General features: G+C 32.6%; 18 protein-coding genes and 4 non-coding genes across 23 annotated transcripts; 12 read left to right on the top strand and 10 right to left on the bottom strand.

Annotated features, from left to right (window-relative positions):
• Positions 1–3,073: 3,073 nt before the first annotated feature.
• On the top strand, positions 3,074–9,471 carry LOC130800749 (sister chromatid cohesion 1 protein 2-like). The gene is made up of 12 exons (XM_057664358.1): positions 3,074–3,751; positions 5,360–5,624; positions 5,703–5,802; positions 6,200–6,357; positions 6,450–6,769; positions 6,879–6,990; positions 7,268–7,404; positions 7,474–7,805; positions 8,499–8,544; positions 8,650–8,674; positions 8,772–8,901; positions 9,139–9,471. The coding sequence occupies exons 1-12, from the start codon at positions 3,352–3,354 to the stop codon at positions 9,262–9,264; spliced, it is 2,151 nt and encodes a 716-aa protein (XP_057520341.1). The 5' UTR covers positions 3,074–3,351; the 3' UTR covers positions 9,265–9,471.
• A 139-nt stretch (positions 9,472–9,610) lies between these two features.
• On the bottom strand, positions 9,611–11,645 carry LOC130800750 (glycine cleavage system H protein, mitochondrial). Its single transcript, XM_057664359.1, has 4 exons — positions 11,474–11,645; positions 11,036–11,124; positions 10,358–10,525; positions 9,611–9,897 (listed from the first exon to the last, which is right to left on the bottom strand). Exons 1-4 carry the CDS (start codon positions 11,580–11,582, stop codon positions 9,772–9,774), a joined length of 492 nt encoding a protein of 163 aa, XP_057520342.1. The 5' UTR covers positions 11,583–11,645; the 3' UTR covers positions 9,611–9,771.
• Positions 11,646–17,120: 5,475 nt separating this feature from the next.
• LOC130800748 (glycine cleavage system H protein, mitochondrial-like) lies at positions 17,121–20,212 on the bottom strand. Its single transcript, XM_057664357.1, has 4 exons — positions 19,901–20,212; positions 18,728–18,816; positions 18,081–18,248; positions 17,121–17,694 (listed from the first exon to the last, which is right to left on the bottom strand). The coding sequence occupies exons 1-4, from the start codon at positions 19,995–19,997 to the stop codon at positions 17,566–17,568; spliced, it is 483 nt and encodes a 160-aa protein (XP_057520340.1). The 5' UTR covers positions 19,998–20,212; the 3' UTR covers positions 17,121–17,565.
• A 754-nt stretch (positions 20,213–20,966) lies between these two features.
• On the top strand, positions 20,967–28,865 carry LOC130800747 (uncharacterized). Its single transcript, XM_057664356.1, has 7 exons — positions 20,967–21,417; positions 21,997–22,129; positions 25,777–25,865; positions 25,969–26,047; positions 26,118–26,227; positions 27,093–27,157; positions 27,792–28,865. Exons 1-7 carry the CDS (start codon positions 21,295–21,297, stop codon positions 27,883–27,885), a joined length of 693 nt encoding a protein of 230 aa, XP_057520339.1. The 5' UTR covers positions 20,967–21,294; the 3' UTR covers positions 27,886–28,865.
• A 22,117-nt stretch (positions 28,866–50,982) lies between these two features.
• LOC130800746 (protein phosphatase 2C 29-like) lies at positions 50,983–59,044 on the top strand. Its single transcript, XM_057664355.1, has 4 exons — positions 50,983–53,107; positions 56,456–56,569; positions 57,301–57,565; positions 57,952–59,044. Exons 1-4 carry the CDS (start codon positions 51,296–51,298, stop codon positions 58,074–58,076), a joined length of 2,316 nt encoding a protein of 771 aa, XP_057520338.1. The 5' UTR covers positions 50,983–51,295; the 3' UTR covers positions 58,077–59,044.
• A 3,180-nt stretch (positions 59,045–62,224) lies between these two features.
• Positions 62,225–66,903, top strand: LOC130800745 (putative disease resistance protein RGA3). The gene is made up of 2 exons (XM_057664353.1): positions 62,225–62,709; positions 62,852–66,903. The coding sequence occupies exon 2, from the start codon at positions 62,859–62,861 to the stop codon at positions 64,272–64,274; it is 1,416 nt and encodes a 471-aa protein (XP_057520336.1). The 5' UTR covers positions 62,225–62,709; positions 62,852–62,858; the 3' UTR covers positions 64,275–66,903.
• LOC130800940 (putative disease resistance protein RGA1) lies at positions 62,410–62,803 on the top strand. The gene is made up of 2 exons (XM_057664686.1): positions 62,410–62,709; positions 62,759–62,803. Exons 1-2 carry the CDS (start codon positions 62,410–62,412, stop codon positions 62,801–62,803), a joined length of 345 nt encoding a protein of 114 aa, XP_057520669.1.
• Positions 64,411–68,519, top strand: LOC130800939 (putative disease resistance protein RGA4). The gene is made up of 3 exons (XM_057664685.1): positions 64,411–65,959; positions 68,048–68,161; positions 68,209–68,519. Exons 1-3 carry the CDS (start codon positions 64,411–64,413, stop codon positions 68,517–68,519), a joined length of 1,974 nt encoding a protein of 657 aa, XP_057520668.1.
• Positions 68,520–69,889: 1,370 nt separating this feature from the next.
• On the bottom strand, positions 69,890–70,710 carry LOC130800744 (50S ribosomal protein L12, chloroplastic-like). The gene has a single exon (XM_057664352.1). The coding sequence runs from the start codon at positions 70,616–70,618 to the stop codon at positions 70,058–70,060; it is 561 nt and encodes a 186-aa protein (XP_057520335.1). The 5' UTR covers positions 70,619–70,710; the 3' UTR covers positions 69,890–70,057.
• Positions 70,711–72,112: 1,402 nt separating this feature from the next.
• Positions 72,113–74,722, bottom strand: LOC130800938 (FT-interacting protein 3-like). Its single transcript, XM_057664684.1, has 2 exons — positions 74,689–74,722; positions 72,113–74,481 (listed from the first exon to the last, which is right to left on the bottom strand). Exons 1-2 carry the CDS (start codon positions 74,720–74,722, stop codon positions 72,113–72,115), a joined length of 2,403 nt encoding a protein of 800 aa, XP_057520667.1.
• Positions 74,723–80,267: 5,545 nt separating this feature from the next.
• Positions 80,268–80,383, bottom strand: LOC130801966 (U5 spliceosomal RNA). Its single transcript, XR_009039688.1, has one exon. It is a non-coding gene; the product is annotated as a U5 spliceosomal RNA (small nuclear RNA).
• A 1,241-nt stretch (positions 80,384–81,624) lies between these two features.
• Positions 81,625–84,230, top strand: LOC130800743 (PWWP domain-containing protein 3-like). The gene is made up of 2 exons (XM_057664351.1): positions 81,625–81,754; positions 81,929–84,230. The coding sequence occupies exon 2, from the start codon at positions 82,004–82,006 to the stop codon at positions 83,987–83,989; it is 1,986 nt and encodes a 661-aa protein (XP_057520334.1). The 5' UTR covers positions 81,625–81,754; positions 81,929–82,003; the 3' UTR covers positions 83,990–84,230.
• A 1,414-nt stretch (positions 84,231–85,644) lies between these two features.
• On the top strand, positions 85,645–88,057 carry LOC130800742 (pentatricopeptide repeat-containing protein At5g46580, chloroplastic). Its single transcript, XM_057664350.1, has one exon. It carries the CDS (start codon positions 85,786–85,788, stop codon positions 87,922–87,924), a length of 2,139 nt encoding a protein of 712 aa, XP_057520333.1. The 5' UTR covers positions 85,645–85,785; the 3' UTR covers positions 87,925–88,057.
• Positions 88,058–89,298: 1,241 nt separating this feature from the next.
• LOC130802006 (U6atac minor spliceosomal RNA) lies at positions 89,299–89,430 on the bottom strand. The gene has a single exon (XR_009039725.1). It is a non-coding gene; the product is annotated as a U6atac minor spliceosomal RNA (small nuclear RNA).
• Positions 89,431–89,526: 96 nt separating this feature from the next.
• On the top strand, positions 89,527–92,684 carry LOC130800741 (uncharacterized). The gene is made up of 2 exons (XM_057664349.1): positions 89,527–89,865; positions 91,917–92,684. Exons 1-2 carry the CDS (start codon positions 89,573–89,575, stop codon positions 92,563–92,565), a joined length of 942 nt encoding a protein of 313 aa, XP_057520332.1. The 5' UTR covers positions 89,527–89,572; the 3' UTR covers positions 92,566–92,684.
• A 148-nt stretch (positions 92,685–92,832) lies between these two features.
• Positions 92,833–100,272, bottom strand: LOC130800740 (protein ABCI7, chloroplastic). The gene is made up of 3 exons (XM_057664348.1): positions 99,061–100,272; positions 95,892–96,151; positions 92,833–93,335 (listed from the first exon to the last, which is right to left on the bottom strand). Exons 1-3 carry the CDS (start codon positions 99,943–99,945, stop codon positions 93,014–93,016), a joined length of 1,467 nt encoding a protein of 488 aa, XP_057520331.1. The 5' UTR covers positions 99,946–100,272; the 3' UTR covers positions 92,833–93,013.
• Positions 100,273–110,647: 10,375 nt separating this feature from the next.
• Positions 110,648–114,042, top strand: LOC130800738 (NAC domain-containing protein 71-like). Its single transcript, XM_057664347.1, has 4 exons — positions 110,648–111,447; positions 112,346–112,614; positions 112,708–112,992; positions 113,128–114,042. The coding sequence occupies exons 1-4, from the start codon at positions 111,291–111,293 to the stop codon at positions 113,404–113,406; spliced, it is 990 nt and encodes a 329-aa protein (XP_057520330.1). The 5' UTR covers positions 110,648–111,290; the 3' UTR covers positions 113,407–114,042.
• Positions 114,043–116,456: 2,414 nt separating this feature from the next.
• LOC130800737 (uncharacterized) lies at positions 116,457–117,905 on the bottom strand. The gene is made up of 2 exons (XM_057664345.1): positions 117,676–117,905; positions 116,457–117,083 (listed from the first exon to the last, which is right to left on the bottom strand). The coding sequence occupies exons 1-2, from the start codon at positions 117,842–117,844 to the stop codon at positions 116,563–116,565; spliced, it is 690 nt and encodes a 229-aa protein (XP_057520328.1). The 5' UTR covers positions 117,845–117,905; the 3' UTR covers positions 116,457–116,562.
• A 480-nt stretch (positions 117,906–118,385) lies between these two features.
• Positions 118,386–118,457, top strand: TRNAC-GCA (transfer RNA cysteine (anticodon GCA)). The gene has a single exon. It is a non-coding gene; the product is annotated as a tRNA-Cys (tRNA).
• A 1,853-nt stretch (positions 118,458–120,310) lies between these two features.
• Positions 120,311–123,969, bottom strand: LOC130800736 (aluminum-activated malate transporter 14-like). The gene is made up of 6 exons (XM_057664344.1): positions 123,447–123,969; positions 122,766–122,906; positions 122,134–122,406; positions 121,553–121,665; positions 121,339–121,482; positions 120,311–121,247 (listed from the first exon to the last, which is right to left on the bottom strand). The coding sequence occupies exons 1-6, from the start codon at positions 123,715–123,717 to the stop codon at positions 120,537–120,539; spliced, it is 1,653 nt and encodes a 550-aa protein (XP_057520327.1). The 5' UTR covers positions 123,718–123,969; the 3' UTR covers positions 120,311–120,536.
• TRNAC-GCA (transfer RNA cysteine (anticodon GCA)) lies at positions 120,333–120,404 on the top strand. Its single transcript has one exon. It is a non-coding gene; the product is annotated as a tRNA-Cys (tRNA).
• A 1,464-nt stretch (positions 123,970–125,433) lies between the features above and the next one.
• LOC130800735 (MND1-interacting protein 1) lies at positions 125,434–130,552 on the bottom strand. Of its 2 annotated transcripts, XR_009039489.1 has the most exons (3): positions 128,518–130,517; positions 127,382–127,567; positions 126,216–126,353 (listed from the first exon to the last, which is right to left on the bottom strand). XR_009039489.1 is itself a non-coding variant. In XM_057664343.1 (2 exons), exons 1-2 carry the CDS (start codon positions 130,204–130,206, stop codon positions 125,847–125,849), a joined length of 2,196 nt encoding a protein of 731 aa, XP_057520326.1. In that variant the 5' UTR covers positions 130,207–130,552; the 3' UTR covers positions 125,434–125,846. The 2 variants fall into 2 exon arrangements, 1 of the variants encoding a protein (XP_057520326.1); XM_057664343.1 differs by lacking the exon at positions 127,382–127,567 and having other exon boundaries at positions 125,434–126,353; positions 128,518–130,552.
• Between the last annotated feature and the right edge of the window lie 11,165 nt (positions 130,553–141,717).

Raw genomic sequence — 141,717 nt, 5'->3', positions numbered from 1 at the left:
TGAAAAAACAAAATACCATAATTAAACCCATAAAATAGTAATGTAGATTGTCATGGTATCACTTATTTAATTTACTTATTTATTTAAATTATTAATGTCATATTACCTTAATACCCTTTGACCTTTCGGATTGACCTTGACTTTTAGTCAATGGGCTTTTTCTAAATTCCCCAATCTCCTTAATTGGCCCTTAAGCTAGTAACCTTCAAAATATCCTAACTTCCCCTGGGAGGTAACCTCCATATTGACCCAACTTCTCATTCATCCCTTATTGCATGGTTCTCCTTCTTCTAAGGCTGATAACTACCCACTATTCCCATGATAATTAACTTCCTCTCAGAAATAACTTCCTTCTTTACCATTATAAAAAGAAGTGAACAGCTGAAAGGAAGGGATCATCTAAAAATAATCCTCTTAAGCATCCTTACTCATACTCCACTTCATTAGCCTACCCACAGTCCAGCATTATCAACCCCGACATCTTCTTGCATTCAGTTTATAGTCATCTACTCAATAATCTCATATCAACGTTCTAACTTGAGCGTCGGAGGGGTTTTCCGGGAGATCACCCCCGGACAAGGCTAACGTGTTGTTTTGCAGAAATTCAAGCCGCTTCCTTCCATGAACCGCCGCTCCTGATAACGCTTCTACTAACGGTATTTCAAGTGTTTCCCACTTCCTCGTTTCATTACCGAAACATAGATCATTATGAAATGGATCAAATTAGTAATGTAGATCAAATACCACAATTAAACCCCAAAAATTAGCACAATTAAAATACCACTATTTAATCCCAAAAAATAGTACTTTAGATCAAAATACCACAATTAAACCCAAAAATTAGCAGAGACGTAAGAAAATTTGAAGAAAAAATAAGCAAAGAAAATTTAAGAAATCAACAAGAAAAGGAACAAAGTGAAAATAAGCAACAAAAATTTAAGAAATCATGAAGAGAAGGAACAAAATGAAAAATAAGCAACGAAAATTTAAGAAATCAAGAAGATGAGGATAATCTTCCAAAAATTTAGGATTGAATATTCATCGGACGAAAATTGGAAAGCAGATTACCATTAACGTTTAGTAGGAGAAAATTGAGGTAAATGGAAATAGATGTAAGGAAAGCAGGGAATGAATGATAGCAGATGTAAAAAATACTCCCAATCATTTTAGTTGTCCCATTTTCTTATTTGGCAAAGTGATTTTAGTTGTCACATTTCTATTTTTGTCAATCTTTTTTACCTAAATATCTTTAGTTCACATACGTAATTACGAATATACCCTCATATACCTTACTTACCCAATTACCCTTCACTATTTACCATTTTTAATGGACCCCACACCATCCTTAATAACCGTGCCCAAACAAATGGAAGAACTAAATTGGTTCGGAGGGAGTATAATGGAATGAGTATTGTTCATTACTGTTTAAAAACCAAAATTTGGGTTTTTAAACAGTAGTAAATAGTGTTGGGGCTTTGTAAATGTTTTAAGTATAAGGATACAAAGGTTAACCTTTTAGTAGGGTGTAATTAGTTGAATTTTGATTCTTGTGATCCATTTGTACAAGTTATTTCTATAAACATCATTTTTCAAAATTGTGATTTTTTTAAAAAATATAATTTAAATGCCTCTACTGTAATCCAAAGTTACTCTTCTTATATTTTCTTTGTAACATTATGATCTACATCCTTACATATTATCTCAAAAACTCGCATAATGTTATATGTGATAATGTGATGTATCAAACTTAATGAAACATAAGAGACCCCCACATGTATTACTAGAAAATGGTTATAGGTTTAAAATCCTTTTGGACCCCCCTAGATCCAACCCTAGTTTTAGGGTCTAAGTATAGTTTTTTGAGAATTAATTGGTCATCAATTGGTCTAGGTTTGGATCCAAATTTTTTTAAAAATATTTGGGTTAGAATTAGGTCTAGAGTCTTCACATCCAAACTCGCTCTAGGCTCACCATATCCTTTCTAACTTAACCCATTACACAACCCAAAATACACTTTTAACTCATTTCGAACCTAGTTTATCAGTATTATATACCACAAATAACTATTTTAGTATGAATTAAACCTTTTAAATGTAAGAGAGTAAACTATAAACAATCAAACTAAGAGAGTAAACTATAAACAATCAAACTAAGACTCAAAGAACTTTAGATCTCGTTAAATTTAACAAGTTTGAGTCTAGATATAGGTTTTGGTCAAATAAATTAAATTTTAATGGGTTTAGGTACAAGTCTGTTTGATCCAACACAACACATGTGTGAAAAATCGAAAGAATAAGCTTTTTTTTTTAAAAAAAAAAAACTTCTAAAATAAGCTTCGGAAAATTTTATTTTTCAAAATAAGCGTCTTTGTGTCTGAGTATAAGGTTAGAGATTGTTTAACAGCGAACAAGAAAAGGACATATTAAAAGTCAAAAAAAATTACCACGATTTTGTAGAGAAAGATGATGTCATATATTTTAAAAGAAAAAATTATAAAAGGATTGCTCGTTATTCATATCAGCAAACTAACCCATTGCCCTTGATTTTAATTTTTTTCAATTTTAAAAAATTATAATTTTGTTCTTTCAAAAAAAATTTATAATTTTATCTTTCTTTCAACAGCAAAGAAAATCGTGATGATTCTTTTTTGCCATTTATTAATATTCTATTCTTATTTGCTGTTAGTAATAACAAACACAAAGAAAAAGCCTTGATCTTAAACTTAGACACTATACTTATTTAGAAAATTAAATTTCCCTAAATTTATTTTTGTTTCTGTGATGAAACGAGGAAGTGGAAAACACTTGAAATACGGTAAGTGGAAGTGTGATCAAGAGCAGCGACTCGTGGAAGGAAGCGACTTGAATTCCTGCAAAACAACACGTTAGCCTTGTCCGGGGGTGATCTCCCGGAAAACCCCTCCGACGCTCAAGTTAGAACGTTAATGTGAAATTGAGTAGATGATTATAAACTGAATGCAAGTGAACGTCGAGATTGATATTGCTGGAATTTTGGTGGGCTAATGAAATGGAGAGGGAAGGGAGTTACTTTCAGAAAGGAGAGGTTGAAGATCATGGGAGTTGTGGGAGGTTACCCACCTTGAAAGAAGGATAGCCAAGGAACGAGGGAGAGTGGGAAGTTACTTTTCTGGAAGGTAGTTAGGGTATTGAGAGGTCAGGTCACTAATCCATGGGCCATTCAAGGGAGATGGAAAATTCAGAAAAAGGCCCGTTGACCGAAAGTCAAGGTCAACGCGAAAGATCAAGGGGCAATAAGGTAATATGACATAAATAATTTAAACAAATAAATAAATTAGATAAACAATACCATGACAGTACTCCATAATTTGACATGTGTACGACAAACAATTTGATAGACATCTTTTGCCCCAAATTCAAAAAATTCTCTAGAGCTCGGAAGGAAACCAAATTCTCTAGAGCGGTTTCCTTCCTTGGTACACCATTCGACCGTTTCTTTCCCTTCCAACCTCTTTCTCCTCAGTCCTCACTCCCCCTTTCAAATTCAATGACATCTACAATTGCTGATTTTCCGCCATTGGAAAGCAAAAGGAAGTTCTCATCTACAGAGAAGGAAGAACAAGAAGTAAAAGAAGAAAGAAGGAAGACCATGTTTTACTCACAGTGTCTATTATCAAGTAAAGGGCCTTTAGGTGCCATTTGGGTTGCTGGGTACTTCTTCAAACGCCTCAAAAAACGCCAAATTACTGACACTGATATCTGTTCTTCTGTTGGTTTGTCTCCATTTCGCTTCTTCTTTCTCATTCTTGTTAAACCTTCCATCTTTATCTAATTTGTGGCAATTCAATTTTCTGGGTAATTGTTGAATTCGCATATTGATGTGTAATAATGGTTTTAATTGTATTAATTTAACTTTTTTTAGAGGTTTATTGTGAAAAGTAAACTAATTTGTGCTCCAAAATGGAGAAAAATTAGTTCATATTATAGAGAAGTATGACAAAGGGGAGGAAGGAGTAGAAGAGAGCAATGGTTGACTTACATTGTCTTTTATCTGTTAACTGCCTTTTAGCTGCCATTTGTATCGTTGCTTTCGTCATTGTTTCTTATTCTCCATTTTGACTTATTTTAAAAAAAATTCAAATTGAAGTTTCAATTTTTTCCTTACCTTCATCTGGCTTATGTTTTTTGATTGGTAAAAATGTGAATTTATTTGTGTTTATGGTTGTAAATTGAAATTTTTAAGTTTTTGGTGATGATTATTTTAGGGGTTTTGACAATGGAAGTTTAGGGTTTTACAGTGAACTTTCTGCTCTTTCTGCTTCTTTATAGTGAGAAATGATAATCCTTTATGTGAATGATTCATTTAATGAATTGAAATTGGGAGAAATTGTCATTTGGGTATGCTTGCTTTTATTCAATTTATGGTTCATTGGTTGTCTTGATCATTTTTTGTAAGGAATTTGATTGATGGCAATCTTTGTTTCTTCTAGATTGTCGGTGGCTATTTGTGAGGGTTTTATAGGTTACTTCTTCGTGACTCATTTATCTAGCAAATAGTGATCCTCCTGGACTTCTTTTAATTGGGGAAATCTCTTTATTTTTTGTGAGAAATTAATGTAGGATATTGTGTTGGAAATAGAAGTTATTTTGTCCCTGCTTCATTTAAGAGTGAAATAGTGAAATTGGGCGAAAGTATCATGTGGGTTTCATCAGAGTTGTCTTTAGTCTGTAGTCTGTTTTTATCATTCTGTTAAATAACTCTTTTGGAGCTTTTTTTGGAATTTATTTTGCAAACTTTTGCCTTTCTGCCTTTGATCTTATCTTCTTCTTAATCGTCTCTTTTGCTTGTTTTTGAGTCCTTATCAAGGTCTTTGTACAACATATGTTAATTTGATCAGTTTCCGCGCCCTTGTGAATCTACTTTTCTTACATGTTCCTCGCTATCGGTCTAAAACATCAATATTGTGGAATGATTTTGTGAAATGTACGCTCCTTTGTACCACAATCCACCAATCATATACCATAGATTCAGGTGAGGTTAATGAGCTATGTATTGGATCTATTTAACTTGGCATTTTAACAACATTACCCGAATTCCTAACCATGATCAAGCTTGCGTCGTCGACTTTGCCCCTTTTATTTAATGTTAATTTACACCCTTGTTATTACAATATTCCTTCTAGATAAGGTCTTTGTACTATCTTGTAAAGATCTCTTAGTTATTTAGCTCCGTTACTTGTATAATTTAATGAATACACATTTTAGATCGTGTTCTTATTGTATTGAATTGCCTTGTAGCGATTTAGCTCCATTACTTGAATAATAGACGTATTTCTTCTGGTATTGAATTGCCTTGTGTCTTCCATATCTTATTTTGACAGATAAAATTCTGCTAGAAGGATTGCCGTCTGTTACATACAGAATTTTGGCTTATCTTCTTCTTGGTGTTGTGAGAATATTTTCTAAGAAGGTTGAATATTTATTTCAAGACTGTCATGAAACTGTCTCAGACATTAATATATTTTTGGTTGGCAAAAAAAAGTTAGTTTCATTTAGAGATATTGTGCGATCTTCTCCTTCCATAATCCTTCCAGAAAGATATGAACTTGATTCTTTTCAACTGGAGGTTGAAGATGGTTCAAGCAGGTAACGGTAACTTTCAATAAAGATTTTGTCATTATGATCGTTCTTTCTGCAAATTATGATACTTATATATTTATACAGGCACAATACTGCACCAAGGGAAGACATTAAATTTCGAGATATTTATCATGAAGCATCAACAAGGAATGTTGATGCATGTTCTCAATATTCTTTGAACAAGGTAATATTTTCATTGCAAATTTGATGTCTCTTTAATATAGAATATTTGTAACTTGAAGGAGATATAGAGTGTATTTAAATGCCTATAAACGTTAAAATGGAGAAGTTCCTAAATCTTTTCACGATATTTTATGGATTGCGTTTCTTTTGTGCAAAATTCTAATTAGCTACCATCATGTACTTGTGTGAGCATTCTTACCGAATCCCTTATGGGATTGCTTCCATAATTTTATGAGATGTTAGTCTTTCGAATTGGAGTTCAGAGATCGCCCAAAACATTTATTCGTCTTTATGCTTAACTTAAAATTAAATCATGCCCATGTAGACCTTCTAGTTTTGGTGGCTTTTCTTATTCTGTAATTACGCCGAGAGATAAGTTAATCATTGCGATTTTGCAGCAACAACCTGATGAGGACTGCGCCCTCTTGGAGGACCTGATTTTGCGGACATTACATGAGGTCACAACGCAGAAGGAAACTCGTTCTTTTACTCAGACACCTGATAAAGTAGCAGCTAAGCAAGAAACTTCTACCTCTGCTCATACTCCTCCTGATAAGTATGAAAATGATGTAAAATTTGCAGCGTGGATGTTTCCTGTTTTATTCCTAGTTATTATGCTTATTAATTGTTTCCTGCTGTAACTAACAGAGTTCTTTCACCTCATCAAATGGGATTTAAAGTTGAAGTATGCTCCCCCGACCAAATGAAGGATTTAAAAACAAGCAAGGAGAAGCTTCGAGAGTTGAGATTTTCTGAAGAAGATGATATGGATGTTGAGAGAATATGTGCTTTGGATGTTGAACTTATCAATCTAATTAACGATTATCAAGCGCAAACCATTGATAATATGGATGAGGATGACCTAAAGAAAGCACCATTAGAATATCAGGAATCTGTTATACTAAAAGAGAAGGAGGTTCCATCTTCCATAGAGAAGACCCGTGATGCGGGATCTATAGATGCTGGAGGTGCAAATAAATATCAATATTGCTCAGGGCTTATGTTTTGATTTTTGTGTTAATTTTGATCATAATTCATATTTGGGGTTTATTGATGGATGTAATTTTCTCGTTGCAGTTGGAACTATTCCCGAGCTTGTGGTTGTCCCCACTCCTGCTAAGAAGGAGATCGCTCAAAGACTTGGCAAAAGAAAGTGCATTGTTGATGAGACCACAATGTTGAGTAATGAGTAAGTTTTCACAGCTTTCATGTCCATAGAATCTTTTCATCAAATATCTTAAGAGGCAATAACAGACTTTGGGTATTGCTCATTCGGCATTGTTTGGAACTTCAGAGTCGGTATTAAGTCTTGTCTTGATGATCCTCCTTCATTTTGGAATCTGTCTATATCGTTTTTAGGTGATGATGGAAAGAAAAGGAGAGCAAAGTGAGGAGAGTTTATCGGGTGTTAGAAGCACTTCTTTTATTCAGACGCTTGATTATTGATTATCGGATTATTGTTGCAGGACTATGAAGCAGGGTCTTAAGGATGCAAGTAGCTTGGTATGCAAGAGAAGGAAAGTTCCTCATACAATCCTCGATCTGTGGAGACTTTATCAAATTCCAGCCCTTTCAAAGAATTTCTTTGTGCCTTTGATACCATGTAAGTAAACTTTTTTTGTTTGTTTTTTCAACTTTAGTTTGTGTTTCTCTGCTTATCCGTAGCTCTTAGGTGGTGCCTCGGATCCGGAGGATGTGCATTGTGGAAAGAAAGCAGAAAGCACTGAACTGTTGAATGCCTCCGTTCAACTAACAATTAAAACTTTTGAAACTACACAAGCTCCTGGAGAGCAACATGATGCTGTGAACACCAATGCCCCCCCTTCTGAAATTCACTCAACTATTGCCCCTGGAACACCGGTTTTATGTCCAACATCTGCCAGAGTTTTTGCAACTGATAGGGCTGCAGATTCAGATGGGGAAGGTGTTCAATTTTATGAGAATATGAGGATGGAGGTTTCAGTGGACAAGGAAGATCACCTTAGGCCTAGCATGATGGCTGAGGTAAATCTTTCACCATCACTCGTGGCTGATTTGCTTTTTGAATTTTGTGATTTGCTCAAAATAGCCCAAAAATAGTCCAAATCCAACCATAATTCACTTTTTCCCAGCCTAATCCTTGACGATTTTTTCAGATTAATAAGAGAACCAATAGTGCCCTGCCATGTTATCTAGCATATCTACAACTTTGAGTAAAGGAAATCTATAAAGTGATTTATAAATTGATTTTAATGCACACTCTGATCTAAGGAGCTCAAAGACTATGTGATTCGGGATTTAACAATATGGTATATAAGAATTTAGAGGTTAAGACTGCCCAAGGAATATGTGCAGAAACGCAGTGAAGACTGAAGAGAGACATATAAGATATTAGATGAGTGAAGAACGCTGGGATGAATGGATTTCCATGACGGAATTAGTTGTCATAAAAGGAATTCTTTGTGTAGGCATGGGTTGTGATATTATTATATACATAGTGGGTCGACCCAACAGGCCATAAAGTAGAATACGAAAACCATTATATGAACTTTTAAAAAACGGGTCAAAGTGGGTTGGGTTCACACGTGTTTTGGGCCGGCCCATTTAAATTTGACATGGCCTGCCCCAAACCCAACCCATTAAAATTTTGCCGCCACCGGGCCCGATGAACACCTCCCAAATTCATGAGTGATTGTTTCCATTCTTTCGAATTTGTAGATGGATGCAAATGAAGCAGATAGCGGAGAACTCCATACGAATAAGAGTAAGCCCGGTCACTATTTACAAGCTTGTATCTAATCAATTACGATTTAACAGCTACAACATAGTTATATGCTTACCGCGAGCAAATTTTATCTCTTGTTTGCAGATGGAGGATTGTCCGCTAGAACCAGGTAAAATATATAATTATTTTAGTAGTTGATCTTTTCCGTCTCCCATCTATGCGGACAAAATTTTCATATGCGGAAATTTTCTTATATGTATTTTCAGAACTGTGGCAAGATATCTTATGCAAGTGATTAAAAGAAAGAAGCAGCAAGGGGTAGAAGCTGTTTCGTTGCTTCCCATTGCTAAACGCAAAAACAAGAGGGAAAACGCAATGCTCTTTTTTGAGTTACTGGTGAGTATCAAAGGAAAAATCAAACAGAAATTTTGTGCAACCTACCAAATCCGGCCTAAACAAATGGCCTCAAAATGCATTTCGGGCTGGCCAAACCCTGAAAAATGGCCATGAGAAGGATAGGAAGTGGAATACGATCTAGCTTGATTTTTTGTACTATCTCCGCTCGTCTTTATGTGCTATTTCAATCTCTACACACGAATGCCCTCCTTAACAAAATTAATGTCGGTATTTCAGGTCTTGAGTTCTGGAGGACTCATAAATGTAAAGCAAGAAGAAGCGTATGGAGATGTGATTTTGCGAGAAACTCCTAAACTCGAAGCATCTTTGAACATGTCTAATATGTTAGTTCTACAGGAATAGATTTTGCAGTAGATCAGAAAATTAGTTTCTTCTGTTGCTGCCTGCAACAAAACTTACCTAAATTTTTGTTTATCTTTTCCTTTTTTATGCTTTAATTTATAGGTTATTATTAATAACTCATGAGTAGAATAAAGGTTAGAAATTGTTTTATTTTTTTATTTTTTGGTTTAGTGTTGTATATGTATGTAGATTTTAGAGCAAGCAGGTGTAGTAAACTGATTCAACTGAAATGAAATGCCTTCTGATCAGCAGGCTTCCGACTACTGTTTTGAATGTACACGCCCTTCCAATTGTTTGTCAATTTTATTTAAAAAGCTCTCAATTTAATAAGCAAATGCGGTAAAGATTGGGGACAGAGTAACAGCATAGAATACCTTATGTCAAGTAATTTGCAAGATCATGGAGCAAAAATTTAGCTATCTACTTATACAGGAAGATCTGCAAGTTTTTTACATTGAAAACGGGCATGAACAACACGGCTTCGAAGATGATTATATGTTCATTGTGTTAATGAGCATCTTCCTCTTCGCAGAATTTTGTGTAGTCTTTAGGACCCATCAAGCTTTCTAACTCTGCTGGATTACTTGGCTTCACTTTGATCATCCATCCTTCCTCGTATGGACTTGTGTTTATCTGCATCATAAAATGTTATTACGGGATCAGACTGATAAATTTGTTAACAGGCTTATATACAATAAGATCCGCATAAGAGGAGAGTTATGCTAGTGCTCCACATAAAACCGATGAGGTTTCATTCTAAAACCAATTGGTCTTATGAGAAGTAGCGCATCAAGTAAATATGTTAGTCAACCTCTGTTTAATTCTTTGATGTAGAATCACATGTGGGTATTCCAACACAGACATCCTTTGCAAACAGCTAGTTCATCATAACATGTCATTTGCCCCAATGTTCGGTGCTTTTTGTGCGGGCAGAGTTTGGAGGGTCGTACATACGCAATTTTAAAGACTTTATAACAAAGAAATGCAACCTTACCTTGTAATAACAAAGAGGTTGTTTTAATGGACTCTTAGATTATCAAAACCATTATCTATCTAATTAGAAATTTGACAGCAGAACATGAGAAAGACATACCAAGCCAGGAGTATCGGAAAGCTTGGAGTTAACCTCAATGATTTGACCAGAAATAGGGGAATTAACATCACTAGTTGCTTTCACACTTTCAACTGATGCAAATGCTTTTCCTGCTGCTACTTCTCCTCCTTCTGGTAACTCTGCAAACACTACATCTCCGAGATGGCCCTGCACACCATTATTTTGTTCAGTTTGTAGTACAACAACAATGTCAAAGTATTAATCTCAATCTCTAAGGTCGGTATGAACTTTACGCCTATTTGGTTAGTAGTACTAAATGGTGGTAATAAGAATGATTTTTAGTGTAAAATTTCTATTAAAAGTTCTATTAAAAGTTCCATGTAATTCACATGGTGATGAAATTTTGTTTTAAAAAAATATTTTGTGTACAAATTTCTATTACCACCTCTCCCAATGGTAATGCATTGGAATGAATTTTATAAAGAAAATAGGATGATTGAAGTTGGACAAGTATGGCTATCAAGGTAGCCAAGAGATTTTTCAACCAAAATTATACTAGTTTGTATTTTCATTAACCACCGTTTAATACCATCTACCAAACGGACAATTAAGGTAACTCACCACAAACTGATGAAACCCATAAAGTCTATATATACTTTCAAAATTAAGTGACCAAGACATCAAAAAGTGAGGGATCAAACTATTAGAGGTACAAACCTGAGCATGATCAGTAACACCAATGGTGGCCACTGTACCTTCATGCTTCACCCATTCATGTGATGATGTATACTTCAAATTATCCAAAACTACATACAAAAAGTTAAACTTCATTCCATCACTAGTATATACCACTACACTTATGTGCCATTGAATTTGCTGCATCACATAAATCAAAGTGAGAGCCTTTTGGTGTAACTTAGCAAATTCAAAGGTACATAATGAATATGTATAAATATTTCCTCCTTTTCACTATACTTGCTGTATTTGACTTTCTACACAATTTAATGTGTTATTTTAGTCATTTATATATTAAACTATACACGTCTAAAAATTACAAAAAATTTAATATTATGAAAGTATGCAACCAGACAATTCAGAACGGAGAATGTACAACATATTGAGACACAATCTAGTATATATGTAGCAGGGAGATACCAGTGGAAAAGCATCTTGAGAGGGAAAATGCAGGGAAAGGAAGAGCCTTAGATGTACAAGAAAGGCCAAGAGCATTAGTAGTAGAAGATGCCCATATTCTCAAAGCCATTTTTTTTGTGTGTTTACTTTTTGATTTGTGTCAAACAGGGCTTATTGGTTATTGTGTATATTTTGAGAAATAAAGTGGGAAGCTAAGGCTGTATTTCACCTTCTCTTATCGTTTTCTGAATGGTGGATAATCAAAGCCTAATCCACTTTTTAATCAACACTTACTTTTCCAACTTTTTTTACGACATTTCATCATCAAGTGGATCCTAAAGTTATCACTCCCCTTTTAACATAAAATTTGTTTTTTTTAAGTTTATCCTATTAAGTTTCTCTTATTTTTATTTTTATTATAATTCGTAATTTTTTTTTAATTTTCATTCATATATATTTGAATCATCTTTTTATTTGGTTTACGTATATTTTTTTATTTTCTGCCAAATAATTATGGGGCAAATTTATTAGAAGAAAGGTAGTATTTACGACCCGTTTGATAGATGATAATAAACGATGTTAATGGGAATGAAAAACTAATGTAATTTTGATTGAAAAATCTCTTGGTTACCTTGATTGTCATGCTTGTCCAACTTTAATCATCTTATTTTCTTCATAAAATTCATTCCAATACATTACTATTAGAAGAGGTGGTATAGATGGTAATAGAAATTTGTAAACAAAAAAAACTTTTTTGTGATCAAAATTTTATTACCATAGAAATGATATGTAATATTTAATGAAATTTACATTATAAATCATTCTCATTATTATCATTTAATGCCACTAACAAACGTACTGTTAGTGTAATATTGAAAAGCATAAGGACCATTTTTCCACTATATTAACACTTCTATGTCATTTTCATTTTTGCCCCCTTTTTCTAAGAAAATAACGAAGAGCTACAAAACTTCATATTAGTGTGATTTTCTTGTATTAGTGAGATTATTTTCTTATGCTTATAGAAAAAAAATACAATTTAAGGATTAAATATATAAATATCTTGATTTTTACAAAAGTAAGCTCATTTAAGTTATTATTTTAAGGCTTATACTGATTAAAATTTTATAGAAATAAATAAATTTCTAAAGTGAAAGAGGGAAATAAGTTTTCAAATAACACTAGGCGATATTTGATAGTACCACTATTATATAAATATATTTTATTCAATTAAACATTCTTGAAACAAATAAAGAAAATGTATAAGTAAAGGTATACAATGACGAAGTCGGTAGTGCCTAAAATGCCCTTGAGATTTGGGGCTCGTGCCTAATTTTTCTAAAACCTCTGCGGTCGTTTCATGTTTACTCCATCAAAAGCTTAATCAATTTCCCAAAACTATAGTATAATTATATATTTGCCCGTGCGTACTTTAAATAAATATAATTATACATTATTTAAAAATATGAGTTTTCATTGATTTGATATTTTTTATATTTTATCAAAATTAACAAAAAAATTATGTTTGACTTATGAAATTGCAAATACTTAATTCTTCCAAAATTGGAAAAGTAATTTGAATTTTATAATTTAAAATTTTGTAAATTTGATTGGTTTGTGTTTAACAAATTCGAAATTATTTATTAACTCTCGACGAATCATTTTAATGGTTGTACACAATCAACAAATTGTTATTAAGTCACCTACAAACTATTTCAATATCCATTTGCTACTAAAAAAGTTAATGATAGTTTATTGTTGTTCTAAATAATTAAATTCACCTACAAATAAAGTAAAATAAGAGTCATCAAATTTCAAATATAAACGTAATAATTAACAACAAATTGGAAGTGTTATCATCATTATACCCAATGTTCTGCTCGAAAGTAGGGTTTAAGTGAGGAAAGGTGACAGACAATTCATACCTGTTTTTTTTTCACAGAGAGTATTAGAGGAAAGCGGTCAATTTTACCCCAAATAAATTAGAAGTGTGAAAATGAAAAAATTCACATCACTATATTATAATATTAAGACAACAAAAAACAAAATACACATTTTTAAAAATGAAGCTAAAAATCATATTAGATCAAAACACACCAAAATTACAAGATTTTAAGAAAACTAGAAAATCACTAATCCCTCCTGAAATCCAACTAGCCACTAAATATACTGTAAGATTACCATTCCTACGAACATGACTACAATTAAAACCTACAAAAAGCCTTTGAGTATTACACATTGAAATTCTTAAAGTATGGCTTGCCAATTTAAAAACAAAAAGCAAAAGTAACTATTGTTATTAATTTAATTATATACAAGTTTACAACAATCAAACAATCATAGAAAATAAAGTCGATCACAAACAAACAAATAAAACACTTTGTCATGTTTATAAGAATAGCACATTATTAAGTATGTTGTTAGACATAAATTAAGCAAATTCATGCGTTATTCTTTATTGTCTTATCTTTTACTTTATTAAACAAAAATGTATAATTGAAAATTTTATTTTTAGGAAAAAAAGTTTATAGCAAAAAATCAAAAGAAAATATCATGAAACAAATGTTTGCAATAAGAAAATGCTATATATGTAAAAATTCCTTTTTATTTTTTTAGCGTTAATAGGGAAATTTCGCGTGATAATTCTGACGTTTTGAGTGTTCTACCAACTTTTAAAAAATCCACGTGGTGACCCTGAGGTTTACCAAATTGTTCCACTGTAACCTTTTTGCACATGAAACGTTAGCAAACGTTAATTTCGAAGTTTTAAGGCGGTTGTATGCCTATTTCTGCCATCAGTTACCTTTTCCCCTAAAACATAAACCCTAATTCTACTATTTTTGCATTTGGGGGAAAACATATGATTTGGATGAAAGATGGTAGTGTTAGGGTTTATGTTTTGAGGAAAAAGGTTGAAACTGATGACATTTGAATTGGTGAGTTACATAAATAGGCGCACATCGACCTTAAAACTTCGGAATTAATGTTTGCTAACATTTTATGTGCAAAAAGGTCATGACGAAACAATTTGTTAAACCACAGGGTTACCACATGAATTTTTTAAAAATTTTGATTACCACGTGAAAAACCCAAAATCTCAGAGTTACCCACTTGAAATTTCCCAAAATAATATTAATAGCATAATTCTTAAAAGAGGGCCTCAGGCGATAAAATGATGCATAGAAAGCAACCATACTGAGTAGTGCTTGCTTGTTTCGATAACTAAAATAGTACTCCTTCCTATTTTCTATAAGTATTTCATTTGCTTTATACACTCTATCCAATGCATTTATTCAATTCTTAATATCTAATTATGCATAATTAAAAATTATGAAAAGTTGATATGAATAGTCCTTGAATTGAGACGAATCAAACAAGATTCAACTTGATTATGTTTTAACTTATAGATTAATAATAAAATACAAATTAAGAATAAGAGATAAATAGGTTCAAAAAGCAAATGAGACACTTATAGTAAATAGGAGGGATTATGTTATGGGGTCAATAGTAACACATTTAGTCAAACCCTAACTACCCCATTTGTCCACTACTATCACTACTCTTAGTCACTTCCTAAAAGAACTCCCCATTATTCCCACATCTACAAACATTATGTTATGATCATCCCATGATCAAGTAACCACATTTAGAGTCCCTATAAGAAATTGCTATAAATATGTCATGAAACTACATAAAATGGGAGACAATTCTACTCTTCTATATTCAATTTATTTTACCAAAAATACTTCCTTCAATCATTTATTTAGAAAGAAAGCTTTTATATTGCTATCGTTACACCACAATAAATGTTCACCCTCCTACGTACAATCTATACTTAACCAAATATTCCTTCAATTGATCTGAACTCATCCTACAATCCGTTAATCTTGTATTCATTCATTATCATATATTCATTACATCCTGTCTCCCGATCTGACTTGAGCGTCGGAGGGGTTTCCGGGAGATCACCCCCGGACAAGGCTAACGTTGTATTGCAGGATTTGAGGTCTCATCAGCGGAAGGATCATAAACACTTTCAGCATATTGATAGTTGTACCCGATTACACCTATCTCCAGGTATTTTAAGTGTCTTTTGCACTTCCTCGTTTCATTACCGAAAGAGATTATATTTTTTTTTTGTTTTGTTTGTGTTTGTCTACTTTTGCATAGCTTGAAGTTTTAGGTGTCGCTTATTGGGAGCATGTGCATTGTGGAAAGAAATCAGAAAGCACTCTGTTGAATGCTTCCATTTTACTAGCAGCTAAAACTTTTCCAAACTATACTGGAGAGCAACATTATGGTGTGAGCACCAAGTTCGGCCCATTTTGGATATTTTGGATTCTAAGCGAAAGCGATATATAACAGTTTTTAAAATACCAATGTCATGATTTTTTTTTGACAATTAATAAAATACTAGTTTTATCAATTCGATAAAATATTAAAATGCTCAATTAACCTATTAACCTGCAAAATATATTAAATTATTTTATTTGTATCTTAAAGAAGTTTTTATTTACCATTTTGAAGTGTTTATTTTTTGTTCTCATAAGAAATCTTTTTATTTATATCATAGATTTTGGAGAAAAGTAACTTTATTCATCCGTATTTTAATATTTTAATAATATTTGTGGTCCCCACATATCTTCTAATAACTTCATTATAACATTTTTACATTCCTTATAGTCCCCATATATCCACTAATTTTATAAAAATATTTTTTTATTAGTAGTGGTCCTCATATCTTTTACACTAACTTTCTTTTAATATATTTTTAATATTATGGTCTCTACTTTTCTTTCATCAAATTTAATATTCAATAAAATAATATATCCACTATTTAAAAGAATTTACTTTTCTTAAGTCATGTGAACATTTCTTATGGGAACTTCATTAAAGAACGGGGGGAGTAATTAAAAATAATATTCATATTACTTATTTACTTAAAAAAATGATTATAATTGAAAAAATATCATATTATATTCACCAACCAATAACTCAAAAATTAACAACTGGTCATTAACAAGGTCACAAATGATCGTTAGTTAAGAAAAATCATTATCATTTGTTATATGATTACTTTTTAGTCTATGTAAACTTATATAGGTCTTTTTTTAATAATTATAAACAAAAAATTAAATATATCAAAAAATTTAAACCCTCAGATTAACGAGTCCCTAATTTATCCCTTATGGTATTCTTATAAAGAGTCGGCCTTGACACCAATGCCCCCGCTGCAGCCGCTCAACTATTGCCCTTAGGCCAAGCATGATGGCTGAGGTAAATCTTCCAGCACGACTCATGATAAATTTTCAAGCTAATTTGCTTTGAATTTTGCAATTAGTTAAAAATGGCCTAAAAATATATAGTTTAATTTACGATTTTTGAAGAGGTAAAATTATGTGACACTACTGATTAAAATCTCTAAAAAAGTGCGAGGTTCCTATCTAGCTTGTGTTTTCTTCTCTTTTTAATCTTCCTTTTTACCCAACGCACACCATCTTTTGTGTCTTAATAAGAACCTCAAAGACTACTAAAATTATGTGTCACGTTTTAAAGGAATTGCAAAAACATTATTAAGAAAATAGATTTCTCACGTTTATATAGCTCATTTTAGGGATGACAGTTGAACCCAAGTCCAACTCTTATTCAGCTCGACCGGGGCAAGAAAAATCCGATTCAAATTCGAAAAAAAAGAAACGGACTCCTAGTAAAAAAATAACTTATGAACAGAACAAAGGTTAGAAATTATTTTTTTTATTTTTTTAAATTTTTAGTTTAGCCTTGTATATGTATTTAGATTATAGAGCAAGCAATCGTAATTTACTGATTCAATTGATATAAAATGTGTTCTAAACAACAAGCTTCCTGCTACTGCTTTTCAATGTACAAGCCCTTTTCGCCAATTGTTTGCCAATTTCATCTATAAAGCTCTCACTTATAAGAGAAAATGCGGCAAAGATTGGTGATAGAGTAGAAGCCTAATTTGAAAGATCATGGAGCGAAAATATAGCTATCTACTTATAGTCTTAAACATGACGATTTGCAAGTTTTTTTACATCGAAAAGAGGCAGGAAAAACATGGCTTCAAAGATGATTATATGTTGTTCATTGTGCTAATGATGGGCATCTTCCTCTTCAAAGAATTTTGTGTACTCTTTAGGACCCATTAAGCTTTCCAACTCTGCTAGATTACTTGGCTTCACTTTGACCATCCATCCTTCCTCGTATGGACTTGTGTTTATCTGCATCATTATATGTTATTACGTGATCAAACCGATGAAGTTTCATCCTAAAATCCAATTGTTCGTAGGAGGTGTAGCCCATCAAGTATATATGTTAGTCAATCTCGCTTTAATTCTTCGATATGGGATCACATGTAGGTTATTTTTCAACACAAACATGTTGTGCAATCCACTAGTTCATCATAACATGTCACTTGCCCCAACGTTAAGTGCTTTTTGCGTGGGCAGAGTTTGAAAGTTTATACATACGCAACCTTGCCTCGTCATAACAAAGAAATGCAACTTACCTTGTAATAACAAAGAGGTTAGTTTTGATCGACTCTTGATTATCCAAACCATTATCTATCTAATTAGAGATTTGGCAGCAGAGCATGAGAAAGACATACCAAGCCAGGAGTATCGGAAAGCTTGGAGTTAACCTCAATGATTTGACCAGAAATAGGGGAATTAACATCACTAGTTGCTTTCACACTTTCAACTGATGCAAATGCTTTTCCTGCTGCTGCTTCTCCTCCTTCTGGTAACTCTGCAAACACTACATCTCCGAGATGGCCCTGCACACCATTACTTTGTTCAGTTTGTAGTATAACAACAATGTCAAAGTATTAATCTCAATCTGTAAGGTCAGTATGAACTTTACGCTTGTTTGGTTAGTAGTACTAAATGGTGGTAATGAGAATGATTTTTAGGTAAAATTTCTATCAAAAGTTCCATGTAATTCACATGGTGATGAAACTTTGATAATAAAAAAAAATTTGTGTACAAATTTCCATTACCACCTCTCCCAATAGTAATGCATTGGAATGAATTTTATAAAGAAATGTGATGATTGAAGTTGGACAAGTATAGTCATCAAAGTAATCAATAGATTTTTCAACTAAAATTACACTAATTTTCATTTAAATTATCACTGTTTAATACCACCTACACTTAAAGTACTAATCATAAACTGATGAAACCCACAAGGTCAACCTTCAAAATTAAGTGGCCAAGACATCATAAAGTGAGGGATCAGACAATCAGAGGTACGAACCTGAGCATGATCAGTAACACCAATGGTGGCCACTGAACCTTCATGTTTCACCCATTCATGTGATGATGCATACTTCAAATTATCCAATACTACATAATGAATATGTATAAGTACAACATAATGAACAAACATACTGATTCGATATTTTATAAAAATTAAATAATTTGCTTTAAGTATGTTTGTCAATTTATAAATTACATACTTTTAAAAAATATGATTGTCAATTTCTAATCCGTCACTATTATAATATACTTTATTCATTTCATACTATCAAACAAGTTATTTACCCAATTTTCATGCTATCGAAAATTTTTAATTTATATTTTACTTAATGTTAATCAAATAGCATGTCTACTTTCTTGGTTGTATCTGAAGTTATGCATATATATTAAATTAATTACTTCGATCCTTTCCGTTTTTTGTGTTTGTCCACGTTATTTTTGCACGCATTAAAGCAAATTTTGAGTCTCAAGATCTCTATGTACGCATCATAAAAAAATTGTTATATATTGAAAAACTCTGCATCAAAACGAATCTAATAAGATCTCAAATAATATATATTATCTTAAATATATACTTCAAAATCTAATTTAAAATTTTCTCATCTAATATTAAAAAATTAAAAGTGTACAAAAAAATAAAGTGAGAGAGTAGCATATATGAGTTAATACAATCTACTCATAAAATTATAACTCATAAGATTCCAAAGTTGGAGTGACTGTAATAAATCGGGACCATATAGAATAAATTTATAGATGTATTAATTACAATATTAATAATTTAATATTCCCTCCAATTCTTTTAAGTTTTGCCATTTAGTTTTTGATATTATTTATCAATCACTTTTAATTTGTATTTATTTTTAATCTAGACATTAAAATATAGTCACTTGAGATTTTATTTGATTAGTTTCAATGTAAATTTTATTAATATTAATTTTTTATAATTTTAAATTATGCACAATTAAAAATATTTAAATTAGTATATTAAATAGTGTGTCAGAGTTAAATGGGACAACTTAAAAGAATTGAAGGAAGCATCGTATAAATCAAAGTGCAACTTTTATATTTGTAATCTATTTCTCCATCAAATTGGAACCTTTATTATGTAAATCAAAACGAGAGCTTTTTGTTGAATATATGAATAATTACAACATAAAAGGGAGGAAAATACCAGTGGAAAAGCATGTTGATAGGGAAACTGGAGGGAAAGAAAGAGGCTTAGAAGTACAAGAAAGGCAAAGTGCATTAGTAGTACAAGATGCCCACATTCTCTAAGCCATTTTTGTGTGTGTTTTTCTTTTTGATTTGTGTCAAATAGGATTCCTGTGTTTTTGGGCATGTTTTGAGAAAGAAAGTGGGAAGCTAAGGCTGTATTGAATGTTGGATAATGAAAATTGAAATCCTAATCCACTTTTTAATCAACCCCTTGTGAAAGATTATTCATCATTTTTCACAATAATTCATCACCCAATGCCCGAGTGGATCCTAATGTTTTTATTTAGTGATATTGGAAAGAATGAAAGACCACCTATTTTCACAATACTAGTACTCTACTTCTATAACAAATTTTTATTTTTTGCCCTCTTCTTTTTAAGAGAATAAGGAAGAGCTAAAGATTTTGAAACCCCTCAAAACTCTATATTAATATTAGTGTGATTATTTTTCTTATGGTTTTAATGAAAAAAAAAAATCCTAGGAGTAAATATGTTTACAAAAGTATTTTCATCTTAAGACTTATATTAACTAAAATATTGTAGAAATACTTTAATTTCTACCGTGAAAAGAGGGAGTGAGTTCAAAAATAAAATTAGGGATAATACATAATGACATATAAGGTTTCATGAATGAAATGAGACTTTATCTTCAAAAAAAAAATCTAAGTCTTTGTTTGTTTAGAAGAAATAGAAATAGAGAATGAGATTAAAAAAATGAGAAAGTCCACAAAATAAAAGTATTAGGAAAAAGGTGGTATTTTAGTTGAGATTCTTTTTTCTATGTCGTTTTTCCAAGTTTCTAACATAACAAATAAGATATAAGATTTTTTATCTTTAAAAAGTCTCACCTTAAAAGTCTCATATTAAAATTTTACAAATTCTTTTTTCTTGTGCCAAACAACCAATAATAAAAACATAACTTGTTTATAAATAAAATAAAAAAAAAACTTAGAAAAACATATGCTAATTTTAATTAATACCTAAAGTTACCTATTGAGAGTTCGTAATTGCTCCATCAAAAGCCGAAGTTGGTCAATCTCCCAAAATTATGATTCTACTTCACGCGCGGATGTTTGCATGTTGGCTCGGCAGGTGATTCACGGCAATGAGTCGTGACATAGAGTGAGTGAATCCTTATTGGGTCATTAGTCAGAACACATACTGGAAGTACACATGAGTCATGACATAGCATTTGATGTGGCAAGAAAAGAAGCCGAGAAGGTGAGGAAGAACTAAATCGGCTTCCCCAATTCGGTTCATCTCCCTTAAAATCAGAACTTAATTTTCATGTGTTTGTTTGACTGACCATCGCGAAATTCGATCAAATTGGAAAATAATTAGAAATCAGAAGATGGGTGAAATCCAATTAGGTGAAAGTAGCAACGATCCTACATTACTCAACACGGTTGATATCCTTCTCAAGACTATTGGCCCTTCTCGCCCTTCTCACCTTATTGTCCCTTCTTGCATTAAGGTAATTTAACTTCACCCCTTGTTTATTGGTTTTAGATTGTTGGGTATTTTCACTTAATTCAAGATTTTTGATTTTTGGGTATTTTCTCTTGATCCTTCAATTGTAAAGATTTCCCCTTGTTTAATGGTTTAGATCGTTGGGTATTTTCACTTAATTCAAGATTTTCCCTTTTTATGGTTTTAGATTTAGATTGTTAGGTATTTCACTTAATTCTCCAATAATAAACATTTTCCCTTTTAATGGTTTTGAATTGTTGAAAACTTTCACTTAATCCTTCAATCGTAAAGATTTCCCTTTCTAATTGATTTAGATTGCTGGGTATTTTCTTTTTAATTTTTGGTTGTGATCATATTACATAAAGTCTTGTGCATGAATTTAGTTTAGCATTGGAAGAAGATTACTTTGATTAAGATGAAATTAGCTTGCTTTCTACTAAATTCTGTATGTAATTGTGAGTTGATTATGATTATGTATGCCCTAAAAAGCATTTTGTTATGCATTTTTGATTAAAATGCAGATCTTTTTTGTTGTAATGTTTGATTAATTGTCGATCTAAATCTCTTTTTAAAAAATTATTAGGTACGTGATTTAAGAAAATTAGTTGCTGCAAGTAAACAGTTGCCAATTGAGACTTTGAGGCTTATTTCTAGAGGAAGTGCATTGCATGATAGCAAAAATGGAGAAGATGTTTCCGTTAAACTTTCAGATGGTGGTAAGATCTTAGGTTTTATAGCATTTTCTTAATCTTTTTTTTACTTTCTTTGTCACTTGATTTTATGTGTTTGTGTGGTATAATTGTTGATTTATTCTTATTTGATTAAATGTAAGGGTGAGATAAGACTTCTCCTATATATTAAGTGCATAATAGATGCTTGTGCTGGTTATAATCTGTATCTTTATCATATGTGGAATCATTCCTTGAACATGAATGATAACTTGAGGAAGATTGTGCCACTTTAGAAGGAAGTTTAGATAGCATTTTAGCATCACTAATTAGGATTTGATGAAGGGATCGTATGATTATTAAATCAAACTTTCTTGAGGAATAAGCTTGACACCCCCAAGAAGAATGAGTGTTGTTTTTGGGAGCAAATGAAGAGGACTTATTAAGGTGCTAGCATTCAGAAAAGCAGGCAAATATCTCAACTTTCCTATTGTGAAGTTAGGTTTTCTGATTATACTTCCATTTACAATCTTAGATTACACGTCTTTAAGAGAAAGCACTTTTGAGTATCAATCTTGTGAAGGTTCTCAAGCTTTCTTGTTATAAAGGTTGGACTGCAGTGAGGGCCTTTGTTTTGAATATTAGATCTGAATGTTATTCTAAGAGGAAACTTTTGTGGAGGAGCCTTCCTCTTCTGAAAAGCTTTTGAAGGGATTTCAAGAGCATGAAAAGTTTAAAAACCCAAGTATCATCAACCATTGGCCTCTTTGGCAGTGCGCACGTCATATTATCACCTTCCAAGTTCTTTCCCCGATTTGGAAATATGATCAATTAACTGAATATATTTGTCGTCATTGTGGATGAGTAGGGACAAAGTTGCAATTTGAATTTTTTTTTTTTTACCACTTTCAGATGGCAATTTACGAATTATCATGTCTTTGGATAAATTACACCAAGATTTGGAAATTGGACCTAACTTAGTGTGCTTATGGATGTGGCATTTCATTCTGCCTTGGTGTTGTCTATCACATTGATCATAAGTAGGAAATGTAACCTTATTACCTTAACACTAATCACAAATCAGAAGTCTTGTATCACAAATGTAGATATAACTATAACAGAAAAAGAATTGAAAACAAAAGACAGGCTTCTTCTTCTTGTTGCAAATGAGAAACGAGAAACATTAATCGAGTATTTTAAATTGTGTTTCCATACTGTTTCAGTACAAACGGTTTGAATAGTGGTACGGGGCATAGTTTCACTTTTGTCACTTCAATGGTAAGGACGACTCCTATTCTGTACATTTCGGTTCAAATGAGGATGCTTTTTGAAGAAAAATTCAGTGTGAAGATGCAGATGGAGGATCAGCACTTTTTTTATTCAAATTTCTTTTTTTTTTTCGAGGCTGGTTGCAACTTAGTAATCTTTTCACTTCTCTTTCAGATTGCAAAAGTGGTCTATAAAGTATGATTGCTAAGCTCTTGGAGCAGAAAGTTCTGAATATTCATATAGGATTGTTTCATTTTATATTTATGAGCTTGTAGTGCCTTGGAATAAAATTCGGAGTACCATCCAATCTTAGGGGCTTAAATTTTACTTAACATAAGGCTCAGCCAACTCAAACAGTCTGGTTTGAGGATCTTAAGTATCCTGCTAAGATTCAAATCCGTTTTTAATGAACTTTTGAGGTGACATGATATATAAGGATTCTTAAAACACTTACGAATGAAGAAAATAACACAATTGCAAAAAAGTGAAGTGCAAAAAACTTGTTTATTGAATGATATGCTTCTAAAGTTTAGCTTAGTTGACATGGCATTGCTTCTAAGATTGTTTGCCAGTAGTTCTTTCGATGAGGAAGATTTATGGTTCTTTGATTTTAGATGATAATGGGTTATATTTAAATGACTCATGAAATCATGTGCACTTATTAATGTGAAGTAGCAAAGGTCAATCAAAATTAACATCTTTGTTATCACTAACAAGAGTAAAGTTGCGTTTTTCCGACCCTCAAATCCCACATACAATTTATGGCCTTGTAGTAATGGACTTTTAAACCAAAATTTGATGTTAATAAACCAAAATTTGCCACAGCTGAAAGAGTGGCAAGCGGGTTGTAGAGTAAATAAAGCTCATTGGGGATAGGAAAAGCTTTTTTTTGTTTGATGATTGGGCAGTCAAAATTGAGTAACTATTGCTAGTTGGCAAACACCTTTGCAATATTATTAAAAAAGAATCTTGCAGTGATTGGAACTATTAGAAAACAATCTTATAGTGACAAATAAATTATTTATATCCTTGGATTCTACGGCTGTTAGATGATAAATTACGACTATTAGACGAGCGCTACTATATAGATTAAAGTGTTGGATTTTTAGAAGTGATAATCGTAGGAAGATGAGAGTAGCAAAAGTGTGAATACTTTGATGGATGATCGGGCATACATTAAGGGACTGAATTTGAAATGTTGATATACAAAAGGAATTAGAAGTCACAGGTATTGAGGAAAGATGTAAGAGAATCATTTAGGATGGTTTTGGCACATGTAAAGACGGAAAATTAGTAAAGCGGTAAGGAAGATTGAAAGTTGAACCCATAAGACTTATTAAGAGGGTGAAGAAGATCAAAGATGACCGGAGGGCAAGAGTGCAATAAGATATAAAGAATTTAGTCTTAAAGGCTGACTTGAGATGGTAGAAATCGAAATAAATGGTAAGAAGAATCCATGTGGACAACCAGTTCCACTTGATGTGTTGGTTCATGTAATTGACCCTAATTTTTTGGATTAAAGCTTTTGCATTGTCCTTATTGTTAGCTTTTTTTTAAATAAATTGTTGGTGTTTGGGTGAACACGTTATCAATACATTATGTACTATCTTTCATGACAGAGGCTTTTAATTTGCCAACCAAAACTAAGTAGTGAGTCCCATAGGATGCTCACATGAAATCACCAATGTTGATGAGCTTAACATTTAGTTTTAGTTAGTATTTTGGTTGGTAGATGCATCTTTTAGTAGCGTTTTACATATTGTGAACCAAGCATGCTCCTAATGTTGAATATATTTAATTTGATCCCATTATGGATTATATATTTTACTTTTTCATCAAATAGATAGAAATATTTTAAAAAATTAAATAAATAACTAAATAATTAATTAAAATTTGTTAAAAGTAAAAGAGAAAAGGTCAAACACCTAAAATGGTATATGTTTCTCCAAACTCTTCAAGAAATTCAAGGCCAAACCATTATATTTCTGTAAAGTGTTTCTTTGAAAACGGTTACTGGATAACTACACTAAAGAAACAAAAATTGTTTTCGAGAAGTTAGGCCAAACTATTGTCACTTGATTCGCAAATCTCCTTGCACCAAATTTTTAAAAAAATGGTTAGTTTTGGACTATTTTCAGCAAATTTGAGCGAAACGCAAATTAGTTAGCGAATTATGTTACACTTGGGAGCTTCAAAAAACAAACTTAAATATTATAGTATTTTCTAGTATCTACCCAAAAAATTCAAAATACCTCCCCAGTTGTTTTTACTAGCCCTTCTTGATGAAAAAAGTTTGTTACTACGTTCTAGAAGATGCTGCTCGCGAAAGTGTAGTTAATCGAAATTGCACTTCACTAGAAGGTGATATCAAGGACTGTGATGGCCTGTTTATCCACCTCCTAATACTTCTATACTTTATGTGTCAGATTTCTTGATTGTTACTGTTAGACCCAAGGCACCACCAAAACATATTAGAGCCGGATATGATGACGATGATGAGGACGAAGATGATTTGGTTAGAATATGATGATTATTTCTACTTGACTATTTCAGTTTTAGTTGGATGTATTCTCACTTTGCCTTTCCCTACTTTGCTTCTTGTTCTTTCATGAATCTAGAAGTTCCAGATCCCAGAGTCTACAAGTCGGTGGAAGAGGAAGCTCTTTTATATTTTACATGATAAGTTGAAGCTTCCTGGTGAGCATCTTAGCTGACTCTTGCATAATTTTTCTGTATATGTGCTGATTTTATTTTGTTGTATTCGTAGATATTGTTTTGTTAGCAATATTCTCTCTTAGCATAAAGGCATGGGCATTTATCATCCTTTGGTTTATCTTGGCTCCAGTGGCACATAAATGGGATCTGGGACCACTATATGTAAGTTTCTAATTATCGTTTTATGCATGTACATATTTTTCTTGATTTTTGTGTGCTTTCGTTGTCTATATTTTGACTGCCACACTGCATGTGATGTTTATGCTATTTGACACTGATCAGTCTTCTTGTTGCTTGGTTGCTTTGTGATTCTGTCATCAGTGTAGTCACTCAGAATTAGGGGTGTTCAATGGGGTGAGTCGACCCGACGGATTTCAGGGTCGGGTCACGTTTTAACAGGTCATTAGCGGGTCGGATCGTTAGCAGGCCTTGCTGTAAAGGGTCGGGCCAGGCCGGGTCGGATAATTATCGGAACTGATTGTGAAAAAAATTATACCACTTTTTTAAAAATATTTTTATATGTTATTATTATATAAATAGGTGGGTCGACCCAACGGGCCATAAAGAAGAATAAAAAAACTATTTTATGAACTTCTAGAAAACGGGTCAAAGTGGGTTGGATTTAAACTGACTTTGACCCACCCCGCCCGGTTTAACATTTGACATGACCCGACCGCACCCAGTTCATCTAAATTTTGACTCGACCCAGCCCGTTGAACACCTCTACTCATAACTCAGAAGTAGTTCACGGATGCCATATAACCTATAGATATACTGGTAAAAGGTTCTATCTGCATACTTGGGTTGTATTTAATTGACCTTATTATTCATCAAGGGAGATAGTAAAAGTGTTTTAAGTGCAAGTCTCATTTAAGTGAAGCTTGCACTTTGTGATTATTCCTGTTGCTATATGTTTATTGTTATGTTTACTCTCACGTATCCCTTCTAGGAAAGTCATCTTGTTTTGTTTTGAAGCAATGTGAATTACCATTTTCTCAGCATGAAATTTTTTCCTCGTTTTTTGCAGATACTCGGAACCGGATTTGCCATCATCTTCTGGAATCTTGGACATCGTCAAACAGGTGAACTCAGGTATGAGCAGACAGACATTGCTGAAATCTTTCTTTTACTATCCGCTACTACTATATTACTAGTCTTTCCAAATATGAACTCATCTTCTTTTGACTTTTCCGATGAATCCATGATTTCAGTATGCAACATTGTGTTTTAAGTGGAAAAATAATCGATGGCTTATTATATATATTTTTCTTAACCTTGTAGGCTTCTAGTTTACCGTTGTGCTTTTATAATGTACTTTTATGTTGTCCTTCAATGATGACACGTAAATGCATGGTGGATGAAGTGTGTAGTTATTGAGGTCAACTGACATCACATAAATCCAGAATAAAATCAATTAGTACATGTAAAAATACCCTAGATGAGTTGGTTAGTATATTATCTTCCACATTAGTGACCAGGATTCAAAACCCATTAAGTGTGTTTAGCCTCAATTTATTCAATAGTAATTGTAATTTTTTTATTTTAAATCATTGACATTACTTTTTTTTCCTAGATCCGCCTTTGTGTAAACGCACTAGCTTAATTTGTAGGCAGTAGGTTTTCACAACTGTTGGTGTTCTTACTGGGTTACACAGTCGATTTTTAAGAAAATTGTCGTCTTTTGTACATGAGAGGTACTGTAATATTTGTTTATGCTAATATGCAGTGCATATTCAATCTTCAACGAGGACTTCAGGGAACTCCCAGGAACTCTCAACGCAGACCGCCTAGATAGAGACATACGAACAGGTCAGCTTTAATTGATCATACAGACTTAATGTGTATAAACTAGTGCAAGTGATACCTTAAGACAATGTGTAAAGCACAATTTTGTCCATAGAAATAGGCTCTAATTGTCTCTACAAGCAATTGATGCCCTTTCTGTAAAAAAAATAAGAGTTTGAATGCATTAGCTGATGTTAGTGACAAAAAACGCTTAATGAGAAGTTTTTCACTACAAATGTTCATGCTTTTCCCGTTAGTATTACTCTCTATTTTCTCTGATTAGTGTGTCCTTTTTGTTTCGCAATTTGGAAATATCGGTACACAAATTCTTCAGCGTACTTCAAGTACTAATCCTCAACATTCGGATATATGTCACACTTCGACACTCTATTTTGGACAAAAACTATTCTATTTTCCTTCATTTAGTTGCGTTAGACACTCAGATACATACTCGTTGCACAACTGTGGTTAAATTTTGATACACATACTCGTGTCAGATATGAGTTTCCGAGGTAAAAAAAGGTTTTCAATGTAAACTGAGAAAACCCAGTTGCACAACTGTGGATTTATCTTGATTTCATACTTGACTAAAGTTTGATCATTTTTTTCTATTAATATGACCAGAATTCTTTCTTTTATTTGTATATAAAGCTCCAATCTGTTTTTAACATTATCCTCCTATCTTTAGAAAAACCCATAATTAGCATCATATGTACTACATAGTAGTTGACCAGAATCAAATTAACCTAAAAGCCATCGACATAATGAGAGTTGACTTAATGATACCGCACGTGTGAGGAATAGTCAACTACTCCCACTGTTCCTGTTTGAGTGTGTTCTGTGACGTGAAGTCAATTGTTATTATTACTCCCTCGTTCAAATATATATTTACTGCAACGTTTCCTTTTTTATGCAGTTTAATGCACTAATTTATTTCTTAACATCTTTAATTATGTATATTAAAAATTATAAAAATTTAATATTACTAATCTTTATAACGAGCCGAATCAAACAAGATCTTACTTGATTATGTTTTAACTTATAAATTAAATACTAATCATAAATTAAGAATGATAAATAAATAGTGATAATTTTCTAATGGTGCAAGTAATTTGGAACAGAAAAAGTATTTTTTAATCCATCCATTTTACTTTGATATAATTTTCTATTATTTTCTTTTGTTCTCATTTATTTATTTTAAATGGGTTCACCATTTCTTATTTTTTTTTTTAATGTATTATTATGGCAATTCCATAGAAACGGAAGAAGTATTAATTAATCAGCTGATCTCTTGAGAGACCGTTTCTCAAGTCCAGCCCATCAAAATTTCATTTAACTAAAAGATGATAATAGGCTGACTAAATTAAAAATGATCTCTCAAAGAAATCATCTCATAAAGAATTTGTGTTAAAGTATTGGGACCCAAGGAGTACTAGCCGTTAGGAGTGGAGTATTATTTTTGTGAGGAAACATTATGAAATGATTGTATAATAAGTACAGTAAAAGGAGAGGGCTTTACTTTTAGTGATTTTATAAAGTTAGAAAGTGGAGTAGTAACGTATTTTTGGAGTATGTCTGAAAATTTTGATCACTTCTTTGCTACAGCCTACATTGTTGACTTCCTTTGTTATGGATTCCGAACCCGAATTTATTCTTAAAGAATCATCTTATGTTTGGGCCATTTTATAAAGATTGGTTATACTTGCTTTATTTATAGTGTAGTCTATTGAGTATTTCGTTTCTTGAGTTTGAAATAGAAAGTTTGGAGTTATTTTTTATCAATTTTTGGTTCAAGAATAAACATAAAAACAAGTGAATGAAGTAATACATGAATGAAATAATGAGAGAAGGTGAGTTTGTAAATTAAATTATTATAAGATACTTTTTGACTATAACTTAATAAAAATGTAATAAAGTTAAAGACAAATGTAAATGGAAATTTGAGTTCAAAAACAAAAGTGAAAAAAAACAACTATGGATTGCATCATATTGGTCCAATTGCCGTTTTACCAACTTTTTAATTAATACACCTCTAGTAATTATTGTTTGATAAGTACACTTCTTTTGAAATATTACCATTAATAAACAAAATACCAATTCTGAGCTAAAAACTCTCATGGATTGATTTTAAGTAGGGGTGTTTATGGGCTGGTTTGAGTGGTAGCGAATCAGATATGCTTATACAAATTTATCTACGGGCTTAAATGATCAAAACTCCACCCGCTATGGCTGACCTAATTTTTTTGCCAATATCCCTTTTCCTTAGCTGGCGTGATCGGTAAATGGACAAGAACAATATAAAAAATTTAAAATATAATTTTAAAAATTCAAACAAATATTCCACACAAGACTATGATCATAATACAAAGTCTAAAGTTAAGTCTTAACATCAATAAAAATAATTCAATGCACTGTTTAAAATACTTCAAATATATATAGAAATATTCTCAAAAGAAGAGCTATGTGACGATGCAAAATGAATACCTAAGGTAGTGAAGCTAAAACCCTAAATATTCACACTGTTGGACTATTAAAGTAATCACGCTATGGACTTAGAGTTTGAGCTCTTGAAATAGTGTATCTTTTCATATACTTTAAAAAATGTATATCTATGATATAAGCAGACGGGTAGGTTTACCTGCGGCTATTATTTTAAGTCGCTACCCACCCGCTTATCTTTTCAGACAGGTATTACCCATTTAAATATTAAATTATTTCAAAAAATTATCTAAGCCTACCCGCTTTATAAGCCGAGTGAGTCAAATTTGTAAGCCATAATGAGAAAAGTTTACTTTTTTAACATATATATTTGTTGGATTCGACTTATATTCCATACACTTGACTATTTTTGTTGATTTTCTTGATTGAACTTTCTTTTGTTGTAGTTTCGTTGAAGTAACTTAAATAGCTAGTACAAAGAGAGTATTGCGGTATTGGTTTAGATGTCATTGTATGAATGCAAAGTCATAAATATGAGTCTTAAAAGCAATTTTTATAGAAATGTAATATGTTTATGGTTATATAGTTTCTTTAAACCTCGCTTTATAAAAGGATGTTTCGTAGATTAACGTCTCCTTTGGTATGTAGTAATAAACGGTGGTAATAGGAATGAAAAGTTAGTGTAATTTTAGTTGAAAAATTTCTTGGCTACCTTGATGACTATGCTTGTCTAACTTCAATCATCTCATTTTTTTCATAAAATTCATTCCAATGCATTACCATTAGGAAAGATGGTATTAGGTGGTAATAAAAATTTATAAACAAAAAAATTTTTTGTGATTAAAGTTGCATATCATTAAGTTTCATTACCATGGGAATGATATGGAACTTTTAATGAAATTTTACACTATAAATTATTCTTATTGTCACCATTTAATATCACTAACCAAACAAGCCGTAAATTGCATTATCTGAAGCAAAAGAAGAAAATAGAGTAAAATTTTTCAGACTAGAAGTAAATATTTGAGTATATGTTATACGTAGAAGTAAATAGAATAGATAGTTGGACATCCGATTCCCTACGGCACGCAGTTACTTCTGGTCTTCTGGACAGTCAACTCCCAATCCCCATAACTTTCCTTTTGGTGGGTTTTTCCACATTTAATTAGGATTTTTATATTTTGGGATACTATTTTCTATTATCAGACAAATTAGATTATAGAGTATTTACTACTTATTCCTTTATTTTAATATATTATATTTAATATATTTGATTTTTCATGGAATTTGTATATGCTATTATTGATCATTTACATCTTGTTACACGTAACTAACAATTAAAATAAGTTAATATTATAAAAGTATGTGATTGAATGATTAAAATAAAATTTTCTTTTACTATTTGTTTTCTTACATATTAGGTGTATCCGCAAATGAAGCTCAAATAATAAAAAGTCCTTTACAAATTGTTGTAGAAGATGGTCTCATTGGGAGACGTGTCTTATACGTAGGTTAAATACTTTATTTAATATAGATTTTATTTGTGATTATCTTAACGAAAAACGATTTCTCAAAAGAATAACTAAAATCAGGAAGTGTAATAAAACATAAAAAATATTGATATTACTTTATTTTCAAACAATTAGCTTGCATGTCTTTTGTTGGTCTTAAAACGCCAACGATATTTAATTTGTATATTCCCAAAGTGCCATTTTCATACTTTTATATTTGTATATTCCTTTTATGATAAATATATGTGCCCTTGAAGACATTTTATGAGTTTATTATTCATCATATACTACCTTCGAATGTCATACTTTTGTACATCGTAAATTAATATTATTTTATAACTATGCAAAAATGGTCTAGTTAATAATGTGAATTTTTATTATTTTAATTATATACATGCAATTAAAAATATTCTAAAATCAAAATAATATAAATATATTGAATAGCAAGAGAAAAAGTGTAATAGATAATTCCTCCAATAGTTTGTATAAAGAGGATAGTAGGATCTTAAGTCCAAGTCCAGATTAGTGTTTTTAACTTGATAATTATCAATTTTTCTTTTTTTTTTTTAAATGCGATAATTATCAAGTTTTGTCCACACAAGTCTTCAATTTCAAAAAAAAGGAGCTAGCTCACCAACTCAAATGCAAAAATCCCAACTTTGAAAACACAAAAGTGGATTCAATTCTCTTCCCTCCATCTTTTATGTTCACATATAAAAATAAAAACCTACGAACTACTTCCTTCGTCCCATTTGCATTAATTTTTATTTTCGCTAATCTTACTCATTTTGCATTATTTTTATTTTTGAATAATAATTTATTACTTTCTTTTGATCTTACCCTTATGTTTTAATTTTTTTTTACTTTCATCCACATGATTTTTTCTTTTTTATTTATTATAAAAAATATAATAAAAAAAATAAAAGGGCATACCCCCTCAATAGTCGTCTCCCTCTCTTTTTCTATCTCCTCTCTAAAAGAAACCCTAGGATCAAATTCAATTCTATCTTAAGAATACAAGAGATCGAAAGACCCTCACGTAGAAGACTTTATCAAACAACGATGTGGAAGAGGATATTTAGAATTGTTAGATCTTATACATAACGACCGTAATTTTATTAATTTTGAATTATATTTGATTAAAGTTGTTTTGTACTTGCTAATTTTTATTTCTGATCTAAATGTTGTATGACTCTTTATAATAAATCATGTATTATTAAAAAAAATCTTTGATAAAAAATAACTGGGACAAAAGAAGTACATAATTTTGGGAAAACGTTAGCCCAAAAAAGGCTTATGATTATGCATTTTCATGTGGAATTACGTTTATTTTATTATGGAGTATTACTATATATATATATATATATATATATATATATATTTGAATTTATTGGCGGAAATTAAATGTCACCCAACTCAAAGATAAGTGTCATTGAAGTAAAAGTGTATCAGTTTGACTTTTCTTTACTAGTACAACTATTGATAGCTAGCTCTTTCTATTAAAGGAGTATATTTAGATGATTAGGATGAAAATGACAATTCCTAATAAAAGTTTTTCAATATTTCATGGTTTTCTACCTTTAGAGTTTAGTTTCCTTCATGGTTGACTAGATATGTAACTACTTCTATTGCTAAGTCAGTAGCACAATCATGCATTTTGTTTTATGTCTAACTTTTAAGATATTCAAAATTATGTATAGAAATAATAGAATAATATTCTTAGCGTGTCAATTTATACTGAAGTAAATTTTATTATTTTAATATATTTTTTCATATCATAAACTTAAGCATCGTATAGTGTTTTTTCAGTAAAAGTGATTCAAACATTACGACTCATAAAACATAATATAGTGTACTATTATTGTGTTTCCGTCTATTACCCATTTGGGTATATTTTGCATGCTGATCAAGTGTATTGTAGTTGAAATAGAGCTAAGTTGTGTGATGCTTATTATCTTTTGACAATTCCCTAGTTCACATTGTTACCTTAAAAATATATATAGTGCTATTAATATAAGTTTATCTCCTAATTCCTAAACATGGTGCTAATATAACAATCAATATGAGATCTCTTTTACATGATATAATTATATTGAGACTTTTTTGGGTGTTTTGCTACTATTTTTCAAACTTTTGCTAAAGTCACATATATTTAATTTTGGAATATTACAAAGTCAACGAACCTAGCTAGACATCTAGATCACACTGTTTTTGTTTATTATAACTCAGAAAAGCATATTAATTAGTGGGTTTGCCATTTTAAACCATAAGAACTAAGAAGTCATATCCGCATGCACAAAAAACCCTATGTTTACATATTGATGATTTTTCTCATGAATCGTGATTTTATATTCGAATGTTATACAAATTAAATTGAAGTATTTGGAGTAAATATTATTTTTTTTAAATAAGGTTATAAGATCAAATCTTATATAATTATTTCATTTCTTCAGCCTAACCTACAGTTTAAAAAATATAGAAGATTCTACTTATCAACAAAATCAATTATTCTTTTAATTATCTATTTCATATGGGTACATAAATGACATCTATTCGGTAAATGGATTTCTTCAAGTGTTTGAGCAAGTATAATATATATATATATATATATATATATATATATATATTCATTGATTTGATTTTTTTTATGATAACTCGTTTTAACTTTTAAGGTTTATAAATACTCATACTTTGCTTTAGATTTATTAGGTCTAATTTATTTATTTTTAACATAAATTAGGTCTAATTTAATTTTTTTTGACATAAATTAGGTCTAAATTGAATACTATTCCTATCTAACTTAGTTTGATGAAAAGAGTGCTTTTTAAACAAAGATTGGTGGGGTGGGGGAACCTAAATCAATTAAAGTAGGCCCACAGTCTGATCTCATAATGTCTTCTAATTAAGGGACTAGGATGATTTTGTTGAATAAGTATTTGAGATAACTGCTCAGGTCAATATGTATGGGACCATATGCACTTAAAACTCTTTTAAAGTGCTCTTTATATTCATTCCTATTCTCCATAGCTGTTACATTTAGTTTTGGATAACTATTTATTTATAATTCTTAAATTGTATTTTATTATTAGTCTATAAGATAAAATATAGTCATATGAAATTTCATTTGATTCGTTTTAATGTAAAGTTTATGAATATCAACTTTTCATGATTTTTAGTTATATATAATTAGATATATTAAGGATTGAATAAGTGCATTGGATAGAGTGTATAAAGTAAATGGGACACTTATGATGAATAGAAGTGAGTATATATCATCATACTCCCTCCGATTTAGCCTAACGTCCCATTTGCTTTTTGAACTCTATTCATCTCTTACTGTTGATTTGGGAGTTTTTTATTATTACTATACAAGTTAAAACATAATCATGTGGGATTTTGTTTGATTCGTCTCAATGCAAGGATTATTCATATTAACTTTCTATAATTTTTAATAATGCACAATTAGAGATATTAAGGATTGAATAAGTACATCAGATAGAGTGTATAAAGTAAATGAAAGTCTAATCAATCATCCTTTTTTTCCCTTTAAAATTGCTATTAAGTGTGATGTGTATGTATCATGTATGAATATATCATTAGCAGTAATAATTTTAAAGAGATTGCATAGTACTAACAGCCCATTTTGTAGGTGGTAATTGAAATGAAAAACAAGTGTAATTTTGGTCGAAAATTCTCTTGTTTACCTTGATGGCATGCGTGTCCAACTTTAATCATCTCATTTTCTTCACACAATTCATTTCAATGCATTACCATTTGGAAATGTAGTATTAGATGGTAATGAAAATTTACAAACAAAAAAACTTTTTTGTGATTCAAGTTTCATCGCCATGGAAATGATATAGAACTTTTAATAAAATTTTACACTATACATTATTCCCATTACCGCGATTTAATACCACTAACCAAACGTGTAACCGCCTCGAATTATGAAGGCAAACACTAACTGGAATTTAGTATTAATCAAGCGGAAGCTTACTTTTGCCAACACAATTAAGGGGTTACTTAAAGGTCAAACCAATATTCAAGTATAATACTTGAACCAAACCAAAGCAATATAACGGAAGTCTTAACTGTCCATAATATAGGAAAATTACAACCAAATCGAAATAAGTCCAAAGTTCAAATGACATCCTTAAAATAGTCTAAATCTAAACTAACAGTCTCTCAAATAAAATAACGAGATCTAAACAAAGGGGAGTCATACTCCAACTCAGGTTCATCTTTCGCTCGCATATCCATTCTCCGTCGAGGTGCCATAGAGGTTTACTCTAAAAACAAAACCATTGGAAAAACATACAAAGCATAGTATCAGCAAAAAGGCTGAGTATAAACACACTGGTGTCCGTCAAACAAGTTATTGAAACCCTTTTTTTTTTGAGTAAATTCATTTTGAAATATGCTTTTTCATTTGATAAATCATATTATGATTCAAATCCAGTTCAATGGCTCTATAGTCATTTCAAATTCTCATTTTTCATCATAAATCATAAGATCTCAATGGATCCAAATCAATTTCAAACTCATATCATAAGTTTACATGGGTACTCTGTGAGTCATCCTGTGACTCGTTTGGTAGTCGGTCTACCGTCCGCGACATGTCCGGCAAGTGTAACACAATGGTATTGTGAACAATACGTGCTCAGCATTGGTGAGCCGTTTAATCATGCACACAACATTTCCTGTGGCATATGTACCCGCCATTTAGGCTAAAATATTTTTTTGTACATATTATATATCTTGTAATCTTAATAGCATTTGAAAGTCAAAAATATTAACTTTTTCCACATGATAAATATCTTTTATTTGCACATAGCAAAACATACTTTATTTGCAACTTAGCAAAATCAAATCATAATATTTCCCACATGGGTAAAACATGTTTAGCATAATCATATCATTAAACATAACCTTTGTATTATATTGGGGCATCACTAGCATGTATGGAAATGCATCGTAACAAAAAGTAATTAAAGTTCAATATGATTTTTTTTTTTTTTTAAGGAAACCACTAAAATGTTTCATTTCAATCCTTCTCAAAGTAAATATAACTAAAAGGGTTTTGAAATTCATTCAAAACAACTAGAATATGATTCATAAGTCTATAAAATCCTTAAGACAGAAGATTTCATAAAACACTATTTTCTTAAATACGAGATAGTTTTGCAGGTATTAAAATCGGTAATTGATTTACAAAGTACATATTAATTCTCCAACAAGGCCCAAATTAATCAAGTCATTATAATACCTTATTTAAAATGAATTTAAGGTTGTCCCATCAGATTATAATTGGTTATGCGAATTTATAACGATCTTACAATTATTTTCGACAATTTGGGTATTTACCGTTATTTAAATGGTGTCTTAAATCCGTAAAATTTATAGACCATCTAATTTAAACTTAATTTATACTATGAGGCAGTAGGTTATTAATATAAATATAATTTTTTTATATAGGTTTATTTTTACCCAAATTTAATTAACAATATTACATTTTTTAATAAATAAACATTTTCTATTAATTTGATAAATTAGTAAATAATTAATAATTTATTTTATAAAATTATACCAAAGTCCCAGAAGTCATATAACATGTTTATTAGGCCATTTGAACTTATAAAACTCATGTATGATGTTTTATTATTTGTATAGACATTTTATCGATAAATAAAATAAAATAGCTTTAAAATTATTTGAGTCCGATTAAAATATTATAAAAAAAATTATATGATATTCCAGAAGATATTTTAAGAAGTATAAAATTTTAAATAACCATTAAAAATCATGTGGAGTATTTTTAATAATTAATATCGTTATTTTACCGATAAACCGAATAAAATTTATTTAAGTCCATATATGGTCACGAAAATCCATATAAATTTTTGAACATGTATCTAATGCTTATATAAGTGTCTCATAAAACTTTCATGTCCAAAAGACGTCATTTAGTATTTATTTTGTATTTTACCGTTTTCAAACTTACCGATTATTAATAACCGAGTAAAAACTATTAAGGTCCTTAAATGTCAACGAAACCTTCCCAAAATTTTAGCAATTTTACCTACTGTCCATATAAGTATGTGATAAAAATTTCAAGTCCATATGTCTTTGTTTGGTATTTATTTTATATTTTACCATTTTACAATTTACAGTTAAACAATTTAACAATTATTCAAAAATCATAATAAAATTCAAAACTAAATATATTCTGGCCAAATCTTGTTGGAGACATTATAATATATTTTTATTAATTATTTTTGATGATTAAGAGTTCATCTAATACCATGTTTTATAATAAGAGTATTTAACACCTTAAAATCCATTAAAATATCAATTTAACGAATAATCTCAACAAAAGTATCCAAGAAATTTTCTTAACATATAGCTATTGAAAATTTCTTTTAAAATGAATTTCAAATACTTTCAAATTCATATAATCATTTTCATCACAATAACTTTCACAAAGTAGTGTTAAACATGCCTTTAAACATACAATAATTTATAAAATCAACATGCATGATGCCCACAATAATAATACATGTAATAAATTATTCCATACTCAAATTTATCATTTTCACATTATTTTTCTTGATTTAAGAACTTCACTTTGGGAATTTATTTATTTTTTAAAAAAAAAGAAGTTTATACACAAACTTTCCCAACTTGTTCTTAAATCCTTTAAAAATCACCCCATGTGACATACCTCGACTCCAAGCCTATATAATTATTCCGTAAGCTCCTACGCGTTCTTAGATGTGGTTCTAACTTCGGGTCCTTGCCCTTCAAGTCTCAACTCCAAGTCTTCAACTAAACCTATTGCGTTCATCCAAAAATCAATAATAATTTTGGATTTCTAACATGCACTTAACTTCCCTAGTTAGAGTTGTCAAACTAATACTTGTGATGATTTTAACATATTTAGAGTATACTTATTATGTTGAGCAACATAATTAGTTAAGTCCCATAATTTTACTTGAATCCTTTAAGTAACAAAATTTATATGTTTGTAGAAATGCATCTTCTTACTTTCTATTATGGCCTATTTTTATAGATTTATAAATGAGATTTTCTTAGTTTAGAGATAAAATATTCATTTTATAATGATCTTAGTTTATAGAAAGATTCATGTAAAAAAAATATTTTACATGAACAAGTTTTAACAAAAACTAGTGGAATAAAGAAATGAACATAACTTACTCTATACTTGGTGGATTTCTTCAAGTTTGGTGTCTATGGAAAGCTCTTAAGATGAAGATTATTTTTATGGGAGATTTGAGTTTATAAACATAAATTTTCAGAAGTTTTAGATGGGTTTTTGAAGAAGATTTGATGAGAAAATAAGGTGTTTTTGCTAGAAATTGTAAGATTGAACTTCAACTTTGCTTATGGATGAAATAAGGAGTAAAATGAAGAGTGAAAGAAGGTTGATGGAGCTGAAAATATGGACAGCAAATATGTCTTGATTTATTATGTTTGCATGCTTGTTATGATGGTGTTTTTGGGTAAGAACAATAGGGGCTTTGGGTAGAGAGTTTGGTGGAGTGTGTAAGTGAGTTTTGGGGCTAAAAGAGGGCTAGTATGACAGCTAGGGGCTGCTGTTTTGGGGCTGGTTTGGAGTGCTTTTTGTCCTCAATTTGGTCTATAATGGTATAATAAAGGTTTATCTAAAATAGTTTAAAGTTTGGGTAAAAATTGTTGTACATGTAACAAGTTATGTAACTTGTACTTCATGTTTAAAAATCACTTGTATATGTGTGAAATATTTAATTTACTCCCATCATGGTTATATAATATGCTTGGGTAATAATTAAAAATTTTTTTTTTGAACTGTGATGGGTAGTTGCTCAATTTTAAGTTTTTACCTCCAAAGTTTACGTTACTTGTTTCGATTCATAATCATGTTACGAATTAACAAGTTTCTAATCATCGTAGAGATTTTTCAAATTACTACCATCACTAATTAAATTATAATTAGTAACGAACAAATATATAAGAAAAATTAGGCGTTAAAAACGACTAATGAAATCTTCTAATAATACGACTGTTTCAGTCTTCCCTTCTTACAAGAGTTTCGTCCTCGAAACTAACTCAAACTAATGGTTATAAATACATCACTCAAATAAGTAAGGGTATCTAATTAACATATCGTCCTCTTTTTCCCAAGTAGCACTGTCGGTATCCTGTCCACTCCATAGCACTTTCACAAGTGGAATCATGCGGCTACGGAGTTTTCTAACCTCTCGACCTAGGATCCTCAGGGGCTTTTCCTCATACTGCAAGCTTTCAACAAGTTGAATGGGCTCATACTGGAGAACATGTGATGGATCAAACACATATCGGCGCAATTGCGACACATGGAACACATTGTGAATCTTAGCTAATTGTGGGGGTAATGCTAACTCATAAGCTACCTCCCCAACTCTACGCAAAATCTCATAGGGTCCAATGTACCGAGGATCAAGCTTCCCCTGCATTCCGAACCTCTTGATTCCCTTTGTTGGCGAGACTTTAAGGAACACCTTCTCACCGACTTGGAACTCAAGTTTCCTCCTCCTACGATCTGCGTAGGATTTCTGTCGATCTTGGGCAGCCTTCATCCGGTCTCTAATGATTCTGACTTGTTCAGCGGTCTCTCTGATCATTTCTGGTCCAACGAGCACGCCGGGCCTCCCGGTATCCCAATAAAGTGGTGTCCTACACCTTTGGCCATACAAGGCCTCATATGGAGCCATACCAATACTACTCTGATAACTATTGTTGTAGGAGAATTCTATCAACGGTAAGATGTCCTCCCACGAACACTGAAAATCAAGGGCACATGCCCGAAGCATATCCTCTAGAGTCTGGATGGTCCTCTCCGTCTGCCCATCTATAGCTGGGTGAAAAGCGGTGCTGTAATTAAGGTTCGTGCCGAATGCCCTTTGTAGCTCATTCCAAAATCGAGCCACAAATTTTGGATCTCGATCTGAAACTATTGTCATCGGTATACCATGTAGTCTAAGTACTTCTTTCACATAAGCATCAGCTAATTGTTTTGCTTTCCAAGTTACTTTAGCAAGAATAAATCTGGTAGTCTTAGTGAGTCGATCAACAATCACCCAAATAGAATCATTTCCTCTTCTCGAACGGGGCAATCCAACAACAAAGTCCATACTCACTGATTCCCACTTCCACTTAGGCACGGGAAGTGGTTGCAACTCCCCCGGAGTGCACTGGTGGTCAATCTTGACTTGCTGACATACTAGACATCGAGCTATGAAATCCTCGACATCCTTCTTCATGTTCATCCACCAAAAGTATTGTTTTAAATCTGCTAGCATCTTATCCCGTCCTGGGTGGACAGAATACATAGTCGAATGTACCTCCTTGAGTATTTTCTCTATCAATTCAGGATCTCGGGGCACGCATAACCTTCCCTCTAGATGAATACTCCCATCTTTAGCAATACTGAAGTCTTTAACTGCACCCTTTTCAATACCAATCTTCAACTCTAACAAGAAGTCATCATACTGTTGTAGCTCACGGATCTCCTCATGTAGACTCGGTGTTGTACTCATAGAATTGAGAACGCTGTCATATGATCCCTTCTTAACCACAATAAATTCTAGCTCCTTCATCTCCACATAAATCTCGTAGGGCACTGAAATTAGTCCATTAATGACCATTCTCGGTTTTCGGCTTAAGGCATCTGCTACACGGTTTGCCCTTCCGGGATGATACTCCAAAGTGAGGTCATAATCTTTCATCAATTCTAGCCACCTTCTCTGCCTCATGTTAAGCTCCTTTTGTGTAAACAAATAAGTCAAACTCTTGAGATCGGTGTAGATCTTGCAAGTAGTGCCGTAGAGATAATGCCTCCAAATTTTTAAGGCAAATATGACTCCGGCTAATTCTAAATCGTGCACTGGATAGTTCTTCTCATTTGGCCTCAATTGTCTCGATGCGTAGGCAATCACTTTCCCCTCTTGCATGAGTACACAACCCAAGCCCTCTAAAGATGCGTCACTGTATACCGTGAACTCTTTCCCATCCTCGGGCAATACAAGCACTGGAGCCGTTGTTAACCTTTTCTTCAATTCTAGGAAAGCGTCCTCACACTTTTGTGACCACACAAACTTGGTATTCTTTCGAACCAAACTTGTGATCGGTAGTGCGATCTTAGAAAACCCATCAACATATCTTCGGTAATAACCTGCCAAACCCATAAAGCTTCTTACCTCAGTTACACTAGTCGGTGCTGGCCAATCAATGATAGTCCTTATCTTCTCGGGGTCCACTGTTATGCCATCTTTTGAGATTACATGACCTAGGAAGACAACTCGATCCAACCAGAATTCACTCTTGCTCAACTTCCCATAAAAGCTTCTTTCCCTCAATCGTGTTAATACCAATCTTAAGTGCTCCTCATGATCTTTCTCTGTCTTAGAGTACACCAAGATATCATCAATGAAAACCACAACAAATTTATCAAGATAGTCATGGAATGTTCGATTCATCAAGTCCATGAATGCTGCAGGGGCATTGGTTAACCCAAACGGCATCACTCTAAACTCATAGTGCCCATATCTGGTGCGGAAAGCAGTTTTAGGAATGTCTTCCTCCGCTATCCTCAACTGATGGTAACCAGATCTCAGGTCAATTTTAGAGAAAACCCCGGCTCCTTTCAACTGGTCAAATAAATCATCAATTCTAGGAAGTGGGTACTTGTTCTTGATGGTTATTTTGTTCAGCTCCCGGTAGTCAATGCATAGCCTCAAAGAACCATCTTTCTTCTTCACAAACAACACTGGAGCTCCCCATGGTGATACACTTGGTTTGATAAACCCTTTATCTTGTAACTCCTCGAGTTGGGTTTTTAGTTCAGCCAACTCAAGTGGTGCCATTCTATATGGTGCCTTTGAAATCGGGCTTGACCCTGGAACTAGGTCAATGTGAAAATCAATCTCTCTCTTTGGAGGTAACCCAGGTAGATCATCAGGGAATACATCAGAAAATTCTCGCACTATCAAGATCTGACTTAAGTCGACCTCCTTGTATGTTGACTTGCTCATGTGGTAGACCTGGGCTTCCCCACCTCTCTTTGGAAAGGTTGTAAGCCTCTCAATCATCTCTGGCTCAATATTAGGTATGGTCCCATCACTAAAAGCTACTTGTTCCCCTGGATTTTTCTCAACCTTTACATTCCTCTCATAGCACTCAATCACTGCCCTGTGTTTACCTAGCCAGTCCATTCCTAGAATGATATCAAACCCTCCTAAGTCAAATACAATCAGGTCTACATAGAACTCCTTACCCTGGATTATTAATGGGCAATCAATCAACTTTGTATTACATGATACCGTTGATCCGTCGGGTAACTCAACTCTATGCATTATAGGGCATACATTAACATAACAGTCCAAAGATCTCACAAATGACTTAGAAACATAAGACTTGTCGGCCCCGGAATCAAATAAGACACGGGCGGACTTACCAAGCAATAACAGTAATCCGGAAATGACTTTACCTTCTGTCTTAGGACTCAAGGTGCTAGGCTCCTTTGCTGTAGTAATGGCAAAGAATTTTCCTCCTCCCAGGCGCTGGTTCCCTTGGCCTCCAGAAGATGAGGCTTTATTGCCTCCTTTATATTCAAGGTGAAGCTGAGAGTTATTGTTACGCTGGTTCCCTTGATTTCCTGAGTATCGTGCTCCACCATTCCCGGGGTTTCCCCGGTTCTTGCCCCAACAATCTCGAGCCAAATGACCTGGTTTTCCACAATTCAGACACACAGCCTTACCCTCACAGTTAACTCCCTTAGAGTGTCATTTCTTGCATCTATCACACAGTTGACTTTTTAGCAGGTTGAAGTTTTGTGGGTTTCTGTTGCTGTTGAAGCGGTTTTGGTTTTGAAAGTTTCTGAGGTTTTGGTTTTGATTCCCCTTGAAGTTTCCCTCAGCTCTGGGCTTCTTGCTCTGACCTCCCTGGTCTCCTCTAGATCTTTTTTTCCTCGCATCTTCCTCTCTCTTGCAGACTATTTCTTTCTCCACAGCATGTTCATACATAGCTTGAAAAGACTCATATTGACCCATCAACTTCTGGTAGCTGAAGTTGAGACCATTGTAGAAGCGATCCATCCTTTTCTTTTCATCAAGCACATAATCTGGGGCAAATCGAGCCAACTCCAAGAACTTGTTAGCATATTCGGTAACGCTAAGAGAATGCTGCCTCAAGTAAAGAAATTCTGATTCTTTTTGTCTCTGTAGAGCAGCTGGGTAGAACCTCTCCCTTAGTTTCTTCAAGAAATCTTCCCATCTCCAACTAGTGGGTTGTGTTGCTCCACCAGCAGATGTGGAGGCAGCTGAGACACCTTTTAGGGCTCTCCACCAAAGCTCTGCAGGTCCCACTAGATAGAATGCTGAAAGTTTAACCTTAAGATTTTCTGGACAGTTTACCACCTCAAGAATTTTCTCAGTTTCATTGATCCAATCTTCAAGGACAACTGGATCTGTAGCACCATTGTAGGTCTTAGGCCTGTGGGTAGCAAGCCTTTTGTAAAACTTAGTCTCGTCATCCACATTAGCATGTTGGTTGGCTATGAACTGGACTAATTGAGCATTGGTCTCTTGAATGACTCTGAGTTGCTCGGTTAGGAGATTCAATTGGGCTTGAGGATCCATTCTTTCCCCAATTTCCTCTAGGTTCCTGCCAAGAGGTAATAACTAATTAATAATTATGCCTTTAAGACAAATAGATATGTACTTGCATAGCACACTTTCTTAACTTTATTGATTTAATGACTTAATAACTTCATCAATTTCCATCCCATTGGATCACTTGTTTAGCAGTTTTAACACTTTTAATGATGATTCCTCAACGTAATTTACCATCATGCTTAGGCAACTTAGCCACATAATTGGGTCAATCACTTGCTTACAGGAAACCTTTAAGACTTCTAGTTTACTAATGGTACTTAATTAATAGTCTGATTTAAGTTAGACTTACTACTTAAATCCTTTCTTTACCAATAATCCCTAAATTTTAAGCTCATTTCTTAATTACTTCCATTAGTAAGCTTCAACTTCTTTAAGTTGAACTCGTTCTCTAATTTTCCTGATATTTTAGACAAGCTTCCAAAGCCTTGGCTCTGATACCAACTGTAACCGCCTCGAATTATGAAGGCAAACACTAACTGGAATTTAGTATTAATCAAGCGGAAGCTTACTTTTGCCAACACAATTAAGGGGTTACTTAAAGGTCAAACCAATATTCAAGTATTATACTTGAATATTGGTTTGACCTTTAAGTAACCCCTTAATTGTGTTGGCAAAAGTAAGCTTCCGCTTGATTAATACTAAATTCCAGTTAGTGTTTGCCTTCATAATTCGAGGCGGTTACAAAACGGGCCCTAAATACAAATAGAGTTATTATTGTATGGTTCACCTAACCGCATTAAAAGTGACTAGAAAACAAAAATCGTGTTGGATCGAGTTAGTTTCACTTTAGAATTTAAATCGATTGATCCATTAGAATCTAGTTCATCAATTGTAGTAATCATAACTTAAATTTTTTTTTCAAATTTTAACATTAATACTGTAGTTTATTAATCACGTACAATCAGAGTCATAATCATAATTCATATATACTTATATATAGTTCATCAATCATTATCAAAGTCTTATAATTTACTAATTATAATCACATACTCACGTATTTGTTAATTGTTATATCATAATTTAATATTAATCATAATCATAACCAAGTTTATCAATTATGATCATATAATCATACATAGTTTATTAATTACTCCTATAAATTATAATTATAATCAAAGTTTAGTAGTTTTTATCATAACTAACAATTTATTAATCATAATTTTAATTCACAGTTCATTAATCATAAAGATTATTTATGGTCTATCAATTCGATCATAACAAGATCTCATTAGTTATAATCATTTAACAATAATTATAATCAAATAAAGCTAATTAATGATAATGATAATCATATATTGTTAATCATATTCATAGCTAAAACCCACCAATCATAATCATAGTTTTGTACTTTGATTATTAATTGATTAAATTGGTTGTTGATGATTGACTATTGACTTCAAAGCTTACTAACTCGATCTTATGGTCCATGCTTTATTAAATATAATCATAAAACTCGTTATTCATAATTATAATTTATTAAATTATTAATACAAAACAAGTTTATATATCATAACATAATCATATTTTATTTCATCAACTATATAATCATATTATGAAAATGATAATTTGTTCGATTGGGGCAAGGAAGGTTGGACCACCTGACTAGTATATTTTTGATCGAACTCTCTCTTGCTAATCTATAAATTCATAATATATGATATAAAAGCTAACTAAATATTATAAAATTAAGTAAAATTTAATGGTTAAAATAGTAGAAAAAAAACTTAAAATTTGTAATTCAAATATTTAGAAAAGCTATAAATTAAATATTTTCTTATGATGTAATTGATAAACTTTTATATTGAACTACAAGGCTTTCTATTTAAAAAAGTAATATTAAAATTTATTTTTATATGATTATTTTATTAGTGTATCGACTATTTATTAGACCCGATCCTAATCTGATATTGTATTATATATTAAATAATTGAAGAAATAATTGGGAATCAACAGTTCACACGTATGGCACGACATGACCATATAGTCGTCGTTTAGTCGCGTTGATGCGAGAATTAGCGCAACCAACAAATAAACATTTTGACTTGCCAGTCATACTCAATATTCTCTTTTCTTACCACCTTCACATGCAAAAATTCTTTTCTGCCCTCTTTTTATCACAAAAAAAAATGTATTTATTAATTATATAATTTAATTTCCTTGATTAATAATTAAAGTGGAATGGTTTGACCAGTTTGAGGAAAAGGTTAATTTGGGTTACCCAACCCAACACACATAAAATCAAACCACCCCCACCCAACAATAAAGAATAAAGATAAAGGTAAATTAATAATTTTATGTACGTCCAAGATTTTCCACCACCCCAGGTTTTAAGAAGTGTCTCATTATCATACTTCTGTTTTTATTTCTTAATAATAAAACATTTAAAATTTGATTTTGTTATAGTCACGTGACTATTTGGCTATTACTAATTTACTATCAAATATATTAATTATTTAGAGTATTAATTAGTTGCGACTTACCATTTACTTTTAAGTCGTTACTAGCAACTAGCAAGGTAGTTGTTTGATTTGTATAATAAATATTTGATTTTTTTCCCGGGCATGATATTTACAAAGTTCTCCATAAATTTGAACTTAAATTCATAATAATCATAATATATATATCTCAATAGACTTAATCAACATATAACTCCTTATAAACTTACTTTTTCTAAAATAAGTTAACTATGTGACATATTTATTTTATTTACAATTATATGAACTTATTAATCTCTATTTAATTTAATTTATTAAATCTTATCTGAATTTATATTTTATTGACAAGTCCTAAAAATCTAAACCAAAAAAAATTGAATAGCAATTTTGTGTTAAGACAAAAAATAAATTACTATTCAACTAATTTTAACTTTTAGGGCATACTTGAATTGGTTGTAAATATTTAAGGGGTGAAAAAAAAGTCAAAGTAAGAAAATGAAGTTGATAAATGAGAAATTAGTGAAATCTGATTGTTGTAGAGGTAGAAGAAAAGTTGCAAAGTAATGAAAATGAAGGGAGCTCTCAATTTTGTAGGGTTAATATTTATCCTATGAGAGGTTGAGGGAATGTATTACCTTCATAATAGGAAAATTATCTTCTCTTTTCTTCATTATTTTTATTTCATGCCCATTTTACCTTCTTCACGATTATCTCAAGTATTTCAAATGCATCTCTATATGCTTTCATATCATTAGTTTGACTTTATTTTCCTCTTAAATATTTACACCCAATCCAAGCATGCCCTTAAGAGGGACATTTCACTTTTAGGGCATGCTTAGATTGAGTGTAAATATTTAAAGGGGTAAAAAAAATCAAAGTAAAAAAATGAAGTTGATAAATGAGAAATTAGTGAAATTTAATTGTTGAAAAGGTGGAAGAATAGTTGCAAAGTAATGATAAATGAAGGAAACTCTCAATTTTATGGGGTAAATATTTATCCTATAGGAGGTTGGAGAAACGTAATACCTCCATATTAGGGGAAATCATCTTCTTTTTCCTTCATTATTTTTATTTTATGTTCATTTTACTTTTCTTCACAACTATCTCAACTACTTCAAATGTATCTTTATTTGCTTTTAATTCATTAATTTGACTTTATTTTCCCCTTTAAATATTTACACTCAATCCAAGCATGCCCTTAAACAAATTATGTCCTGTTTTAAAATAAATAACCTTGTATGCGGAAGATAGCTTATTCTTCCCCATGATCACATTCCACATTTAGCATTCCATGCTCCCGTCTATAGTTATCATTTACAATCAAAAACTTAGTAATATATGGAGCATGAGAAAATGGAATAAAAATTAGTTTATCTATTGTAAAAAATATCTATTGGTCTCTTATAATGTCATTCATTCCACATGACTTTTAATTTTCCATTAATTTTAAAACTTATATTACAATTTACTAATTACACAAAATTAAAACACTCAACTAATCTCTCAATCCTATAAATTTATCTTATTTTTCTTTTTAAGTTGTCTTATTAATTCACTTTATTTTTATTTTTATTATGACCCACAATATTTCTTTTATTATTATCGAGACATTTAAATTACTTTTTTATATCATTCATATATTTTTTATTACCTCATAATATATATATATATATATATATATATATATATATATGTATATATATATATAAATATATATATATATATATATATATATATATATATATATATATATATATATTGATCTTATTTTTCTTTATTTTTTCACCAAATAAATGTGGGGTAAATTTAGTGTAGGACATTAAAGTATAATATTACCACTTTTATAGAAGATGTAACATTTGGATTAGCTTAGTTTCATAAAAGGAAAATTGTGATCTTAAAGCCAAAGGGTGAAAAGTCAAAATTGTGACATTTTAAAAGTTCTAATCTTAAATTAGGTGGCACTTCATTATCTATCATGTCACTAATCAATACTTTACTAGCTACTAGTTTGTACAAAATCAGTATGTAGTAGAAAGTATATACATAATTCATCTACTTCCCCCATTTCAAATTAGTTACAATATTAAACTATATTACACTATTTACTCATGTTTTTTAATTTTTGATTAATTTTTAATCTATATATTAAAATATAGTCAAGTGAGATCTTATTTGATTCGTCTTAATGTGAAGATTATTAATATTAATTTTTACATTTTTTTATTCCACATAATTAAAGACATTAACGATTGAATTAATGTATTGACTGAATTAATGCATTGGATTGCGTGAAAAACAAATATCGATAGTATTTTGTTACAGAAGAAGTATATATACTTTGGATATTGCCATGGGGATACTGATGTATTTGTTTTCATATACATGATTTATATTTAGGTATGTATACTTTCTAAGTGTAACAATTTTTATACTCTAAAATATTGGACATAGAACTTGCCAAGTGGTATATATGTTTTACAATAATGCCTCTCAAATAATATTTAACTTATTGTGGAAGAAAGATATATTTGTATTATCAACTACTAATTTCATATACATTTAAATAAATATTATCATTAATACTAATAATTAATTTTTAAATTAAACTCTTAAGGAAAACTAAGAATCATGGAATTATTAAAGAAATAAACTAACTTTTTAACACAATCCACTCAATGAATACCACCATATTAAAAAGATTTTATACTTATTTATTTATAAACCTTGTTTCATAACTTTGCTTTTAACATACTTTTTTTTTATTACTTTTTTGCCGCGCTCTCTTTTATGGGTATGAGTTGTTGCCGTCTTTCTCTGACCTTAGTTTTTCTATAAGTGGGATATACTAGATAGGTAGGATGATGATGATGACGACTTGAACATTAAAAAACATATTATTAATCACTTTGCATGAAAATGATAATCACTATGTATTATGCAATATAATTACTCCATTAAAACTCAATTAACTCCTAAGCATAAGCCCCTATAAACTATAATAAGAAATAATATTAATCAGATAAGCTATTTTCTCTATATTAAGTTTATATGTATGATTAATAATTAAGTCTACCTTTCAATTTTGATTTTTGACCCTAGATTCTCATTACTATTTACTACTACAACACAAAGCCAAAATTGAAAAATGGACAAAATGATTCTCTATATTACTACTAATAATTCTTATTCCTTTGAAAAATTGATCCCACAATGTAATAATGTGACACTTTTTTTGAAGTTAAAATAATGTGACACTTTTGGATTGACCTATGAATATTTTTTCCTTTTTCTTTTTATAAAAATTTTTCGTTTCTCTTTCCATTGTAAAGATCCAAATCTCATTTTAACCTCTTCCTTATTTTCAAACCCAACAAAATCCAAGTCTTGGAGATGGAGAAAAAACAGGGTGGTACAAACTACAAACTACAAAACTACAAATACACTCCATCACAATACATATTATTTCGTCTTTTTGTTTACACATTGACATTTCATTATTACTTTGTTATATTTTCTTTTGTGTTTGTGGTCTCATTTTTTTAATCTAATTTACAACTTTATTTTTTATTTCTTACATCTATTTATTTTTTTATCTTCATCAATTAAAACTTAAATTTATTTAATTTACATTAAAAAATAATATTAATTAAAATTAAATGAATTAAAAAAATTTATTTCAACCGGTAAATTCAAATAAACAAAATAAATTCTTAACAAATCGACTCTATATATTTGCCTCTAACTCAAAAACACAAGATATAAGATCTATTTGATTATTTTTGGCTAATAATTACTAGTTTGACAGACCAAAAGTTTTTACTGACAAATTAAAAAAAAATTAATTTTTTAATAAAGAAAAATAAAATTAAAACTAAAAATCAATAAAAAAAAACTATTTAATAACTTAAAAAGTAATATTCACTAAATATTTTTGACTTTTTAAGTTACTAAAAAGCCAAAAATAAAAATCAAACAGAAAAAAACGAAAGAAGAACCCTTGTAGTCCTCTCTCCTCTCAAATCTTCCGTTGAAAAAAATAAAGACAATAAGCAAACCCAAAAAGAAAAAGAAAAAGAAAAAGAAAAAGAAAGAGCGAAGAAAGAAAAAGAGTAAGCAACCAAACCAAATCTCCCTCCCTTCTTTCTCTTCCTTCCTCTTCTTCCCTCTCCTCCTTTCTCTCTCCTCTGTATATTTTGTGTGAATGTATGTACAATTTTGAATCTCCTTTGACTCTTTTTCACTTTCTTCCATGGAAAAAACCACTGAAACAAGAGAGAGAAACTAGAGAGAGAAATAAGAGGAAAACGACGTCGGAGAAAGGAGAGAGAAACTTGACAGTCAAATGTGATGGGAAGCGGCTTCTCTCACCTCATCCCATGTCTGAAACCCGATTATTACGATACTACCAACAATCATACTCGTAAAAACGAAGAAAACACTACCCATAACAACCTTGGTACCCACCAAGACCAGGTTGTTTTTGCGGCGGACCAACCCTTAGACGAAACCCTAGGACACTCTTTTTGTTACGTGCGTTCTTCTGCACGTTTTTTATCTCCTACTTCTTCGGATCATTTTCTTTCTCCTTCTCATTCTTTTCGTTTTGAGGATAGATCCGACCTGACTCGTTCTACTGGGTTTCGGACTATTTCTGGTGCTTCAGTTTCAGCTAACACTTCCACACCTCGTACAGTTGAAGTAGATACTTCGAGTTCTTCACTTCTTTACGGGTCGAGTTCAATTGTTAACGGGTTTGATTGTACGCCGTCGTTTTCAGCTCTTCCTTTACAACCTGCACCTCGAGGTGGGGACAAGGATAATTCCGGGTTCTTCCTCTCGGGTCCGATCGAGCGTGGGGCATTGTCGGGTCCTCTTGATTCGGGTCGGATTCCGTTCTCGGCTCCACTTGGTGGGACTTACAAGAAGACTAAGAAAAAGAAGAGCAAGAGTTTTAAGAAGTTGTATAGAAGCTTGTCGGAGAAGAAACGGCAGTGGGTAGTTCCAGTAGTTGGGAGGAAAGAGAAAGAGAGTGTTCTAGAAGACGGGGAAGTTGGTGGGAGGAGAGAAGAGAATGTGCTGGAAGAGGCTAGTAATGTAAATGTACAGTGGGCCTTAGGGAAAGCCGGGGAGGATCGGGTTCATGTGGTTGTTTCGGAGGAACTTGGGTGGTTGTTTGTTGGGATTTATGATGGGTTTAATGGCCCGGATGCGCCAGAGTTTTTGATGGGTCATTTGTATAAAGCTGTGTTTGGTGAACTCAAAGGATTGTTTTGGGATACTAATGATGATAACAATGACGTTGTATTAGAAAGAGTGCCTAATTGTGGCGAAATTGAGAGTGAAATCGTCAATTTAGATGCTGATATGGAGAAAAATCGTGGTGGTGGGGGTTCCGTGGTGAAGAAGGTGACATTTGAGGCGGCACTGGATAAGAAGGAGGTGGTCAGGAGGAAATTGTGGGAATTTTTAGCGGAGAATGAGGCGGAAGATGGGCTTGATCTATCAGGGTCGGATAGGTTTGCCTTTTCCGTTGATGACGCGGTTAGTGTTAGTAATGCGGGGTCGGCTGTGAGTAGGAGATCTTTGTTGTTGTCGAAATTGAAGCAAGGTTTAACTAGGACTAAAGATGGGGGGAATAGTAGAGGAGGAGGGTTGTTTCAATGGAGATTTGGTGTAGAGGAGAAGGATAAAGTAAATAATTTGGAAGAGGAGAATAGAGTTGGGGAGGAGAAAATAAGTAATAGTGGTAGGAGGCGAAAGACAGGTCTTGTGGATCATGAATTGGTTTTGAGGGCTTTGTCGTTGGCGTTGGAGAAGACGGAAGGCGCTTATTTGGATTTGACTGATAAGGTGATTGATCGGTACCCAGAGCTGGCATTAATGGGTTCGTGTTTGTTGGTTGTTTTGATGAGGGATGAAGATGTGTATGTGATGAATTTAGGGGATAGTCGTGCTATTGTTGCACAATTGGAACCACAAGAGAGTTGTAATCTAGGACTAATAAAGAAGACAGAATGTGGGTCTAGTACTGAAGGGATTGTGGAGGAAGGCATTAATGTTGGTGAGAAGCTAAGCAGTGTGGTCGATGAGATTCCCTTGGAAGCTATGAAGCTGGTTGCATTGCAGCTCTCAACTGATCATAGTACTAGTGTTGAAGATGTAAGCCTCCAAATCTGATATCTAGCTTTCCGTTTTTTGAATGTCATGAGTTTTGGAGCGAGAATGTGGTTGCCAATTTAAATATCTGCTTGAGATGTTACTTGTTTCTGTATTTTACAGTATGATTGTGTTGCTGATGTCTTTTGGTGATATTGCTGCTGCCTGCTGCTGTCTTTTGTGATAATGTTGCTGATGTCTTTTGTGCTTATGTTGCAATCTGCTTGTTCTTCCCGGTTTAAGTGCAAGGTAGAATTATGTTGCTGGAACTTAATCGTTTGCTTAAATGGTAGTGCAATTCATGTAATTCTGGGTTTATACTCTCTTTGGTGCCTCATTCGTAGTAATGATACTGTGGCAGCTGTGATTGCGTTGCAAAATTCATGCTACAGACATAACAATGTTAAACAGAGCAAAAATATGAAAACCTTCATCCCAACTTATTAATTGTGTACATGAACCAAAGCAAATTAACGTTAGAGTTTTTCGGATAATTTTCCAGGATTTTAAATGGGAGAATAATAGAACTCATTGACTAAAATTTAAAAAATGAGCTTAAAACTGTTTTTTAAAAAATTTTTTACAGGAGAGATTCTGCTTCTTAATCTTCTAGCTGCATAACTTTATTTTGGTTCTAGCTTTGGAGTCCTATGTATAAGTACTATTGAATGCATATTTGTGAGACTTTTGTCAATTGTCATGGTGTTTTTCTCTTGAATTGGACTAGTTTGGTGCTGATCCTCTCCCTAAAAATCCATTCTGATGACTGCTGGTGAGTATTTGCATCAGAAAGTCACTTATATTTCCTCCCACTTGTAATTGTTATTGTTTTTTAGTGATCCTAAATTTCGAAATCTGCAAGCATCCCTCTATGCAACTTTTGAGCTCATTGCTTACTAGTTTCTTGAAATACAATCCTATTGGTTTGGTGGATCCTTAATTTGCAATTTGTTGAATGAAGTATTCGCAATTTTTTCTAGCAATTTTGTTTATATGACTGAGGGTCCCAACTGATGCGTCGATTTTATATAGTGTTCCTTTGACTCTTACTCAGTTGCTTGTTTTCTTTTCCCTTGTCCATTTAAATAGTAATGTTTAGATGGGTGAAGGAAGCTGCTGTGAAGTTCCTCTCCAAGCTCTTTTAAATCTATTCTGCATTGAAAGTGACAATTTTTGTCTTTAGAAAATGATAAAAACCTCTTTTCTGTTGAAATTTCTATTTTTAGCTCTATTAATGTCATCGATTCAGATGATTTGTATAAATGTATATTCTACAGTTGTTGACTTATTAGAGCTTTGACAAATAAGATTTGTGTAGGATTTTGTTTAGTTTTCTTGGTTGTTGGATGCTAAAGCTCAGATTAGCAAGGATATGCTTGACTATGGATTAGATTATATTTTTTCATGGAGATAGACATAGGAACTTCTTCTAAAACAGTTTGTTTTTGATGTTCAAATGACTCGAATGGTTGGTATAGTATCTTAGGGAGGAAATGGTGTGGGAAGTGGAAATTAGACAAGAAGTACATTCTAGTCATCTTGTGGCTGCAGGTTCTGTTGTTTTTAAGGAATATTTTGCCAAGGGGGATTGATTTTACCATTCAGAAAGAAATTGATTAACCTTATTCAACATGAATTTAGCATACGCCCTATGGGATGAAAACGCTCAAAGCAGGTCAGACGGAGAAATACTGAAGTTAGAGTAGGGAGAAGGGCGTAAAGTAAAATAGAAATTAGACTAAGAAAGAGAAAGATAGAAATAAGAGAGTGAGAATTCAAATCGTATTCATTTCATATGTCTCATTCGTTATTACATTACAGGTATTTAATATTTATAATAACCAAGCCTAACAACATGATTACAAGATTCTTTTAGAATAACGTATTCCCTAACAAACTCACTTGACAATCCATGTCAGTAATGAGTCATTCTCCTGCTTAGTCATTAACTTCCCTTTTAACATATTTGTCATGTCGTTTCCATTCATCACATATGTGTGCTGCATTTTGAGAGGCTACTAAAATACCTTGTATTTTTGTATTAGCTGTTTTCAGGAGATAATGGTAGTATCACTGCAACCCTGCTCTTATATTTTCAAATTTTAAGGATATAAACCTTGTGTTGTCTGGTGGAATATCTATAATCTTTTTATTATTGGATAACATGATCTAATCTTGGGAAGGAGAGGCACTTCTGCAGTAATTATTATAATCACCGAATTTTGTTGATTTCCATGAAAAAATTTCTAATAAAGGCATGGGTGTTCTTAGGTGCGGATCTAGGGAGAATCAATGATGTCAATTGACATCACTTAAATAAAAAAACAAAAACACATCATAAGGAAGTAGAGTTAGATGAGTTGGTTGAAATATAGTCTTTTAAAGTGATGTTGTGGGTACGAACCAACATCTATTTTGTTTCTCTAATTTTAAAGGGTTTAGATTTGCAAATGATTAATTTTCTGGGTTTGGTTGTGCTGGTGACTCCTAACGCCCCCTCTGTTTCTTTTTTTTTTATTTTTTTATTTTTTTGGGGGGGTGGTGGTGGTGGTGGTAAAGGATTTAGATTTGTTAAGTTTGAATTTTTACTTGTTAAGTTTTGATTAATTTTTCAGGTTTTGGTTGAAATGGGATAATCACTATAATGGTATGTGAGGGGTTTTGTTTAGGGTTTCAGAGTGCATAAAACTAACTTCTAATTTGGAGAAATTTTAGATACGGAATATAGTAAGAATGTGAATTGGCAACGTCAAACTAAAATTTCTGATATTGCATTGAACGATGAAACAAAGTTGTTTACTAATCCGGAAAACAACGGTCATCTTTCCATTGATTACACTTGCATTGAGACTGAAGTGGGTGTTTTTAAAACTATGGAAGAACTTGTAGGATATGAGGTAAGGGAGAATGAGGAGTATGAGAAAGAAGAGAAGCATATTTTGAACTTAAATTGTTCAATTATGCTTATGTCATTTAAGGTTGTGTTGGTTGCTTGCTTTCTTTATTAACTATTTTTTCTAAGATGATACTCCTATTTCAATTGTTTTGAGTTGTGACGCTTCTGAAATATGAAAATTGGACAGGAATAATTGTCTTGACAAACATTATTGAATATAATTTATATATGTAAATTCTCTACTTCACTTGATTTTTTTCTGGATCCGCCTCCGGGTGGTCTGACATTTGGCATTATAGATGTGTCTTGTGAGTTGTGACACTTGTTCCATGAGCTTTCAGTTCCCATGATTGTTTTGATATTAAAATTTCTTTGGCATTATGATGCTTAAATTAACTTCAATGCTGTCATTACTCATCATTGGTTGCATGACTTGTGTTCTGTCAATTGTGCAGGAAGTTCTAAGAATTAAGAGTGAACATCCAAATGACAGCCATTGCATAGTCAATGATAGAGTAAAAGGTCGGCTTAAGGTTACTAGAGCATTTGGAGCTGGGTTTCTAAAACAGGTTTGTGATTTATATGATTTCTTAATTTTAATCCCATTGACCGCAGCTGTTCTTTATTTGTCTTAGTTAAAAACAGAAAAAAATCGTTTTCTTTTGGAAGTCACGCTTGTGTCCTCTCCGACGACTTAAGAGCAATGTTGAGGCTCATTGTAATTACTATTGCTACTTTAAAGGAATTTACAAATGCATAATCACAGCTTGCTTTGTAATTATGCTGCAACCAAGTAACAAACTGAAAAAAGTATCTGGAGAGAAATGCAGTTCTCTATAAAGACTTCTGATCAACTTCATAGATGTTTGGCTACCAAATGGTGCTCTAATTACTTGATAAGGGATGGTCATGTTAGAAATTAAAATATTCTAACATCCGAGTTAGTTTAGTATAATCGTATGTGACGTGGTTGTTTGGAGTTGGGATACATTCCTGTCTTTCTCTCTCCCCCCCCCCCCCCCCCTCAGCCTCCACTCCTCTTCTCCCTGTCTCTATGTCAAAATCTTTGGTTAGCTATGTAAGTTGGCCCTGGATCTATCTCAGTAAGCATTTGTACTATAATTTCTTCTGTAAAATTATGAAGCACGATTTTTTTAACTAGGCACTGCCATCTTTGAAATTGGAAGGACAAGTTGTATGCATTCATGCTTTGTGGCCAAATCTTTTTAGTGGAGAATGTAGAAAAAATGATTCATATGACTAGAGATTTGGTATTTATTTAACTTGTGCTCTGTTGCAGGCCAAGTTTAATGATTCGTTATTGGAGATGTTTAGGAATGAATTCATTGGTGATGCACCATATGTATCATGTGTTCCTTCTCTTCGTCATCACAAGCTTGGACGTAGAGACCAGTTCTTGGTTCTCTCGTCAGATGGATTATATCAGTATTTCAGTAATCAGGAAGTGGTTTCTTTTGTGGAGAATTTCTTGGAGAAATTTCCAGATGGAGATCCTGCACAACATCTTATAGAGGAGCTTCTGAACCGAGCTGCCAAAAAAGCAGGTAATTTCCTACTGTCTATTGTCAATGTTACTTGTATTGGTTGCCTTATTCCAGTGCTGTGATTCTGAAATGTCAAATGCTCTTATGAAATTAATTCATCCTATATAATGAAGCCATTCCTTTGTATGGACACCTATCAATGTGCAGTATCAACAGTACACCATGCCTCTTTGCCTTGTTGAACTCTTAGTTTTTCTTTTCTTGCTGGGATAGCGGGAATGGGAATTTTGCTGCATAAATCCTTATTAACTGTTTTTGTCGCTTACACATCCTTGTCACAATATACCTCCATTTTTCCAGGCTTCTCAAAATGCAATCAAAGCATCCCCTTTGACGAACAAACTACGCCAAAATAGCTGATTAATAGTTTTCCTTGATGCATACAGGTATGGATTTTCATGACTTATTGGATATCCCACAAGGTGATCGCCGGAAGTACCATGACGATGTCACTGTTATGGTCATTTCTCTTGAAGGCAGAATTTGGAAGTCTTCTGGGAAATATCCTTAAAATAAGTTCATTTAAAAAGTAACAATGTGGCTCTTTTTATTCACCCAAGTGGAGATGGATACAACAAAATCGATAAGGGAAAGATCAATTTGAACATATGTTCAGCCGAGGAGGTACCTTGGAAGGGAAATGTAAACTCAGTTCTCCTGAGTTTGTCCCAAAATAAGTCCTAGAGCTTAAATGCAACCATCGGAAGACTGCAAAAAGGTACCCAAGAAGGCGACAGTTGGGGATGGAGAAAGTTTGAGAAAAAATACAGGTTGGGATTGTTGGGAATTTGAAAGGAAGGGGTTCCATTTTTTTTTTCTCTCCATTGGCATTGGGGATTTTGCTTAGTTAGAGTAGTTACTAGCTAGAGGCTCTTTCATTCATTTTTTTTCTATGTTTTTTTTTTTTTTTTTTTTTTGCCTTTTTTTTTTTTTTTTTTAATTTTAGAGCCTAAAAGAGGGGTATAAGGCTTAGGGGGAACAAAAGGAAAGGTTACAGAATCACTAATGTAATTTCTGTAATTTGGTGGGCGTAAAAAAGGTGAAGCATCTGTAATTTCAAGGGGTGTATTTTCACTAATATAATGTAATTTCTCTCCTAGTTGATATATTCTTTAAATTAGTCATGTCCCAGAAAATCTGAAGAAATCTAAACTAATTTAGGAAACTTTATTGACAAATTGCAAGTTTCATAAAATTATCTCAATTTTTTCTGGCGAAAGGCTCAAAATCCTGTAAAATATCACCAATTACACTTGAAAGGTTTAGGCCCTTTTCATTTGGTAGTTTACAAGCTTTCAATTTGAATTTTGCATTTCTGTGCTTTTGAGAATCTTCAGTATGTAATTTCCTTGGTTTTAAAAATGCAATTAGTGTTGAGTTGTTTGGCAAACCGGAAATTAATGATAATATATCTGATCTGAATTTAACTTAATTAAGTAGGTTTGAGATAAGAGCTTATTATGGGTTCAATTTTACTATGTGAAAAAAAATTGTTTATCCTCTTAGTGTTGGCTCAACCAATTCTTAATATCTTCTTTACTTCTTATCAATCTTATGGCCATTAGTGTTATATTGATATACTGCCCCCTTTTTTTTTTTTCTTTTTTTTTTTATCAAAAGTCTGCAATGGAACACTGAGAATATTAAAGAATTAATAGACAAAATTAAATTGTCTGGATATGATTAAAAGTGGAAAAAATTGAGAAAAATATTGTGGACAATAATCAACCAAAATAATGAAAAGTTGAAAGCATTACAATTTACAAAATAGAAATATAGAAAGTAAAAGAAACATCCAAATTAAATGTTGGCAAACTCATACTTTCCCGTTTCAAATTTGTTGTAATATTTGGAAAATAACACTATTCATTTATCACACTTAATTTATGATAAGTTTTTAATCTATAGGTTAAAACATAGTCAAATGAGATCTTGCTTGATTCGTTTTATTGCAAAGATTATTAATATCAAATTTTTATAATTTTTTATTATACATAATTTGAGATATATATAATTAAATTATTACATTGGGCTACGTGAAAAAGTAAACGTTGCAAATAAATAAGAACAGAGGAATTACAAGAGAAAGTACAATATAAACGAGTTAAAAGCTAGACGTTTGAAATTGGGTCAAGAAAATTGCAGTCCATGTTAAAAAGCCTAATAAAGAATCATAAAAGGTTACCATTTTGTTTAGTAGTTAGGATTAAATGGTGATAATGAAAATGATTTAGTGTAATTTTTCTTGAAATGTACAATGTCTTTTTTAATATTTAATAATCCTTTTTTTCCCAAAAAGTACTTAATAAAAGAATTTTTGCCAAAAAATACTTAACAAATTTTTTTTCTTTTCCAAAAAGTAACAAATAACGTTTTTCTTTAGTTGACCGTCAAATATAAAAATTGACCGGTTAAAATCAAAAATTCTTTTTTCCAACTTTAATTTTTTTTCGAATTTAATTTTTTCACTCATCTTCTTCCTCTACTTTTTACTCAAAATTTCTTTTCCAATTACTACCATTAATGTTTCTTTCAGAGCAGTGTAGAATCAAGAGATTTGGTTTTGATTTGAAGCTGATTATATTATTGTTTGTTTCTTCAATTATCAATGGCATCAACTTTGGATGATACTGCTCAATTATCTAAGGATAACATCAAGGGTTTAGTTCTTGCTCTATCATCCAGTTTCTTTATTGGTACCAGTTTCATTGTTAAAAAGAAAAGCTTGAAAAAGGCTGGTGCTTCTGGTATTAGTGGTATTAGAGCAGTTATTCTTAATGTTCATTTCTTTTGCTTGCTTTAGCTACCATTTTTACTTGCTCGGTAATTATCATTTTGCAGGAGTTGGAGAGTATTCTTATCTATATGAACCATTATTATGGATCCGTATGATTACAAGTAGCTAATTCATTTTTTTTTTCAATTACATTTGAGTAAAAAGTAGAGGAAGAAGATGAGCGAGGAAATAGAAAAAAGCTTTGATCTTTTAACAAATGGGTATTTCTCAATTTTGATGAACCAATTGTATTAACATATTGATTGAAGTAAGAATTTTTCGATTTTGAGTCAAGAGTAGGGTAAGAAGATGATTGAAAAATTGAATTGGAAAAGAAATTGAAGATAAGGAAAAAAAAATCGATTTTGGTCAGTCAACTTTTATATTTGACGGTCGACTGAAGAAAAACGTTAAAGTACTCCTTGAAAAGGAAAAAATTTTGTTAGGTATTTTTTGGCAAAGATTTTTTTATTAGGTACTTTTTGGAAAAAATTTATTAGGTACTTTTTAACAATTCTTCCTTTCTAATATGATAAAAGTTGAATACAAAAAAGTTTTTTGTTCACAATTTTGTCATTATCATCTAATATCACAACACTAAATAGTAATGTATTTGCAATAATTTTTGTGAAGAAAATGAAAAGATCACAGAAGAATAGAATGACCATTATATAAGGCCATGGCAATTCGTCACATAATCTCACCGTGGCCCACTCGTGTGGACACGGGACACCCGTGAGTTCGGGTCCACAAACCTACGGGTCAAGAGCATTGACTTGCACATACACTTGGTGAGGTTCATTGTTTCTCAAAACCATATGGTAGCAGGAAGATTAGCTTATCCAATATATATACAAGTCAATAAACCACTATTTTTATCGATATACAATCTTGTCTCACATGTAAAGTATCTTCAACACATTAAACTTCTCTTGAGATATTCTACCAAAATTATAATAAATTTTAATGACCATTCCTATTATTTATAACGACAAGCAAGTATACCATTAAAACTCCATGATAAAAATACAAAATATCAATTAAGTTATTCCCTCCGTTCTTTATAGTTGTTCTAATGGGTCATTTTCTATTTGTTGTTCTGATGACAAAACTTTTTATTTATATCATAAATTTTGGACATTAATCTTGTTTATTTTTATTTTAATATTTTAATAATAATAATAATAATAATGATAATACTTATGGTTCCTACATATTTTTCACTAAATTATTGTAATATATTTTATAATGCTTATGGTCCCATTTTTTTTCCACTAACTTTATTTAAATATTTTTTTAGTTGTGATCCCATTTTTTTTTAATAACTCTATTTTAATACTATTTTTTATTACTTATTGTCTTTACTTTTCCTCAATTTTTTATACTTAACCAATAAAATAACATATTTATCATCTAAAAGATTACATTTTTCTTATTCCAGTAAATATTCCTTATCAAACAACTTTAAGGAACGGATGAAGTATTATTTTTCATTTTAGGATTTTCTGACAATCGTATATCAGTATATTGTATACTCATTCTTATTCACCTTAAGTGTCTCATTTACTTTATCTACTTTGTTTTTATCCAATGCATTTATTCAATCCCTAATATATTTAATTATGTATAGCTAAATTTATAAAATGTTGATATTAATAAACTTACAATAACACAAATCAAATAAAATCTCAATTAACAATGTTAGTATAACTTATAAATTAATATTAAAATAAAAAAATATAATTTAAAAGTAATAAATAAATAGTGCCTAAAAGTAATTAGGATATAGAGATAGATATTTAAAGATGGATAAGATGGAGTATAAACTTATGGTATTGCATAGTTTCGTAGCATTTTAAATATCTAAGCCATCTTATCAATTCAATGAAAAATCAATGTAAAGACGCCTTACTTGAATTTTTGGAGTTGACCCAACTTGACCCCATATCTCTTTTCCATTATTTATCATGCAATTTTCTTCTTATTAAATTGAACTCTTTCAAAATACAATTCAATCAGAAAAAAATAAAAATAAAAATCTCTGAGAGGTAAGAAAAGTGAAGAGAGAATGGTTGATTCTGTACTTTATGGGTTAGCTGAAGAAGCTTTGAAGAAACTGGGAGGTAGCGCACTGAATGAGATTGCCTCCGCTTGGGGCTTCAAAGCTGAGCTTGATAAGCTCCACGACACCATCACAACCGTGAAAAATGTGTTGGATGCTGAGAAAAGGCAAGCTGATGAACTTGATGTTCGTGATTGGCTTGAAAGGCTTACCTTTGTTGTCTATGCTGCTGACGACTTGTTCGATGAGCTCAACACTATTGCATCTCGCAGACAACTTATGGGTGAAAACTCAATATCCATGAAGGTACGGGCTTTCTTCTCCCATTCCAATCATATTGCTTTGGCCTTAAAAGTTTCCAGAAAAATTAGGAAGATTAGGGAAAAATTGGATGCCATAGACAAAGATGGTAAACAACTTAACTTGTGCAATCTCTTCATTTGGGTAGGAAATCAATGAAGAAGAGAGAACAAAGTTATTCATTTGTTGATTCCCAACAAGTTATTGGTAGAGATGCTGATAAGAATGCCATCTTAGATTTACTCTTAGCCTCTAGTTCCAATATAGACCCTCAAAATGAAGTGCTCCCTGTCCCTGTTATCTCAATTGTTGGAATTGGAGGCCAAGGCAAGACCACTTTAGCTCAACTTGTTTACAATGACCCTAAGGTTGAGAAATCTTTTAATTTGAGGTTATGGGTGTGTATTTCGGAAGTCCTTGATTTTAAGGGAGTTTTGGAAAAGATCCTCAGATCCGCAACCAAAGCTGAAACTCCAAAATTAGATATAGAGCAGTTACAAGCTATGTTGCGAGAGGCGATTAGTGGTAAGAAATACTTTCTTGTTATGGACGACGTTTGGGATGACAAGCGTGAGAAATGGCTCAAGTTGAGGGATTTATTGAAGATGGGTGGAGAAGGGAGTAAGATATTGGTGACTACTCGATCCAAGGAGGTGGCTAGAATAATGGACTCTCTTGCTATATACGAGTTACAGGGCCTAACAAATGAGAAATCCTGGGAGTTATTTGTTAACATGGCATTTGAACCTGGACAAGCTCAACAGAAGCCACGTCTTGTGGAGCTAGGGAAGGAAATTGTAAAGAGGTGTGCAAATGTTCCTTTAGCTATAAGAACTTTGGGGAGTCTTCTTTATGGCAAGGAGGAAAAGAAGTGGTCATCATTGATGAACACGAGTCTTGCGAAATTATCTGATGGGAACCAAGAAGTCAATGATATTTTAAGCATACTCAAGTTAAGCTACAATGATCTATGGTCTCCACTGAAGAATTGTTTTGCTTATTGTGCTTTGTTTCCGAAAGACTATGAGTTTAATAAGGAAATGTTGAAACAGCTTTGGATGGCAGAGGGGTTCATTGTTGCTGATTCTGAAGGAAACCAGAGTCTAGAAGACGTTGCTGAGGATTATTTTCAAATTCTGCTGCAAAGGTGCTTCTTCCAGGACATAAAAACCGATAAATTGGGGGCTATTATTGGTTGCAAAATGCATGATCTCATGCATGATCTTGCTCGAAGTGTGGCTGGAGCAAAGTGCAAGGTTGCAAGTCTAGAAGAAACAAGATTTGATGTCAAAATCATCCACTTGTCATATGCATGCCGACTGACTTCGTCTTGGAAAATTCAAGACTCCATGCGAAATATGCAGCTGTTGCGGACTTTTCTTATGCCAGAGCATAAGTTTGATGGCTCTCTCTTCGGCGAACTTATGTGTAAACAGTTAATATCAAGTTTTAGTTGTTTACGAGTGTTAGATCTCCACAACCTATGCCTCAAAACTTTGCCAGATTCTAGGTTATCTAATTCACTTGAGATACCTCAATCTCTCAGAGACACTAATCCAAAAGCTCCCTAATTCAATCACCGAGCTTCTAAATCTGCAAACATTAAACTTATACGGCTGTTTGAATCTTCGAACATTGCCTACAGGTATCAGAAAACTGGAAAATCTGAAAAGCCTTGATGTTGGTGACTGTCTCTCTTCCTTACAAATGCCTTCGGGAATAGGAAAATTGACTTTGCTCCAAAAGCTACCTCTTTTCAGTACTAACTATGAAGATAGTAACCGAGCCAAACTAAGTGAACTAAAGCAACTCAATAACCTGAGAGGAGAGTTACACATTATAATACGCGGAATTATGGGAAATCCAAGCTTTGAAGCAAACGAGGCAAATTTGATCAGCAAGCAAGGTCTAGATAAACTGGAAATTAATTTTGATTTTGGCGATGACAGAGAAGATTATGAGGTTCTGATGGAAGGCCTCAAACCACATTCCAACTTAAGAAAGTGGGTGATAAGGCGTTATCTTGGTCAAAATTTTCCAAGTTGGGCAACCATGGATAATTTGAGCATTAGCCTTCCAAATCTGGTATATATTTATCTTGGACATGGTGAATCCTCAGAATTTCCCGTCTTAAGTCAATTACGTTTCTTGAAGTATCTTTATGTTGTTAATTACACCAATGTTGAATACATGGAGAATAACAATATGAGTAACCAATTCTCCTCGTCACCATCAATTCTAACATACACAGAAACCATTTTCTTCCCATCTCTTCAGGAACTTCATTTGTCATATATGAATTCTCTAAAGGGATGGTATAAAGAAGATGTAGAAGCCGTGGTTAGAAATGATGATGCAAAAGAAGCTTCGTATCTTCAACAGGGGAATGAAATGTCAATGCTCTCATTTTCTAAATTATCAAAATTGAGTATAGATGGTTGTCTGAAGTTGAAAACACTTCCACTTTGTCCTAATGTGGAGGAATTAAATTTAACTATGTTTGATGAGAGTCTCTTAGTAATAATATTGAAGATAGCAACAAGATCAAACTCATCGTCTCAAACTACATCAAGGCTTAAAAAATTATTGCTCTCAAATGCAGAAAAACTTATGTCCCTGCCTATGCATTGTCTCCATCAGCTTTCTTCACTTACCATTGAATATGATCATCATCTGAAGAGCACAGACACATTAGTCGAAGTCTTTGCACGACTATCTTCATCCCTCCGATATTTGAAATTCAGTTGGTGTACTAAATTGAGAAGCATCTCTAAGGGCCTGGGACATCTTACTGCCTTAGAAACGTTGAACTTAGAGTATTGTCGAGAACTTGACCTTTCACCAAACCAACAAGAAGCAAATGAAGAAGATGAAGATGACATGCCATGGAAAGCCTTCAAAACTAATCTACGTTCCTTGAAGTTATTTAGTCTTCCTAAATTAGTGGACTTTCCAAGTGGTTTTCGGCATTTGACAAACCTTCGTTCTTTAGAAATAGCATTCAATTATAATTTGAGGGAACTACCAGAATGGATAAGCTGTGTATCTTCGCTGATAAATATGAAGTTGTATAGATGTACTGAATTAACTTGTTTGCCAGATGGATTCCGCAACCTCACAAACCTAAACAGACTAATAATTGGCAAATGCAGTCCAATTTTAATGGAAAGATGTAAAGGTCCAAATGGTAGCGACTGGCTCAAGATTCAACATATCCCTTTTCTTATTATTGATGATGAAGATGGGGTTCGTCCAAGTGCAATATATTATTCATTGGAAGATTGATAATAATGTTTAAATATGGAAGGGGTGCATGTTCTCAGATCTCTAAAAATTGTAGTCATTAGTATATGTCAAAATTCTATTAATGAATGTTGTATTAAAATTAAGTAAATAGTTTAAGAAAAATTTTACGTGGTGAGTCTGAGGTATTGGATTTTCTACGTGATAATCAAATTTTTTTTTTAAATTCACGCGGTAATCTTAAGGTTTATCCAATTACATTTTCGTGACCCTTTTTACCAAAAAATGTTTGAAAATTGTCTTCTAGTAAGGAAGCTATGTTTGTGAGATTCGAAAACCATCTAAAAGATCACATTTCCTTTAATTTCTTAACCCTGATTCCCCAATTTTTCAAAGTTTGAAAACGAATTTTGAACATTCAACTGAAGGTATTGATCAACTTTACCCAAAATTTTCCAAGGTTTTACAAGAATTTCGTTTGGTTTAGCAAAAAATAAAGGTGAGTACTTAATGTACAAGAATTTCAAATGTTGGTGCATGAATTTCGAATGTTTTTGGGCTTATTTCGATTCTTTTACCAAAATTTTTCGTCAATGAATTGTTGTTGGTCAGATTTTGATTTGTTGCTGGGTCAATTCGATTGTTGAATTTTAGTTGTTGAATTTTGATTCCTTCTAGGTCAATTTCGATTCGTTGCTAGATCAACTGAAATTAGGGTTAGGGAATTAGGAGTTGAAAAATTAGAGAAATGGGAGAATTAGGGGAAATGTGATCTTTTGGATACGAATAGACGATTTCCAAACGTTTTTTTAGTAAAAAATGTCACGGAAGTTTAATTGGTTAAACCACATGATTATCGCGTGGATTTTAAAAAAACTTTAATTACCACGTGGAAAATCCAATATCTCAGTATATCAGGATGCCATGTAGAATTTTTCATAGTTTAATCTACTATTAAATCATCAAACATTCAAAATTAATCTAAATTATTTATTTTTTACAAATACCTATTTAATTTTTTAGTTTAATTAAGTTAAAAATCAAAAAAACCATACCCATTGTTTCAAATTGATGATACAATTTATTTACCCATGGTTTTAAATTGTTTCAATTAAAAACCATGTCAAATCAATGTTTTCTTATTTTCTTTCAAATATCATAACTCACTAAAAATACTATGTTATCTGACCAAATCAAGACTCAAGAGTAATCATGTTTATACCCATTGTTTTATGTTGCAAGTCAAAGTACTTATATACGATATAATATACCCATATGAAGTACTTAATTTATAATTTAATCAAATCAAAAGGAAACAAGAAATGAAATACATATATACAATATCCAATTAAAAGAAAACAAATTGAAACAAATTCAACCAAAAAGAAATTTTACATTAAAAAAAATTGAAACAAATTCAATCAAACAAATTACCTAAATCAACGGTAGAATTAAATTACTAATCAATTGAAACTCTAATAAATTCCAACAAATTAAATATGAAACCATAAACTTATAAATTTAAACCAAAAACCCTAATATAGTGTTTGGGAATAAGTATTTCATTTCAAATTGAATTTGAGAATGACAAGGTTTGGATAGTCATTTTCAAATCCTCAATTTTAACTACTTTGAAAACAATGATGAAATTTTTTTCAAATTCAAATTTGAAAATTTTTGATTTGCCAAACAATAGATTTGAGCCAATTTCAAATTTTCAAATGAAACCATTGTTCCCAAACATAGCATAAATTAATTACAAATATAATTTGGGGTATTGTATAATTATCAATCATGAATGAACAAACAATATTTGACAATTAATAATTAACAAATATAGGAGTTTTGAAATTTTGTCCAACAATTATTTTGTTTTGTCGACTCGAATCATCCTGATGCAAAAATTACTCAATGCCAAACAACTCAGACCGAAAATAACTTTATCTATACTGATTTTGTTCATGAATGATATATAATCTGTTGAGTAAGATTCGATTTCTTTCGCTGCCTCTATGAACTACAAATGATTGTAATTCTTCATAATCTTCATCTGTTCTTAGTTTTAATCTAGGAAGTTGAATAACATAATCTAATCTTCCAGGAATATTGCTTTCCTTCAAATCTTGTGATTCTCTCTCGATCTCTTCTTCTGATCGAGGTTCTGCATTGAACAATTCAACATTTCTGGTATGCTTGTATGAAGTATATGAGTCAGGTATGCTTGACAATTGACATTTACCCGACGTGACATATCTTATGCAGTCCAGCAGATTTGTCTATTCATGCATGCTCCTCGGGTTGAACACATGGCAGCCTTACATCGTATTCTACGGTATATACAAGGTACACTTGATTTCGGTCTACACTTGTATAAGTCTTCTATTTCCTCGTTGTTGTCGTACACAAATGCATACTGGGTCGGTTGCCCTAACATTCATCTCTCTACCTCGGATTTTCGTGTTTTTCTTAGTAGCAATCTTATTTCTTGGTCCTCCAAACGTCAAACCACATTGTCGAAATTCAGTGCTGAAGCTGAATATCATGGTGTTGCTAATGTTGTATTTGAGACTTGATGGCTACGTAACTTACTACTTGAACTTCACTATCCTATCTTGAAAGCCACACTAGTCTATTGTCATAATATTAGTGTCATTTATCTCTCTTGTAATCTAGTTCATCACCGGCGCACTAAACACAATGAGATGGATATAGATCCTTACTACACAAAAATTGTTCAAAACAATTTTTTGTGCAGAATGTGATTCATGACAATCCATGAATGCCCAAAATCAATGGCAAGGTCCTCGATCGATGGGTTAATCTCAAAATCACAAATGCAAGAATCATAAAATCAACACAATCAACAACACCAAGAGTTATCGAGGTTCACTCAACATGGTTTACGTCTTCCCTAGGCCTAATGTATATTAATTGATGAAATAGCAAGTTCTTAAAGAGCTTCAATGGAGGATTAGAATGGAGCATTCTTGAGTGGGAGAGAGTTTAGGGCTAAAGGTTAAGATTACAATTGAAAGAGAATAATGTGGAATTAAAACAAAACATTACCAAGTGTTTTGGGAGAAATATATAGATTACACCCTTAAACATGTACATTGGATCAGAGAAATAAAACAGAGCACACAAAGGATGCCCACCTTGAAGCTGACTCGGCTTTGGCCTTTTATCCAAATTCGAACTTCAGTTCACCTAAAGTCGACTTGGCTTTGGAGACCCCCAAGAATAAGCCAACTCGGCCTTTTCTTTTGTCTCCAAAACCTTAACATTTCCTCCTTTAACCCTTTCCGCTTTCCAAACCAAACCATACATAGCCTATCAATTCCTAACGCTCACACACGAACTGGCCACCAACTCAAGGTCTATACAACAGCAATATAATACTTCTGCATTATGATCCTTCAATCAAAGTATTACCAACTCCTAGGGTTATATTCAACCAATAGTAAATATAGCATCCCCTAACAATTTGCTCAAGAAAGCAATCAAAGAACAATCTCCTTGCCTAGTGAATCATACTGTCTCACCAGTCACCAGTCACCAGTCACAACATATAACTTACTTTGTTCCAAGTTTAAAGCTTTGCTATGTGAGTATCACACTATCACTATCATCAATTGTAGTTCAAGAGCTAAAATATGAGTCTCATTATCATTCATCCTGTTTAAATCAGACCTTAACCTCTCAGTTATGCAAATCAAACCGAGCAACATCAAATAACAGCATTTCGTTGCCCCAATGCCATTAGGCGGATCACACCTAGACGGGGTCCAAGGATCAAGTGATCATTTCCGATTGACGCTTGATAATAAACATCTTACAATTTAACACATTAAACCAAACAACAGCAAAACATCATCTACAACTTCACGATTCAATACATCAATAAAAGTCTCCCTAACAAACAAGATGGGTTCACAAACATATATCAGCACTGCAATGAGCAAACAGCCATTTTCTATCTTCAAAATAATCATTTTAATCAGTTTGACTTCTCAAAAATACCACAAAATAACAAAACAAAAAACCCCATGATTACAGCAATCAATCTAAACCTCCACATTTACCATATTACATAAAAACAATTCAAAATCAACTAAACAATAGAAACCTTAGCACCAGCTTCTTCAAGCTGTTTCTTAGCATCTTCAGCATCTTCTTTAGAAACACCTTCCCTCAATTTTTTCGGCAAACCTTCAATCAGTTCCTTAGCCTCTTTAAGTCCCAAGCTAGTCAAAGCCCTAACAGCTTTAATAACAGCAATTCTAGCATTACTGGGTACTTCATCAATTGAAACATCAAATTCAGTTTTCTCCTCAACAGCAGGAGCAGCATCAGCACCTGCACCACCTGGTGCAGCAACAACTGCAGCAGGTGCAAATGATGCAGCAGAAACCCCTAATTTGTCTTGAAGCCAATCAACTAATACTCTTGCTTCTTCAAGGGTGAGATTTGAGAGCTGAGAACCCAATTGTTCAATTTTTTCTGGGGTTTCAACTGCTGAGATAGGACGGAGGCGAGTTGAAGAAGATGAGAAGGGAATTGGGTTGGTGCGGAAGGGGAACTGAAGAGATTGTTGGTGTTTTGGGAATTGTGAATGTGTTGGGTGAGAGGTAAGAGATGGAAGATTAAGAGTAGCCATTGTTGTTGATGCCATGGTTGTAAGTTTGGAGGAGGGAAGGAGATAAGGTTTGGGTAGTGAAGATGTTTGAGATAGGATATAGGAGTGGAGTTCAATTGAAGAGTAGGGAGTAGGAAATGGTTATATATATGATGAGACTTGTTTGGGTTTATAATTGAGGGTATTTTTGACTTTTTATATAGTTTTGGTGTATTATAATTTGCAGAATTGCAAGCTCGATCGTAGGATCAGATAATGCCATAAATCACTCTTGAATAAATCTTATAAGTTATAACCTTGATGGTTGATTTTCTCAAATCTAAATTACTTCTATAAGTTACTTTCTATTTGAAATTAGCTAGTCTTTTCAGAGACTGTCTGTTTGAGTGACGTATTTCAAGCCTAATCCATTAAAGATTAATGCTTATTTACTGTATTCTTAATGTCTACTTACATTATCCTTAATGTTTACTTACGTATTCTTAATGCCTACTTTCAATATCTTAAATATCTACCTACATAATTCTTAATGCCTACTTACAAGAATTTGTGATTCACAAATTCTTACTTGAGACTGTCTTTGTAAGAGACGCGTCTTAAATGGGCCGGCACATTATTACTTAGAAAAACAACTACAAAAAACACGCGCGTTGTGTAATCCTATATGGAGTTGGTGCTATAACCTATCGATATTATAACCTGTTAGAGTTGATATTATAACCTATTAAAGTTGGTATCTCCAAATAGATTATAATACCAACTTTAATAGGTTATAACACCAACTCCAAATACCAAATTTAATAGGTTATAATACCAACTTTAATAAGTTATAACACCAACTTCAATAGGTTATAACACCAACTCCAATTAGGCTCAAACGTGCGCGTCAGTTCTTAGGTTTTTTTTTTTTTTTTTTTTTTAATTGTTGAGCCTGGGCCCGAAGAGCCATCTCTTATAAAGACGGTCTCTTAGAAAAGGTGCTGTTTGTGATTTGAAATGACTTCAAAGAATGTCATCTCAAATGATCCAATCATTTAAAATAATCCATTTTAAGTTAAATAATGAGAACTAAATCCATATTTTGATAATATAACAGAAAGGCATGGAAAGACAAAGTATATAACACCTAATAATAAAACAAAATCACATGAGGTCATTTTGAGAAGACACTTTACAATATTTAAAATTTAGATTATTTAAAAATATTAATTTTTAGGTGTTATTATGGATATATTTATCTGGTCAATTTGTCTTTTTACCATGACCAAAATGCAATCTTACTACGTTTTTTTACCATTGTACAATTTATAAATTTGATATAGAAAATTAGCCGAAATTTGTTTTTTCAAAAAAAGTTCACTAAATCGTGTAAAAAAAGAAAAAAAAGTTCACTTAGACAATAACTCTAAGTAGTCCAAAAAACTAAAAAAAAATAAAAATTTATGCATCAAAAACTAAAAAAACAAATAATAATTCATTTCTGCATCAGATTACTCAAAGTAGTCCACAAAAACATCCACTTCAACAAAATCAAAGCAATGAATCTGTTTTTGCAGGCAATCTACGGAGGAAATTGAGAGGCATAGATGGAACCTTGCTTCTAAAGCTAGGAGGCCTTAAAATGTAAAACAACAGCCCTATAAAAACCCATCTTATAGGAACAATTGCAAGTAGTACCCCAGAAACTATACAAAAGCACACAAATAAGGCAGTAGCTCTAGGATCCCTCCAATTCAAAAGTGCTTGTAATCTCTCTAGTTGAGTTGCCAAGTCTCCTAACAGTATCTGTACTTGCCCTGCTATTGTTCGTAATCTATTGTACCTAAACTTTAATGTCTCGTTGTTCTTGCAAGTTGTGGGGATTCGATCAAATTCTTCTTCTAAATCCTCTGACGCCACTTTCAGCGCGTTAGACAGAACAGGATCCATGTGTGGTGGGTTTCTAGGACGTGTACTATAGTTCCAAATCCCGATCACACTTAGGTTTAGGCATATCGATGAAAATATGTAGCTCGGGAAGAAAATTAAAAACAACAGAAATAAGTGCACCAAAATTGTTATGAACGGATTCTTCCAGCTGCGTATGATTTCTAGAAATTGCATTGCGCGTTCTAGACCAGAAAGCGCAGCCTTGATCCTCTGACAGTTAGTTGTTGTTCTTCGTTTGCTCCATGTTCGTGAATCGTAATCTAACATATACTCGACAACTTCCTTCCTTAAAGGTGGCTCTGAACGGCCTAACCTTGATGACAGCAACTGAGTCGCTTGGTGTCTCAGGTTTTCTTGCTGATATAAGGATAAAGGATGACTGTAATGCATTATAGGAAGAATAGGGCTAGTATATATTTGTAATAAGTTTTGTAGAGACGAGCAAGTAAAACGAATAGATAACTGAAGCTCGCCCATTTTCATCAATCCTTGAGGTTGTAAGACAAGAAGCGGATATGAGTGAGTATAGATTCGATCGGTTTGAAGGGTGGATAATCGGATCCTTATCTTACCAATTCTCAAATCCTGAACATTCTTATTGTTTTCGGGGCCTTGCAAATGACAGTTATTGAAAACCCCAACTGTGATCACAGTACAATGATCGTAAACCAACCAAGTGTATTGTTCGTTCCACTGAGGCGAAAAACTGTCTATAATAGTCCTTGTTCTAACCCATTTCTGGCCATATTTAGCCACACAATACGCGTCTGTTCTTTCTTGACCTTCATTTTTCTTCATTATTGGTGGCAATCCGGTTGCATTCAGGATTCCTAATTCTAAAACCCCGATTTCCTGTTTCCATAGTTGCCTCACAGTCGGCCTCATATCACTACTATGATGAGTAAACTCATCGAGTACATGATACCCACCATCCAAAGATGCCCTTAACTGAATCTTGCTGTTACATGGTACCCAATCGGTTTTCTTTTTTCCATCTGCACCCGGAGTTACCACTAATTTCTCGAGAGTAAACCATCTAGAATCAACCGACTTGCCTATTAACCTCCTCTCTAATGTTCCTACATGAATCACACACCTTCCGATAACTTCCTCCTTATTGTTCCCAACCTTGTCTTCTACTGTCAACACCAATACATTCTCAAAGGGTTCTGCAGCAACAAACATCAGATCTTCATTCCACATTGGACTTAAATTATTCCTACAAAACGATATTTTTGTCTTAGCAACCGTTTCCCCAAACACAGCTTTAACAAACACATCTGGCCTTCTATTCTTATCTTTCATCTCGAGATTCTGAGCTTGTACTACATTTACTCTAAGATACCAAAGTTTCGGAGACATATACACCTTCGACTTCGTATTAACAATACCATCGTAAGTTACACCAACTGCGTCCAAATGCCATGCTTCGGTAAATACCTCATCCGCTTGAGTCCCCATCCAAACAGCCAACATTAACTCGCCCATCACATGCGCCTCTCCCCAACCGTCTAACTTATACCATTGAGGGGCTAACGGACTATCTGGAGGGGCTCGTTTTGGAGCCTCATTCATATCAAGTACTATCCTACCCATCACCCCATCTCCTTTCGAGCTCTTACTCTTCATCAAAATCTCGATAAAAGCAGTGTGAATTCGATCCTTGGAGAATGCAAAGACTTGATTCCATTCAGGATTAGGAATCTTTTCGCCATGTTTGGTTAAAGCCATGTAGTTTCCAATTCTTACTTCAACATAAGGATCATACCTTAAATCATCAGTAGGTATGAAAAGTTCCTTAGCTTTAACTATTCTGATGTATAAGAACTCCATAGATTCCACCAAGTCAAATGCACCTACTATACCCTTTTTCTTGGAGTGTATGTTTGGGGAAGTCACCTTAAGAGTAAAATCATCCATTGGTGGTGGTGGTTGATTTACTGGTTGATTTTGTTTTTTCATTGTTTGATCTGCACAATAATTTCATACAAATTCATAAATAACTCAACTAAAATCATAATCACATTTTTTTTATTAAGTACTATATGACATAAGATAAGGCTGCAATCAGCAGTTTAAACTTTTGATTGAGTTGGTCTCTTAATATCGTTTAAAAATGCCAATATAATGGAAGATCACCAATTTGAATCATATCGACCCTTCATTTCAATTCATACTCATTAGTATAGCACCCTTTAATGCATCAAACATTTCATATTTATATCCCTAGGTGGGATTTAGAGAGTCGAATTATTCACCCTTATCCTTGTTAATGATAAAAATATTTTTTATTGAATCATTCATAAACGTAGAAATGTAGTTATGTCCTAGCAGAGAAACCAATATTTGATCGAATCTAGAAGAACACAAAATAAATAAATAAATAAATGTTAGTGATCATAATAACTGTCAGATTAACAAAGATAAAGTGGGCTATTGCTAGGGCTCCAAATTTTATAGGACCCAAAAAATGTATTTTTAAATACAAGACAAGATTGATATTGATTTAAATATAGTTTAGGTATAATTTACATGTTTTGCTATGTAATATGAGCTACTAAGACTTTTTTTATAAAATATATTATTATTAGGCCTTAAGATTTTAGGACCTATTTATCTTTTGCAGTGATCGTATCCTTTCAATAATAAAAATACTTTTTCTAAGTGACTTGTAATTGCAAATATAATTCACAATTTCATACAAGGGGCAAACAATTAGATAATTTATTTACTATAATATGATTGTGAATTTAAATGCTTAATAACAGTTTTTTGTTGTCTAAAAAATCAATTATTATAATTCAACTACAAAAAAAAAAAAAGTTTAATCATTAATCTACTGCATGCCCTAATTACGATCAGTTCATAAACCACTTATGACTTAATTATGCATATGATTAAGAACAACAACGTAAATTTTTCATATAAATAAGAAGATATCGAAATATAATTATTTGATTCACGTAACAAAAAATTAGAAATCAATTTCTTCACAAAAAAAAAAAAAAAAAAAAAAAGACAAGATGAAGGAATTGGAAAACAAACCTGCAGTGAATAGAGAACAATATGGTAACTTGCTTTGGCAAGGAGATTAATAAGATTATATTACACTCTCAAGAACGGAAAATCAATACTAATAATAATATGTAAAATTTCAGAAATGGAAATAAAATATGTAAATTAATGTGTAAATATATGGAAGGATTTTATATTAATTATCAGAATCCATACAATTGATATTGATATGGAAGTTTATAGGTTGTACTGAAATTTGCAACGGTAATTATTTTTGAATGATTATGGAAAATGGTATAAATTGTTTTTTGAACAATTGAAGGAAATCTTGATATAATTATTTTCTAAATTTTTTCCGAGGAATTTGTAAATTTGAAACGGTAATGTTTTATTTAGAAAACAGAATGTTTCAAAATCACTACTTCTTTTAGAGACATTTCCAATTGGGCTTACCCAATTTTTTAAGAAAATAAAAAATAAAACATATAAATAAAGCACTTTTTAATTTACAACAATTTTTATTTTAATGGCTATTTTCCTCCTAATTCATCTTAACTTTTCTCCTTCTCCATCAAGCTATTTATAGTTACCTTCCATCTCCTCCAAGTTAATTTTCACTATTAAAATCATAAAGAAATTTTGAAATCATAAATTATGATTCAGATTAATTAATATTTATTGACTATAATTAAGAGTGAGAATAGAGTTAAGTTTCAAAGTTTTGATAATGGCATTTACTTCACCCAATTTCCACCATTTGTAGATGTATAGCAGATATTTGAATAAGTCGTAAAGTAGACGTTTTTGATATATGAAATAGGTGTTTACAATATATGTTTTATCTATTATTTTTCCATTTTTCAAGATAATATATAAATATTTTAGCTACTTATAGTATGTGTTTTATAGTACTAAAGTAAGAGTTTTAAGATAAATAAGTAGGTATTTTAAGATATAAAGTTGCATTCTTATCAACAAATCACAATAATAAGAATTTGTATTGGAAAAAATACCACTATAATTCATTAAAATATTCACTTTTATTGATAAAAACATATACTATAAACCATCACAGTACCTACACTCTTGTACATGTAAAATACACATTGTGAATCATTATAATACCTACTTTTACTGTTAAAAAAACCTATTGTGACTCGTTAAAATATCTATTTTCCCTGATAAAAAAACACTTATTGTATTTATGATATATAAAGTTAGGGTTATCAGTATGTGTAGTAAGTGTTTGTAATATGTCATATTATAGATGTTTATAGTATGTAAAATAGATGTTTTTGCTATATAAAGTAGTTAATAATTTGTGAAGTAGAAATTTTTGATATGTGAAGGATAATTTTTTAATATCTTCAATTTTAAAGTTTATCACAGTCCCACATAGTTATCGAGAGTTTAAATCAATTCTTACATTTATATTAATATTAATCTATACACTTATAAATTCTTGAATCGTAGGAATATATACTAGTATATCATAATTCTTGATATTTTGGAAGGGTGTTGTGACAAATTTTCATTGTTGAAAATATATTATTTGGAGTACATTAATTAGAGGTATAAAATTAATTCAATGTGGAGTACATTGTCCACATGTCACATTATCAAAGAGTGTTTTGGCGCTCAAAAGCGCATTCCATGCTTTGTTTCATTGTCGTTATAGTGTTGAAATTTAAATGTTATAATAATAATAATAATAATAATAATAATAATAATAATATCTAAATCTATAATAAATAAAAGTCTTTTTATTTTCGTATGATGATAGAGGTTTATTTTTTAATGGATTTTGTGACTCTTGATGAGCTTAATAGACGTAATAAGATTTGCATGGTTTTCATTACATATAGCTATTATTTAAAAGCAGTGTTTTTACTAACTATAGCTCTTATTTAAAGTTTAAGGTATAATTAAATTAACAATTGAGGCTATTTCCACAAAATTCAAATAATAGGTGTCTTGATTACCTCCATTCAATTCTTAGAAAACCAAAGTATATGATTATTAATAATGTGAAAAGTTGTTCTATAAACTCTACTATATATTTATCATGTTCTAAGAGAAGAAGAAAGAACATTGATTTTTTCACACCTTAACTTTATTCCAAAAATGTTGTAATTTTTTTATGTCATATTGTTATTTGTATCAAAAGAAGTTTAGTGGATATGACTTATTATTATTAGATTTGGTTTTGGTGTTATATGGAGTATATGATAATAAAGGAGTGATGAGTTTTGTTATTTTATTTGTTTTATTCTTCTTATTTTGATACACAAATTGTTAGATTGAGATTAATATAATTGCAATTTGGTACAATTTTATTTTAATGTATGTGTAACTTATGATTAGTTTTTTATATTCTATCTTTTTTGGTGTAGAAATTGAAATGCAATTTGTTTCGGTAATGAAACGAGGAAGTGGAAGACACTTAAGATACCACAGGTGGAAGTGTTGTCAGGAGCAGCGATTCGTAGGAGGAAGCGACCTGAATTCCTGCAACACAACACGTTAGCCTTGTCCGGGGGTGATCTCCCGGAAAACTCCTCCGACGCTCAAGTTAGAACGTAAATCGGAAATTAATGAATGAATGATTATAGAATGAATGCTAGAAGAGATGTCGGGATTGAGATTGCTAGTGTTTGGGTAGGTTAATGAAGCAGGGTGAGAGCAATGATATTATAAAGGCTATATTTCAGATGATCCTTCCTTCTTGGTGGCTGCCCCTATTTATAATGATGGAAAGGAAGTTATTCCTGAGGAGGAGTGGATGATCATGGGAGTAATGGGCAGCAGCTGGTGGTTATGATGGAGAGTGGAAGATGGTGGGCGATTATCTACCGTGGAAGAAGGATGATCAAAGAATGTGGGTGAGTGGGAAGTTAGGTCAAACAGGCAGTTACTTCCAAGGAGGGAAGTTAAGGTATCTTGGAAGTAGAAACCCTATGGGCCATTTAGGGAAGATGGGAGATCCAAAAGAAAGCCCATTGACCAACAGTCAAAGTCCACTGTAAAGGCCAAAGGGTGTTTTGGTAATATGATGCAAATTACTAAATAAATAAATAAAAGAATAAATATTACCATAACACAATTAAATACATCTAAAACAATTTGTTTTTATGAAACTGCATTTTTTTAATAATGAAATTTTTTTATGAAATTAAATTACATAATATAAAACACATTTTTATTGATTTGTTTTAATATTTTGTCATGATTCCATGATTTATTTTGGATTATTTGGTGCTAGATCATGGTTCTTTTATTGTAAAAAAAAAAAGATAGTTATATTGTTCATAAGTTATTGCTAATATTTGTATGTGCTTTGACTCTTAGTTTCACTCAGATCTTCATTGTAGAAGAGGTCTATAATCAAGAAAACTAAGTCATATGATTCATAAATTATAGATTGACTTTTTGAGTATAATAATTAAATAATAATTTATTTCATGTATAATAATTAAATAATGAATTTTTTTTTTGTGGGATAAAAAATAATACAATTTAATTGTCTGTATTGTTACTTATATATTTTTATATACATAATTGTGTTGTTATTCTTTAATCACGTTCATTACTTAAACCTTTATTTTTTTTTTTGTAATTTAACAACATTGGTTCAAAATATTTTATAAATCCTTAATAACAAAATCTTTTGAATACCGTACATAGTACGGGTAAGTACCTAGTTTGTTTATTGATGCACAACTTTGATGCAATATATAAGAGTAACTGAAAATATTTGGTTATTACTCCCTCCGTTCTTTTTTGTTCTTCTCATTTACTTTTTGCATAATTTTCAAAGTAATTTTTGAACATCAATATCTTTAAATATGCATTATAAAAAATTATTAACAATATATGATAAGAAAGTATACATTAAGACGAATCTAATGAGATTTCACATGGATATATTTTATCATCTACATATGTTTTAAAAAACTTAATTAAATTTCTCTCTCTAAAATAGAATATTCTAAATGGGAAGAATATAAGGAAACAGAGAGCATGTATTACTCCTTTGTTCCATGAAATTTATATGGACATAGAATAAAGGTAGAAAAAATTAATAAAATATGTGAAATTTAGTTTATAAACAAAAAATTAGAGGTGTTCATTCGGTTGATCGGGTCGGTTTCGGACGGGTGTTATTCGGTTCGGTTGCATTTCGGATCGGTTATTTTTCGGCTGTGTGTTACAACGGGTCACACTCGGGTCGAGTCGGTTAGAGATCGGTTATTCAAGCTATTGGGTTAGCATCAGTTCGGTGTCGGTTGAAGTTCGTGTCGAGTGTCAATCGGTCTCGGGTTGTCATCGATTACTAATTGGTTCGGTTTTTTCGGGTACAGATCGGGTTCGAGCTTTATTTTTCGAGTAGTTATCGGTTACGGATAACTATTGATCGGGTCAATATCGAAATAAGTTAATAGTCAGGTTTTTAATTGATGTATGCTCATTTAATTACAAAAAATAATTACCGATTGTTTTATCAGATATAATAGATAGGGGTGTCAAACAGGTCGGGTTGGGTCATTTTCAGGTTCGGATCATATAAAAATGGGTCAATAAACCCTTAACCTGAACCTGAACCTGACCCATTTAATTAATGGGTCAAAAATTGAAACCCCGACCTGATTTGTAGCAGATCGGATCAACCTGCTAATGACCAATTTAACCTACTTTTTTTTTAGGTCATTAAATTCATATATTTCAGGTCATTTGACACATTTAACCTTAATTAAAGGCTTCCTCCAAAAATAAATGTATGCCACTTAATGCAGCGAGCACACGGTATTCTTTAGTAAAAGGCAAAAGAATAGTTCGCTTTGTGCTCACGGCGTGACTGCGTAAGTTGGTATGAGATCTGTGGAAGTGATTTAAAGGATTTTTCTTTTATTAGTATCTTTCATAGCCGATGTGGGACAACTTCCTTTGTTATTGAAAGTCATCTTCAGCTGACAAATCCCACTGACAACTTCCTTTCTTATTGAAAGTCATCTTCAACTGACAAATCCCTCAATACATGGTAATTGGTATTATCTTAGTTTTACGAAGTATTTGGCAAATGTTGATCCGTCTTAAATTTAATAAATGGGTTAAACAGGTTTTTTTTGGGTTTAAATATTCAACCTGAACCTAACCCATTTAATAAACAGATCAGGTCGGGTTGACCCATTTAATTAATTGGGTCAAAAATCTAAACCCAAACCCGCTAATTTCGAGTCGGTTTCAGATCAGGTTAGCAGGTCGGGTCAGCTTTTGCTAGCCCTAATATTAGGCAGATCAATTTATTTCAATTAGTTTATATATATATATATATATATATATATATATATATATATATATATATATATATATATATATATATATATATATATATATATATATATATATATATATTCTGTATGCAATCTCTTCTGTATAGAACTTGTGTTCTTCCTTTTTCCGTATTATTAGAAAACTGAAATTGGACTTAATTTGCTAAAATTAGGTGAAAATTTGATTCGGATTTATAACAGTTCGATTTACAATCGGTTTGGGTTTGTATCAGTTCGGGTTAAAAACGGTTCGATTAATAATCGATCGGGTTTGTATCAGTTCGGGTTAAAAATAGTTTGATCTTAATCGGTTTTAGTCAGGTTACATTCGGTTACGTGCATAATTCGGGTCGGAATTGACTCGGGTCGATCACTGTTCAATTCGGGTAACATCGGTTAAGGTTTATATGTCGGTTATAAAATTCGGTTGCAGTTCGAGTTCGATTTTGCCCTTTTCGGTTATCAAACGGTTCGAGTGAAGTATCGGTTCGGGTAATTGCGGTTCGGTAAACCTAAAAAACTAACATTTTTTCGGGTCGGATAATTTTCGATTCCGGGTCGAATTTTCAGGTCGGGTTTGTTTTGAACAGCTCTACAAAAAATATTGATCAAAATGAAATTACAAAGTAAAAAAAAAAAAGTCAAAATAACGTTGACAAACTCATAGCCACGTCCAAAGAACTACTGTCTAATACAAAATTCACATTTATATCCATTTTTTTAAAATACCCAAAATTCAACCTGAAAATTTTTAAATTGACAAGCAAACTTATAAGTAACTTCATACTGAAATGTTTCCTACTTTAATCTTTACAGCAAGAAAGACATAATGATTTAGATGACTCTTAAATATAAGATGGGAAGAATGGAGATGAAGAAATTCTTTTTCTTTTTGCAGGTACATCACTATTTCTTTCTCTTCTTGAATTAATAAAAGAAATTGTTTGTGGGTTGTCTTTCTGTTTTTATTTTATTTATGGGTTATGAATTTAACCATGTTTATATTGTTTAATTATGTCGATGAGGTTTTGGTTTTCTGTTAATTTATGGGTTTTGTATGATTTTTGTGTAGGATTAAGATTTTTGTATGGAATTGGGTTTCTTTGTGATTGAAATAAATTGGGTTTCCTTTACATAGTGTGATTTTATGGATGAGAAGGATAAGGAGATTCCAATAACTGAAACCCTAGATGGGTTTGATCAATCAGCATTGGTAGAAGTAGATCATAAGTATGTTGATTCCATTGATGTTGATGGTGAAGGAAATGTAGGTGTTTTAGAGAAGAATGTTGAGGTTGAAAAGGTCTTGGGTGAAGGAAGTGTTGATCATAAAGATAGCAAAAATGAGAATAAAGATGAGAATGTAGACAAAAATACTTTTCCTATAGGGACTTTTGTATGGGGAAAGACTAAGAATGATCCTTGGTGGCCCGGAAGGATCTATGACCCATTGGATGCGTCCGATTTTGCTTTGAAGCATAAGCATGATGGGAGGTTTCTTGTTGCATATTTCGGGAAATGCTCATTTGCTTGGTGTGATCCTTCTGAAATGAGGCCTTTTGAGGAAAATTTTGAAGAGATATCAAAGCAAAGCGTTTCGAGTACCTTTGTCGATGCTGTAAAGGAAGCTGAGAGTGAATTCAGTACGATTGTTAAGCTACAACTGACTTGTTCTTGTGTACGAGCTAAAGAAAGCGAGAGTTCTTTACGTTTTGTTGTAAATAGTGGTGTTAAAGAAGGGGTTTATGTTCATAAGAACGGAAATTCTGTACATTCACTTGATCGGTTTAATTCATCAGCATTGCTTGCTGATATCAGAAGTTTGGCCACGTTTAGTCATTTAAGTAATGAACTTGAGCGAGCAGTGTTAAAGAGTCTGTTATCGGCCTTTTTTCATAAGTTCGGCCGCTCTTTACCAATACATTGTGTACATATGGGCATTGAAGATCCTATGGATACAGGAGGTGTACCTAGTGAAGGTTCTTTTCAAGGCTTAGGGAATAGGGACTCTTCCATAGGGATTGAAGGTCGAAATCCAGTAAATATAGGGAGGCCGCGGACCCCACTTGATGATCCACAGGGAGGAAGGAAAACAAGGAGCATTGCTGAGCTGTTGAGGGTACTAGACAAGGGTAAGCCAGTAGTGAAATCTAGCAAGAAAAGGCAGAATCTTTCTGATGAAAGTTCATCATCCATGCATGAGGTAGATTGTTGCAAATCAAGGGCAAGGAAGTTGAAAGAAAAAATGAAACCTTTAGAAGTCGCGGAGGATGGTAGTGAGGCAAAAAAACAACAGAAAAAAGACATGGCGGCCAAGTTAAGTAAACGGAGGACCAGCCTGAGAATTAATGATGGTTCTATGGCTGAAGAGGGATCGGGGAAGATCTCTACAAGAAAAAAGAAATTGGGCAAGTTCTTGTTAGATCCCTATACATTACCGTTGACGGAAATAATTACTGGTTTAGAAAATGAGTCTACATCCTCCGAGGCATCATGTTCCAAGAGTGACAATACCATTCATGATACCTCAGAAAGTATAGGTTTTTTGAATAGGTTGCTTCATGGAATCCGCTCTGTTGCTTGTGACCCATTATCTATAAAGACGGATAAATTCTTAAAATCAAACAAGGAATTTCTATCGTCCTACAGGAGCTCAACCTTCATAAAAGGATCGGAATATAGTTCCTACGAGAAAAAGAGAGCAAGAATTAAGCCTGTTACCAAGCATAGATTGGACAGGAAGGTTCTGAATGAGGTGGCTCAGCGTACCCCCAAGTCAACGCCTGTTAAAAGGAGCGCAACAGACAAAGAACCAATGTCGAATTCTAAGGATGTGATTGAAGTATCAAGTTCGCCATCTTCATCATCCACCGTGTCAGTGTCAAAGAGAAAGAAAATGAAATCTTCCAGTGCAACACGAGGAGTCAAATCGTCCGACAAACCTCTTACTGTGAAACCTGAGAGTGCGCCTTCGACAGTTGCTTTCATCAAGCAAAAGCTCGAGTCAATGACATCGATGGTGCCACAGACTGATGATATGTTGACTCTAGAGGTGAAATCTACACTGGAAAATACACTGAAAGAGGTCTTAAAAAAGCTGAAGACGATGGGTGATGTGCATTCTTCATCCTAGTTTAATATACATAAAGGTTTTAGGTTGTCTATAAAGATTGATCCATGGTTACTCTTTTAGCTGCATATAGTAGACACTTAATTTGATGTATAGCACAGTTAAATACTATGGTATTCTTTGAAGACTGTATGCTAAAGACAAGGATTCCACCATTACTAGGCTTTTGGTTATATTCTGTAGTCTAACACACCATTGAGTTCCTTTTTAGTCGAATTTTGAATGGATTAATAATAAGCTTCTGTTTTTCATGCATTTGCTCTTGATTCCTTTGCCTTTCTGTAACCTTTATTTTCTGAGCCTGGATTTCTTTTCTCAAGTTTAATTAGGTATTATTGGATATCTAATCCCAATTTCAGGATTAGCTAATACATTGTGTACAATAATTAGAGGTGCTCGTTCAGGTGATCAGATTGTTTTCGTGTTGGTTGAAAATCGAATCTTGTATCTATGTGGTTTTTACATGATTGTTAATTTATTTTTTATGTGAGTCAAATTAAATTTGGTTAGTAGGGTCGGGTAAATGTCGGATCATTGGTTGTGTTGAACACCTCTAATAATGATCTATCTTGACAAAAGGTTTTTGGTCATCTTATTTGCTAACTAAATTTATTTATACTGAAGTGAACTTATTTTTATTTATAGTTGAATTTGATTTTGTTGAATTCGACATGATTTCACTAAGTTGAACATGATTTTACTGAATTTTTATTTTAGATTTTCTTTAGATTTAAATTTTTATTAGTTCAATTTATAGTGGTTTGATATAAAATAATTTGTTTTTATTTTGTCCCTATAATTCATTAAAATTCCACCATAAATTTAAAAATTTATTCTCAAAGTGAAATTTTACATTTGAGTTTTTGAAGTTCATATCGATTGTAAAATATCATAAAAATTTTTGAGCTTATTTGCGCCTAAAATATAACCTGAAACAACCACAAAAGTAATCTTGTTTGCAATAAAGTTTGTTTTGCAATTGTTACCTAAAAACTTTGTAACCAACTAACCATGGCTTACTGTTGCACCAACAGGAAAAATTAGGATCCAGATTTTATCTTCTAATATTACAACTTACAAGCCGTTTCCATCTTGGTAGAAACGCACCTCTTATACTATGAGCGTGTTTGGCGAAGAAATTTACGTAGTTTTTTAAAATGGTGTTTAGTAATGTAAATAGCTATTTTAAGAATATTATTATAAATCATGTCGTTTCGAAAATAAAAGTAGTCATATAAGATATCATTTCCAACACCTACCATAATCGTTATTTTTTATGAATAATATTGATTTGCACAACACATTAAACTGCTAACTATCTAATTATTATAAGAATCATATTTATCTTAGTTGAAGTATGCACCACCACTTAAATTCGATTCTTATTCTCTCCCTATAACCCTCTCTTTCTCTTAGCCTACCTTATAATGAAGAAAAAAATATCTAAAAACTAGAATTATACATCTATAAGCTCCCACAACTACAACTAATTAGATACCTAATAGTTACTCAGGTAAATACCTTGGATTGCATTAACAGAATTTTCAATTTCAAGAGGAATCAAGTTTTATTTTACTCTAGGGGCAAAATCGTCAAAAGAGAAAAACAATGAAGTACTGTATAAATATCTTATGAGCCACTGCTTTTGGTCCATGTCAGTTGTCACTCCTTAATCCTTATCTAAATTTCAGACTTCAGAGTGGAAGGGTTTAAGTCTCTCCAGAAGGGTTTTTCAACATTGCTACAGAAGATAAGGTAACACATTGCACTCCCTTCTTCTTGTTTATATTATCTCTGTAATGGCTGCTCCCCTCACCATGTCTATGGATCTTTGTTACAATAGGAATGTTCCAACTGCTTCAGAATCCAAACATCCCAATTTCTTCCCTAAAAAGTTCAGATACCCAATCAAAAAATTTACTGTTTTTTGCAAATCCTCTAAATCCCCTCCTAAATTGGATGAAACCCAGAAAAGCCCTTCTCTTTCTGATCAACTTAAGCCTCTTTCTGCAACTATTCTTGCAGAAAATGGCAAAGAAAAAGCTCAGCTTCTCAATAAACCACCTAAATCTGTTTGGGTTAATCCAACAAAACCAAAGCCTTCTGTTCTTTCTCTTCAACGCCAAAAACGTTCTCCTTTCTCTTATAATCCTCAAATTAGAGACCTTAAACTCTTTGCCAAGAAGCTTAATGAATCTGAGTGTTCTTCTGAAGAAGCTTTCTTTTTTCTTCTTGATGAAATCCCACATCAAATTACCAAAGAAAATGCTCTTTTGATGCTTAATTCTTTAAAACCATGGGAAAAGGCCTTACTTTTCTTCAATTGGGTGAAAGCCAAAAATTTGTTTCCCATGGAAACTATTTTTTACAATGTTACTATGAAGTCTTTGAGGTTTGGTAGGCAATTTGAGCTCATTGAAGGTCTTGCAAATGAGATGATAGATAATGAGATTGAGTTAGATAACATTACATATTCCACAATTATTACTTGTGCTAAAAGGTGTAATTTGTTTGATAAGGCAGTGGAATGGTTTGAGAGGATGTATAAAACTAATGTAATGCCTGATGAGGTGACTTACTCAGCTGTTTTAGATGTGTATGCTAAGATAGGGAAAGTTGAGGAAGTTATGAGTTTGTATGAAAGAGGTAGAGCGAGCGGGTGGACTCCGGATCATATAGCCTTTTCTGTTCTTTGTAAGATGTTTGGTGAAGCAGGGGATTATGATGGTATTAAGTTTGTGTTGCAAGAGATGAGGTCTCTAGGGGTGCAGCCTAATTTGATTGTTTACAATACTTTATTGGAGGCAATGGGGAAGGCTGGAAAGCCAGGCTTGGCGAGGAGTTTATTTGAGGAAATGGTTGATTCGGGTGTTACTCCGAATGAGAAAACCTTAACAGCCCTTGTCAAAGTCTATGGTAGGGCTAGATGGAGTCTTGATGCTTTGGAGCTTTGGGAGCGAATGAGAGCAAATGGATGGCCTATGGACTTCATTTTGTATAACACATTGCTGAGTATGTGTGCTGACCTTGGATTGGAAGAGGAGGCTGAAAGGCTCTTCGACGATATGAAACAGTCTGAGCATTGCAGGCCCGATAGCTTTAGCTACACGGCTATGCTTAACGTATATGGTAGTGGAGGAAAGGTTGATAGGGCGATGGAATTGTTTGAGGAAATGTCGAAAGTGGGTGTTGATCTTAATGTCATGGGATGTACTTGTCTGATTCAGTGCTTAGGAAAGAGCAAGAGAATTAATGATTTGGTGAGAGTTTTCGATGTTTCGATGAAGAGAGGTATAAGGCCAGATGATAGACTATGTGGCTGCTTGCTTTCTGTCGTGTCCTTCTGTGATGACGTTGAAGATGCTAATAAGGTTCTTACTTGTTTAGGACAAGCTAACCCAAAATTAGTTGCTTTCATTAGTTTGATGAACGAAGACGTAACTACATTTGAGACGTTAAAGGAGGAGTTCAAGGCTATACTAACTAATGCACAAGTTGAATCCCGAAGACCCTTTTGTAATTGCTTGATCGACATCTGCAGGATGAGAAATCTACAAGAAAGAGCTCATGAGCTTCTATATTTGGGAACCATTTTTGGACTATACCCTGGTTTACACAAAAAAACAGCTGATGAATGGAGCTTGAATGTACGGTCACTCTCAGTTGGTGCGGCTCACACTGCGTTTGAAGAGTGGATGACAAGCCTATCAAATATCATTGAGCGCCAAGAGGCACTGCCTGAATTATTTTCTGCCTATACAGGTGCAGGAACCCATAAGTTCTCTAAAGGCCTAGGTAGTGCCTTCGGTTCTCATATAGAGAAATTGTCCGCCCCATTTAAGCTTAGTGAAGACAGAGCGGGTTGTTTTGTTGCTACTCGAGAAGATATAGTATCATGGATTCAATCTAGGGTTCCTTCACCTGTTTTAACAGCCTAAACGAAGAATGTAAAGCTGTTTATATTACCTTACATTTTTTGTATTATATTGGCCCTTGGTTGCCGGAATTTTTCCACAACATATTGTATCTCACTTTTCATTGTAATGCAAAATTCAGATAATGTTTATGCAATGACTGATAAGGGTTCTAATTCTGCTCTTCTCCCTTAACCCCCTTTGACACAGACACAGTAGTAGCCGCTGCACGATCTTGAATCTTATAGCTTACTTTCATGCTTCCAAAAGAAGCACTCTTTTGCATACTATCCATTGCAGCTTCAGCACACCTCGGTTTCTGACTCGTCCAAATCGCCAAATGTGGAACACATTTCTGTGATCGTTTCCTCCATTGGCACGGAGAAATCTGCTGGAAACATATTAGAAGGGATGAGAATGATGAAGACAGCTCACAGGATACATCCGATCCATATCACAAGCAGCAGAGCAGAATTCATGAAGCTCATCGTTCTAAGAACGTATAATTTTTGTGGGACTATCGACCTTAAACACGAATCTTGCTGGTTTGTGTTATGATGTAGATGATTGGTTTTCAGAAGCTTGAAATTTGATGCCTTGGAGGACTTATGAGATGTTTGAGCACTACACTTCACTAAGAAAGGAGCGCTCACTATCGCACACTCCATTCTAATACTTAATGTTCTTGAGTTTCTTGCATCAATATTCAGCGACTAGATGAAGAATCTATGATCATAATAAATATATGAAGTGTATATATAATTTAGAAGATATTCAAACCTTTCTTAGCAAGGATGTTGTTCTTGATTGGATTTCAATGCATGTAACTGGTTATGACTCTGGATATGGATAAAACAGAACTATGCCCATCATATTCAGCTTCTCATTTGTGCATTGAATTGTGCTCCTAGTTAGTTGCTGGGATGTGAGACAATCATATTATCCATACCAATTCTTTTCAATGTTTTTCAAACTCTTATACCTATTTGACTATATCCAATTCGAATACGTGTTTAAGTGTCTAACTTGGCTTATGAAAAGTAATACTTTGACCAAAAAAATAAAACGTCCAAGTTCCAAACTCATATATGAGTGTCATGGATCAGACATAAATTTTAAAATAAAATGAAGAGCCCAAATAATAAAAGCTCTTTTTCGGTATAATTAAACATTAAAGTCTAAATTGACTTAATTTGGAAGGCTTAAATTTTGTAAGATAAATTTTATAAATTTCTTAACATTAATGTCTCATGTCTCGATGATTAACATAAAATATCCAATATTGGAGACTAATCAATAATTTTGGGAGGGTGTTAAAAGAGAGTAATTTTCTGGAGCTCTTAGTTTTTTTAATTCTAAAAAGAGAAATTAATTTTTTTTATCAAAAATACTAAGGTTAAAAAAATTGGGTTAGAGATCCACCAAATGTGGGTAGCCTTAACCGGATGTGTATGGGTTACAAGAAAAGCCCGAAAGCTATTCCCGTCCCTGTCAGGGGAGATGCCAACCATCTCTCCTTTCTACGAACACAATTAAGTTAGTCCAAATTTAACTTATAAACAAGTACATTTATATGTAATCTTCCGATGTGGTACACCTCCTAAGTTACTTAAAATTACCCTCAAAAACCGAACACATTTCCCAACAGAAACTGAAAAACTTCTAATCAAAGATGGGTAAGCGAGGAGGTAAGAAGAAAGCGAATAACGGTAAAAGTATCGCATCATCCTCATCTCTTTCTATTAAAGAACAAGCAAGTGGAAAGAAACAATCCCATAATGCTAAATCGATTCTTAAACTTAATCACTTTCAGAATCTGGCTCAGTGGGCTTCTTCTTCTTTACCATTTCAATGCAACGATGAACCTTCAATGGGTTGTTTGGGTGCATTTTTTGGTCGTCGTTTTGCTGAATTTGGGGAGTCTTTAGGAATTTCTCCAGGCCCTTCTCTTTTTTCTTGCCAAAGGTGATCTCTTTTGTCTCCTTTTTGATTTTTTAGTAGTTTTTCGGGGTTATAGATTTTAAGTGTATGTTCCCAGATGATTTTTTTTTGTGTGTGTGAAGAAAGTGGGCATACCATTGATTGTTTGAAACTTTGCGTGTTGTTTTGTTGTATGTGGGATTAGCCCTAATTAATGAATATTGCTCAATTGGTTTATTTAGGTGTAAATGAATGTTGAATACTGAATATTACTCAATTTGTTGTTTGGGTGTATATTGAGGTTTAGTTGCGGTTTTTCTGCTTCAAGAAATTAATGTTATTTCAATTTTGGCTTTTAACAATAATTCACTGTAAATTTAAAGCAAAATTTTTGTATAATGAAATGTTTGGGCAAGTATAAGGGGGTGTTTGAGAGAGTATTGGGAAAAGTTTCTTATAGTAATGAATAATTGATGCTCATATTTGAAATTATTCTGGACTTGCTGGAAAAATTGTTTGGTTGTAGTGTGCTTTAACTGAAGAGGGAAATTTTAAGGCTCACTAATTCCTGTTATGATTTACATTTGTTGTTTTTGGATTGATTGTGGCATTGCTGTAATTTTAATTTCACATGAATGTTATTACTCATTGTCCCTTTGAGTTTGATATCACAAATTCAAATGGACAGAGGGAGTACTCACTAGGCTGTTATTATTGGAACTTTAGGTGCTTGTATAGAACACAAAATGTTGTGTGAGACGGTCTCTCCATGAGATGCTCTTTATACATGGTCTAAATAGCCCGCTAATACAGACTATACAGTTATTAGCATATGGACTCCTTGTTTTGATGTCGTCTCACCAAAAGACAATCCCTCACAAGAGTAGCTCTTTATAGAATTCATTGAACTGTAAGATGCATTACTTGAAGTTCAGTAGATTATTATTTTGGATTGTGTCAAGTCTGTCAACATAAACATTCAGGCTAAGACATCAGTACTGTAGAGTTAGTTAATAGATTGTGACTTGCTTAGGGCTCAATCTTTGGAGCTTAGGACCCTGGCTCTCTGCTAGTAAATGAGCTTCTGTAGGGTTTAAGGCTGTGTTTATGCTGTTTCCCAAATTGAGGGTAGGACAATAGGGAAGGAGGGGGAACAAATTTGGTGCCCAATTTGGACAACAAAAAACAGGAAATGGGTGATTGATATAATTTTGTTCACAGAGCTCCTACAAAAACAGCAACATGACAATCACTTAGTATCGTCTTAAAATGTCTTACACACTTCAGTACATGCTTTGCCATGTTGCTGAGCTCTCAAAAAGGAAGGCGTAGGCTCTTTTATAGTTTGGTAAAACGGCCAAATAAAACTGATCCCCCATTCGTTTTCACTGATTTTTTCACAATTAGGTTATGATGTTGATCCTTAGATGAAGCCTTACGATTAGCTATTTGATTAGTTGTCTAGTTGTCAGTGTACATTTTTGTTCTACAAGAATGAATGGTGATATAGAGGTCGTCTTATTTTAGATTTCTCTTTTACAGACGCTCCAATTTCCGAAGAACATTACCATGTCATTATAAATCGAAATATAGTCTTTTTTTGACCCGTCTCAACTCTCAAACTAGTTGCCTCTTAAAAAGGAAGTTCTGCCCCAGTCTTAGCTTTCTAATAAAATTATTTACCTACTCTAACCCAATTTTTAGTGAAACTTAATATATAATCTCAACATCCCGTGTACTTCCTGAAACATACTCATTCTCTTTCTAATACAGCTCTTGCAACAATCTACCAAACCTAGTTTTTGGAAGGAGGGGGATCAACTCTATGTGGCATCAAATTTGGGACAGACATGTTGAATTTGGGACCAAAGTTAATGAGTTTCCATGCAAAGTAAAATTGGCAATGACCTTCTGTTAGTATTCGGTGCCGTTGTGCTGATGTTTTGCAGACATCTTGATTTTTGGCTTGTTTTTGTTTACGATCTCGCAAGTTTCTCCGATCTTGTTAGTTTGATTATAAGGTCTTTATTGCAATAAAATACAAGTATACTGTGACTTTTGACTTCTGACTCGTGAATTCCATCTAATTTTTACAGATGTGAAACAATTCTCCAACCTGGTATCAATTGCACTATTCGAATTGAAAAAAATCGAGCCAAAACTAGAAGGCACAGCAAAAGTAAGACAGCCACACAGAATAATGTTGTTTACACATGCCACTTCTGCTCTCACCGGAACCTAAAGCGAGGAACTTCTAAAGGGTATATGAGAGAATTGGCTCCTCCAAAGCCCAGTTTTTCCAAGCTTAAATCTGCATCACAGACATGTGTAGCGGAGAAAAGCAATTCCAGTGATGTTGAAACTGCCAGAACAGCCGACTCCACGAACTCTGCATCACAAACATGTATGGAGAAAAGTAATCCAAGCAATGTCAACAGAACAGCTGAAGTACCTTCACCAGCAGTAAGCAATACCAGTATTTCTCTGTCAGTTACCCAATCAAGTTCACTAGCCAACAGCGGTGCAAAATTATTGGATAGTAAGAAGAGAAAAAGGAAAAAACCAGAACCGAAGAAATCAGCAGATGAAAAGCTGGTGAACTCAGCCCCAGCAGATAAAGAAAAACAAAGCGGTGCTTCACAGAAAAGGAAAAAGTCCTGGACTACTCTGAAAGAGATTGCAGAGAATGAACAACATGACAGGAATCAGCGGTTCACAAAATTTTCAATTCCATTTATCTTGTAATTGCGTTGGATCACTTAATTTAAACGCGAGGCCCTGTAGTAAAATTTTGTTTGTCACATTCGGTGTAATCACTAATCAGGTTGGTTATTAGGAATGTCCATTTTCACGGATTTGTAGTTTATAATATCAACCTAAACACTAATATATAAAAACAAGAAATTTGAGTTTTTAGAGCTTAATTTCTTATATTCAATGGAAAAGAGCTTCAAATCACCTTGAGGCAAACAAGGAATGTGCCACTTATCGCCTTGGTAAGAACGCGTATTATGATACAACATCATATATTGCTCATAAAAATCACAAGCGGATTACATATGAAGAAGCTAAATTATTGTTAAAATTAAAATTGGTATTACCAATCTTTAAATAAATTTCAGAAAGACAATTGATATGATCAACATTTACAATGTCAAAAATTATTTTTGGCGTCTAATTACACCATAAGTCGTCACGCAGAAGACTTTATTTTTGTAGGATCGAGTAACTCAGTGATGCGACTCTTGGTCTTTTCCCTGACATGAGCGAAAGGAATTTGGTCAATAACCTCGGCACCGAAGGAGAAAATAAGCGCCCTTCTAGCAGTTTCTAAATCAATGCCCCGAGCCTGGAAATAGAAGAGCTGATCATCTTCTAGGTCACTTATAGCAGCTCCATGAGAACACTTGACATCATCTGCTATAATTTGAAGATTGGGTTTCACATTTACTGTTGCCTGAGGTACAAGCAGGAGACTCCTAGTCAGTTGCCCTGCATCTGTTTGCTGAGCGTTTCTGCAGGAAAGCAAAAGGTTGAATGCATAAGAACCTCATAGACATGTTATTATGATGAAAATCAAACTATAAATCAGGCAATTCTAATAACTGACTGACAATTATGATCATGTGCATATCAGGGACTGGGTAGACAGTTTTGTATGATGTTGCTATATATCATCTGTGTGCAGGAAACCACTTCAAGCCAGAGTCGAGTGAAGAGTGGAGAAAGGAAAGGAAAATAAAAGGAAATACGAGCATGAAAAACTGAAAAACCTCCTCTTTGAGGGAATTAAGAATAATGGTATGTGTTTTTGATCGATTTCCCTTGGAATTATCATGCTAAAACGAACATTGTAAGCTTATCAAAATTATAGAAGTTTATGAAAGCTCGTGTAATGAAACAAGGCCCGAAGGTTGCTGGGACGAACTGAGTAAAAAAAAGCATTTGTGTTCAAACTTTGATGGTGAAACTTTCATGATTATATAATGCACCTTCAAAACTTCCATTGGTATTTGTTCCTCTGCAACATTCATCACTTTCAAGAAATAAGCAAATCACGTCATCTACAAACTTACGATTAATTATTGAAGATTCTATGAAGTATTTTACACTTGCTTCACTTTCCCCTTTCTAGCAAGCTTCCTGATTCTATGAACTATGATGCTGTGATTAGGAAAAAAAAAATTCAACAATATAACATGAACAGTCCCATCCTAGTGAACAAAATAACAATAGCATGCAAGGACACCAATCTAAGACTCGGTATTACCTAGTTTGTGGTTCACTTTGTTGGGTGCACACATATTCTACCTAGTGTTCCGAACTAAGCTAAAACTGTACTGCACCATCATGGTTATGAAGTCCCACATTTCAGATTACTGATAATGGGAAAATTAATGAGACATAAGACACTTGATGCTGTCTAGGCTTCTATAAATGAATCTTTAAACCAAGCAATTGAACCCCTTGAGCTTGATTGATTTGTTTTCAGAAGGGCTTTCTGCTTGATGCATTTTCATTAGTTTATCCACTATAGATGCTCGACACTTTCTAATCCGCACAGTCCAGAAATCCATTACACAATGATCAAGTCTACCATGAAATATCGCATGCATGACGCTTGGCATACTGAACATGTTTCAGTTACACTCAACATAAGAAATATCATCCTCAGCAGCCATGACGTATCGTTGTACCTATTTGATACGATATAAGAGACCATTAGACGTCTATATCTTCATCTGCAAAAAGTACATACTAGTTCTACATGACTTGCTACAGTAACAGTCACCTAGGTTTGATCCTAGTCTTATCCATATATTCTCAAAATCTAAAACTACTTGGTTATGAACTATTCCTGCAGCTCCTTTAGACTTTCATGGCAGCTAGTGGACCCTCTGAATATTGACAAAATGCAAGTTTTCAAGGACAATCTTTCCAGCAAAATCAGCAATGGAGTCAAAAAAAGGCATCAATGACTTAGAAGTGATAAAAAGCACATTGCCAAGGGGAGATTAACATAAACATAAAATTGACAAGACTGCCAAGTACAAAGTGAACCTCGAAAAATGAGATTTGACTGCAATAGTTACGTTCATCTAAAGAAGAGAAAAAAAGGTTCACAAGAAAAGCTCCCATCAATTTCAAAAACTAAACTAACAACATTCTTTCAGAAAAGCATTCAATATCAATCTACGGCAAAGTTGAAAAAGATACATTATTTACTAGGTTTCACAAGAGGGGAAACCAATTTTTTTATCTTCGGCATTGCTAGTAAAATTATGTCCCAAATTAACTGATACATAAGGGCTTAGCTCATTTTTAAGGAATGTAGGCTCGGAAGTAGAAAACTTGGGCTGGAGTCTGGATAGTAGAAATGCATTTGAGTGAATTAAACAAAATGTGAATGTGTATCAAAGCACATTACGTTTAAGGTTTGGTGGAACAAAAAACTCACAATAAAAGAAAATGTATTGATCAATTTGGGATTACTCGAAAATAAATCTGAAATCAGTTGATTTGGGACAAATAGGGTACGAGTTATTTGAAGATAAACTAATGATTTTTTTTCAGGATTTCTGCAAAAAGGAGTTGAAGTTCAACATTCAAGGCACCGTTTGGCTCAGCTTCACAATTACTACTATTACTAATGTATCTCAACATGACATCATTAAGAACTCTTTCTGTCTAACCTAGCAGTAGCACAAGCCATATCTGAGCAAAGATGCTACTATCCAAAATTCCAATCTTGCTATTATGAAAAGTTAACTCAACAAAAGAAGTTCTATCATAATTGTTCACTAATCGAGGCATTTATGCTTTGCACAATGATGAATAACATCATCGAAATATGTGGATTATAGATGTATAGCAGCAAGGCTGTAAAGTTGAGTAACCAAAATCCTTTATCGGATACTTCGACTCTATAACACGTATGAAAGTGATATATCGATAAGAGTAACAAAATCACAGAAACAATATGAAAACGATCAGTCCTAATTCCTAAGCATGCCAGATAAAGATATTTAAACAAATGTTTTTAATAAAATAAAAAGATAAAGAAAACTCACCTAAGTACTTTTACATTCCCATCAAATACAGCTTGACCATGTGGATGAGCCACAATGCACTTGTGAAGTTGGTTTGTATAACCACGTGGGTGATCTAAAACCAAACTGCTATGCAAATCCTGTGTCTGATCATTGATAGATAGATGCAATGTTGATAATTCTGTAACTGTATCTGGGCCGACTTGCTGAACATGGAGATTGTGTCGGCTCAATTTCCCACCAGAACTAAACTCTACAAGCTTATAGGTGCTAGCCGATTCCTGCAGATGCAACTACAATATTAACATCGTAAAACCAAGATTCTGTCCTCAACCAACCACCAAAGTCCTCATCCTCATAAAAGAAAAGGGAAAACATTCTCAAACATTGATCATTGACAAAATGTACTAGCACAGATAAAAATAAAGTGCTAGCAGTAATGGGGGAGGCTATTATAGCAGGTAAAGTACAGTGTAACTTTTGACATAAAATAGAGATAGCATAGATAGTCAGATATGTAGCAAAGCAGACAAAAGAAAAACAAGCGCAAATAGTTGCAATAAAATTTAGCTGGAACCCATGACATGAAAATTATTAGACTAGTAGGCAGTTAATAGCACCAAATTGTGACAAGGAATTAGGGATGCAGATTCCATAGTTACAAAGGTAGCCCCTCCAAGTACCGATCTTATAAGATCTGCCAAAGAGAGACGCTCACACACGCTTCGCTGCAGCCTTAAATTCCAAAATGGCCCAAGGGGGCACAATTGACTAAAAGACAATCTCTGCAAGAAAATGCACTCTTCATTTGCGAAGCCAATGGATTGAGCTTTGCATTCCAGATTAGATTGTCATAAGCAAATTATAGCCATCTTGTCCACTTCAAACTCCTAAAAGATTCTTGTTTTGTAAAACCCTTCTTTCTTTTCATGACTAACTTCAAATTGAAACTCATCCAATCAGAACTCTTTGCTTCATTTTTTTTAATAAAAAATTTGGTATGGAAACCCTTGATTTTCAAAACTCCTAATCCCAAAAATATGTACATAATTCTACATGCGATGGGGATATCTTAATTTGTTTGTGACATGAGCAACACTTGGGTTGACTTTTTTTTCAATATTTAACAAGTATTTTTACCTTTTTTAGTGCAAGAACATCACATTTTACTCCATTGCCATTAAAGTGGCTCCCACCAAGGGAGAGGAAGGGGGTTCAAATGTACGCAAAGAAACATACTCCTTCACTCAAAAAATAGAACTCTAAACACTATCAATTTTCCAAGCACTCATTTAGTTCTCATAAAGGTCATAATCTCCACAACCTAATTGACAGATTCGTCTAGGTTTTCATACAACTTCATAATATTCCTTTTGCCCCTTTGAGTTAGGGACAAATAATATTTTTGTCCACCCCTTTGCTTTGGAACATTTCTATTTTTGATAAGTTGGACAATGGTCGTACATTGTCTCTCTGAATATCAACACATCAACTCATTCTCTCTTCATTTCATCCACATATTACTTTCATCTACTTGTTTTATTTTTGTTAAGTTCTTCTTCTACTCTACCAATTCTTCAAAAGGTACAAAACCTCTTGACAACAAACTCAAAGGGGCTGAGATAGTATTTCATAACTAAATAACAAACTTAAAAATTGGCTAAGTAGTCGGTTCTTTGAAAGTTAGTTTTAACATTTCCAATTTTGATTATGTTTTATTGAGGTCCTACATAATTATGCCATCCACTTCCTTTATTTTTATCTTGTTCTCCCACTACTCTACACCAATTCTTCGAAAGGTAACAAAATCTTTTTCGAAAGGTAACAAAATCTTTTGGTAGCAAACTCAAAGGGATAAAAATAGTATTTCATAATTCAAAGGACAAACTTAAACAATTGGCTAAGTACTCAGTTCTTTGAAACTTAGTTTTAACCATTATTAACTAATTTGCTATCTGATTTGCAACTTGGAATATGCAACTCGGCCATAATTAGCACCAAGTGCCTTAGCTATTGTTACATGTATCACTAAGAGTTAAGGTTCTAATTGCACCAATTATCATATTCAGAATTAGGTGCAAGCATTCGAAGTCCAAAATGATGATTAATGATGTTATGTTTAATGTTCAATGTTTGGAGATGTTTCATCTTACAAACGTGCCGAGTGAATCATATGTTGAACTTTGTTAGTAGCATAGGCACATGAAAACAAGACGTTGTCTTCTAGAAACAAGATAATAGCTAGCAACGACATAGACAAAACCAAAGATAAGTCAACATGTCCTATTGACGAACCGATGCCTATTTTGGTTCAATAATACACATAATTGAATGTGCATAAGTGTTTTACGTTGTTGGGTGAGTTAATTATTTTTCTAGTTCAATAAGAATTAGTTGTTTTCTGATTTATTTAGGACTAGGTATTTTGATGAAAGTAGGTCAAGTTATCCAAGTTTGATTAAAGTAAGTTGCTCTCGTTGGATTAGAATTATTATTTTCGTTAGTTACAATTACAATTTTAATGTAATAAGAAGTTGGACTTCTATACGGTTCGAAGTAATAGTTTTAAAGTTACATATACATAACATAACTTTTGTAAGAAATTCAGATTTGAGATTTTATCGAACATGGATTTAATGTTTCTTGTTTCTTTTGGTGAGTGCAAATCAGTAGTAACAAAACCAATAGCTTTTTAGGTGAGTGAAGCCATGAGATATATTGTCCAACTACTTAGGTGTCGAGTATTCCACAAAAGTGAGTAGAAGAGGGAGCCAAAATTAGGGAGTGATCCTTACTAATGCAGAATAATATCTATGAATTCGAGCATGTGTTCCACATTTAACAAGTTTCCGCTCAAAGCACACCAATTAGTGAGTGTTCCTAGGTGATCGGTGCACAGCATCCACTTAAGTTTTTATAAAAATCAACACTCATAAAGCCACATAAACCAGGAAATAGTATCACAATCAACGCACCAAAATCAGAAATACCATTGCATTGGCTAATTAACATAAGAGCTAAAAAATCAATGACATATCAATGCAATAATGAAAAACATACTTCTATTATCTGAATAACAGTTTTAATTTCTAATTTCACACTACAATATTAATAAAGGGAATCACATATTGCTAACTAATGCAAACTCTAATTACAATAACAAGGTAGTAAAATGGCAGAACAATTATACCTGCCTAATTGAAGTCCACTTAATATGGGCAGCTCCCAAAGATTGTGTTTGAACATAAGAATGGTTTACAGTTGCTCCTTCACCAATGATCAACTCAACAACAGAATTAGTCCAATAACACTTATTATCATCATCACTCACAAACTCCTCAACTATACTCACTTCTCCGCCTTTCTCCACCAACACCAACACCCTCGGATTCGAAACCGGCAACTTCTTTGACCCTAAATCACTTCCTTTCATTGAAAAGTACCTAAAATTCAAAGGATTCTCAACCCTACACCCTTCAGGCACATAAACAATAATCAAATCAGGTGCACCTACCCCATTGAGTGACCAAAACAAATCCCCTTCAAAATTAGCCACATATTCAGACACCCTTTTCAAAATACCCTCAGAATTTAACTTTGACAAACTACCCACAAACACACCTTCTGGTAAACCCGACAAATCCGATAGAGAATCCAGCATAAACCCATCAATTATAGTGAGATTAGGGACGTGGGTATTTTCCAAAATGGAAGAAAAATCAAAATCCTGAGGTGGTTTAGTAATAGGTTGAATTTCAGAGGATTTAATAAATGAGGTGTCAGTAAATCTAAAAGGTTCATCTTTCCTTGAAGGCCATGATAAAGATAGAAGAGATTCAGAAGACGAATCCCTTAATTTCTGTAAAGTTGAGGGAATTGAAGATGATGAAAGAGCATCTTCAAAAGTTTCTGCAATTTGGAGTACAAATGGGTCAGAAAGAGCAGCCTTTGGAGTTAAAATTGAAGCTGATTTTGGAGGAAATTGATGTTTTGTTTTGAATTTAAATGAATTTTGATGAGAAAAGAGTGAATGGAGTTGAGTGGAGATATTGGGAGTTAGTGTAGAAATAGACATTGAGCATGGAGATGCTGCAAGTTTTTTTTGTAATAGTGGAAAAAGGTCGACAAAATTGAAACGACGTCGGATGGGAATTGAATCGAGAACAACAATTAGGAAGAAGAAGAAGAAGAAGAGAAGAAAGCCAGAGAGTAGAGACGATGAGGGTTCCGGTTGCTAAACGCCGGTAAAACGGCGAAAATGAGGATAATGTGGTAATTATGCTATCTGCATTTTGTGGGCCAATTTTTTGGGTTTAGGTGTGGTAATTTTAGTGGTTTATGGATTGAAACAAACTGTGCTGCAATGCCGGGTTTTGGCCTTATTGGTTAGGCTGACTGGCTGTGTGCAAAGCAGTCTACGGCGTAAGGCTCTATTAACATAGGGGTTTCAGAAATTTATTTTTATACTTTTTTTTTTTTTTTTTTGAAAATACATATATTTATTTTACATGAGAGTAACAAGTAATATAGAGTCAAATATTATTAATTGTTTCAAAATGTGTGACCAAATAAGAAAAATGCTACCGACTTATGTTATACTATCTCTTTTTCGAAAATCTCACTACCGTTCAAAACTTATATATTGAATAGTTGGATAGTAAGTTTAATCAATGGAAAGATCTTATCATATAGTAGTACTAATTATATTTTGATTTTTTATCTTGAATGGTTAGCGTCTATAAGATAAGATAGAATGACACATAGACCCCAAAACTTACGAGACGGTCCTGACTGTGTGTTCACTGAGACTAATCTGACTGTATGTACACTACACAAATCCAGGTAGAAATTTTTTAGACATTTGTATCACAATCAAAAGACACAGGGGAATATGAATTGAATATACGAGTTTTATCTTAGTTAGAGAGTAACATCACTTTTCTAGAAAAAAGGTCATGATTTTGATTCTCACCTAACTTTTTTTCATTCAATCCCATAATAAAAAAAAAAAAAAAGGGAAACGAGTGTGGCAATCGACCATCGATTATTGGTTGTTGACTGTTGGCTTGTTTGGCTATTTATCAACTCGTAGCATTGAGTTATTGACGTCTTAATTGACTATTAAGTCATTTTATTGAGATTGGTATTTAAGTCAATTGTTATTAAGATGTTTGATTGAAATTCTTGGTGTAAAATAAAAGGAACAGCCTTAAATAGATATTGGTGCAAAATTAAGGGACGAATGGAGTATACTCCCTCTCTCATATACAATTTTCATCTATTTTTATTTTGAAAGATCCTATCTTATTTTGCATTTTTTTCTCTTTTGGTAATGGTCTCTACTACTATCTTTTAATCTTATCAACAAACTAATTTATTTTTTTTAATCTCATTCATTCTTTTAAATCTCATTCATTCACTTCATTAATCATTACCTCACTTGATAGTACAAAAAATTAATATTTGCACCATTTTACAAGAGGTACAAATTAAATAAAGTGAAAAGAGTATGTTTATTGACGTTTTAATTGAATTAATTATATAAGTGATGAGTTCTTTTAAACTTGCTATATAATAAAAAAAATAATCAAATTTTTATTTTAAATATCGTATATGTATATATCTAGAGTTTTTTCGGCGCAATGTAGCTATGAGAATAGTTGTTTGTTGTACAATTACAGTTGTTAGATAAAAGTAGTTATAATGATAGTTGTTATATATAAGTTGTTAGGAGAAACATTGGAGAAAATATTTAAATGCTAATTTTGATTCAACATTTAATATTAAAACAATGACTTTTACCACTAAGTATACTTAAATATTATTTACCCTTTCAATCAAACTCGACTTGAAATTGAAATAGATGGGATCAATCATTTTGAAAAGTCTAGATTCACGTGTGTGTTTCCGATGTGATTGCTAATTCCTTTGAGGCTTTGAGCATGTATGGTGATTAGTGATTACCATTGATAATGCTCGTTGATTTTATGTACCCTTTTTAAATAATTGGAATTGGTACAAAAACATTAGAAATATGACTAAAAGTATCAGACATTCGACAAGCATGCAACATACTGTCCCTAAATAAACATTTAGTTTTATCTGGAACAAACACAATTTAATATTTATATAGCAATCTTTGACCAACTTATAATAATGTATTTATGTATTTTGTTGGTCTCACTTATCTAGTATTATTTGTTATTTTAATTTATTTTATTTATTTTGTGGTATTTTAGTTTTGATTAATGACTTATCACTTTTTTTTAATTTTATCTATACATTTTAACTTTTTTTAATGTCATGGTCATGATTATCAACCCAATATCTCGCAAAAAGTCAGGATCTGAAAGGAGAAGTATCGGAAATATCATACTCGTACCCTCTCAAGCGAGAGAGTAGGAAGAGAGTGTGAGAAAGAGCACAATCAAATAAAACCCACCAGAAGCGGTGCAAAGATTTCAGAAGCTTTATTTATTTTTGCGATGTCTTTCAAAATAGGGTCTTTCATTGTATCAAAAGATAAAAAAATTTTCATTTCAAGAAAAATAATTCAAGACAAAATGTATTGAAATATTATATTCTAGAATTACTTTAAATGTAAAAAAAATTTACAAACAAATCATTTAAAAAATATCGCTCAGGAACAGACCTTAATAGCACCATTAAATATATGAGTCTCCTTATTTCTGAAGGCTCTAGACTGTTGACTATCTAAAATAGCCTAAGAATCAGACATGAAAAAACCCGCAAAAAGTGAAAATTCTGCATCATACAAATAGACGAAATAGCGTATTGTCAAATGTGTGGCACGAAACATACATAGTTTCACACGTATAATCCAATTTTCCAAAGCATGCTAGGTTATGATAATGGTGACCAAAAGATCTTGTAAACCTATCCATTAACACACAAATCTTGACCCTTGTGTTTCATGTTTCTACTATATATAATATCAATCAATGCAAGTACATACAATTTACAGTGTTTGAGTTTGGCTACATGTTCTCGTCCCCAGACAACAGTTAGTCATTATGGACCTACAATATGCATAATTGGTACTTCAATTATGCATGTTATGCATCTACTATCCAACATTTTATAATGGCGTCTCTTTTATATTTTTCTTGTGACTTTATGATCTCTAAAATATACGGTACATTCTGAAATATATATATATATATATATATATATATATATATATATATATATATATATATATATATATATATATATATATATATATATATATATATATATATATATATATATATATATTTCCTCCGTTCCAATTTACTTGTAACATTTGCTTTTTCACGCAGTCCAATACACTTATTTAATTACGTATAATAAAAAATTATAAAAGTTTAATATTTATAATCTTTGCAATAAGACGAATCAAATAAGATCTCACTTGACTATGTTTTAACTTATAGATTAAAAATTAATTACAAATTAAAAATGATGAATGAATAGTACCTTTTTACTAATGTTGTAACTAATATGGAATGGAGCTATATATATATATATATATATATATATATATATATATATATATATATATATATATATATATATATATATATATATAAAAGATATTTTCCCTATAGAATTTTTAATTTCTAACATCATTAAATCCTTCAAATACGTTATAATTATGACAATTCAACTAAATAATCTTTTTGTGATATTTATATGTAAGTTTTGGTTCGCCTCAAAACCTTACTTTATCCTCTTGTCTACGACCAAATCATATCTTGACTTATTGAGTGTGCTTTAAAATGTGTGCCTTTTTAGTTAAATTTTGACTTTTGACTTTGAATTGGTCAAACAATCAAAAAGCATTTGGTAAATATATTTTAGGATAGCTGACTAACTTTTAATCCAAATCCAAAAAAGACCTGTTTTTCTCTAACAGACAATCAATAACTAACAATTAATATTTATCGAACATCTCCATAAACAACTAATTTAAACAGTATGTCTTAACAGATAACAAAAAAGCCAACACTACCCACTAATCAAATAAATTAATAACCAACGATTAATTATCAAACGCCTAGTTATCACCCCTACAACTAAATCAAACATGCACATATAGAGAACACTTTAGGCACTAATTAATAATTAACTATAAGCAAAATGTTAATCTTTGTTGTCTTTTAGGGCCTAGCTTGTAGTTTCCTAGCTACACTATTTACTTAGTGTCATACATCAAACATATAAACACCTTTCTTGCTTTCCACATCATGCTAGGAACTATTAAGCATAAGCATAAGCATACAGTTTTTCCCACTAATGATGTTCAGTCAATGTAAAAGGTTAAAATGTTACCAAAATAGTTGTAAATGTTCCTTTTTGGACATTAATGGAGAGCCAAATGATAGCCACATCCTCGTATGTCATCTTCATCATCTCTCAATTAATGGGGTTTCTAAAGTGGTGTTCATATTAATATATTCAAGCATGTTCTCTTATATTGTTTCCTATTATTTTCACTGAGCTTGTATTGTATGAGAACGTTTCACTTTAATAGACTAAATAAAATATTACTTAAATTTATCATATTACCTTTTGTCATACTGGTTTTATATATCATGTCAAGAAATCAACACAGTCAAAAACTTTAACTCAATCAAAATATGTTATATACTCTAACAATATGAAAAAAATAAGATCACTTTACTATGTTTTTCTTATTGATAAATAATAAGAAGTAAAACGATGTAGTTCGAGGAATAATAGTTACTATGCAAGCAGCAACTAATTTGAACTTAGACAGGTGATATAATTTTATTAGATATATAGAATTGCCACTAATATAAAATATTGTTTCTTGTATAATTATAAGATAAAACATGGATTAACTCAAGATAATAAGATCTTAATAACAATTGTTAGCACTGATGAAGAATTAATGTGAATTTGTAAGCAAGTTGGGGATATTGGCTTCCATGTCATCAAAGGAAGAAAGGTGCCGAAAGTACATAACAATGCTGACAGGATAAGTTTGTTGCTTCAACTTTCTGAATTCTAATTGTATTCAAAAGCCAAACCTCCAAATTCTCCTTTCCATTATTTCATGTTTGTAGACTAACTCTTTTCCATTTATTGGCTATTATTTTCACACTTGTCTTACAACTATTTTATGTATTGTTGTACTTAGTGACAACATCTCATCAACTTGCTGCTCATTATACGTACAGGGTCGTCTTGGAAATTTCAGTGGTCCTGAGCGAAATTAATTTGTAGATTCTTAAGAAATGACATATGTTCGATTATTTTTTATAAGTTGAGTGATGGTTGATAAAATATTATATGTTTTTCACTTAAAATATAAAAATTGTTATACAATAGTCACTAGTACATTACCCATAACTTAACACAAATAATTAAAAAAAAGTAGCTATTAACTTTCGAAACATTAGCAAAAAAGCGATGAATTACTCAAATATGTAATTGGATCCCTCAATTGGATAGATAAAACAAATCAATACTTATTTTACATAAACAAAAAAATTATGAGCACTCTAAAACCGGGTCTTAAGCGGTAGCTAACAAAACTAACATTAATAATTGAGCTAGAATTAAAACAAATAAAAAAAATGACAAATGGTTAAAATTTTAAATAGAAATTGACCTAAAAAATCAATATGTAGAATGTAGTTAAAGGCTAAAACGGAAAAGGGAAAAGAAATGTAGACTAGTAACTTAAATATATGTCAAAAAACTAAAAAAGGAAAGCAAAATTGTGAACAAAAGGAATTGAATCACAGACATAAGAAACAATAAGCTAGTAACATACCATCAAGCTTTGACCGATCACTGCAATTGTATTTGCATGAGCATATAAAAAACGAGGCCCTGTGCAGGAGCTCCGACAGCTCCTGCTCATGACCGGGTCTGTATACGTACAAGGTATAAACTAAGCTAAATACACTCAACTGTTAAAAAACCGATTCAACTAAAAGTTTAGAGTTGATAATTAGATATTTGTATTTATGGGTTCTATACCAACACTCTAGAAAAAAAAGTGTTAATTATCTATTTAGAGTAGTCGACCAAATTCTTTTTAAAATCAATTAGAAGAGAAAAAGTACGTATTATAAAAAAAATCTCATTGACGATACCAATTAAAATGAAATTTTGTTTTCAATGAATAATGTTATATATGTTGAGTGATGAGCAAAGATACAATGCATTTCGTAATGTAGTTGTTTCTTAAGAAACAAAAGAAGCACTGACAAAACATGAAGCTGCTTAAATAAGATGATCTTCGACGGAGATGATGTTAACTCTTAATAAAAACACTTCATATTTTAAGTTATAATAATCTGAATATACTTTTACTTGAATGATCGATATTCCCTCCGTTTTAGCACCATTATAACATTTGATTTTTTGATATTATTCATGGTCCACTCTTAATTTGTATTTTATTTTTAATCTATAAGTTAAAACACAGTCAAATAAGATCTTGTTTGTGTTGTAAGATCGCCTAATTCTTAGGGTTTTTTACGAGCTTTAATCACGGATCGAGAAAAAGAACAATGAGGGAAATGAAGATGGTGAAGGCCAAATGAAATGGGCTGTTTTTTTTTTTTTGTGTTTTTGTTTTGTTGATTTTCGAAACAACAAGTAAATGATAGTGATGGCTAAAATCGAAACTCATTATGAATCCACGTAGCAAGTAACGACACTCTTAAGGCACAGGTGCATGCGCCAAATACACCAAGCATAAGAACTTTTGCAAATACGACTCTAATCCAAGAATCATACAAACAACGGGGATTTGAAACAAACGTTTTGAGTTTTCTTTATCATTAATCAACTGCTAAAAATGTATAATAAAAGGAAATAAACTAACTCGAAAACCGACTCCCCACAAGCCGTGCATAACCGGCTGAAGTGACGTGTGGGAGTTACTCCATGTGGCCGGTTATCATTCTTTGATAATCGTCCATTTTGTGAGTAACTTCTCATGTAACTTCCACCCATTAATGCCTATTACAAAATCGACTCATAACCACTTAATAATTTAGAAATAAACTACTTAAAAACCGACTAATAACTTCCCTTGACTTCCTAATTTAATTCAGAAAATAACTCCTAAAAAATCTAATTTGAAAACCGAAAATAACCACCTATTTTCCTTATTTTTTGTTTAATTACATGGAAATAACTACCTAGCTATTTGGACTAAAAATTAAACTAAGTAATTTAGAAGCTAAAGCTGTTGGAGGCGTGTGTCTTGATTGTTCGACACTTCCTTGCACACTCTTAGTGATCAATTGCACCACCTCATTTCTTTCAATTCATCCTCGCTAACAGTTTGATTCATCTCAACGTAAAGATTGTTAATATCAACTTTTTATAATTTTAATAATACACAATTAAAGATATTAAGATTTTAATAATTAGTTTTAGATAAACATGTCCAAATTAATTAGATATTGCTGAAATAGAAGGAGCATTTGTGTAGGCGAGGATATCAAACCTACTTAGTACTTAGTACTAGCTAGCTTCCTAGCACTTAGTCTACTAATAGGATTATGAAATTAAAGTGAAAGTTTTTTTTGGGTTCTCTTTCGTTCCACAATGAGTAAGTTTACACACTTGTGCGGCTCTGCCAACAAACTAAAAATAGTAATAGAAAATAAAATAAAAAAACATTTTATTGCAATTTACAACATTGTCTCGTTATTGCAAGGTTGAATGAGGCTAATACTTTTTTCTTGTTTGTACTGATGATGTTATTGCCATAAGCAGCAAACTAAAGATTCTAATTTATATTTGTGCAATTCTCAGCTTTTTATTAAGTCTTCAATTCATGCATTTGTTTTACGGTATAATTTTATTTGATTCTTCTTTCTTATATATTTTGAAACTAATAAATGTTAGATATTAAATTAAAACAAGTATTTTTAAGGACAATTAATATATATAAAAAGATATTTGTTCATAAATCAACCCGGCCGGCTATAAGCTTAACTTATAGTTGAAGATTTATTATATATTTTATCACAAACTATTCACGTGAGAGTTTTTTAGGCCAGAATTATGGATGTGAAAACAAGTGATTCTTCATACCTAACACTAGCTAAATATTTCTCTTAAAATAGGGATTGATGAGATACAAAATAGCAATTTTACGTCACCAAAGTTGTTGTGAATACCGACTAAAAATAATTCATTATAAACTAACGTTATACTAATAACTAATTATACAAAGCTATTAATAAAAAAACCAAGTTATTAAAGAATTTTGAAAATTAAACCAAACTAATTATATAAAGCTATTAAGGTGATTTGTAAACGGTTAGGTGTTATTCAAAGAAGACTCGATGTTTGACCCGATTTTAAAAATAATTTTATAAACATGAACATAAAATCCGATTCTAAACCCACCCACAACACTTAATTCGATGATCCAAATAAATACTTCTAAGGGGTCGCTTAGATTGAGACCAAATATTTATGGAGTAAATAAAAGTCAAACTAGAAAAACAAAGTTAATTAGATAAATGATTAAAGGGATTTGATTGTTAAAGAGGTGAAACAATTGATTGGAAGGTAATGAAAAATGAAAAATATAGCAATTAATTCCCTTATTTTGGAGTATAAATTTACCTTAGGGGAGGATGGGGGAATTTTTTACCACCTAATAAGAGAAATCAATATCTTTTTTATTTTTTTTTTATTTTCTCTCATTCTACCTTTATAAGAGTTATTTCAATAACTTTATTTGTATCTCTAATTAGTTTTGTTATATTATTTTGATTTTTTTTATCGCCTTAAATATTCACTCTCGATCCATGCGACCCGTGGTCGGGAGTGGAGACCAAATATTACTTCTCTATTACTGTTTATATCCCTTGGTTTTGCCAATAAATGATTATACATGCCTACATACTTTATACTCCATTACTATTATACTCTTTTCTTAAGCTACTACATATTTAACGGTAAATCAATTTTAATGCATAAAACGATGAAAACGATAAATAAGCCACTTTTTTCTTATTTCTTATGTGAACTTAAAAAGTAAAAAAAATAGATATTTGGAGCTTCCACTATGGTAATGGCGTGCTTTTCAAACGCTTGAAAAGGTGAAAGCTCAAAAATGGAGTTTACGCACTTTTCAGGGTTATTTTATATTGGGCCGGGCCCAATACGTAAACATTGTAATAAAACAAATAAAAATGGGAAATAAAGTGTGTTTGTCCTACTCATGATGATGTGGAAGGTGCTTGGACTTCAATCACTTGACCAAGAAAACCACTTATTCCCTCTATTGGTGCATCAATGTAACCGATGCTCCTGTTTATTAGCTCCCTTCCACAATACTTCTACTATTTTGATTTGGCATAAATAATAAAAAATAATTAACTGATAACAAAATATTCTTATTATTATTATTCTTAAATAATGATATAAGTGTAAGAGTTAATAAAGTATAGAGTAAAAGTAAATAAGATAATTTATAAATTATTTTATTTACAATATAGTAGTATAGTAATGTAGCCAAGTATTATAAAATAATTAAAAAAAAAGTATAAGGAGTATTATGTGAAGGAAGTATAATTCTGAATCTCCTCATTCTATTTGCAAGTTCTTGTTGACAGATGAGCGTTGAATGGATATCCAATCCATGTAAATTATTAAAGTTTGCATGTAGAAATAAATAGTCGGTTTATTTTGCTATACTAATATTTCTAATTTCAATTAAGTTGGGTGATTTTGAAATTATTTTAACTATAGACGGCTATTTTCTCAAGAATTTTTTAAGGTCTATAAAATATAAAATATTTAAATAAGAACAATTCATGTATAAGTGAGACATGTTAATACATGGAGTTAAATTGCAAAAAAATGAGTGTTTTGTATTGAGAAATTCCACATGGTAGCATTAAACTTTTATGAAATGCCAGTTGTAGCACTTTTGTAAGATTTTTTCATATGATAGCATTCAATTTATGCCTTATTTAACTGTCATAGCATTCTCCGTTAAATTCTTATTAATTTCCGTTTAATTTATCATTTTGACGTTTCTACCCTTATTAAGTGTTGATTGTTGTCTTTATAATTTGCCCTAAACATTTGGAGCGTTGATGAATCAAACGGTGAATAAAACGTCAAAATTGTAAATTAAACATTTGAGAGCATAAAAATGCCTTAGGGCAAATTATAATGACAACCAACCTTAATAAGGGTAGAAACGTCAAAAATGGTGTATTAAACGGAAATTGACAAGCATTTAACGGAAAATGCTACGACAGTTAGATAAGGCATAAACTGGATGCTACTATGTGAAAAAATCTTACAAAAGTGCTACCACTGGTGTTTCATGAAAGTTCGATACTACTATATGAAATTTCCTTTTTATATTTAAAGAGTCAATTTTAACATGTACGATGACAAAAAGTGAAGTATTATGAAGTATATATTTTATATTTATATTTAATTTTTATATCTAAAGTAATATAAGTTAATATTTTAGACTTCTTAATTTAGGGGTATATACAGTTAAATACTTTACATATATCTAGAATCACAATTATTGCTAAATATTATGAAGTATTACCCCTAATAAAGTGAAGTACATGTTTAATTTTCTTGATATGAATTACATGTTATGTTAAATCTTACAAATATAATAATTTGAGAAAAAAAAGGAGTAATGTGAACATAGAGGAGCTTTATATGAAAGACATGGTCCCACAAAATTGGAATATTTGAGAGCCAATCCAGACAAGAGAACTCTCGAAGCCTTTCGGTTTATGCAAAATTGGACAAATTGTCTCCTTCTCCCATCACCTATATATAACCCCTTCCTTCCTTCACCATTCTACTCTTACATTACCTTTCTCCTTTTTCCCGCCTCTTTCTCTCTTCATTTTCTTTCTCTATAACTGCAATTTTTTTCACTTTCCGCCGCTAAAAATAGCTTAAAGACGCTAACTAGAACCGTTTTTCGCATCTGGGTGTTTATAAAGCTTTCAACTTTTGCAATCATAGCCGTTTTTTAATAATGTGTAATTAGATTAAACTTTTGGGTATTGCTTAAACTTAAGGTTTATCAAGTAATTTGAACATAATTTGGTAAATTAGTGGGGGGAAATTTGTTGACCCACTACGATTAAATTGAAGGACTTTACCAAAAAATGCCATTGCTCTATAAAGGATATATCTTATGGGAGTTTTTCTCTATTCTTGAAGTGAAATTCTGTATTGGGAAAAGTTTCTATTTTTGGATTTTTCAGATTGTTAACAGGTATATAATGGGTACTTAGCTATAGTTTTTGATGCCCATCAACTGTTTGTGGAATTGCTTCTTAGAGTGAGTGTACTCTTGTGTTTTGTTTCCCCTTTGCTAGAGGTAAACTTGATAGTTAGAGTCTGTTTTGTGGGAGTGATACAATGGGAGGTGCAACATTGCCACCGGGTTTTCGGTTTCATCCTACTGATGAAGAATTGGTTGGTTACTACTTGAAAAGGAAGGTTGAACGGCTAGAAATTGAGCTTGAAGTGATTCCTGTGATCGATTTTTATAAGTTTGATCCTTGGGAATTACCAGGTATACGTACTACCCATCAGTTTTATGGAAATTTTATGAATTTGTATGATCCTTAGAAAAATTTGCTGCTCAGAAAATTACCTAGAATAATCTAATTTTTTCATAATTTTCCTACAATAATTCCACCTATTAATTAACCATGAACTATCCAAACTTTAGGATGTATTTGACCAGAGTAAATCCGATAACCGGATGACTTGCTATAGCAAGTTTTATTAATAAAACATAAATTAAAATAAAATATAAAAAAATGTTGAAATTTTTTGTAACTTTTTTATTATTGAGAATTTTTTTTTTAAATTTTCAAAATTATTCAATTTAAATTTTTTTACCTATTATAGAATGTTATCCGGTTATCCGAATTTACTCTAGAAAAATGCCCAGTTGGAAATGGTTAATCAATAAGTGGAATAATTGTAGGAAAATAATGAAAAAGTTGGATTATTCTAGGTGATTCTTTTTTATTATTATACATGTATGATCCTAAGAAAATTTACTGGTTTGTCTGCTAGGCAGTTATTTGTTGTACAAGTATGATCCTTGGAAAATATGCTGCTATGTCTGCAAAACAGTTTTTTTGACATTTGCATATCAATGCATTTTTTAATTTCTAATGAAGCCTGCTAATTCTACTATTAAACATATCTTTCCTGGATTTTCAATGGTATTAAACTTTCTATTCCTAAAGCCAATTCATCACATATTTTCAAGAGCCAATTCATCACATATTTTCAAGATTTTTTATTTGAGTGGGGCATTAAACTTTCTATTCCTAAAGCCAATTCAATTGGCTTTCTTTTATTCTTCACTTGTATTGAATTTGCAAACATTTATTTTAAGATATAGTTCTTTGATCCCTTTCCACATTTTGATATCCTTATGTTTACATGAACCGCAGACAAGTCATTTCTACCTAAATGCGATATGGAGTGGTTCTTTTTCTGTCCAAGGGATAAGAAATATCCAAATGGATCACGCACAAATAGAGCCACTAGAGCTGGCTACTGGAAAGCTACTGGAAAAGACCGGAAAGTGGTATGCGAGTCTTCGGTAACTGGATATCGGAAGACCCTTGTTTTCTACCAAGGACGAGCGCCTTTAGGAAGTAGAACTGATTGGGTGATGCATGAATATCGTTTGTGTGACGACATGGCACCAAATTCTCAAGTAAGAAACTCAAAATCGACATCTTTAAAACACATTCGAGCTTGCTGAAGTACTTATTAACAGCAATCCTTTTATTTGGTATTCCTTCTCCAGGGAGCGTTTGCCTTGTGTCGGGTGGTTAAAAAGAGTGGATTCAATGAAGATGTGAAAGGTAAAAGGGCTGGAAGCAGTTCAAGCAACAAAGAGCTAATCTCTACTGAAGTTTCACACGAGCCTTTGAGCATCTCCGGTGAATATCAGTATAATAGCAGCAACTATTCCACCCCTATTTCTTCTCCTTACATCACTCCAAGGGCAGATTTTGAGACAACGGCATCAATGACCTCACAGTCTCAGAGCATGTGGGTTTCGCCTGAATTTATCCTCGATTCCTCTAAGGTAACATAACCTGAAAAGTGGCTCAAGAGTTCACTTCCTGCATATATATGTCCTTGGTGCAATTATATGCAAAATTTATTTTTACGCTACCTAAATAATTTAGTGTTATTCATGGTGTTTTGTGACTTGGTACAGGATTACACACAAGGGCGAGGAATATCATCTGATTATTTTCCCCAATGTGATATTCAAAATCAAATGGCAACTTCATGGCAGCCATATCAACAAGGTATTTCTCCAAGTTCATCATACTCAACTTTCACGGAGATTGAACATGTCGATGATCTTAGTCGAATTGGCTGCATGTCACCATATTCTACTCACATGGATTACATAGGACTTGATGGAAATGTGGGTGTCCTTTATGATGGATATGATCCAATTAACCCTCTAAGTTATCAGAACCCCTTCTGAAACCAAATAGAATCCTCAGTTTGTGAGACTCAAAATAGTGCTACAGCACTATCTGGTCTTTGAAGTTCAAAAGTATGGCTTAAACAGGGCTAAATGACTCAGTTTTAACTTTATTGCCTTGTAATATGTAAAATTTTTCAAGACCAACACCTTTTTCGGCATTCTTGGATTATTATAGTTGGAAGTTTGAACTACAAATGCTTGTAATAGATATATATCAGCTTGATTACTATTATGTGTTCAAACTCGTAAGGAATATCTCCTTGTAACAATCACTTCTGCTGATTTCCTTAGTATTTAATTAATCAGCCCTTCGTATGTTGTGGTATATCTTCCCTTTTATACTTATGGAATAAACTTATTTGTAAGAGTAGCTCGTGTACATTTTCCGTTTTTTGAATTTATGTCATGTCTAATTCTGTAGTTACTGTTACTCGACAATCTCTTTTATGATAATCCTGAATTGATCAACTACGATGTTTGGTTACCTTTTGCATTTTAATATGACAAAGTATTCGTTCAGTAAGAAATCTGTTAGAAAAGTAAACCGACAATCTTGTAGAACTGTTGTCGATCCACACAACTTTTAAGGGCTTGACGAATTAGGCTGTCTGAGTAAACTAGCGTCCTTTGAAATTTATTTAGGTTTATCTTTTCTGATTTATGTTTATGGTTATTGGTTTCCATCTCTATATTATAAACATAACAGACCTTAACTTTAACTTATTACAATGCAGTTTATATACTTTCCTCAGTAACATACTAATACTTCATTTTTCTGAGAACGCTTCTTTGCATAGTTGAACATATGATCGAATGAACAGTCAGTATGAAATAATGACGGTCATGATTTTATGGAATGGCAGCCAGTGCTCGCAACAGCAGGAATTCATTAGCTCAATCATTGAATGATAATTACGCGTGCACTTTACTGAAAAAAAGAATATTTTGGCCGAGGCTGCTGTTCCTTTTAACTTGTACCTTTATTTCTCAAACTTATAGTTGAGGTCGGATCCTATGTATGAATGCAGCTTGAAAAAAGGAATTTCCTTCAATTCAAGGGTCACCTTCAGCTTTTCATGTAGTTTTCCTCCCAGCTATTGACGTATTCTAATAAGATTTGTGATAAAACCCTTTATTTTCTCTTCTTTTTTGTCCCATAACCTTTGTCTTTTATGTATACGTTCTCTGTTTTCATAGTGAAACTCATAACTTTAAGCCCTTCCCTCCTTCCTTTATGTCTTGTGTTTCTTTTTTCCTTTATACTTGTCTTGTCTACTTTCACCTTTTTATCTTAGAAATTTAGTAAAAGAACACACTTTATAATCATTATGTTGTGATGCTAAGTGATCTTTTGGAATGAATCTGATGTTAAGCTTATGGCAGACCTGCAATGTGTTTCTGTGACAGCAGGAAATGCGTTCTTTCAGATTGAGGATCTGTTAAACAACGTATAAACCATGAAAACTTGTTGCATGTTATATCGCCTCATATCTTTTGTGCAATTTAGTATGTTTTTTGGATTCGGTTAATTGAGTTCTCTAGGAAAAATGAAGAAGCCGTGCACTATAGGAAACCTGTGCTGTTCTGTACTTTATGCGTCTAACTTTCTTGCATCGTTCACCTTAAGTATGAATCTCTATCGTCAACGCTAGTCCTTGTGCATTGACATTCATGCAACATCACCAATATTCTGCTTTTCTGATAATAATTATCGTCAAGGAACACTTGTATTGGAGTCACCATCGTAAATGTGATGGAAGACGTGAATATATGCATGAAAACCTTATATTCCTACCTCACCTAATTGGTTGCTGCCCTAAGAATCACTGAAGGGATCAAAAAAATATGTTTCTGCAAGCACCAGTACATTTTCTGTTGTGGAGTGTCAAAAAAGATGACATTTTTGTTAAAGTTACTGCTTTTTTCTTTTAGCTTTGTCACTAAACACTTGTAAGTAGCACGGCTTCGAGATCAATATATGAATGCAAGCCATGAGAAAGAGCCAGTATGATTGTTTTATCCTGTCCCTTTCGTTTTTTACCTTTCCTGTTATCTTTATTTTGCCTTATGTCCCCCTCAGATAGAAAATAATTTTCTGTACTAAGGTCTATAATTACATTATTAGCGTTTTTATACGTGCTCGTGTATTCTAAAACCAGGTTAAAGAAAGCAGGAAAAGACGATTGTCAGTAAAAACAGAAATTTTATGCTAACATGATCAATTTTTGGTTAAAATCAGAATTATTTTACGTTATGCAATGTTGGTTCAAATTTATTGATAGGTGTGAACACGACGAGTAGGATTTCAAACTTCATGTTAAAGGCCAAATGGGTAGTGGACGAGCAAAAGGCGAGGCAGAAACTCGTTGATGTCATAAAGATCAGTGGATCACCAGGCAAGTTATCATATTCTCTCTATTGGTTGAAGTTTCCTCATTATTCCCATTTCCCCCCTTCTTTTTAACTCCTTTTAGCAAGAATCTAGTAAAAGATATAGCAAGTAATGAACTTTAATAAAAGCACTGATAAAAGGATTACATCACTAATCTCTTTTCTTCTTAGTTGGATGTGCCGGCCTCTGCATTAGGCCTACTTTCCCTAATACTGAACTGTGGGGCATGGAATAAGTTTATGAAACCCCCTTTTGACACATTCTTTATACCAATAATTTATGATTACTTTGAAGTAAAAAACCTCGTTAGATCATGTTCACTTCTTATTTATGTGAAGTTGCAGATGATGTTTACTGCCAAAAGTCAATGAGAACAAACCTCTTTATCATCATTAACAAGGATAAGGTTGCGTACAGCTGTACATCTGACCCCCCCAAACTTAACACAGGTGGGACTTGGGTTAGTGTCCTTTTCATGGGTTTTGTTTAATATTCTGGTATTACAGAAAGAAATCTTAGGTTTCAGACTAACCAGAGTGTTATCCTATCATTTTGGATCATGTTATAGCTCTAAATCTTATTAAATGTCTTGCTTTTGCTCTAATTAGTTTATCAGAAAAAGTACCCAGAAGTCTAAAGGAATTGGCCACCCATCTAGAAAGCTACTAGAATTGTTAACACAAAGAAATAAAAAGCTCTATACTGTCTTCATCCATTTATAAACTAGATTACTTTATATGGAAGAAAGTTTATAATGACAATTAATATAATCTTGCAATATCTGGACTGCAAAAGACTTGGATTTCTTCCAAAACTGCATTGGATTCATCTCCAAAAATAGACTCTTTTCCATCAGGTCTCTTAGAATAAGATAATCCCAACCTAGACTTTGCTTGCCTTAAATCACCCACACCTGAATTTGCATCAGGACCTGTAAACACACCCATGACAGGCGCTAGCGGTGGACCAATGAGTAGTCCATCCGCGCCAAATTGTGGGCCCCCGCGAGCATAATCGAAAAGTGCTGCTCCACTGCCTCCTACTTTAGGAAGTATTATTGGATCAGATTTTTCTTCCTCTTGCCAGTAGAAGAGGAATGCATCAAAAGAGTCATAATAGTCATCTGTACTTCTGTAACCTTCTGGGTTAAATGCCCCAAACTTGAAGGGGTTGTTTGTGTACCCTATTATAACACATGGACCCTTAAAGTCACAGAACTTATGGAAGTCTGTTGCACTGAATCCATCAATGCTTGCTCTGTAACAGCATTTCAGTTCCCTTCCTGACAGTCAATATAGATTACCAAATGTCAAGTTTAGCCCCTTTTAACCAAAAGATTGACAATGAATTCTATCCACTGTCACATGATTCACTAATCTCCTTACAAATCGCTATCGCGAATAAAAAAAGCGAATTATGAGAGGTTTTGGGTTATTTTAGGATAATTTTGAGTAAATACCGAATTCAATAAGCAAATTACTGGAGAATTATGTAACACTGATTCTGCCTTAATGAACAACAACAATCAATCAATACTTCTTAGATCAAGTCATGATAACCAAAATCATGAAGCTATTTTACATTCAAATTTCCCTTATGCATATCAAGAAAATAAAAAAATGTCCATGCGACTAGATTTTACGTCCATCTTAGAATCTCGTCTAATTAAGAATTTCTATAGTTATAGACGTAACTAGCGTGACCTCAAAATGATCTTGAACAAATCATACTTCATACTCTCAATGTCCTCTTGAATTTGCTACAACTCGAAAATTAAAGCGAGAGCTTTATGCGCTTGTTGTAGACAATTCAAAGGAAAAGCGGAGTATATAATAAGAAAAAAAATGGGAAATTTAAAAGGAAAAGAGGGTTACCACTTAGAAATGTTGTGGAGACAAGAGAAGGTGGAAAAGGAAGATCAATGTCATGGTACTTAGGCTGTGGCTTCTCATCAACATTTGTTTTGCCAATGTTCCATCCAAATAAGTTTTTTGGGCTTCCTTTCCATCTGTAGAATACTGTGTTTGAGACACAACAAGCCATTAATGTGCTTAGATACTCAGCTGACCACTTATTTTTATGCTACCTTACATAAATATGAAATGAAAAAATATCTTATCTTTGTGTATGTGCTATTTTGTCATTGTCATCCTATATGATCTGATGTTAAAATTGTAACAATAAAATTGATGTCCTTGTTCTCTCTAAAAATATTATAAAATAATATTTTAGTAGAAGTTTAAACTTGTGGTTGCATTAAAATTCATACTCCATATAATACAAATTGTTAAATAAAAATTAATTGAGTTCTGTTTTACTAAAAATAAAAATAAATTTATTTCATACTAAAAAATAGGTTTATTTTCATTGTGTAAAGAAAAACAAGATGAACAAAAATGACTTTATTGAATATTATTTTAGAAATTTTGTTTATATATAATTTTATGCTAAATTTTTTTGAAAGCTATTAAATCTTTTAAATTGCTCTAGATTATAACTTTTCAAATTCAATATTTGCACATGGCAAAGATTTTCCGAGGACAAGCCTTAAATTTCTACTTTAGAAATGTGATAACATAACAACGGGTCCATAGCTCAGTGGTAGAGCAATTGACTGCAGATCAATAGGTCACCGGTTCGAACCCGGTTGGGCCCTTTTTAACAGCAAATTTTTGCCCCTTCCATCCCTGTAGTACTTTGGCCCTTGAGCGGCCTTTTTTTCTCCCGAAAATAAGTTTTTCATATAAAATTTATTTTTTTAGTCGTACATTTAAAGTTTGAAATAAGTTATTTCGACCTTGGAATATAAATTGCATTTTAAATCTCGAAATTGATAATTAAACTCTTACAGTGGAAATTTCAGGTCTTGGAGTACTCAATTTAACCATAGTAGACCTTATCAAACACAGGGCCGGATCGGGTGGGAAAAACAGCCCGTTGATGTGGGCGGAGTCGAAGTGCGAGCCTGAAAGTTCCTGTCCAAACCCGTAATATGCGGGCCTATGTTATATATTGTTTATACATTATAATATTTTGTTTATTTTATTATACAACTCTAATATATTAGCTCAAACATTTTAAATTCTTTGAAACGGAATTGTATTTGTCTTTTTTAAAATTAATTAAGATGTTATTTTCCAATATTTCAGTATATGTACTAACGGTTTTAATTATTTCATATAGGAGCATGTAGTTTAACATTACTACATAAAAAGTATATTGTTTTCGTATAGAAATATGTCTGCAAATCAGATTAACAATCTAAAGAATATTCTGAAAAAAGAAACAAACTGAAAAGAAAAACTAATTAGATAAATTATTTGAAATTATTACGCCAATCGTTACGCAATCTAACAGAGGCAATTTTTTCATAATATAAATAGCACAAAAGAAAATTAATGAGAATAAAATTTAATTATGTCAAGCAATTATTTCAATTGGGACGGACCTAGAACAATATTAAATAATATCAATAATGTTAATGCAAGTGCCAAAACCCATGACTTTTCGGGCCGGGCCAGGCTGGCCCGCGGGCCAAAGGCCAATCCCAAACCCGTCTCAAAAAAATTCGAGCCACTTATTTTTTGCCTAAACCCACCCATCAGGGCATATTTTGGTACCCAAACCCTCACTTTTTCGGGCCGAGTTGGGCGGGGCCGCCCATGATCAGGTCTAAACCATAGCTAAAGGAAAATTAAAGCTCGTGAAGAGACTTTAAATATTGAAGTAGAGATTTTAAGTTAGAGTAGGTACGAAAAAAATAAAGTGACGTCTTTAAAGATAGAAAATTAAGATTTGGAATAAGAATGTATGGTATTGAAATGACATGTTTAGTGTTGAAATAGGTGTTTTGAGCCTTGGATTTGATGGGTTTAATTTTTTTTATTAGGTGTCGCATACAAGAATTTGTGTAATTGTTTTTTATTTTTATGTTTGGTGAGAGATATAAATTAATACGATGTTTCTTTAGAGTTTGAGGTAGGTTAGAGAAAACCTACACAATAAGAAAGACAAGGGAAATAAATCAGTAAGAGATAGATTAATCTAAATTTTTTGGTTTCATGGGCAAGCTAGAATATTCTTAGACATAAGGGTGAAGAGGGAAATAAAATTTATTGGGGCTTCGATAAGTGGTGAGAATCAAACTTATGTCACAAAGATAAATGAAAAAACTCTTAATTATTAGACTAACTCATAATTTCATTAGGCTACCTCATAATTGGTTAATGCTAATGAAAATACTTCGATTTCAGTACAAAGAATACTTCAATTTCAAAAAATAATAATATTGCTTTCGTTGTGACAATATTTATACTCATTACTATTCACTATTATTGTCCCATGATACTATTTATCGATCATTTTTAATGTATTTTATTGTTAATCTAGTAGTTAAAATAGAATCTTGCTTGAAATTTTTTATTATCCTTAACTAAAGATACTTAGAATTTAATATGTGTAATGATAAATGTGTAAAAACTAAATGAGATAATAATATAAATAAATAAAATATTAATCCAATTTCAAAAGTGGGTCCATAGCTCAGTGGTAGAGCAATTGACTGCAGATCAATAGGTCACCGGTTCGAACCCGGTTGGGCCCTTCTGAATTTTTTTTGTATTTTGGTGCTTCAATACAGAAAATGATGAACATACACATTCAGCAAACCCCACATAAACCAAGAATAAATTGATATAAAGTAAGTTTAACTGGTCACAAATTACTTTTTTTCAATTCAATCACATCCATGAGAAGGCAGATGATTCTGCAATCCATTACTAATAGGTTTATCATCATCATCACACCTAACAAGAATGTCATCCCCTGGCCTAAACTCCTTAAAATGAGCTATGCTTCCAAGCTCCTCTACCTCCTCAATCACACGATCCAACCTAGCAACCGTCTCCACAAGCAACGATGCAAACGCTGCGAATGGAAGAGCCTCGGCAAACTCCAAGCTTGTGATAGCAATCTTGCTCAATGTAGGCCTCAACAATCTTCTGTCTCCAACACCTTCCTTCTCCTTAGCTGTTAACATCTCTGCAGCAGCAGCAGTATTAGTCTTCTGATCGCGCTTTTTCTTCCACTCTTGTAAGGCAGAAGAGTCGGTTTTGAAATGGGGTATATAAGCATTTGTTGGGGCGGTTGTAGGTGGGTTTTTTAGGCCATTGTTGGCAGCAGCAGCAGCTGCTAAGGCCAGAAAGTTGGGTGGTGGGGCAGGAGTACTGTTGTTATTGTCAAGGGTAGGATTAAGAAAGAGCCGCGGTTGGGATTTTAAGGCGGTGTCTAGGTCTTTTAACGTTTCATGGAGGTGATCGGAGAGGATAGATGGCGAGCAATGGCGTCTAGTTTTTATGCTGCGTGCAAGTTCTCTTAGAACTTTTGACACTTCTGCTGCAAGCCTGATGCAGGGGTCTTTAAACAGTGCACGAACTGCTTTTGGCGTCTACAAGTACAACGAGAAACTAGTCATTCGTCAAACTGACTGTAATCTATAAGTTCTAGTAGATGGGTTGAAAAAAAATTTCATTAATAACCTGTATTTCAGTCTGCAAACAGCCATGAAGGGAAACAATAGTGTAGCCAAAATGGCGAAGAGCTGCTCCGACCTTAACATATTGTTTCCATGGGAAGGTGAAGCCGTGCCTTGATGCGCGCAGCTCCCAGCTTGCATATAATGCCTGGAATGGTCAGTGTTTAGAAACTTCTGTACGAAAAATAAAACAAGACAAGTACAATATGCATCCTTACCAGAGCCTCATCTGCAGATTTTGAATCTAAAATTTCCTTGTAGATGGGATCATCAGCCAAATTGTCTTCTTCAGCTTCTGAATTAGAGTCACTGAAGTACTGTTGAACACATGCTGCATTAATTTCGATTTATACGACAGATTATATTAGTGGCACACATTATGTTTAACAGATTATATATATATTTATGGGTATGGTTGCTGCCTTCCTTCCCTACCTAGACCCTGATGCTAGTTTTCTATGAGCGGGATACACTGGGTATGATGATAATGATGAACCACAAAAGACAGAAAAAGATGGGTAGTTAATTGTACTGATCATGTATATAGCTTTCATTCACATACTTCATGTGAACAAATGTCACCTTCCCTAGATTAAGTGATCTTAGGTCACTTTCACAAGTCATTTTAAGGTACTCGAAGTTGATTTTGGCTCGGCACCAAGGGCATTCTAATGCACACCACGACAAGTAGTCGTGTTTTGTTCTTGGGTGTTTAAAGGATGAACACATGTTGTCTTAATCGATCTGTTACACCAACTAGTAAATTATGACACATTTTAGGCCTTTTCTTTGTCTTTACCTTCAATAAACGTAGCAAGGCCTTCAAGTTTGGAGACAGTAGAATTGTGTAGATCTTCCCCTGACCAATGTGGGAAAACTAAGAAACTCATCAAGAGGCAGATCCCACAGCCGATGGCAATGGTATAGAGCCGTTGTTGTGCTATATGCAGAACATCATCAACACGGTAACTAGAGACCGTGATTAAGTTAAATGTCAGCAAGAATATCACCACTCCATAATCATAATTCTTCTTTATGTAAGGGAAAAATCTTATATAAGTAGCAGCGGTTCCTGAAAGTTATAAGGAAAAACAAAGCATCAACTTTCAGTGTTTGTTCACTGCCTGGCTAAGCTCATTTTCATGGAATTTTTACTGATTATAACTGATTTTACACATCAATACTAATTTTCTAAGATTCAGAACTGATTTTGCTGATAAAAAATGGTTACTATGAGCTCGTTTCAGTAGTCAAAACTGTTAAGTTGAATCAGAGAATTCAAGGTGCACACACTTTATAAGCAAAAAAGATACAACAAAAAATCAGAGAGAAAGGGCTCCAATGAGTGATAAAGTGTGCGCACCATCTTTAATTTGTCGATGTGGGATAAATTATCCCAACAAAACTGATTTTACTGCTTGAATAACCTACCAATCAAAAAAACTGCTAATGCAATGAAGATAGCACGAAAAACATGACCAGATTTATTGGCCACAAACTCAATGAAAAATGCCAATGATCCTGCCAAGACTGTCCCAAGTCCTCTGTTCAATCCCTTGCATAATGTTGCTCCTACATGAAGTATGTCACAAAATACATAAATTTTATGCATAGTTGAAATTAATCAGAAATAACCTCTTTGTTAGTTTTATTACTAACAAGGGTAAGGTTGCGTATATCAGACCCTGTATCCCACCCTAGGTGTGAGCCACTTAATAGCGTGGGAAATGGAATGTTGTTTGTAAGATAAATGTTAAAGTATATAACATGTCAAGGAACCAGCTCAACCAAAAGTTTAAGTTAATGGTTGATGCTCAGGATATGTTATATATTCTAACACTCTTCCTCACACGAGAGCCCTTTGGGCTAGAAGTGTGTATACAACACATGTTCTCCTTATACCTAGCGCTATATATTGCACTTTAAATAAGGGGAGGTTGAGATTTGAAACTGTGACCGATTATCACATTAGCTTTGATACCATATCAAGGAACCAACTCAACCAAAAGCTTAAGCTAATGGTTGAGGCCCAAAGGATATGTCATATACTCTAAGAATAAATGATGTAAAAGCCTCGACACAAGAGTATATAGTACCAATTGCTGAGCTAACCTGCAGTAAACTCAAGCACAACAACAACAGTCATGACAGCCCAAATAGCATTTTGTCCAATGCCTTTGAACAAAGGTTCCAACAAATACAAAAGTGAAACCAATGTCAAAGACAACCCAACTTTAAAAGCATGGATCACTCGTCTTGGATCTTCCCAACCCACATTCCAGAATGTTCTGAATACCAAACCTGCAAGCTCCTTCATTTTCACTTCATAGAATCCCATCTTACTTTTCTTCTTGGAACTCCATTCCATGCTTGAAAACACCATATAATATAAGCATATAACTCCCTAATGAGGCATACTTTGCCCCTAGGACCTAAGAAACTAACAAAAAACAGATAAAAGTAACCTATAATGCTATGTTTGGATCTTAACTTTTGTATTAAATGAATATTAAGGAAGGTAAGACACAAATATTGCATAAAAAACAAGGTTTAATAAAAAGTCAAGGGTATTTATATATATTTTTGAGTGGCAGATTTTAATGGGTGGGTAGTGGACAGGAGAGTTTTTGGAAGTTCTGGAGTTCTAATGAGTGTCACAAAAGTTTAGGGTTGGTGTTACTTTATGTGAACAAGAGAGTGATATAATGCTTCTTTTCTCAAATATTCACATGCCTTCCATTAAAAGTATAGCTTGATATTAATGGTTGTTTTACTAATAAATTGTAGGGAAGTCAAAAAAGGACAAGAAAGTAAACTTTTCCCTAGCAACTAAAAATAAGGCTAAGTGAGGTTATTTTGTTTGTTTATCTGCCTCATACAAGTTTTTGGGATTTTTTAAAACTTAGGGAGAGAGATAAGTTATGGTTATTAGTTGGTAGATGATATTTTGAATCGAAAAATAATGTCTCGTTGTTTTTGAAACTGCTAGTTAGTCTAACACATAATATATGAAAACAAAAAATCTTAGTCAGATGATTGTATGTTATAGAACATAAAGGTTGTACATTATTTTAGACGTGTAGTTATATTTTACGATAATTATTGAGGTAATAGAATTTCCTCCATTTTTATCGAAGCTCACACTGCTAAATGCTAATCTCATACCCCTTATATGTTCCTCCCTTTCATGCATAGTCTGTCCCTTTGAATTTGCTCTTTTTTATTAGTTTTTGTGAAAACTTATTAGATTAAATAGGGCAAATTCTAAGAGACAAAAAGAATATATTCCTAACAATAAATGGATCATCCATTTTCTAGAGGAAATAAAAAGGACATGTTTGATTTGGGGTTCTTAGAAGAAATTTGTCTTTTTTCTAATAGTTTGTCTCGCAAAAAACTTAAAAACATGTTTTATTGATGATGGGATTGAGGCAAATGACCATGTCATTTCATTTACTATACAAGAACTATTGCACAATGTGAAAAATTCTAGTTTTGTTTTTGGGTTTGTGTATAAACAAACCCAAAAACATTATTCAAGCTTTAGTAATTTGGGTTTTTTTATTCCATTTGTGTCTTCTTAAGTTGAATCATAAACTTGTATGTCAATTAAGTTGTAAAATTTTCGTCCACCTAACTAATGATGTATTCATATATAATAGGCTATAAAATAAAATTAAAATTTGAAATCTAGTTTTGGATTCTATCTACTACCATTCCTGAAAATTTGTCAAGAAATTTGGATGAGGTTATTTTTACAATGTTTGTAGATTAGAATCCTGATGTTAGATATTGATACAAGAACCAAATCACTTATTGGCAATGAGGATGCAAGGGGATTGACATACCATGGTGTTGGAGTTTTGAATAACCAAAGGAAGGCATCACATAGAGCTGCTCGAACGACAAGCAAGTGGTGAAAAACAATCGGGGATCGTTTTTCACCAGAACATACATATTGCTAGGGTTTGAAACTAATTTACTAGTGAGTATCTTGGGTGACTCGACTGTTTCTCTTGACGGAATGACGTCAAAGATGGAAGTGAGAGTAGCAGAAGATAAAAGCGAGATAATCACTCATGAAAAAAACTCGAGAAGCTTTAAGATCGAAAATGGTTTCAAGAACGCGTCTCAACTCATACATGATCACCCACCAACATCTGCTTCTCGGATAGTTCTCACAACTATTATCCCAGTGAACAGTTCACAGTAAATCGACTAACAGCATTCAATCCGTAACCAATAACAATCCAAGGAGAACAAAAACAAAAACAAAAACAAAAACAAAAACAATACTTCTAGAAGTATGTAAGAGCTAGTACAGTTCCAACTGGCAAAGGAAGTCAGTGTATGGAAATCACAGGGTTCTGTAAATATATACTCTATGTAAGTCTAAATATAAGTTATAACACAGTTTTTGCCCCCCCCCCCCCCCCCCCCCCCCCCTTTTTATTTACTCACCAGATGAAGTTTTTAGCTTGGGCTGTAAAAAATGTTTTTCGCCATGAGTGTCTATGAGGTGGCACCAAAAACACGGATTCTCTGTTCAATGGGGCACCGACAGCAAGGACAAGTCGCTTTTCCCTTCTTCCCGTAATCCTCACCACAGTTAGCACACATTACTTGATGCGCACAAGGTAGGAACACAACGGAGACTTCCTCTTTCAAACATATCAGGCATTCCCTCTCTGTCCATTCTTTCTCGGGTTCATCCAATTCCCTGAGCAGCCTCGCAATCGTTTCCCCTTGATTTTTTATTGTTGCTTCAGGAGTTCCAGTCACGATAGCATCGGATGAATCTAGAGGCTCAACAAGCTCTGCACTTGCTTTAAGACGAGAGAGTTCCTGCTCTAGCCTTTGGACGTCATCCTTGTAACGCTGGAAGTCTATTTCTATCCTCAAGCGCAAGGCTTCAAGCTTTCTCTTGTTGTTGCTCTCAGTCGCTTCCTTGGAATGCCTTTCTTCCTCCACTTGAGTCATTGCAAGTTCCTTATCCTTCATTTCTCTCTTACACTTCGCCTGTAAAATTATACATGAATTAGTCTGCCGTAGCTTTTAGCAAACGTTAGCCACGAATTCTTGTATGAAACGGTCTCACCGTGAGACATGCCTCATGCTTGAGTTAAATAGCTTAATAATAGAAACTTTTAACTTATGGGCTTCTTGTTTTGAGGTCATCTCGGCGTGAGACGGTTTCAAAAAAGACGGGCTGAAATTTAGCAGGATCAATTCAAGCAGCTTGACTTAAAACAGCATCATATTTATAAATATATTCCCTGTTCCAAGGCAAGCTAACGTTTACTTTTAAACATAATCTTTTTGTAGATCAAATGAGACTATTTCAAGTGAAGCACAAAAGCTAGATGGCAATTGCTCGCAGCAGCTGTTCGAGCGTTCAAAGAAGTGCCGCATCACATAAGGAGAAAGCCCCATGATTCAATTTTAAAATAATATCTGAACTATTTTACTTACGCTCACACATCCGCATAGTATAATCATTTAAGTTTCCTCCATGCAAACCAGAAAATAAAGTAATATACAACCACTGTTCCATATACCCTAGTACTTGATCATCACCACCTAGCGGCTTTTTCGACTTTTAAAAATAAGTGGCAAACTTAGATTTCAATCAAAAAAATATGTCGAAGCAAGAATGTCCAACAAACGTTTTAAGGAAGTCTATTGCCTGGCACTATTCCGCAGATTTTAAAATAAGAATACAATTCGTCAATGTGTGAAAGGAGCATGATGTACGCACTATAAAGAACGGCAAAGCACATCATATATGCATATATGAACTCTACTGTTTGCAAGATCCAATAACAGAATCAAATGCAGCATCTGAACCGAAGAGAATCTTAATAACCACAAGTCTTTTTAGTTCTGGGTAAATACTCAATAATCGTTTGGCATACAGTCTGTCAAATAAGCAGCTTTACAGCCTATCCAAAAACACAATAAGGTTTTTCCCCTCCTTTCGGTAAAAACTCAACATCTAGCATTCTAACTAAATAGTACATAGGAAAGATAATAGTGCAAAACCATACCGAAGACTCCAGGTCACATTCAATGGTAGCTCACTTAACGGGATAAATGGAAGGAACAGCACCTCATCCAAAAGCAAAATTGTATAGAGATCCATAGAAGTAAAATTGCATCCTAGAACTCAAAAAGGTTGTTTTCTCCACAAGTGCAAAGTGAAACAATTGAATATTGAAAACAGCCAAGCCCTTCTGAGTTATACCAACAAAAGGATACAGATTAGTGAATCAATATTTTGGTTGCAACATATCAAAGGAACACACTCAATATGATTTTCATACTCCTCACAATTCACAACTATGATAGGCGATAGCTCATCCTATGTTAGGCCTCTTGACATATCTATCACTTCTCTCTCTCAGCGCTAATTCTCTCAAGATCGGAGGGTCGTGCAGCCACTTTTGAAAAGTAGGTGGGATTGTGCGGAGTGGGTCCAACTAGATAAAATTAAAGGCTCTTCATATACGTGATAACTTGAATCTAAGCCTAAATCTCAATGAGTTGAATTATTCCGACCCCAGAAAAACCCATATTTCAAATCATATCATGGACACGTTAGGAGTATGATACTAGTGCACGTTGTCAATTTCAAAAATCACCGACCTACCACATCAACATTCCAAAATAATGGAAAAGAAAAGAGCGTGTGCAAAAACTTTAATACTATGTTTGCATAAGAATTTATGAGAGAACGGAAAGAAAGGAAAAGGGAGAATATAGGTGAAGTAAGCAAGGAAATTAGATTTGGTTATTAAAAAATTTAAGAGACTTAAACCCTTTAAATCCCATCTTTCCAAATCCTTTCCTCCAAAACTGGTATTTGAACAAACGAAATTATATCCCTCCCAATCCTTCTCCATCCCATCCCTCCAATTCTCTCAATCTAAACAAGGTGTGAAGGAAAAACTATGCACATTGTCAACTTTCCACATAAAATAGTCTTCAAAGTTCTACAAGCCATGATGTAGGGCAAGAAGCTAAGTAGGTTATGAATATGACTTCAAAAGGCTAACAGCTACAAACATTTGAATTTACAAGTAACTGGAGAGAGAACTACAGACATTTGACCATCAAATGACACCAAGTATCACATGTAAACGGGACATCAACGTATATATTTAATGATCACAAGTAGACAAACCTCTGCTTGTTTCTGAGCATCAAGAATCTGCAGTAACAGCTGTTGCAAGTCAGCAATCTTCTGCCTTTCAGCAGCAATTTCATCTTGTAACTTTGTTTTCTGCTTCTCCCATGCCAAGAGTTTCTTTAAATACTTCTTCTCCCTCCTTGCAACCTCCAAGCAGGTTGTGACTGACTCAGATGCACTCAGCTTTGAAGCCTCCATCTCTGCCCTTATTTCAGCATTCTCGATCTCAAGTTGTCTAACAGCTGCATTTGCACGGTCAACCTGACTGCTAGCCTTTCTTAAAGCATTCTCCATTTCAGATAGCCTTTTCATAGTTGTATCTTCCAGAGTTTGCTTACCCTTTTTTAACCTCTGAGTCTCATCCCTCTCAGTCCGTAACAGCTTAAGTTCTGTTAAATCACTGCTAAGTTTTCTAGCAGCTTGCATTGCCTTCTGGTGAGCCCATTCCTTCCGCTCAATAAGCTGCTTCTCTAGATCCTTTACTTGATGTAACAAAGTCAATATTATGTCATCTTTTTGATCCTCTGAAACAGATTCTAAATTCTCATCCAGATTCAAATCTCGAAATTTATTCAACAATGAGTTCACAATGTCTTGGTTATTGTCATTAGATTCCACAGATGGCTCACTTGGCACATCAACGGTCGGTGCAGTTCCTTTCGATGAATCTCCGTTAATTGCAGAGCTAGTGCCTGAAGATTGTGTTTGCAGCTGCTGTTTAGAGCGAAACCTAGCACCAACGGCTGCTACATCCCTCTTTAACAAAGACTTCATTGAAGGACTGAGATTAAACCTCTCAGCACAATCAATCTCTCTCTGGATACTAGCCTCTAAACGCGAAAAAAGCCCCCCAAAAGCATTGATAGGTAACTCCGAATCAGGCTCATGTCCGAAACCCCAACCCCCATGAAACTTACACAGCCCAGGAGGAACATTAATTCCTGAACTGGAAGAGTTGGTACCAACACTTTCCATATTGCTCGTAGGATTACCACATACGTTACCAGGCAAAGGAAGCATAGGAATTTCAATAGTACTCGCCCGACCCACATGAAGATCACTCATAAGAAGGCACCACATTGCATCCCCTCGACTCAAATGTGGACGAACTTGCTGCAACAAACAAACCATACCCGCAAGACAATACTCCTCGAGCTGCCTCAAATCCGGGAAAACAAGCTCAGATTCCTCAGAACACCCATCATTTCCACAACACTCACTGTTCAAATAAGCCAATGAATTATGCAATATATTAGTCAAAACATCCATACCCCCGTAACAATGTCCATTCCTCAACACAGCTTTCAGAGCAACCTCATCATCATACCCTAATGCAACAAGCTTGGAAACCGCCTCATTATACAAAAACTCCAATTGCTTCAACAAAAGCTCCTCTAATTGCTCCTCAGTACAGTACCCCCATCCACAATCATCAAAACCAGGGTTATGAGCATTACTACAATTTGGGCTATTAGGTTTTGAACCACCATTTTGCACAGAATCATTAATACTCATATTATAACTCCAAGGTTTAAACCCAGATTCTAGCATAGATTTTGCGAGTGCAGAAGTTCTCTCATTTATAACACTTAAATGATTATGATCAACATCACTATTGGTGGGTTTCATTGATCTTGATCTCCTGCTTGTTCTAATATGTTTTTCCCTCACAGTACAACCCATATTCAAGATTCAATCTTAACAAAATTAAACCACTATATGACTGAGTAACAAAAGGGGAAAATTATACGGATTCAATCAGAAGAAAAATTACATAAAGTTTTGTTCTTTCTTATAATTGATCTAAAATTAAAGGACAATAAATATAGAGACAAAAATAAATTTATAGAGAAATTCAATGGAAAATCAACTCACAGGTGAGAAGATTGAAGACCTATTGTTAGCGTTTTCTGTGGTCCGTTGCGTATAGATGAGCATGGACAAAACCTGTAAATGAGAAAAAGAACAGAAATGTAGAGGAAATATGTTTGGCTAATGACTGCGACCTGGAGAAAAATGTTTGAACAGGTCTGAATTTTTTAGCGAAAAATTATCATGAATAATTTGCTTATTTTTATTTTTTTGAATAATCTTTATTATTAATTACTTTAAAATAATTTATTATTTTAATATTTGTTGCTAACAATTTTTTTTGTCATATTATAACAATTGCTGTAGATGTTTACCACCAAAGAAAAGTTGGATAGACAAACGCAAAAGCATAATAAGAAAGAAAAAGTGAGTGTAACGGCTAATACGTAGCTATAGTAGTCAATAAAATGTGACAAATGAATGTTGTCAATAAAAATAATCAAAAATTGGATTATTTAAATTTAATCAATAAAATAGATTATTCACATCAATGAGCAATGTATGAAATTCTTCTGAATATTTTTTTCATTTTTCTATTAAAGGTAAGTCTGAAAAAAATTAGGTGACATGAAATTCAAGACGTTGTTTAATACAAATGATATTGCTCCAAATGAGGATATCCAGTATTCAATATGTTAAAATTTTATTGTTCTATTATATAGATTTCCGTGTAAAACACAATATTATAAATATTTACTAATATGAATAATGATATTATTTTATAAATTTAACTCATTTACAACATAAATTTAATTATTAAATCTTTGTATTTGTTTAGATATTATCAGTATCAAAGTGAATAAATAATTTATTATGCAACAATATTAGAACATATACTCATAGTAATTATTGATAATTGCAACAAATAAAATTAAAAAAGTCTTCAACTATGATAGATAGGGGGGATATAGTTGACAAAATAGCCAAAATAATTAGCTTATTCATTATAGGAGTATGATGATGATTTGTTACAAGTTAAAATTAATATTCACATGTATATATTTTTTTTTTGGTTTATATAAGAAAATATAGTATTTCAATAGATTATCATATATAGTTATAATCAATCAACAAATGTTACTGTTTTAGTGAGTTAATTGTTTCCCTAAATATCAAATCAAATATCAAAAGTTTCTCCGTCAATAATAGAAAAAAGTCGGGAAAATTTGTAATGATAGTGTGACATGTGTCTTAAGTCTTTCTACATTAGTATATTTTATTGTTGATGATGATTTATTATAAGTTAAAATAAATATTTACATGTATATTTTTATTTTTGGTTTATATAAGGAAATATAGTATTTCAATAGATTATCACATATATTTATAATCAATCAACAAATGTTACCGTTTTAGTGAGTTAATTGTTTCCCTAAATATCAAATCAAATATCAAAAGTTTTTCTGTCAATAATAGAAAAAAGGCGGGAAAATTTGTAATGACAGTGTGACATGTGTCATAAGTCGTTTCTTCATTAGTATATTTTTTTTATTATATTGATTGATGATTATTTATTATTGATTAGTATTGTCAAAGCTAAAATAAATAATTCTTTTAATTAATAATTTCTTGTAATAAATGGAATATCTTGTTAAATTTTCTTATTTTTATTTTTACATGGTAAGATATGATTATGAAAAAAAAACTTTCAATAATTTTAATAAATTATTAAACTGAATTTATGTTTTAATTGAATTGAAAAAATTAAAAGCAAAAAATGGAATAGAAATGAAGAAAGATATGTTTAAATAGAATGTGTGGAGGGGAGAATAAATGGATGAGAACTAAAGTTATATTTGTGAGAAATTTATCTTACTAACAATGGAGAGAATAGAGATATAAAGTTTTCTTTTTTCTTTGCCTTTTATTTCTCCATTCTTTTTTATATTTTTTTGAAAAAATTACCCTTAATAATTCTATTTTTTCGCGATTTTCCTACAATAATTTCAACTACTGATTAATCAGAAATAATTCGAACTTAGGAGGGTCTTTGCCTTGGGTACACTCGGGTGCCCTATTACCTAGTATCTATTGTAGCAAGTCATTTTGAATATAAAAAAAAAAATAAATTACAAACATATTACAAAAAAAATTTTAAAAATTAAACCCCCTTAACAACCCAGCCCCACTGCCACCATCCCCCTCTCACCGGAGACACCACCACGCGGCTGCCAACACCACCACCACAACCCTTTTCTTTTATTGGCACACAACCACACATACTCACTCACAAAATCGCAAAATTCTATCTACATCCCCACCCAATTTTCAGATTTTAATCAAAAAATTAGGATTTGACTTAGCTAGGTGGTGGTTCGAGAGGTGTTGGGTTAGTGACGGCTAGATGAAGGTGATGGCCGGTTGTTTGCGGGTTAGAAGAAGGAGAAGTGAGAAGATTTTCAGAAATTGGGCAGCAATGGAGAAGGAAATTAGTAACTGTGGTGAGAGGGAATGGAGAAGGGGAGGAAGGGGAGGGGTGGGGACTCGCCAGAAATGGGGGAGGGGAAGAGTTGGTACTTGGTAGCAGTTGGAGAGTAAAGGAAAAAAGATGGCTGAAGTGGAGGAGGTAATGGAAGCTAGTGCACATATGCACAACATAAAGCAGCAAAGGTAAGGGAGGGGGAAGGGTGAATGGCAGGGAGGGTGGGAAGGGAGAGTGGTGGCCGACCGGAGTAGGGGATCGGCTGAGGTTAGGTGGTCGGGGTGGGGTGGATGGGTGGTTATTATTTGATTTTTTTGTTATTTTTTGTTAATATTTTTGTAATTTTATTTTATTTTATTTTATCTTTTTTTTTGTAAGTTTACCTCTAAAAACAGGTAAAATTTTGATGAACAATATTTTTGGGTAAGTACCTCAATAATTTGGATTATTTATGATTAATCAATAAGTGAAATTATGATAGGAAAATCGTGAAAAAGTTGAATTATTCAAGGTAATTTTTCCTATTTCTTTAGTATATACAAACTTACTTATACTAATTTATCGAATTTTTCAAAATAAATTTTAATTTTTTGAATAAATTGAAGTCAATTGAATTAGATGGGAACTAAAAATTAAATTTAAGTAAGCTCTTAGGAGGTAAAAAGGAAAATGCAATTGAATGCAATTGCATTATTCCACCAATGTTGATCATTTATGATTTGCTGATTTTATTCTACTCCTTTCGTTTTGTTTGTACACTTTAAGTTTTTCCATTTTATGAAAGAGAAATTTATATTTGATTTTTGAAGTACATATTCAAGACAAAATATGTTCATGTAGATCTTGTTAGATTTGTCTTGATGCAAAGAAATTTTAATATATAACTTTTTACAATTATTTATTATGCGAACTATCAAAAGCGGAACTTAGTAGGGGGCGGGTAGAGGCTTTGCCCCTCCGAGATTTTTGACAATTTTTTTTAATATACAACCGTCATTTTATATTTTTTATAATTTAAGTCCAACAAATAAAAGCAACACAATTAAAAGAAGAGAGTAACTGAAAAAAAAAAATCTTAAAGTAATAATGGATTATCAAATTAGAAATGAATTTATCATTTAACAACTGAAAAAAAAAACAATAAAACAAATAAGTGAATAATTGATTACTGAAAATCCGTTCAATTATACAATCAATTATGAAAATAGTAAAGACAAGATTTCGTAACAAATGGGCGAAGATTTTCTTGCTGATAGTTTATTTTAGTAATATACAAATAGCAAAGTCATATAGTGTCAATGAGATTAAAGACAATTTTAAAGTGTAAAAATAGCGTCGAGCTTTACTTTAATTAAAAATTTACGTTATAAGTTTTGGTTGTATTGATTGGCTATATTTCATTTGCATTCAAATCTTTTTGTTAACTCCGCCCCCTTTAAAGTTTTGTTCAAGTTTTGCCACTGCGTACTATGATATATCGAGCGTTAAAATATGCGTTGAAATACGTGAAAAAAAATAAAGTGGACAAACAAAAAGAAATGGAGGCAATAGCAAACATTTAAAGATAGTTTCGTGCATGTGTAAGCAAATGCATAGGATCCACTAAATTAAAAGGTATTAAATATTAGTGAATATAAACGTACACTATCTTTTGACTTAGTCTAAATTTGTTTTTAAACTGTAAGATCACGAAAAAATATAAAACAAAATAGATCTTTAAAATTATTGTGTATTTTTACTCTGTTCATTAAGTTAAAAATTAGACGTGGAAAGAAATTTCCTTCATAATTCGAATATAGTAAAATACATTTATTCTTACAAATCAATAACTACTTTTTTGTGAAAATATAAGGCAATTAATTTATTTATTAGTAGGTGGGCAAACACATGTGCAACCTCCTAAAGGTGAGGGTGATGATGCTGGAGTGAACCCTATAGCGGGCCCTGCAGTAGGCGGACTAGTACTAGGACCTTGTCCTTCTGGCGCTTGCGCGAGCCAAGTCGGAGATTGACCTTGTTCCGGCGATGAAGGGACCATTGGTTCACCATATGATGGAGATGGTCCTAGGGATGTTGGTGGAGATATAGGAGATGGTGGGAAAATTGTGGGCTGTGGAGCCCCTTGACTAGGTGATGGGGTTGTAGTGGGTGGTTCAATTTGTGTTGATGGTGAGGGCGCTATCGATTTGAGGGGTGTAGATGGTTGTTCAACTGGTGGCAAAGGAGGCGGTGGCGGAATAGTCACTACTTGTGGAGTAGGTGATGGTGGTGAAGAATTTGTATGGGTACAATATCTTTTAAAGAATTGAAGTAAATGAATACGTTTGAAAAGTATCTTGTCTTGAACATGCAGTTCTGATCAATCTCCTTTATAACTTTACAACAAATTTGACTAACGATAATTTTACTCTTTTTAAGAGATCTCAATGCATCATACTCACAAACTTGTAAATCAATAAGATCATTTTCACATTCAGATTCATAAGGTTCAGGGCACCACCATTTTCTTTTGTCAACATTTGGTAACTTTCCAATGGGTTGATGAAATATTGGTGATTTCTGTTGTTTTAGTATGAGATCAGATTCAGCATGTATGTGATCAGCGAATTCCGCTAACACTATAATCATTAATAAAAAGATAATCGAAAATTTGAAGCTAAATTCTCTAATGATTTAAATATTTTAATTTCCTAATCTCCTATTCACGTAAGAATTAATTAACCAATTAGTTCTGTTTTTTTTTTTTTTTTGGCTTGTCATCCACTTAAGTTGTGACTATATATAGTGTTCATGAGAACATAGTTTCATAAATCATCTTTAATTTTTTAGGTGTTATTCCGATTGAAGTTATTATGATGGGAGTTTTTTTACCAGCTAAATGACATGGAGTTTCAATTTTGAACACTAGCTAATAGAATACATTTGTAAAGTATATTGAATTCATAGCTATAATAATAAATACAATTAATACGAAAAATGTAACCACAAAGTCAACTTGTAAGCACGTTTAGGCCGGGAAAAAACTTACCCGATCTGCTAATTCGATCTAAACATAATCCGAAATACGTGGATTTGGGTTGAGAATTGATCTGTTTATTAAATTTTAAATCTGAAACAAATCTGTATAACTCGTTTAAATAAAAGTGTTAATTCTGAGTTAAATAAATCAAAAGTTTAACTTAAACTTAATTCATTTAATATTTTCTTATTTTTCATAGTAAATATAAAATAAACAAAAAAAATTAAAGTTTAAAATTAAAGCCTAAAAAAATAGAGGTAATCAATGTTAAAAATCTTAAAATGAAAACAAAAAAACTATAAACGGGTTAAGTGGATCGAAATCAGATCGACCTAATCTGTTGCAGGTCTGATTAGAGTTGTGATTTTCGACCCAATTAACTAAACGGGTTGGGTTTGGGTCAAGAATTTTCTGATCTGTTTATATATAATCCGAACCCGATCCAATCTGATCTTTGACAGGCCTAACTACGTTGGTGTATGTTAATATGTTACTATAACTTTCAAGTAAATCATCGCAACAAAGGTAGAGCATAAATTAGCATAAATAATGGTAAAAAGGTATATTTATGGAAAAATAAGAAATATGTATAGATGAGAAGAAAAAGATAAAAAAAATATTAGCGTATAAATAAGATGTAAAAGTAAATTAAATGTGTGGATGATAATTTTTTTAAAAAAAATTGAAATTATATGAAGAAATGTACAAGAAAGACAAATTTGGGTGGTGCAAAAATTTCAAGAATATATTTTTGAACTATAAAATTCAACGAAACAATCAAGTCAATATCATCCACCATTCCTTATTTTCTTGATTACTGTACACAATTTTTTCTAACAATAAGCAACGGGGTGCTCTCTCAATCACAGGATTTCAAAAAATACATCTGAATTTTTCAATCCTCTCTCTAAACTCTAGACTTTGTGGCTCTCTCTCCTCTCATCAACCGTAAAGAGGAAATGTTTATTTCCGTAATAGAGTATTATGAACAAAGGGAACAATTAATGGATGGGACTTTAAGATATCTTATGTATTTTATTATGTTTTTTCATACGAGAGTCTTTTAAATTAAAAATGTGAATGTAATACATGCCCTTCACATGCATAGAGTTGAATATTCCGTTTTAAATGAATAGTAGTTTAAATTTGAATTTGTGATTTTTAACCACACTGACTTCTAGTACCATGTCAAAAAATCAAATTAATTAAAAATTTAAACTAATGGTTAAAGCCTCAAAATGTGTTAGTATCCAAAGTTAGGACCTATAGTGACAAAGATTTGACTCGGAGAAGAAGATTTGAAGTTATCCAATCTCTTTTTCACAAGCCAACAAGAATAGCAATAAACTTCATGCCTATAACTATTGTTGATCACATGTTAAAGTTTAAGTTCTGCCCATTATGCTCGTAAGTTTTTACTCCGTTATTTATCATATGAATTATTCTTAGCACATTAAGAAGAAGACAATAAATTTTTAATTCGCATATACTCACAAAAATGTCATAGCATGTAGAATCGCTTACATTCTTCACATTTTAGTGAATATTTAAAGTATAGAGAGTACTGAAGTAGTTTGTATCTCTCACAAAAGACCTCATGTAGTCATGTTCAACCTAAACAAATTAAACATTCATTCCTCTGCATTTATGTCACTAGAGATTAAAAAAACTAAAATGACATCCACCCTTTTTCCACAAAGTACTAATTTAGGCATCAAAATTAATTTTTTATTTGTATCAATTAATTAACAAAGGACCTCGATCATGTCCAACATGATACTTCATACTTTTATATATTTTTATTATCCAAACATTACAATGTATTAACAATCGAACATGTTGATTTTTTTTATACCTGGAAAATTCATAAATAACTTAAATAATCCAATTTATTTGATTACCAATATTCAATATATAATTTTAGATAATCCCAAGTCTAGCTAGGAAACCGTCGACTTCAAAAACAAAAGTTGAAAATTAGATGACAAATTGTTTTTTCTATTTTTAATAAATTCATAAAACATTAATATATTTTTATTCTTACAAAACAATTATTAATTTTTATGTAAAATGGCTACCCAATTTAATTGTTAGAAGGCGGGCACACACATGTGCAACCACCTGAAGGTGATAATGCAGGGGATAACCCTGTGGTTGGCCCTGCAGTGGGTGGCACAATACTAGGACCTTGTTCTTCTGGGGCTTGTGGGAGCCTAATTGGAGATGGTGTTGGTGATTGACCTTGCTGTCCACCTGGTGAGGGGATCACTGTCGGCGTGGGGGCTTGTGGCGGCGGCTTAATGCTAGGTGTTGGTGGGCTCCCTTGTTCAGGGGATGGGGTCGTCGAAGGTGGTTCGATTGGCGAACCTGGTGATGGTGGGGACATTGTAGGTTGTGGTGTCTCTTGGCTAGGCGATAAGGTTGTAGGGGATGGTCCAATTGGTGTCAATGGTGAAGGCGTTATCGGTTTGAGGGGGGTTGGTGGTTGCTCAACTGGTGGCAAAGGAGTATGCGGGGGAGACTTTGGGGTTTCTTGTGGTGGTGGTGAGGGTGATGACTTTACATGTGTACAATACTTTTTAAAGTACGGAAGTAAATGAATATGTCTAAAGAATATCTTGAACAAACATTTCTCGTCAACCTCCTCCACAACCTCACAACAAAGTTGGCTAACGATGATTTTACCTCTTTTGAGAGATCTCAAGGCATCATACTCGCAAACCTCTAAACCAATAAGAGCATCTTCGCATTCAGATTCATATGGTTTAGGACACCACCATTTTCTTGTATCTATTTTGGGAAACTTCCCATTAAGTTTGTTGAACGATGGTAAAATATCTTGTTTTTGTATGAGATCAGTTATTTCTGCATTTGATATATGAACTGATTTTATTATTATCACTAGTAGAAAAATAATCAGATTTTTCAAGCTAAACACCTCCATAAGTATATATTTTGATTCACTCTTTACTCAAGAGGAAGAACACTAGCTTATTTTTTGCTTGCCTATCACCCTCTTAGGTTTTGACTATATATAGTGTCCAAGAAAACGTTAGTTTCATTAGTCAAAATTAATTTGTGGGATGTTATTGTTAGGTCTATCAAAGAATGTATATGTTATACATGTTACATTCAAATCAATCACTGTAAATGCAATTTATCTTAATAAGAGAAAGTTATAACCACAACATAATGTTTAATATGTTAGTTGTGAAAATTGACTCTTATTACAATTAAAGAGTATGTATTACTTTTTTGGAAAATATTTTAAATTCGATTTTTATTTAGCTATTTTCCTTCCCTCGATATATCTTGTGTAAATATAATCCAAAAGATTAATAAAAATAATACGTTGTGTATGTCATTGAAGTTAGTTATATAAGGAGGAGTAGTAGTTGTTGGGTATGGCCCAAATTCATAGCCCACAAAACCTTCACTTTAAGAACATTCTAGAATGATTTGTTTAGCTCATAAAATTAGTAGCTAGATTATTTTAATAATAGATATTTGCATAGAAAATACTAGAACATTAGAAAGATTATACTAGAAAAAAATTTGCGTGGAAATTACTAGATTCATGCCACCTACTAACCTCAAGTATAAATAAGGGTGTTGACATCTTATTTCATCCAACCATCCACACAAAAATATTCTTCTTGTATTATTATTCTACTTCACAAGCTATTATCTTATATCTTTAATTATAATATAATATAGTGGAATTATAATAATAGATATTTGATTAGTTCTCGATTAAATTACGTTTTCGCTAGCGCTTTTACCCTAACAGTAGTAAATAGCCTCGTTTATAAATATTGGATTGTATGAGAAATATACCCATAATTGGATATATGTCATGTAATTATATTATAATTACTCCTAAATAATTATGTTTCTTTAGGAGAATTGTGGTACTGAATGCTTTGTGAATTTGCACATAGAATGAGAATATATTTATTTACATCAAGTCACGGTTTTTATTTTTAATTTTAGTTTGACTAGCCTGTGTTAGATTTTTTAACTTTAAGTCTTTAATACGAGGCTACGAGCATTAAACTTTAAATTATATTTTTTCTCCATAATGTAATATTACAAGACAAAAGAAATTCATGTAAATGCTAAAAAGAATTAATACTGCTACCCAAAAATTTTTAATTTTCTTTTAAGAAAGTTTATCAGCAACAAGCTCTACAACTAAAACTTATTTGCTATGGAGTAATCTTATAATAGGTAACCGCTTAGAAGTTTTTAGGTGCGTACGATTGCAAATAGATTGGGTTGTAAAAGACTTGTGTTGGTTTGTAAAGTCGATCTATATTCTTTATAGGTAGTTTCACTAACTCGGACGAATTTTGTGGAGTTGCAAATGGTAATAGAATAACCCAACGACCATGGTTAATTCAAAAGGCTTAGTCTATCTAGTGGGATAAGATATTGAAGTTGGACATATAATGACTTTTTAGGATGCGATCTGGATGTTGTGACCTGAGTGAGGGTAAATGTAATTGCTTGTATTGAAACTAAGAAGGTAAAAGTGAGTTTAAAAAGATTATAATATACATATCAACAAAGTAAATTTTGTTTTAAGAAAACTTTAAAAACTCTATAGTTAAGTTTGTTTTGTTACGTGGAGTAGTCTTAGGATGAGTGAGCTTTTCAAATTTCATAGAGTGCGAAAAAGAAAGGATAAAGTGCATTGAAAAAGACTTGTTTGAATTTGTAGGATAAATTTACAACTTCTGTTTCGGTAACGAAACGAGGAAGTGGAAAACACTTGAAACACTGTAAGTGGAAGCGTTATCAGGAGCGACAATTCGTGGAAGGAATCGACTTGAATCCCTGCGAAACAACACGTTAGCCTTGTCCGGGGGTGATATCCCGGAAAACCCCTCCGACGCTCAAGTTAGAACGTGGATATGATAATATGTAGTAAGTGATTATAAACTGAATGCAAGATGTTGCGGTTGATGTTACAGAATTTTGGTAGGCTAATGGAGTTGAAAAGGAAGTAGAGAACAAGTAAGGCTCTTGTAGATGATTTCTCAGATGATCATTTCCTCTCTGATGGCTGTCCCTATTTATAATGTTGAAGGAGGAAGTTACATCAGAGAGGGGAAGGTGAAGATCGTGAGAGGTATGGGTAATTGTTCCCCATGGAAGAAGGATGACTATGCATTTGAGGGGAAGTGGGAAATTACTTTTCTGAAAGGGAGTTAGGGTATTGAGAGGTAAACAGCCTTTAGGCCTTTCAAGGGAGGAGAGAAATCAGACAAAGGCCCATTGAATGAAAGTCAAAGTCGATATGGAGAGTCAAAGGTCATTAAGGTAAAATGACATTAATAAGTTTAAGCAAATAAATAAGTTAGATAAATGATACCATGACAACTTCCATGAGTAATATTTACTGATTCGGAAAAAGTTGAGGTGTTAAAGTGTTATACTTACACCTAATGTTTGACAAGTTATAACTTATATGTGATGAATAGTATAATTATACATAAGTAAAAATATAAAATAAAATACTCTTCACACCTTCTATCTCATTGAATTTGCTATAGTTTTTAAATTCTCATGTCCCACTAAATTCAATATATTTTTTAATGACCTTGCACTTTTTTAATAATTCTCATTTACATATTAAATCCCTCTTTTAACTCCATTTATATTTAAAATTTTTTGTTTTACATTCTCTCAAATCAAACTATAAACTAAAAAAATCTCTTTGGATGAAATATTGAGAGATAATTACTCATGTTACTGTGTACACATAGTCAAATAATGAATGTGGAACTAAGCAAAAAAATGTGTAACAAAGTAAAAGAGACCAACATAGAAATTTTTTAAAAAAATTAAAAAGGAAAAGAGATAGTAAATTAAACTT

Source organism: Amaranthus tricolor, chromosome 15, assembly GCF_026212465.1.
Source record: "Amaranthus tricolor cultivar Red isolate AtriRed21 chromosome 15, ASM2621246v1, whole genome shotgun sequence".
Classification (NCBI taxonomy): domain Eukaryota; kingdom Viridiplantae; phylum Streptophyta; class Magnoliopsida; order Caryophyllales; family Amaranthaceae; genus Amaranthus; species Amaranthus tricolor.
This window is presented reverse-complemented; position numbering and strand designations above follow the sequence as displayed.

Excerpts from the sequence above, each read along its gene's own strand:
- LOC130800749 (XM_057664358.1), top strand. The coding sequence starts at position 3,352 with ATGTGTACGACAAACAATTTGATAGACATCTTTTGCCCCAAATTCAAA. Across the intron at positions 5,625-5,702 it reads GTTGAAGATGGTTCAAGCAG|GCACAATACTGCACCAAGGG; the intron begins GTAACGGTAACT and ends ATATTTATACAG. Across the intron at positions 8,545-8,649 it reads AGAACTCCATACGAATAAGA|ATGGAGGATTGTCCGCTAGA; the intron begins GTAAGCCCGGTC and ends TCTTGTTTGCAG.
- LOC130800750 (XM_057664359.1), bottom strand. The coding sequence starts at position 11,582 with ATGGCTTTGAGAATATGGGCATCTTCTACTACTAATGCTCTTGGCCTT. Across the intron at positions 11,125-11,473 it reads CTCAAGATGCTTTTCCACTG|TTTTGGATAATTTGAAGTAT; the intron begins GTATCTCCCTGC and ends TTTTGTATGTAG. Across the intron at positions 10,526-11,035 it reads GTGTTACTGATCATGCTCAG|GGCCATCTCGGAGATGTAGT; the intron begins GTTTGTACCTCT and ends AATGGTGTGCAG.
- LOC130800748 (XM_057664357.1), bottom strand. The coding sequence starts at position 19,997 with ATGTGGGCATCTTGTACTACTAATGCACTTTGCCTTTCTTGTACTTCT. Across the intron at positions 18,249-18,727 it reads GTGTTACTGATCATGCTCAG|GGCCATCTCGGAGATGTAGT; the intron begins GTTCGTACCTCT and ends AATGGTGTGCAG. Across the intron at positions 17,695-18,080 it reads TTTCCGATACTCCTGGCTTG|ATAAACACAAGTCCATACGA; the intron begins GTATGTCTTTCT and ends ATAATGATGCAG.
- LOC130800747 (XM_057664356.1), top strand. The coding sequence starts at position 21,295 with ATGGGTGAAATCCAATTAGGTGAAAGTAGCAACGATCCTACATTACTC. Across the intron at positions 26,048-26,117 it reads TGATAAGTTGAAGCTTCCTG|ATATTGTTTTGTTAGCAATA; the intron begins GTGAGCATCTTA and ends TTGTATTCGTAG. Across the intron at positions 26,228-27,092 it reads GGGATCTGGGACCACTATAT|ATACTCGGAACCGGATTTGC; the intron begins GTAAGTTTCTAA and ends CGTTTTTTGCAG.
- LOC130800746 (XM_057664355.1), top strand. The coding sequence starts at position 51,296 with ATGGGAAGCGGCTTCTCTCACCTCATCCCATGTCTGAAACCCGATTAT. Across the intron at positions 53,108-56,455 it reads ATAGTACTAGTGTTGAAGAT|GAAGTTCTAAGAATTAAGAG; the intron begins GTAAGCCTCCAA and ends TCAATTGTGCAG. Across the intron at positions 56,570-57,300 it reads GAGCTGGGTTTCTAAAACAG|GCCAAGTTTAATGATTCGTT; the intron begins GTTTGTGATTTA and ends GCTCTGTTGCAG.
- LOC130800940 (XM_057664686.1), top strand. The coding sequence starts at position 62,410 with ATGGTTGATTCTGTACTTTATGGGTTAGCTGAAGAAGCTTTGAAGAAA. Across the intron at positions 62,710-62,758 it reads AAAACTCAATATCCATGAAG|TTTCCAGAAAAATTAGGAAG; the intron begins GTACGGGCTTTC and ends TGGCCTTAAAAG.
- LOC130800745 (XM_057664353.1), top strand. The coding sequence starts at position 62,859 with ATGAAGAAGAGAGAACAAAGTTATTCATTTGTTGATTCCCAACAAGTT.
- LOC130800939 (XM_057664685.1), top strand. The coding sequence starts at position 64,411 with ATGCCTTCGGGAATAGGAAAATTGACTTTGCTCCAAAAGCTACCTCTT. Across the intron at positions 65,960-68,047 it reads TGAAGATGGGGTTCGTCCAA|GAATATTGCTTTCCTTCAAA; the intron begins GTGCAATATATT and ends CTAATCTTCCAG. Across the intron at positions 68,162-68,208 it reads GTATGAAGTATATGAGTCAG|TCCAGCAGATTTGTCTATTC; the intron begins GTATGCTTGACA and ends TATCTTATGCAG.
- LOC130800744 (XM_057664352.1), bottom strand. The coding sequence starts at position 70,618 with ATGGCATCAACAACAATGGCTACTCTTAATCTTCCATCTCTTACCTCT.
- LOC130800938 (XM_057664684.1), bottom strand. The coding sequence starts at position 74,722 with ATGTTTGATGCATTAAAGGGTGCTATACTAATGA. Across the intron at positions 74,482-74,688 it reads AAAGGGTGCTATACTAATGA|ATCAAACAATGAAAAAACAA; the intron begins GTATGAATTGAA and ends ATTATTGTGCAG.
- LOC130800743 (XM_057664351.1), top strand. The coding sequence starts at position 82,004 with ATGGATGAGAAGGATAAGGAGATTCCAATAACTGAAACCCTAGATGGG.
- LOC130800742 (XM_057664350.1), top strand. The coding sequence starts at position 85,786 with ATGGCTGCTCCCCTCACCATGTCTATGGATCTTTGTTACAATAGGAAT.
- LOC130800741 (XM_057664349.1), top strand. The coding sequence starts at position 89,573 with ATGGGTAAGCGAGGAGGTAAGAAGAAAGCGAATAACGGTAAAAGTATC. Across the intron at positions 89,866-91,916 it reads TCTCTTTTTTCTTGCCAAAG|ATGTGAAACAATTCTCCAAC; the intron begins GTGATCTCTTTT and ends TAATTTTTACAG.
- LOC130800740 (XM_057664348.1), bottom strand. The coding sequence starts at position 99,945 with ATGTCTATTTCTACACTAACTCCCAATATCTCCACTCAACTCCATTCA. Across the intron at positions 96,152-99,060 it reads AGTGGACTTCAATTAGGCAG|GAATCGGCTAGCACCTATAA; the intron begins GTATAATTGTTC and ends TTGCATCTGCAG. Across the intron at positions 93,336-95,891 it reads GGGAATGTAAAAGTACTTAG|AAACGCTCAGCAAACAGATG; the intron begins GTGAGTTTTCTT and ends GCTTTCCTGCAG.
- LOC130800738 (XM_057664347.1), top strand. The coding sequence starts at position 111,291 with ATGGGAGGTGCAACATTGCCACCGGGTTTTCGGTTTCATCCTACTGAT. Across the intron at positions 111,448-112,345 it reads TGATCCTTGGGAATTACCAG|ACAAGTCATTTCTACCTAAA; the intron begins GTATACGTACTA and ends CATGAACCGCAG. Across the intron at positions 112,615-112,707 it reads ACATGGCACCAAATTCTCAA|GGAGCGTTTGCCTTGTGTCG; the intron begins GTAAGAAACTCA and ends TTCCTTCTCCAG.
- LOC130800737 (XM_057664345.1), bottom strand. The coding sequence starts at position 117,844 with ATGGCTTGTTGTGTCTCAAACACAGTATTCTACAGATGGAAAGGAAGC. Across the intron at positions 117,084-117,675 it reads CTCCACAACATTTCTAAGTG|GAAGGGAACTGAAATGCTGT; the intron begins GTAACCCTCTTT and ends ATTGACTGTCAG.
- LOC130800736 (XM_057664344.1), bottom strand. The coding sequence starts at position 123,717 with ATGGTGTTTTCAAGCATGGAATGGAGTTCCAAGAAGAAAAGTAAGATG. Across the intron at positions 121,666-122,133 it reads CCTTGCTACGTTTATTGAAG|CATGTGTTCAACAGTACTTC; the intron begins GTAAAGACAAAG and ends AAATTAATGCAG. Across the intron at positions 121,248-121,338 it reads GTTTGCAGACTGAAATACAG|ACGCCAAAAGCAGTTCGTGC; the intron begins GTTATTAATGAA and ends TTGTACTTGTAG.
- LOC130800735 (XM_057664343.1), bottom strand. The coding sequence starts at position 130,206 with ATGGGTTGTACTGTGAGGGAAAAACATATTAGAACAAGCAGGAGATCA. Across the intron at positions 126,354-128,517 it reads ATGCTCAGAAACAAGCAGAG|GCGAAGTGTAAGAGAGAAAT; the intron begins GTTTGTCTACTT and ends ATAATTTTACAG.